The 141,582-nt window shown below is 38.2% G+C and overlaps 15 protein-coding genes and 1 pseudogene across 19 annotated transcripts; 7 read left to right on the forward strand and 9 right to left on the reverse strand.

Annotated features, from left to right (window-relative positions):
* The first annotated feature begins 2,612 nt into the window (after positions 1 to 2,612).
* LOC141847439 (transcription factor MYBS3-like) lies at positions 2,613 to 5,582 on the forward strand. Its single transcript, XM_074735485.1, has 3 exons — positions 2,613 to 2,966; positions 4,425 to 4,633; positions 4,722 to 5,582. Exons 1-3 carry the CDS (start codon positions 2,690 to 2,692, stop codon positions 5,229 to 5,231), a joined length of 996 nt encoding a protein of 331 aa, XP_074591586.1. The 5' UTR covers positions 2,613 to 2,689; the 3' UTR covers positions 5,232 to 5,582.
* Positions 5,583 to 8,251: 2,669 nt separating this feature from the next.
* Positions 8,252 to 9,094, reverse strand: LOC141848120 (uncharacterized). Its single transcript, XM_074736238.1, has one exon. The coding sequence runs from the start codon at positions 9,028 to 9,030 to the stop codon at positions 8,413 to 8,415; it is 618 nt and encodes a 205-aa protein (XP_074592339.1). The 5' UTR covers positions 9,031 to 9,094; the 3' UTR covers positions 8,252 to 8,412.
* A 3,455-nt stretch (positions 9,095 to 12,549) lies between these two features.
* LOC141847540 (uncharacterized) lies at positions 12,550 to 15,336 on the reverse strand (annotated as a pseudogene).
* An 876-nt stretch (positions 15,337 to 16,212) lies between these two features.
* On the reverse strand, positions 16,213 to 23,406 carry LOC141847173 (homeobox-leucine zipper protein ATHB-15-like). 2 transcript variants are annotated; one of them, XM_074735154.1, is made up of 18 exons: positions 23,195 to 23,406; positions 22,964 to 23,123; positions 22,785 to 22,885; positions 22,564 to 22,654; positions 22,312 to 22,407; positions 22,130 to 22,243; positions 21,958 to 22,041; positions 21,696 to 21,851; positions 21,498 to 21,572; positions 21,217 to 21,326; positions 20,913 to 21,105; positions 20,079 to 20,264; positions 19,912 to 19,989; positions 19,413 to 19,547; positions 18,962 to 19,287; positions 18,329 to 18,434; positions 16,670 to 16,819; positions 16,213 to 16,478 (listed from the first exon to the last, which is right to left on the reverse strand). In XM_074735154.1, the coding sequence occupies exons 1-18, from the start codon at positions 23,404 to 23,406 to the stop codon at positions 16,329 to 16,331; spliced, it is 2,523 nt and encodes an 840-aa protein (XP_074591255.1). In that variant the 3' UTR covers positions 16,213 to 16,328. The 2 variants fall into 2 exon arrangements, with proteins under 2 accessions (XP_074591255.1, XP_074591256.1); XM_074735155.1 differs by having other exon boundaries at positions 16,655 to 16,819.
* Positions 23,407 to 30,362: 6,956 nt separating this feature from the next.
* Positions 30,363 to 32,467, reverse strand: LOC141847677 (mannan endo-1,4-beta-mannosidase 2-like). The gene is made up of 5 exons (XM_074735740.1): positions 31,869 to 32,467; positions 31,601 to 31,798; positions 31,411 to 31,533; positions 31,106 to 31,323; positions 30,363 to 30,993 (listed from the first exon to the last, which is right to left on the reverse strand). The coding sequence occupies exons 1-5, from the start codon at positions 32,286 to 32,288 to the stop codon at positions 30,594 to 30,596; spliced, it is 1,359 nt and encodes a 452-aa protein (XP_074591841.1). The 5' UTR covers positions 32,289 to 32,467; the 3' UTR covers positions 30,363 to 30,593.
* Positions 32,468 to 44,970: 12,503 nt separating this feature from the next.
* LOC141847362 (VQ motif-containing protein 4-like) lies at positions 44,971 to 45,685 on the forward strand. The gene has a single exon (XM_074735399.1). It carries the CDS (start codon positions 45,009 to 45,011, stop codon positions 45,615 to 45,617), a length of 609 nt encoding a protein of 202 aa, XP_074591500.1. The 5' UTR covers positions 44,971 to 45,008; the 3' UTR covers positions 45,618 to 45,685.
* A 2,042-nt stretch (positions 45,686 to 47,727) lies between these two features.
* On the reverse strand, positions 47,728 to 48,723 carry LOC141847361 (enoyl-CoA delta isomerase 1, peroxisomal-like). The gene has a single exon (XM_074735398.1). The coding sequence runs from the start codon at positions 48,663 to 48,665 to the stop codon at positions 47,907 to 47,909; it is 759 nt and encodes a 252-aa protein (XP_074591499.1). The 5' UTR covers positions 48,666 to 48,723; the 3' UTR covers positions 47,728 to 47,906.
* Positions 48,724 to 57,731: 9,008 nt separating this feature from the next.
* LOC141847934 (enoyl-CoA delta isomerase 1, peroxisomal-like) lies at positions 57,732 to 58,735 on the reverse strand. Its single transcript, XM_074736043.1, is given in 2 exon segments — positions 57,732 to 58,232; positions 58,235 to 58,735. Coding segments are annotated over 2 exon segments (747 nt in total). The 5' UTR covers positions 58,689 to 58,735; the 3' UTR covers positions 57,732 to 57,939.
* An 8,972-nt stretch (positions 58,736 to 67,707) lies between these two features.
* Positions 67,708 to 77,400, forward strand: LOC141847483 (SCAR-like protein 2). Of its 2 annotated transcripts, none has more exons than XM_074735538.1 (9): positions 67,708 to 67,877; positions 68,771 to 68,934; positions 70,099 to 70,222; positions 70,314 to 70,446; positions 72,100 to 72,167; positions 72,271 to 74,971; positions 75,100 to 75,201; positions 76,979 to 77,095; positions 77,176 to 77,400. In XM_074735538.1, the coding sequence occupies exons 1-9, from the start codon at positions 67,720 to 67,722 to the stop codon at positions 77,215 to 77,217; spliced, it is 3,609 nt and encodes a 1,202-aa protein (XP_074591639.1). In that variant the 5' UTR covers positions 67,708 to 67,719; the 3' UTR covers positions 77,218 to 77,400. The 2 variants fall into 2 exon arrangements, with proteins under 2 accessions (XP_074591639.1, XP_074591640.1); XM_074735539.1 differs by having other exon boundaries at positions 67,828 to 67,877; positions 68,782 to 68,934.
* Positions 77,401 to 79,935: 2,535 nt separating this feature from the next.
* LOC141847185 (14-3-3-like protein B) lies at positions 79,936 to 83,510 on the forward strand. Of its 2 annotated transcripts, none has more exons than XM_074735168.1 (7): positions 79,936 to 80,097; positions 80,202 to 80,508; positions 80,586 to 80,673; positions 81,476 to 81,585; positions 81,669 to 81,817; positions 83,068 to 83,108; positions 83,234 to 83,510. In XM_074735168.1, the coding sequence occupies exons 1-7, from the start codon at positions 80,025 to 80,027 to the stop codon at positions 83,234 to 83,236; spliced, it is 771 nt and encodes a 256-aa protein (XP_074591269.1). In that variant the 5' UTR covers positions 79,936 to 80,024; the 3' UTR covers positions 83,237 to 83,510. The 2 variants fall into 2 exon arrangements, with proteins under 2 accessions (XP_074591269.1, XP_074591270.1); XM_074735169.1 differs by having other exon boundaries at positions 83,071 to 83,108.
* A 1,688-nt stretch (positions 83,511 to 85,198) lies between these two features.
* Positions 85,199 to 95,126, reverse strand: LOC141847215 (mitogen-activated protein kinase 1-like). The gene is made up of 8 exons (XM_074735200.1): positions 94,840 to 95,126; positions 93,378 to 94,754; positions 86,916 to 87,046; positions 86,654 to 86,783; positions 86,394 to 86,531; positions 85,876 to 86,208; positions 85,511 to 85,691; positions 85,199 to 85,429 (listed from the first exon to the last, which is right to left on the reverse strand). Exons 2-8 carry the CDS (start codon positions 94,266 to 94,268, stop codon positions 85,257 to 85,259), a joined length of 1,977 nt encoding a protein of 658 aa, XP_074591301.1. The 5' UTR covers positions 94,269 to 94,754; positions 94,840 to 95,126; the 3' UTR covers positions 85,199 to 85,256.
* A 12,402-nt stretch (positions 95,127 to 107,528) lies between these two features.
* Positions 107,529 to 111,953, forward strand: LOC141847842 (protein INCREASED PETAL GROWTH ANISOTROPY 1-like). Its single transcript, XM_074735929.1, has 6 exons — positions 107,529 to 108,743; positions 108,829 to 108,960; positions 109,054 to 109,235; positions 109,318 to 109,429; positions 111,399 to 111,533; positions 111,615 to 111,953. Exons 1-6 carry the CDS (start codon positions 107,529 to 107,531, stop codon positions 111,783 to 111,785), a joined length of 1,947 nt encoding a protein of 648 aa, XP_074592030.1. The 3' UTR covers positions 111,786 to 111,953.
* A 3,968-nt stretch (positions 111,954 to 115,921) lies between these two features.
* LOC141847843 (zinc finger CCCH domain-containing protein 1) lies at positions 115,922 to 118,885 on the forward strand. Its single transcript, XM_074735930.1, has 2 exons — positions 115,922 to 116,953; positions 118,136 to 118,885. The coding sequence occupies exons 1-2, from the start codon at positions 116,057 to 116,059 to the stop codon at positions 118,259 to 118,261; spliced, it is 1,023 nt and encodes a 340-aa protein (XP_074592031.1). The 5' UTR covers positions 115,922 to 116,056; the 3' UTR covers positions 118,262 to 118,885.
* Positions 118,886 to 125,765: 6,880 nt separating this feature from the next.
* On the forward strand, positions 125,766 to 128,236 carry LOC141847324 (abscisic acid receptor PYL8-like). The gene is made up of 3 exons (XM_074735338.1): positions 125,766 to 126,072; positions 126,393 to 126,608; positions 127,566 to 128,236. Exons 1-3 carry the CDS (start codon positions 125,890 to 125,892, stop codon positions 127,779 to 127,781), a joined length of 615 nt encoding a protein of 204 aa, XP_074591439.1. The 5' UTR covers positions 125,766 to 125,889; the 3' UTR covers positions 127,782 to 128,236.
* A 2,969-nt stretch (positions 128,237 to 131,205) lies between these two features.
* On the reverse strand, positions 131,206 to 132,015 carry LOC141847477 (transcription factor CPC-like). 2 transcript variants are annotated; one of them, XM_074735532.1, is made up of 4 exons: positions 131,861 to 132,015; positions 131,708 to 131,798; positions 131,480 to 131,621; positions 131,206 to 131,410 (listed from the first exon to the last, which is right to left on the reverse strand). In XM_074735532.1, exons 1-3 carry the CDS (start codon positions 131,907 to 131,909, stop codon positions 131,501 to 131,503), a joined length of 261 nt encoding a protein of 86 aa, XP_074591633.1. In that variant the 5' UTR covers positions 131,910 to 132,015; the 3' UTR covers positions 131,206 to 131,410; positions 131,480 to 131,500. The 2 variants fall into 2 exon arrangements, with proteins under 2 accessions (XP_074591633.1, XP_074591632.1); XM_074735531.1 differs by having other exon boundaries at positions 131,408 to 131,621.
* A 2,975-nt stretch (positions 132,016 to 134,990) lies between these two features.
* On the reverse strand, positions 134,991 to 136,171 carry LOC141847323 (transcription factor SPEECHLESS-like). Its single transcript, XM_074735337.1, has 3 exons — positions 135,806 to 136,171; positions 135,166 to 135,711; positions 134,991 to 135,056 (listed from the first exon to the last, which is right to left on the reverse strand). Exons 1-3 carry the CDS (start codon positions 136,169 to 136,171, stop codon positions 134,991 to 134,993), a joined length of 978 nt encoding a protein of 325 aa, XP_074591438.1.
* Positions 136,172 to 141,582: the final 5,411 nt, after the last annotated feature.

The following is a 141,582-nucleotide window of genomic DNA, read 5'->3' on the forward strand; positions in this document are numbered from 1 at the left end:
TCTGTGCTTGCAGTGCGCGACAGATGATTCCAAGCACTTGGAATAGTTTTGAGTGCTATAGTAACAGTGCTATTTTTTATTTTTTTAAATTTTTGTTTATTTTTTTACTTACGGTTAAATCATTTAAGATTTTTTTTTAAGATTTAAGAGAAAATTTAATTACTCACGGAATATGCCAAATAAAAAATGTGAGATAACAATTGAAAACATCCTATCAGTAACTATTAATTTTTTTTATTTTAAATTTTTTTTTTTATATAAGTCAACTCCTAATTCTTTAAAAGAAAAAAATTTTAATGACTTAATCATAAATAAAAAAATATAAAATAATATTGTTCATATTCTAATTAAGCGCTCAGAATAATTTCAGGTACTCAAAATTTGCTGTCACGGACGATTTGTGCAGAATAAGACGTGCAGGTCACTTCTCATTGCCGGGTTGCATTTCTCTAACTTTGCCTTTTCGTCATTTCGATCGTTGTCCACTCAGGCTCTTTAGATTCATTGCAAAGGAGATCTTTGATATTGTCATTAATTAGTCAAAAGTAATGGAAAATGTTTATATTTTAAGTTTTAGTGTTTTACTTAATGACGAAGAACTTTAGAGTTTATGATTTAACATACTTTGTTCAATTTTTAAATTTATGTTATTTCAATTTGTGGAGCAATCTTAAAATAAGTGGCAGTTTAGACCTAGGTTTACCACATGATATAATTATTATTAGTAGTAGTATCAGAAGTGGTAACATTAATAATATAAAGATGAAAAGAATGTTATCCTATATATCTTACTCTGTGCATTTAGTATTTTTTTTTCAAATTTTTTTTTTAGGATTTAGGGATTAGGATTTAGTATTTAGAGTTTAGGTTTTCATGAGAAAAAAAGGAGGATCCATTATTTTTTTTAAGTTGCAGGCAAATGAGTGAATAGTAGTAGATTAATCAAACGGTATCCTTTATCACCGTTCCATCGTATATATTTACTCTTGTATTCTTCAATATTATTCTTATTATTATTATTTATTTAAATTCTAAATCGGTTATGTGTATTGTAGCAGTTGTGATTTTGCAACTGCTGTTATATATATTATAGTAGTTATGAGTTCATAACTATTATAATGTATATTTAATATGTTTAAAAATATTTATATTATAGTAATTATAGTTTTATACTTATTACAATGTAGATCAATCATATTCATCTATTATTTATATTATAACCATTATGATTTCATAGTTACTTCAAAATTTAGATGTAAAATAATAATAAAAGTAATATTAAAGGATAAGAGAATAAATATATATGATTAAATAATGATAGGATATTAAAAAGTAAAGTAATATATATGATTAAATAATGATAGGATATTAAAAAGTAAAGTGGGTGTCTCTCTATGATTTAAAAAATTATTATTTTTGTAATTTTATCAAAGATTTAAAGGTGATGTAGGCCTTTTTTTTCACGATAGGAAGAAAGCGCTTTTTTTTATGATAAATAAAATAAGGGCACAGGTGAATTTTTGTCATTCTATTATTAAAGCATCAAGGCTTTACCTAAAAAGTATGTCCGTACGAAAGATTCCGAGGAGACGATGGCGTTTTCGTTATTTATCTCCAACTCAAGGGTCAGGATTCACCATGAGACCCGCTCTCCGCCTTCGTGTTTGACCTCCTCTTCGATTGACTTTTGTGGGGCCCAGTCGGCGTCGTGTACACACCCCTTCGTCGAGTGGAAACAAAGTCAAGTGAGGCCTCCACGTGATGCTCGCGGGGTCACGTGACATTCCACGCGAATCGAGCCGGCTCACGAGTTTTTCGAATCAATTTGAATAATATTTGATTCGTATTTAAAATTATCGAATTCGAATCGAACTCGAACATATTCGATAATTTTTTTGCCAAATTCGAATTTGAATCTATAATATTGTACTCGACTATTCACAAGCCGCTCGAATTAAGACATTTTGAATTAAAGTTTGATTCTGTTCGAATTAAAATTCGAAATAATTTGAATCAAACTCGAATAATTTAAGACAATTTGAACTAAAATTTGACTCTGCTCGAATTAAAGTTCGAATAATTTGAATCGAACTCGAGCTCGAATCATATTTCGAATCAAACTCGAATCAAAATTATTGATATTTTTAAATTTAGAATCGAATTTATATATATATATATATATATATTTCGAATTCGAATTTGAATATTAATATTTTTATATTATTCAATTCGATTCGACTCAGTTTGCACCTCTAGTCGTGTGCACACCCTTTTGTCGAGTGGAAACAAAGTCAAGTGAGGCCTCCACGTGACTCTCGCCGGGTCACGTGACATTCCACGTGGCAAAAGGATAATTGTAGAAAATTTCATAATACGTAACGGGTGTTACGACGTCGAATTGGTGACAGTTAACTCGACGGTTTACCCGTCCCGTGATTGGTGAAGAAAATGAACGGGTGGAGATGATCCAGGAAACGGACGGTGGTCCTTTTTGGCCGTTGTTTCGATAGGGATAATCTCGTAGATAAGCGCAATCTCGTGGGGGGAATTTTATCTCTAAGAAAGGACGTGTGAGCGCCATCGAAGGAAGGCGAGGACAAGTCTCCACTCCGGCGTGAGGGGGAGTTGAGTTATACGTGTGAGGAAAGGCGTGAGCACGGGCCCCGGCGAGTGGGAGGAGGGGGCGGAGATGACGAGGCGGTGTTCGCACTGCAGCAACAACGGGCACAACTCGCGGACGTGCCCTGGGCGGGGCGGGGGCGTGCGGCTCTTCGGCGTGCGGTTGATGGAAGGGGTGGGAACGATGAAGAAGAGCGCCAGTATGGGGTGCCTTCCATCCGCCTCGCCCTCGGGCGATCCCCTTGCTGATGCCCACCTCCACAGCCCCGTGGCCGCCGCCTCCGGTTACGCCTCCGATGACCCCGCCCGTGGGGTTTCTTCTAATTGCCGGAGCGAGCGCAAGAAAGGTGAGCCTTTTTCTCTTTCAAGTTCAAATCGATTCCTGGTAGGGAGATTTTTTCCCCCCTAGGTAGTTCAAATCGATTGTTGTTGCTACGTCGCATTTATCCTCCACTCAATCTATTGAGCTTTGAAACTTCTTATTTATTTTATCAAAAGAAAAAAAAAAAAAGAGATTTATTTAATCGTGGAAGCTTTTGTTCACCCAACATATATTTGTTTTTGATGAACCCTATCTGAAATAATGATCAATTTTGGGAAAATTGTTGGAATCAGTACTATTTTTTTAATATAAATTTTCCTTAATACTGATCTCTTCCTTGTTGATTTTAATACATGGTATGCCAATCGTTCATATGGGAATCCTCTGTTTTATGTTAGTTATTTTGTTTCTTTAGTCTCTATTTTTCATTCCATGTTTCTGGTTTCTTGCAACCGTTCAAATTGCGCAACACTTTGAAGCATTGCAACCGTTTAAAGCTTTTATTTAGCTTGGCATCTAAATTTGGAATATCAATGGATAAGTAATGGGTGTTGATGGATGATGGTTCCAAAATTTTGGCGGCTGATCTTAGCAGTGCATGGTGTGGTTGGTCTTAGTTTGTGCCATTGGTGCTGATAGTTCAATAAAATGTGCTTTGACACAAATAGGGTTTGTTTCTAAACCAATATTGCTAATTTTCTATTATTAAATTTTTAAACTTGTGATTCATATGCCTTCTTTTCTTTCTTTTTCATAAACTAATATACACCATCCTTTTTCTTGTTTGTGATCTTTGTTTTCATTCTACTGTGTTTTAGGCACAATGATCAATTATACCCTCAATTGCACTTGTTGCATGTGTTTAGCAAGTATATAAAGTTGTCTTGTATCAAATTATTTTCACGAAACATATAGTTATCAGTTCATTTGTTGTCGCGAAACATATTCTTCCTTCTTGTTTATTGTTGCATTGAAAGATTACTCCTGGGACACTTAAGTAAACTTGTGTCCATTAATTGCACTGTCCTAGTTGTTCCAGTTACAAGCCTTTTAGTTTATTCTCCAAGTTCTTGGAATCTTGGAATATCTAACAACATCTCAGCAATGTTGGCATTATCATTTCATATGTGGTTGTTGTTGAAAGATTCATTTAAATATAGATGAACATATAGTAGGGGATCGAGCCCAATGACATAGGAACATCATATTGCCAACCCCATTTAGTGAGATAAAGGCTTGGTTGTCGTTGTATCCTATTAAAGTTCTTTTTATCTATGGTTTCTCAAAGGATATGTTCTAATTATTGTTGGCATGTTTTTTTCAAGGACATCTGACCAATGTAACACGATGAGTTATATATCTTGATAGTGTTATAATACAAAGTAATCATTTTTTTTTTCTGTTTTGCAATGATTAACTTCACTTTCTAGTTCCTATCCAATTTAAGTTCAGATTTCTGTATGCTAAGATTCTCCCAATGCAGGGATCCCATGGACTGAAGAGGAACATCGAATGTTCCTAATGGGTCTTCAGAAATTGGGAAAAGGTGACTGGCGTGGAATTGCCCGGAACTTTGTCACGTCTAGGACCCCAACACAAGTAGCAAGCCATGCGCAAAAGTATTTTATTCGACAAAGTAATGCATCACGAAGGAAAAGGCGTTCTAGTTTGTTTGACATGGTCCCTGAAACGGTAGCTCCTTTTCCCTTATTTCAAACCTTTCTTGCTCCTTCAGTACTATAAACTCTTACAAATTCATATGCAACCACCAATTGGGCAGGTTCTCACTCATGATCAGCAGTTGTTTCCGCAATCCCCTAATGAATTAGAGGTCAACTATCATTCACCAACTTTGTACCTTGGCCAACAAGGACCTGAGCCTGTTGAACCATCACAAACCAAGCTTGTTGTAGAATCAACACAAAACATTCAGTTCAAGGATCCAATTGCAACAATGCTACCTACAATTCATCCAAATTTCATAACCGTGCCTGTACCTTCCTGGCCCGGGCCTCCAAATTCGGCTACCAGTTCCATTGGTCAAGTAATGGCTGAACCCTACAAGATTGTAAAGCCGACTCCATTGTTCCCAACAGAGCCTGTTAATGTGGATGAAGTGGTCAGCATGTCAAACCTCAGCATCGCTGATGGTAGTCGCATGGAGCTTACTGATCTCTCCCTCAAGCTAATGGGATCCTCTAGTCCAATGCAGTCTGCCTTACATGCCAACACTTCCATTGCCGTGCCTGATCTAAACAAAAATAATAACAGCCCTATTCATGCAGTTTGAGGAAAACGAGCATGGGTAAGAAATTCATCATCATGCTCTTTGAGATCTTAATTCTCATTTAAATGCCTGCAACAAATTATATATGCTTTCTGATTCTTGTAGCTTATTGTTCTTTTGTGTTAATATTTGTAACTGAAGCACCTGCTGGGTATAGTTTCTAGTATTTATCTTGTATCATCGTTGTAGAACGTTATATATGTTTCCAAGAAACATGAAACCTAGGAAATTAAAGGCCTGTTTTGCTATTGCCTAATGGGTATGCATTGCAGTAACATTATATTGTTTAATTCAACCTGTTTGCTTGAAGATGCAAGCATTTGTGGATAATTAAAGCTTAAATTATTTCATTAATCCTGGTTATGATGCGAGCATCATGATGGGAGGAGTTCGTTCTAACATCTTCTTGAGTTTTCCCATCTCCTATTCAGAAATGCTCAATTAGCTTATTCAATTTTGAAGGTCAACTAGTGCCTTAAAAGTTCTTACAAAGGTTTTGAATTTGAAATTCGTTTTTATCTAAATCTTAAATTTATTTTCATCATGATCTGAATACTTAATGTGTTAGCCAAAACATCTTAGGGGCAAAAATAAAATAAAACAAAAAATTAATTCGGTCGTATAAGGTCATAGATGTATTTCTTAGGGCATCAAAGACTTAGTGGGAAGCTTCATATGATCGAAATGGATATATTTTTTTACCACTAAAATGTTTTAACCAAAACACCTTAATTTCTTAGAACATCTTACACTCAATGTGAGGTATTGAATAACTAATTTGGACAATTTAAGTCTACCAAGACGAGCAATTATTATATTCACCTTAATAACTGAAGAAAAAAAAAATCAAAATTACAAGCCTTTGGCAAATTCATGATACTTATAAGGATGAAATGATGCTCATACGAGATGGTTTTGACCCTTTTTGGAGCTTAATATATGTTAGAAAAATTAGTTTTGGTGGCTAATAAATTAAATTGGGATAAGATGGCTATTTCATGAGTAAATCGTCGTAAATCAATTTCTCAAGTGAATGAGAAATTAATATCTAATTAAGGGTTGGTTCGGTATGATCAGATCAAAATTTTGACTCGTCACGATTTGAGTTCAGGAATGCGATTATATCAATACTAACTCAACTATGCGTGAATGTCAATCCATGTGGAATCATTAAGGGGTGTACAATTGAAATTAATTTCATTGATGGATTAAAAGGTTAATTAAGTAGTATTAATTAATTAATATTTATAATAAATTAATCATAACTATAATATTAATTTAATTAAATAATATTATTGATTAATCAAATCAATTAATGATAATTGATAATATTTAAGTGAAAAATACCCCTATGTCTTTTCATTTATTGAAAGAAATATTTTACATGTTAGGAGTAACCCTTCGTTCCTATAAAAGAAATATCATTCCTTCCATTCAAATCACTCAAATTTTAAATTATGAGATCTCCTCTCAAGCTCTCTTCTCTCTCTCTCCTCTCTTAAGAGTTTCAAGACGTAGGTTATTGTATCTTGGGAGATGATTACCAATAAACCATAAGCACTTGGATGCATGGGATAATATTGTCTTAAGGAAAGAAGGTATAGTTCACCTCGATCTTAAGATTTTATTTGAGAGGAGGATAAGGGAAGGGGAGGAAAGGGTAAATAAGGTAAGAGGAATCTTGAACCTTGTATGGAAAGGAGTGAGCTAAAGGAAAAAAAAGGTAGGGATTAATAAGCTTTAACCTTCCTTACTTATGAAAAAGAAGATTTTCTTACACCCAGATAATTTGGAGTGTAAGAAAGGAGAAGAGAATCCAACATACTTTTTATTTCAATCTTGTTCCTGTTTTAAAATATTAATTTTTAAATTATCCCTGTTCCAAATCAATGTCTAATTTAAGAAGTGAGGATATTTTTGTAACTTTATATTATCTTCATTCCCCTCTTTCCTTTCAAACAGAGTAACAAAGTTAATGAACCTTTCCTTCCTCGCAAACAAAGGGATCATAAATATTTTACTTCCTCTTCCTTTCTCTCTCTCTCATTTCCTTTTGTTAATGAATCTTCTCCTCACTCATCCAAACATAGCATAATATACTCTTATCGATAGGATAAGTTTACTCAAAAGGGTGTTTCGATATCCAAAAAGGTTTATTGAGAGTATAAATGGGATAAGATCCACGCCACCATAACAAGTTCCATTGGTTCAAGCCGATGACTCATCGTCGATCTGATTAACCAGACTTAGTTGTTGGATTAACACTGTCAATCTATCTATCTAAAGTACCAACAATCTTAAAATGATATTGTAGTGGGTCCTACTCCTACCCGTGTTTATGCCATTATGATTTTAAACATGTAGTTTTAATGTTTAAATGAAGATTTAATTTAAGAATATATTGTGATTACTAATGTCATTTACTTGACATAAATATTATAGGTGTAATGAAAACAAAGTTTACTAATCGAGGATAGAATATTTCCAATATTAAATTAAGTTTTAACATATTAAAGAAGAAAAAATGTTAAAGTTTTGATCGGTCAAAATTAATTCAAAGTAATATAATTTTAATTTATTTTAATATTAAAAAAAGATCTTTTCGACTATACGAATAATTAGGAGCATTATTTTAAATGAATGTCTTAAATTATTATTTAAAACATGATATATCTGTTATTGCTATATGCTAAGGATAACCCTAATAATTAACCCCCAAGCTAGTGCTCTGGCCAAAAGAAGCATGACGCTTTTATTTCTTTGTCCTCTTTTCCTTTTTCTCTTCTTTTGATGAATAATTAACCTACAAAATTTAGGCCTACAAGCAAAGTGGATCACAAGTCCTTTTGCACCACCAAGGAGATGAATGATTTCGGGACACAACTGAGTTAATTATGATGAAACAGAATTACAAAAGAATACAAGAGTTCGAATACGAAACTAAGACAATATCTTTTTCTATTGTAATCATTTAAAATTACATATATATATTTAACATTGATTATCACCTAAATATTCACTTTAATATGATGAAATACGATTAATATTAAAATTTTCACGTACTTTGTGCTTTGCGTTCCATCCATGTAAATGGATTGTTCGTCGTTACATCTCTTCAGTAGCGTGACTGACTTTTTAATTTAATCAAGCATTTATTGACAATTAAACAGTTAACCCTTCAACCTCAAGAGCGACGGCCGTCGAACTCCGGCGTGGCCGGGGCGCTCTGCTGGAGGCGCAGCTGGTCGTAGAACCGCCTGATGAATGCCTCCGCCTCCCGATCCACACGGCCGCCGTCGTTCTCCTCCTCCTCCCTAGCCGGAAACGGCGAGTCCGTTATCCTCAATTGCCGCGGCGCTGCCAGCAGGCTATTCCCGAACCGCCCTGCTGCTGGCACCGGCGACGCCAGGCTCAGAATCTCGAACTCCTTAACCAGTGCGGCCGCCACGTGGACGTCAAGGGTCGAGTCTGCTTGTCTGCGTCGGCGACCGCTCTTGAGGCGCTTGCCGGCGGAGAGGAAGAAAGCAGGGGAGGGTGTGTTGCTGCAGCTGAACTCCACGTCGTCGGGGGCGTGGAAGAAGAAGTTCAGTTCCCCCGGCGAGAGGCCGGTTATGTCGGCTCTGGGGTGGTGGCCGTGGTGGAGAAGTAAGTCGGTGAGAGCTTTTCCGGCCAGCTTGCCGCGCTTGAGGAGGAGGTGGAGGTTCATGATTAGTTTATTGTGCTTGGTGAAGCCCTTACGGATCATGCAGTGGACGGCTCGTATCATGTGCCAAAGCCGCTTTGCCAACGACGACGGATCCATGAACTCAAGCTGGGAATTGCGAACTGTACGATTTTGTTCAGAAGGATTTGTTTGAGGAGGAGGAGGAGAGATGGCTCTGCTTCTTGCCGAATGAGAAAGGGGAAGAGGAAGGGGGGTATTTAAAGAGCGAGAACAGTAGCAATAATCGATGAAATAATTGCTACGGGCAAAGAGGGAGCAGTTGTAAGTGCGTGGAGTGATTACTTAATGGCCAAGGGATGGACTTTGGCCTCTTCTTCTTGGTTTTTGTATTAGCAATGCAGAGTTTAATTTGAATCACGTTTCCTGTGGCTTTCATTAAGTAGTGTACCCACTGCTCAGCTTTCTAATTATTGAGCGTCGACGTGCACGATTAGCATGAGGAACAGTGATGCATGGGAAGCTCGGTGCACGATTAATTAGGTACGTAAGATATGAATCTCGATCAGCTAATTATGGTCCGGGGGCAATGGTGCAACGGTAGGACATCCAAATTGTAATTCAGGGATCCGCGATTCGATCCCTAGCTACGGCGTATTTACAGGAATTTTCCTTCAAATGAAGAACGCAATCAAAGGATGTTGCATTTGAATTGGCCGCCGTATGCGCTTCCCGATTTACCTTGGTAGTCAGTGAGAAACTTCCGTGGAACCGACCGACCACCCCAGAGATGTGGCTACTGGGATTATCATTTTTTTTTCCGATCAGCTAGCTATGATGTACACTGGGATTTTTTTCATTATAAATCTACTAATTATGTTGACAGTTCGGGATGGATAATCATAAATATTTTTTTAATTTATTTAGTAGATTATAGATAGAATACAAAATTGGACTATCCATTTTAAAATTAATCGACTTCAAGAACTAAATACTTGATTATTGAAAAAAAAATAGTGACACATGGGAAGTGTATATTGATCCTTACAGGAAGGAATATAAAGGTAGACATTGAATATTATAACTGTCAAAGGGATCAATCCATGACGAGGCGGGCTAACTTATGGCAAATCCATCATATGGCGAGGCGGGGCGGGTCAACCTACCAATTTGGTGGATTAGAAAATCTCCGACCTAATCCAATTCAAGGCGGGTCATGGATTAGACGGATCAATCCACGGGTCTATTAAAAAATATTAAGGGGGTGTTTGGTTGGGGGTTATCATTGATAACCTTGGTTATCTGTCCAAAGTTATCGTTGATAACCTTGTTTGATTCAGGTTATAATTGATTCTTAAGTAATACAACATCACCGCCACATCAGCAAATGAGTTATAATCCGGTAATGTGATTACCTTGGTAGCCTAAAATTTTCTACGATTCCTGAGGTTAACGAAATTTTTTCCATGATTACCCTCTGATTTTAAAACTAAGTCAATTAAAAGGTACTATGAAATCTAATTAAAATCAAATTATTTATTTAATAAATTTTAATTTAAATATTTATAAATTAAAAAATAATTTATTTTAAATTAAAAAAATAAAATTAATTATTTATATTTATTAATTTAATGAATTATTTTATTAAAATAATTATTTTAATAAATTATTTTATTAAAAAATATATTTTTTAAATTAAAAAAAATAAAATTAACAAATTATATTTATTAATTTAATAAATTATTTTATTAAAATAATTATTTTTAATAAATTATTTTATTAAAATAAAATTATCATATTATCTGTATTAATTTAATACATTATTTTAATAAAATAATCATTTTAATAAATTATTTTATTAAAAGAAATATAAATTTATTTTAAATTTAAAAATATAAAAGTAAGGAATTATATTTATTAATTTAATGAATTATTTTATTAAAATAATTATTTTAATAAATTATTTTATTAATATATACATAAATTTATTTTAAAATTTAAAAAATAAAATTAACAAATTATATTAATTATTTTAATGAATTTTTTTATTAAAATAATTATTTTTAATGAATTATTTTATTAAAATAAAATTAACAAATTATACTTATTCATTTAATGAATTATAGTAAAATATAATTGAATGAAGGTTAATATAGTAAATATAAAATTGGTTATATTTTATTCCCTCCAAATAAATAAAGTAAACCAAACAACATTAGATTATGTTTTATGCCCCATAACCTTGGTTATGTGATTATCTAGTAATCACATAACCAAGGTTATATATCATAACTTGAACCAAACGCACCCTAAAAATTTTAAATTTGAATTATAATTTAAATTGATTAAGTTGAAATTTTTAAGTTTGAATTATAATTTTTAAACTTGAATGGTAATTTAAATGGATCAAACTCACTAATTCATTAAGTTTTCTATTTTAATTTTAAATTTTAAAATAAATAAATAAACTTTCTCAATCCGAGGGCCAACTTAAGCCCACTGTGGGTTAACCCACGCGGGTCGCGGGCCTAGACGGACCAATCCATCTGAACTAATTTTAAAATGGGTTGATAAATTTTCAACCTAATCCGTTTAAGTTACTTGATAGAGCAGACTAATTCGACGGGCCTAATCTAAATTGATGGCTATATTGAATACCCGAGTATGGTATAGTTGAGCCTTCAATTGATTTGAATTTTAATTATGATGTATTATAGAATATTTTTTTTAATAGAATGAAAAATTTAAGACATTTATTGTTGAATAAAAAATCGTTCTTGAATGTACATCTTCTGTTTATATGGAACTAGAGTTAAGTGCACGTGGACAACTACATATATGCCTTAGCCACTTTCTTGCAATATGGGTAGAAGCCAATTTCTAATATGGGTTGTTTGGTATGGGGGGCTGCTGTACTCAGGCATGTGACATCCTCTAACACCCAATGTTAAAGACAAACATAAGTCAACTTCAGATATGGAGAGTGACTGTCACATCATGTATGGAACATTCTCTGATACGCTGTAATCTCAATATGCTGAAGGCAAGATTTGGGTCCTCTGAGGAGGACAGCGAGAGTCCATGGCTTTCTAGCAAGAATGATGGAGCATGGGCAAGGATGCTTTCACAACCTGAATGACGCTACTACCTGGTAAATTGCTAGTTAGGGAAATACTAACAAGATGGAGCAGAAGCAAGGATGTCCTCATAGCCTAGATGACGACACCCTTGCTGGAAGAGATGTTAATCAGAGAGATGTTCGAGTGCAAGGGAAACATTCCCACAGGATATGTTATCGCAACTTGGATGACGACGCTGCCTAGTAGACTGCCAGTTAGGGAGATGCTAGCAGGAATGATAGAGCAGGAATAACTGGAGGGGGTGGAGTCCAGGGGAGATATTTCCATGAGGATGTTCTTGCAGCCTAGATAACATGCTGAGGACGTTCTCGAGAAGGGATGCTCTTGCGCTATCACTTCAGCTACTAGAAGGTACCTTGACTGCTAGATTGCTCTAGGGATGTTCCCAACCCTTGCACTTTTGAGTGGTGTACTTCCAAATCCGTGAGCACTTAGTCTTTTTGAGGATGTATCCAAATTAAAAGGGTTATTCTTGATCCGCCACCTTTCCAAAGCCATGAAAGGTCACGTCTTAGGTCATTTAGCAAGCACTAGCACAAGTAGGTCTACAATATTTATTAGGATGAGGATTTGGGTCACTTTCTTTCTCCAAAACTCGCATTCCATTGATCCAGTTGATTATGTCCACGGCAATTTCATCACACTCAGGTTGACTCAAATAGAAGATCATGCAACAAACCCTTTAGAGTCTAAGACTAAGGCGGTAAACAAGTCAAGCTTTGTGGTGTTCAAGCTTGTTTAATAAGATAATCGAGTCAAACTAAACTGAATTTAAAATGAATCAAGTCATTAAAATGGTTATTCAAACTTGACTTAATTTCTTTTTTATGAATTTGAACTTGGTTCAAACTTAACTTGAGCTTGATTCATTATAGATGTTATCAAGTTCTCAATTTAAGCTTATTTGATTGTTTAAAATTGTTTGATTTATTATTAAGCTTAATAATACAATCTTATTTGTTCATTTTAAAAGTTATTTTTTTATTTACTACGTTGATGAAATTTTTCGATAAACGATTCAAAATCTTTGTTCATGAATATTAACAAGCTGAACACATATGTATTCAAACTTATTTATTTAGTTTAATAAATTATTTAAATTTATTTATTTAATTAATTTTATGTGTATTGAATGAATATAAATAAATTCTTATCAAATTGAATATCAAATTTGCTCATGAACATTTGATTCATGTAAAGCCAGAGTCTTATATCCTTGTATCTTGATGCAGCCAGATTGTAGAGATCCATGGAGGCTAGTGGCTCAGTGACCCTGTTGCCAGTGCCAAGCATGACCAAGAAAGGGTTAGTGATGGATTTCATGTTCTTCAGCAAGTAGGAGGGGAGGCGCAGGATCTCGTGCCCGGTTCGAACTCTTATCGATGCCGTATAGACTAATGGGTCTGAGTATTTGGCCAACAAAGCAGCTGGGTCTCTTGACACAACAATGCCTGGTTTGCTAGCTCCCTTGAATTGAAACTTTGGCAGCACAAGAGAAATAAATGCAGCAACAACCTATAAAAGAATACAAAAGTCTAGCCATTCATATGCTTCTCTTTATGTTTAACTATCATTTCTACATCAAAATTACCCATTTCGTTATAAGATAAACTAGAAGTCTTACATTCTAAGTTCCAAGATGCAGATCATGTTTAGAACATGAAAAACAGAGATGAGAAAGTTACCCCTACTATCGGATGAGATGGTGTTACGCGCAATGCTGGAGATGTCAACCATAGTTTCGATATGAGGTAACTAAGCTGCCTGAGATGCAACCATATTTAGAATTGAAGATATGACAACAGAAATAAAGATATGAAGGAACAAGAGTTTGTATAATTACATTTTACCTTTAAAACTATAGCTCCGCCAGTGGAATTAATGACCAAAGAGGAAACATGGAACACCTTCATGTTCATGTTTGATTTTCTTCAGAAACTTGATCTGTAAACAAAAGCATGTATATCTTTAATTCAGCTTAAATCAACACTAACGAGCAGAAACATGTAAGCATGAGGATAGTAAAGACAAATGGCTTACAGTGTCCTCCACAACAAAATCTAACGAAGGTACATATCCATGTAATCAAATCCATCACTACCACCATGCATGTCCTGAAGATGGAAAATAAGTTAGATTATCGATATCAACTGAATTTCTAATTATCACAACCAGCATTTGGTGAGTCTATCAGGCATTGTCTACAAACTCCTCAAAAGTTGAAGGGACAAGTGGAAAGGAAGTGAGCATAGCTAGTTTTGAAGCCTTCAATTCTTCTGTTACAAAACATTTCATATGAACACAGTGCTGCATGGAACATTTACTTTGGCCCAGTCAATCTTAACGAGGAGAAAAAGGATACGTTATGTAAAAGACTTTTATGGAGAACACACTTAATAAACCGAAGATGAACCTACAGGAATCAGACAAAAGAGCAAGGTACGCAAACCCACATACCTGTCCAGTCCATTGCATATACTCCAAAGTCGCATGCATTTAATTTCTTAGCAAAGTCTGAGTAGCTTCTACTGAAATAAATTCAGAAATGTGAGGAAAAGGAAACTTTGATAGGTAATTCCAAGCACAGAATCAACATAGATATCCCAGTCATTACAAGAAAATTCATCATTCTTACAGACCTTCTTGCTTATATTAGCTTACACATTGCAATGAATGGAACCTATCATCAGTGTTCATTCAGCCCATGAAGTATCGCATAAAGTACTAGTATGATACATTCATTCATTCATTCATTCATTCAGCAGAATCAAAGAGAGCAACAAAACATAATGCATACATTCATTCACGAAGCACAATCACAATAAAATCAAAAGAAATTATCGTGCAAAGAGTCGCATTTCGTGGATTTCTCTCCTCTGACCAATCAAATCAACAAATCGGGGCCTTACCTCAAATCGCCGGAAGCAGGTAGCCATGATCGGAAGAAGAGTGAGTTCCTCCGCAGATCCACGATCACAAATGTTTCCCATCGGCAGGTCAGACCGTCGTCCCCTTCCTCGGACAAGGATCCCATCTTCACCTCCTCGGCTAGCGCCCGCCGCAGCCTCGCATCCTCCTCCTCCGCGGGCGAGCCGTGTAAAAGGAAGATGTGGCGTCCGTCTTCCAGGAAAGCGGGCTCCAGCCCCGGACGAGGAGGAGGAACCAGACGGCGAGGGAGTGGAGGAGGAGGAGGAGCGCGCGGAGAAGGGAATCCGGAGACGGCACCGACTGCCGTATCTTCCGGATGACCGGGATGATCCTCCCGCTCGCGCCGGAGGTCAGCTCCAGCGGCGCTCCCTGCTCCATCTCCCCCTCTGCCCTTTCTCTCTCACTCCTGCAGCCGCTCCTCGTTTGCTACGTCTCAATGCCATCGCGAGTAACAGTTCGATTAAAACGGTAACCAGGTCTATAACACCCGTTACGTTTGTGAAATCCGTAACAAGTGGAATTACAATCATTTAAAAAAATTTGGATAATTTTCACAATAAACCCTAATATTCCATAGAATTTACAAAACCCCGCTAAAATCTAATTAAATATCAAAATGCCTCTGACAATTTAGATATTAATTAAGGATAAAATAAATATTTAGATTCTAGCAAAGAAACATTTCGATAATAATTTTTTTTGGAGAAAAATGATTTCATAAGTAATGAGAATTTAAATTTTACTCAGGGCACATTAAATCTATAGAGTTTGAAAAACTTGTAACGTTGAACTTGTCATCTATCAAGAATCATTTACATTTTCTAATACCACTAATCATCTTCAAAATTAATTAAATGGTAAGAATTGCATACCTGGATTACTAAAATAAATAATGCCAAAGTACAACAAATTCTCATTATTAAGTTCTCAATCCACTCTAAATTCAAGCTAAGTGAGACCGTTAAGAGATATTTAATTAGTTTCAACTCATTCTAAAATTTAGATTTGTGAGAAATTTAATTACCTTCAGCTAATTCATTCTAAATTTTAATTGCTTTAATTAGAAATGTCTATTTTATATAAATAAACATTCAACTTCTTGTCACCTTTATAATCAAATTCTCAGCTCAACCCATATATCATTGTTCACTTGATCATCAATATAGTTCACCTCTTAACCCATCTCTGGCAAATATACAATAAATCAGAGGCATTTCTCGTATAACTTAAATCTATTTCGTCAACTTTCCATCGATGTTGTCTGATACACAAAAACTATAATAACTTGGTAATTAAGCAAAAGAATGAAGTTTATATGAACATCTCAGAAAGCTATGCTTTCTGACATCTCTCTCTCCCTTTGGAAAGTCTTCAAGCAATGTGATACCAGTTAACAAACATAAAGCAGGTGCATTGAGCATTGCCTGCCTCATCCAACACTTTCCAAGCAACTACTTTCTCATAGGAAATAGATCTGCCATTGCTAGAAACGCATAAGCCACCTTGAAGGCAAACAAAACCCTGCAAATGACAAATAAATAGGAAGATGAAAAAAAATTCAAAGGAATTGAGCCAACTTTTCAAGATCCAGTTGCTGAAGCAAAGAGGATAATTAATCAATTGATTCCTGATATTTTAGATACACAAGTGATGTGTGTATGACCATAAATTTTCATGTTATTAGTGTAGTTACTGGCCGGCCGATCAACTACCTGTTGAATGGCATGAGGAAACTCTCTGCAGATAGCCTTCCTTCCTTCCTCCATGAAGATACTTTCAAGAGTTATATTCTGCAAGTCAATCAGTGTGGTCTGGAGCATCTCGAGACCAGCTCTGTTGGCAAAGGTAAAAACTGGAATCGCCTGCACAATATTCAACATGCAACTTAATCAATGTAAAGGTAAAAACTGGCAACATATATCTGATTAGTTCAGGTCAGTACATGTGGAAATTAATTGATTAGTAGTACTATAGAAGATGAATAGTTGGTATTAAATATCTTATACATTTGCTACAATGCTAGTTATGCCATGATGACTTGGGCTGCAAACAATATTAACGACGGCACTTGTTACAACACTCCGAGCGATCGGTTTATCTATTCAGATAAATGATTTTCAAAAGCATTTATTCTCACCTCCAGTAAGTGGTCCTCACAATATACATCCTGATAAGAGATCTTAGGCATTGTGTGTAGTGTTAGATGCAACATTGCTCAGCCGACCCAATTATTCGCTCACACAATACTGCTCCTTTGAATGGTGGCAGGATTGCACAAGGAAATCCAAATTTGTCCAGATACACGATTAAATTGATATTGTTGTACAACTATATTGATAGAAATATTGAATTCATTGTGCTAGTTCAAAACTTGCAAGCATAGGTTTGGTTCCTGTGGAGATTTATATTGCATTGGTTAGGTAGAGTTGCTCAGAGACATGATATCACAAATGGTTTTTGATATATTTTTGTTATTTTCATTTTTTAAATTATTGTCTTACTTGTTAGTTGGAAATTCATTATTCTTATAATTTTATTTGTTCCATTGCTGTCCAACTACCATAGTATGTTTAACTACTTAATGTTAAGTTTTACTATTATTATGATCGACTATGTTGAAATGATTTAAATTGTGTTTCTCAATATGTGAGGTTTATCTACTGTTTTCACTATACGGAAGTTTGGGTTTTATAATTCAGATATTTGGGATTGAATTTAAATTGTAGAAATTGTGATGTAGGGGCAAGGTTCAAAATCTCGAACCGTGCCAAAGTTTTGGTTTTTGACTAGAACAATATTATTTCAGTATTGTGTCGATGTTTCAGTATTGTGTCGATGATGCTGGTAATGAATTAGAGTTGAAGAAAGAAGGAGATGAAATATATGAAGGAAACATTGTTTGTGTCAAGTGTCATTTTAAATCTTGTATCATGCTTGCACAACAATTAAAACATATCATTATGGTAAATTATCGAAACTTGATACCACTCAGCATAAACAATGTCTCTTTCTTCCTTTAACTTTCAATCTATCATAGGTACCTATGCATCGGAGCATCGACAAGATACTGGAACATTATCTTTCTAATCAAAGGCCAAAACTATGACACAACTCGAGATTTTGAATTTTGGTGCCGAGTGGTATCGAGTTTCGATGATTTACTAGAATGATACGTCTCAATCGTTTGGTCTGGCACGGTATAAGATTTCAAATCATGTGGGGTATTCCTTTTCTATGCTTGAAATTATCTCATTAGTTCATGACAGAAATGGAATAGCAAAAAGACAGTAGAAGTATATCATGAGAAAAGAGCAATCTTGCTAGTTGATTCTAACTATAACTATAATGCAAGAAAAAGGTAAAGTGCAAACCGTCGTAGTACAACATAGAATTGCATTTGAGTGATGCCAAAGCATCTTTAGAAGTGAATCACTACCATCAGTGGAAGATTCAAGCAATTCTGATCCTAAATAAACCCTGTGCAAAGTAGCAAGGACATTTACATTATCAGATGCCACAAAGAAGATATTGTATAAATGACTAGAAATGCCACATAAATTTGAGTAACCATTTAATTACTAAATTTTTTTTTCTGAACAGATATATATATATATTGGAAAATATTTGAAGCTGCAGAGAACACAGAATAATACGACTAGAAATATATCTTACGTTCGAGTAATAAAATCTTTGTCCCTCAATTGGTTAAGATCTTGAGACACATACTGGTGACAGTGGGCCAAAATCTCCCACTTTCTGTCATCTATGTTTCAGGTAAAGAAAATAAAATTGAAAAACTTGGAGACCAACTAGCCATCTATGTTTCAGGTCTTTTCATATAAAAAGAAGTTCATGTTAGAATATATATTTTGACAAGAATAAATATCTTGAGGATTTAAACTGATGTGCATGTAGTGCAAACAGTTCAAAGTTCATCTACTGTCTACATATATATTATGACCGAAAGCATACTTGAGAAAGTAATTGCTTATGAAGTTAAAAACCTGTAGCTTTGAGAAATACACCGAGCCAGTGTGTCATCTTCGGTGCTTCCGTGTGGCATGCAAAGGTTATCATGAGATCCAAGATGTGAGGGTGAAAGAATTAATGCTAGTTTTTGAACAGAAGCTTTGATGTTGTGAATGTATTGCCTAGCCATGGATGCCACTCTCTCTAGGTGGTGATTCTCGAAAGCAAATTGGAATGCTATAGTCATGACAGACTTGCCACTGACACAATTATGAGAATATTCATTGGATGCTTGAATTCTCATCGACTCAACTCCAATTGCAGAAGCAAGGTCCAAGGTTCGATTAGGAGTCCTTGTGTCCTGAAGATAAAAGCATAATAAAGAACAAGAAAATCTATTAGTCTATGTATGACATTTAACACATAAAAAACAAAGAATAAAAAGGTTTAATGCTTAAATAGCAATGTTTAGCTTGGCGTGCTTACCATATCAGAGTCTAGAGAAATAATACGAAAACCTGATGGCAACAGTGGAGCATCATCAGCACAAGATGCATCTACTGGGGCAAATATTAGCTCGGAGCAGGTGCCAGTGGAATTCTTATTCAATCCATTGCAGAGCTGTCAATGTCAATTTGTTGTCACAAAAGATACAAAGTTGCTACTTACAAAACAATATATCTAAAAAGAGTTGACCTTTATGTTTTAATGCTTGTAATTTGACTGACAATTGCTTCTTATTTCATTAAAAAAAATATGAGATCACAAGGAATTGAATCCACTTTAAGACACATCTATTCGGCAAAATCAACCATAAATAAAATTACAGCAACTGCCCAAACTCAGAGACACACCTTCATGAATACTCTAACATCATATGAAACGGAAAATATACAAAGTATAGTCTCAAAACATGCATCAACATAAAATCACTAGCATATTTCCTTTTGCAATGAGAATACTGAAGAGAGAACAGAAAATTGACCTGCAGGAGGTATAGCTGACATGGAAAAAGAGTTTCCTGTTGATAACGAATACCTTCCAACTTAACCACTTCCAAGTACTGGGAAAAAGAATAAATAAAAAATGTCAACATAGAGAAACTTAGCAAAATGGGATGCACATGAATGCTAAACAAAATGGATAACTTACTTCTTCATGGCATAGAGTGGGAACCGAAGTTACTATCACTGGGCCAACAGAGCTTCTACAGTCAGATGCAGCTGAAGTCCTTGGGGCAGCCTTCACTGCAGCAGCAGAATAGGCATCTATGTCACTATCTGCCCATTCTGATCGATGCTCTCGTAAATATGATAGGAGGGCAGGTGGAGATATATTCTGCATGTTCATACAGACAGAGGAACATTGATAAGAATGTCGATTTAAATCAGCCATGTAAAGTCAACACCAAAAGATATTGGGAGTTAAAATATTTATAGATGCTCGGCAATTTCTTAAGGGTGCACACCAAAACTTCATGTTGTAACTGTAATCAAACTTGACTGCGAAGTAACAGATTTGTAATACTAAAATAAAAATGCTACTCATGTAGTTCAAATGTTATGCTGTAATTATTAGCATCAGGCAAGAAGGTTCATATCCAAGCTAGTGCTAGACAGCTTGCTATCAACCCTTTAAGCCATTTCTATCCATTTTCTAGTAGTTTTACTACAAGGGAAAGACAACTTGCAAGTCCTATCTTAAAGTTTCAAAACACTCTTCTAAATTGACAAAACAATATCAACCAGATAAGAATTTCATTTTCCATATAAGCTCTTACTTTGCATAAAATACCCAAGTCCCTCATTCTAGTGACCCTATTACATCACATCATTTGATCAAATTAACATAGAAATAATCATGAAGAGGTTATGCCATACAAACCAAGTTCTTTTTTCCATAACTTTTCCTGAGATATTTTCAACGTGCTTCGGTATACAAAAAATGGTAAATACATGAAAGCACAGTTCAGCTTCACTCACCAACCTGTAAAAGTATAGATGCTGTTGCACAGAGAACAAAACTGCTTGATGAGGATAATCCATCAGTATTACCAAGATTTAAACTCATCATTTTGCTAGGAGATGAGTTTACTAGAACAGTGACATCATCCACAACATCGCTAGGGACAATAGACCACCCATCATCTGGAAACCCATTCACAGCTTCATTGAAACCCCTGCACGCGCACGCGCACACACACACACACGCACACATATATCAATGAATTCTTGGTACGATATATCAAGAGAAAAACACAAGGAACAAGATCTAAAATATAACTTAATACCTACTCAGCCTATGACTAAGTGCTCTTAGAGCTGCAGGTTGCCTGCCCCATGGGGTAAAGATAGTAGGATTCGAACTTTCATAGGAAATCTGCCTTAGATGATGTAGAGCCTAAATAAACCATCAAAATTTAGTATATGAAAAACAAAGTAAATACATTCTTCCTTTTGGCAAAACACTGTTTCTTATTGGTCAACCGCAATCAATTTAAATAATAATGATAAATTCATTCTTGAAACTTTCTACTTTAAAGAGATGCCAAAATATGGAGGGGAAACATACTGTTATTGTTGTATTCTGAGCAAGCCTTGTTGATGATTCATATAGTGGTCTTATAACTTCTGGCATGCTACTAGGCTGATATTTGGAGAAGATATGTCAGAAATACTATATATTCAATGAATGCAATGCTTAAAGGGGGAAAACAATATCCATGGACAACATAAAATAATCCAATAAAGAAAATAAGGAATAATTTACCTGAAAATCGAAATGATCAATGATATAAATCATAGAGCCACCATCCTCACATGGTCTTATCAAATAACCACTGGGCAACATTTCTGACCTTACAAAATGTTCCAGGGGGGGCATGCTTGGACCACCTAGCATGCTATTGAGAGATCTTTGACAGACCTTGTCAGATATAATTTAGATTGTGAAAGGGGAAAAACTTGTCAAGCATACATTGAAGTTGCTGGACTGTTGCAGATTGTGGCCAAACTAGGGATCAGGTGCTTACCACAAGACTGTTGTCTTCAAGAATTTTAGTATATCTTAGCAGCCAGAAGTCCTGAGCAGGTGCTAGAGTCGTTGGAGCATAGACCTTCATTCCAACCATTTTAGTTTGACAGAAAAATGTTGCCTACAATATTTAACATGCAGCGAACATGAAGTCTAGCAGACATGAATACCTGCATGTACAACACCTCAATGGTTTCATTATTTGCAGTCAGCATCACATTGTTTGCCTCCAAAGATCGACAGTCACGACACCATGATAGTCGATCTTTCAAGATTTCTGCAACCTGAAACAAACAATAAAGTCAAGCAAAACAAAGAGAATTGACTATTTATCCAACACGATAAAGCATACCTTTGTGGTTTCTAGACCAACAAAGCCACAAGCTCGTGCAGCGACGCCAGTGCAACCATGTGAGATAGCAATGGTTCCAACAGAATCCGGACCAGGCTATACAGTTAACCAACAGATAAGTTCAGGATGTTGGACTTAAGCTTTAGGATGATTCACAGACGCAAATAACATTAGCTTATTTCCTTTTCTGTGTTTTATTTCATCTAAAATGATTACAAAAAATTTAAGAGAATCCAAGAGGGATGTCAACACCTTCATCCCGGGCATTTGAATCCACTTGAAAGTAGTTCCAGTAGCCTTCGACAGAAACTCTGTTAAAGTCTCCTCTGCAATGGACATTAATCTGTAATAAGCACAATGAATAGTTAGCGACCACCATGAAATTAACAAATTCAGCAATGTGAATGCCGGAAAGAAGGTCAATTTTTCTCATTGCCCTTGGAACAAAAAAGAACATGGATCTTTTGACATACCCAACAGGGGTAGAATCTCTTGGTTTATGCTGAGATGTCAAATGGTGGTGAAAATTCGTCACAACCGACTCACAATATGTGTGCATTGCCGCTAATGCAACCTGCTGAATTTAAAGACCACAACTAAGAGCAAAATAGCAGTACCACAATGATTCTTGGAAAGAATAACAAAAGCTTACATTTTGGGTTCGTTGACGTAAGTAACTATTATCATAGATCAACTGCGAGACCTGCTTCTGAAGACGAGTATTTTCCTCCAACAAAAGCTTATTCATCGACATCAGCTTCCTGTTCACGGTCTGAAGCTGTGACGATTCCTTTTGCTGTTTCTCTCGGCACCTAAAGCAACAAACTTGTGAAGAAATGCGTACAGATGAACAAGTGCTGATTCCATTGCAGAACATTGATACCTCCTATTCTGAAACCAAACTTTAATCTGCTTCGGCTCGATGTTGGAGAGGGTGGGGCATTCCCTGATGAGCTGCTGCCTCCTCAATGAACTCGGTTTTGGGCACTCACGGTAGACTCTATCGAGGGCTTCGACTTGCTCCGGTGTGTACCGGACATATTTTCCCTGATCAGTGGCCATACTCCCTTCGTTTCGAGAAGTCACAGCTATCATGTGCCAAACAACAGCGCAAATAAAGGTCATTTACCAGCTGTAGAGCACCTTCAATACAGAGATAGGAAATCTATTATCTTTTGTTTTATTTCCCCTTACCATTCGCAACAAAAAGGAGAATTCTTTCATCAACCCTCGGACAAAAACAAGAGAGAGGCTCCGAAACTTAAGCCAAAACAGTGCCAAGTCTCCAATACCGGTGGCCTTTCCTCATATACCACGACAACAGCAAGCACAAGAAAGAGGTGGCCTTTTCGAGATTAGAGATCCCCTGAGAGACATTAACGCCAATGGTCAGTGTTGTTAACTGGTACAGTAGTAGGCACAAGAAGTTAGCGTACGAAGCAAAACAAACAAAGGAGAATAACACGAAACCTCAAACTATTGAAGGCTTTAATAAATGTCTTTAAAGCTTCTGCGAAAATTTTCTTTCCCTTTCACTTCTGACAGGAAGAATCGCCACTCTCTTTAAAACCTTCCAAGCTGTGAAGCTTTCCAAAGCGGTAACAAAAGGGAAAAAAGAAAGGAAAAGGATTTCAAAACCACGGATTTAAAATTCTCAAGATTTGAAGTCCCTCCAAGTTTCTAACCGAATCGAATAGGCACGCACCTGAATTCCTCGATATCTCTGTGTCAAAGCCAGCAGAAGCAATTCCTCGGCATCCGGAGTTCGATTAAAGGCCTGACGCCTGATGCCGCCCCAAGATCCACCAGCTTTCCTCGGATCGGCGCCGAAAAATAAATCTTTCCCAGCAACTCGACCAAATAAATATCAGAAAAAGAAAAAGACCGACCCCTGGCAACGATTCACACCAGTGATCTCGATCTCCTCCTTCGCACCGGATCAACACTCGTCACAGCGGTCGTACGACACAGCAGGCACGTCTTCTTTACGGCTTATCGGCGGGGCAGTTCCCAGTCTCTGCGACACCCCCCTAGGGTATCTGACAAAGTGTGAATCAACCAATGGCGTCGAACTCTTGCAAAAGAAGGAAAAGATGCGAGCTTTCCTCCCAATCCGACCTCTGTTCCTCGAAAGCCCTTCAATGGCGATTTGTTCGTCGAGAGAAGACAAAGATGCGCTTGGTCCTGCCGACTGCTCCTCCCTCTTCTACTTGAACACTGCAGCATCGAGCGAGTAGCAGAAAGAGAATTGTTTATATAGGAGAGGAATCAAACCTCGTAAGTTTGCTAAATCAAGCAATTTAATTTGCCCCCTTTTATATGCGACACTTGCAAAATTATCAAATAAATCTATTTACTAGTCATTTAGATGCGCTCCTTTTTTCTAATAAATGATTTATTTTTCTGACGCGAAAATTGGAATGATTTTTTAAAATAATTCTACTCTGGAATTAATACAAATAAATCTATTTTTTAATCTTTAAGCTTGCGAATCTATAACCTTATGTAAAAAATAATGATAATCTCAATAGCCACAAGGTGGTCGGCCCTATAACCTTCTGTAAAATCATATGTTAAATTCGCAGATCACGTGGTTTCTGCGTGACGTGTCAATCATTAACCTTTGATCTGTCACTGTCAAATCATGAAATAATGAGTGGAAATTTTCGTTGTTAATTGTCGCAATATAAATAATTTTTTTTTTAAAAAAAAAAGAAAATTAGCCCTTTTAAAGAACGCGAGGAAGGGAAGGAGAGTTAAAGATGGATTGAGTAAATAATTTTAATTTAGACAATTTTTGGCTGATTTTTTAGTTCTAATGAAACTTGGGCTGATATTAAAATCTAGCTGGATATGCAAAAAATGTTATGTGACTTTAATTCTAAGCATATTATATTTTCTCGAACGAGAGAGGTTTTTTCTAGTTACTAAAAGGGTTTTGCGACGACAATGGTGCATTGTCAAGGCAACATCCTTACCTTGATGGAGCGAAAAGATGAAATTGCTTTAGAGCCGCTTAGGATATTAAACCAAAGTAAAGAAGAAAAAAACCTATTTTATCCTGATTGTTATTGTCAACTAAAATTGAAGAACAAATCAAATGGACACTCTAGAAACACCATTATGAAGGCTAAGAAACTAGATAAAATGAAATTTCAAAGAGCATCTATTTTAATTTATTTTAGGTTCTAAAATCTACAATTTTAGTATTGTAGATTGGGTTAGGGGGCATTAAGGGATAAGGGAAGAATGTCAAGTCCTCCCTTGTGAATTACACATCACTAGGTTCCCCTAGTGCTAATCATTATGCTTAATTATGTATGTAATTGCATGAGGTGATGATTAAGGATTGTTTGATTATTTATCATACTATATTTTAGTTGATTGATCTAGATATAGTACAATCATGATAGCATATTTGATTGACATACTAGTGATGCATGCTTGGCACATTAAGCGCATTATTAACACTAAGTACTATTAGAATTATAGAATCCTTATAATTATTGGTTATCATTAATTCAATGGTCTAAATGTTATTAAATGATTATGAGTTGGCAATTAATCACTTTGATGTTTATATGATACTTTGTTTAAGATTTATAGTATTAATGTTTTTAACTCTTTTCTAAATTAATACTAAAATGATGGATTATAAAATAGACCTTTTATTTTCATGTCATCAAAGGTTCGGGGTGTCTCACTTTGATTTTTATCAAAAGGGTATCTCATCTTACTATTTTGTTATGCATATTTATCCAAATATCCGTCAATATTATTTTTGTTAGTGCAATCGACCTCTAGTCAAGGTCGATTTTGATGTTGGATCAATATGTTAGTTGACACAAGACGAAAAGTCTAAAAAGATCACAGTTAATCGAACACTTAGTGATCAGAAGTCCAACAGGGAGTTGGTAAGTTGGAAGTTCAAGTAAGCCATGGGTGATCAAATATTTGCAATTGGAAGTCCAATATAGAGTTGGTATAAAAAGAAAGTCCAAGTAGATCACGGTTGACTAAACACTTGAGAGTTGAATATCCAATAGAGAGTTGGTATGAGACGTGAAGTCTTAGTAGATCAAAGTTGACCTGATGCTAGGTATCGAAGAAGTCTCGACAGGTCAAAGTTGATCAGATGCTAAACAACAGAAAGTTTTGATAGATTAAGGTTGATTAAATGTCAAACAAAAGAAGGCTTAGTAGGTTGAAGTCAATTGAATATCAGACAAAATAAGAATTCAACTTTGGTAAAGCTGAAACAGGAGTATTAGTTGATTGATAGAGTATATCAATCAACTAATTACTGTAAAACCTCAAAAATATGATTGTAGTGTTGATGATGAACAATGATCGTTAATAGTAATTTACTATAATGACAATCGACTAATGACAGTTTACATCGTACAAAAATTTTTAAAATTGATTGAAAAACTCAATTGATGTCATCGATCGATTGATGGATTTGATCAGTTGACTGATGACATTGTAACAATGAACACAAGCTTCAGAAATCTATTGGAAAACTAGACTGATGTTATCAATCGACTGATGATGGTATCAGTCAATTGATGTCGATCAAGAACATAATAAAAACATATTGATTTGATTGCGAGATTCAATTAATTAAGCAACAGTTGATTGATGGTAATAAATAGCCAACTGTCCCCGGGGCAATGGTGCAACGGTAGGACATCTAGGTTGTGACCCAGGGACCCGCGGTTCGATCCCCAGCTACGGCGTATTTGCAGGAATTTTCCTCCAAATGGGGAATGCAATCAAAGGATGCTGGGCATTTGGATTGGCCGCCGTATGCGCTTCCCGATTTACCCTGGTGGTCGGTGGGAAACTTCCGTGGGACTGGGCCGGCCACCCTCAGGGATTGAGTCCATGAGACTAACTGGGATTTATCATTTTTTTTAAATAAATAGCCAACTGATGCTGAGATAGATGAAGTTGTTAAGTTAATAGATCAAAGTAATGTTTGAATGTGTAGTGGATCAATCGACTGATGGGTAAGATTAGTCGACTAATTGGTGAAAATCATCCTCGCGCGACCTAAAAGCTATAAAAAATATCTAAGAGATTTTCGATGTCGATTCTTGGAGGTTTGAAGATGAAGTGATGCTGCATTTTCAAACCAACAAGAAATAATTCCAAGCAACAAGAGAGCATCCAAAATAACATTTCATTTATAAAGTTGTTTGTGCTTTCATTTATATTTATTTTTATTTTTAGTTGCGTTCTTATAAGAACAAGTTGTAAAAGGCTTCTCCATATCCGAAAGATATCTGATAAGAAGAAGGATAATGAGATAGTCGCTAGGCCTTGAACCTAGCTACCTTGGGATGCGGTGAACTAAGTAAAATCGATCGTGTATTATGTTATGTTTTTAAGTTTCTGCTGCATTCTCAATGACGATGTGATCGAAGTTATTCACCCCCTCTAACTTGCACAAGTCTTAACAATTTTGTACTGTTCAGTATTGTTATCCTTGCCTAAATCTCCTTTTTAATTTCTAAATGGGTTGGACGCATTGTAGTAACTACGAAATTATAGTTATTACACATATTGTAACAACTACAATTTTGTAACTATTGTAATGCATCTGACATACTTATGTTGGAATACAATCAAAGTTTCACATTGAAAATATATGGAAAAGATCTTGGGATTATAAGATGGAGATATCTATATTAGCATGAGACTTTTTGGGTAAAGTTCAAAAATAAAATCATGAAGCCGTGAGTTCAAAGTGGATAATATCATACTATTTTAGAGATATATGTGGTTATGAAATCGTAATTGCTAAAACCTGAATATTTTTAAACATGGATTTAGAAATTAAGGTTTAAGATTTATGAGACATCCTTTTCACTTTTGCCCAAATCCATATGTCACCTACAAATATTATTTTAGAACTTTAAATGTTGGCAGAGTTATAATTTAATCATTTGACCACACTTAAAAATATTTTGTGATCCTAAAGTATCTGGATAATTGATATATTTTCCCATGACTTAATTAATGATACATTATATACTTTACATAATTAAATACTTTTAAATGGGAAATGTGTCATGTTGATATTTTTTTAATGAAAGATAAATCATTAAAATATACAAAAATATACGGTATCTACCTGTCATATAATGGGTGATGTGTCAAGCCTGTGTCCCATGTGATTACCATATGATCCATATCTCAAACTAATCCACCAATATATATAGTCATCTCCTATGTACGTAATAGCTATCATCCTAATCATAACCTAGTATATCTGATGCTATGGTAATATGTGTCATGTTGACATGAATACGCATGAAGTATTGCTTACTTTCTTATATGAATTGATCACCATACTTAATTGATTTACTTTGTCATGTTTGTATCCTCTATCACATATTCTTTTGTGACAAAAAGGGATAACATTCACCTCATGCATCTCTTAATATTTAGTCCCATAGTGATTGAGCAACCTCTTTAGATGGGAGAGATTTTATTCCGCAAGGAATTGTTCCCTTGCAAATTCGACCCCTACTCTCATATGGTAATTTACTACCTAAGTATCAACTCAACTACGTCTGTGAGAGCCTCTGTCACATATTCTTTGATAACTCTTATGTGCGGTAAAGAGAAAGAAATATTAAGATTTAAGTTGTTAAGCCCCTCCCAATCAAAAAATAAAGTCACCTTAACCTAGATGTTAAAGGGGCCGGGAGCTTTGGGTTCTTCTAGCCTTCTCAATCAATTCCAGGCAAATAGCTAGGCGCTGCAATAGTTGAAGGTTTTATTATCAATTCTAATAACACTAGCTACTAGTGACCAACCGCTACAAAGATTGAGAGGAGAGGAGAGGTGTTAGTACCGATGAAATCAAAATATCTCCACAATGGTATGATATTGTCCACTTTGGGCCTAAGCCCTCATGATTTTGTTCTTGGGCTCAACCCAAAAAGGTCTCATACTAATGGAGATATCTTTCATCCTTTTAAATCCATAATCTTTTCCATGTGTTTTAGATGTGTGATTATGTTTGCACCCTTACAATCCAACATGAGGACTCCGGCCGGCACTCGATCGATGTGCATGTGTTGACCACCACTTACACAGCGCTGAGGTGGAACAGTACACATGCAGATCATTGTCTTTGTAGGCGTGCACCGACCGAGATTTTAGTACCCTCCCTCTCCATCTCACATCAGCCAGCTCTCATGCTTGCATGATCTTGATCTTGCACCAGGACTCTCCATGCCTGGAAAGAATAAGATTAACTACTGTGCATGCCCTTGAACATAAAATTTGAAAGGAAGCACGCACTTCATCTCACGTACCTACTGTCTCCTCTCGCTAATCCCACATGCATGCTTCAGCTTTATCACAACTTACTACCGATCGAACAGCTAGCTTTAATGCCTAAAGTTATCCGCAAGAGTTCAAGTCTCGCCTTTTGTTTCCACTAAAGTCTGATATCTAATTAATAATCCAATCCGAAAGGCAAACTTTGGAGCCTCTGGACCAAAAGATTCTTCTTCTTCTTCAATCAAAAGCATGTAGATCAGTGCGGATTAATAAAATCAAGAACAGAGAGAAAGAGAGAGATTATTGGACTTGGCTTTGACTTAATGTTTGATTAAGTTGGCCTGGGGCGGGATTAAAGAAGAACGAACGGTTCTTAATTCAACGGTGGTGGGTGGTAGTGCGACGGCCTGGAAAAAGGCAATGGCCAATCTTTCTGCTGCTTTAGTTTACTTTAGTTTAATTATACGTCACTGTACTTTTGTGTTTTTATTGAGGTCACTGCATCCAAAACTCAGCCCATGCAGAAAGCTGGCCCAGGCACAACTGAACTGGGCACGAGCCGGGCTCGACATGGTAAGCAAATGAGCTGATTTAGCCAGGTCCAGCAGCCGGTCGACTTGTTTTAACATGTCTTAGGGATTACAAGGATAGAAGCAGTTGTCTGCTCTTCTCTCTTCGATCCAATTCCTCGTTTCCTTTTAAGTGATAATTAACGCATGAAACATCTATCCTCTTGCAAATTAAAACTTACAAATTTCTATCTTTTATGATTTATCCCCGTGCTGAGGAGGCCTTTCTCAAGTTAATCACAATGGCACATTCAGCACAAAGTCTGTTCTAATACGATGAGGGACAGAATCTAAGAAATGTATGAGGTCTCAAAGAGTGATCGACACCAAGAAAGCATGCCAAATCCTAAACATCCACTTGCTAAACACTTTGGCAGTCCAACTTGAGGAATTTTGTTCGAATGAGTATCTTGTTCAGCATATTGCAGATGCTGTTTGTGCCAAGTCCTCGCCATGCCGCAGTGCTATCAATTGGCACGACTGCTCCTTCAACAGCCTAATGATCGCCGGCGATTCCCCAGGAACGATACCAAAGTCATCGTCGTACTTCTCCATTCCGTGAAGCAACAAATGCCAGATGAGAGCACCGGCACCGGCGCCGGCACCGCCTTTGGCTGCGGAATCGTAGATGTTGTCGAGAATGGACTTGTAAAATGCGACCCGGTGCAAGGTGTCAAAGTCCTTGTTCTTGCTGGATAGGCCAAATTCGGAGAACAAGATGGGCTTGTTCAGCTCTTTTTCGCCATCCTCGATGTGAGATGCCATCCATTTCGATATGTAGCTTGTTTTTTCACTAAGATTTGCTTGCGGCAACCTACAAAAGATAGAGATTTTTCACTAATGTCTCATTAAGGTCTGTCAAAACAGTTTATCACAGTTTAAATTCACAACAGAAATCTAGACGCAATTAGTCGATGAACAATTACCATTTATCAGGATAAATTTGCACCGACGCGAAATCAATGGTCGGAGTCTTGGAATTGCGCAGGAAATCCGTCCCCAGTTCGCCGTACCGTTTCTCCGGCGGGTTCACATCTTTCTTCTCCGGCTTGCTCGTCGGGCCATAAAACCCCTCCAGCCCAACCGTCACCAGATGCTTCTTGTCAATCCTCTTCACATGCTCTGCCATCTCCTCAATCCATTCCTGCATTTCTTCCAATCCAAAAACATCAAAAATTCCTGCATTTCCAAATCAAACCAATCGGTCAAGAACAGCATTGTGAGAACATACTTGAAGTGTGTCGCCGGAGACATCCGCGGCACACCGGGGCGCATTCATCAACTCCCATGCAAAGATCGTTGGATCATCTCTGTACTCGATTCCACTCAGGTGATTCTTCCTTGTTAATATTGTCTGCCAGCGAGACAGAGATTAATCATCATTACCTTCAAGGTTCAACTCGACGATCAGCTCTGCATACCTTAAGGTAGATCTTGAAGTAACTGCGAATGGAGGGATCAAAGAAGAATGAATCGTTGGAGGTGCTCAATCCGAATCCCTCCTCCCACGCCCACTTCACGTACTGCGCCTTCCCACCGTATCGTTGCAGATTGTTCACCAGGCTCAGCAGCAGCCTGATCCCATGTCTTTGAGCTTCCACAATCACCCAATCTAATGCCTGCAGTACTTACATTTTGGTCATTCTTTGCTCTTTGATCTTAATCGAGACGAGGGAGGAGATCTGGTACCTTGAAGACGATCTCGTCGAAGATGCCGAGGGAGACTTGGAGGGCATGGTCTCGACCATCATTGAAGGCATAGGTCCTGCACACAGTGAGCCCCAAGCTCGCAGCAGTTTGGAAGATCTCTGTCACCCTTGCTCTGCTCCCCTCCTCCACCGCCTGCTCCATCAGCCAGTAGGAGTTCCATCCGCTGACATAGAGGACTCTGCCATCCACCACGAAATGGGTGCCGTTCCTCTCCACAAAGCTCAGTGTTGGCTCCTGATCTTGGTGGAGCTTGAGAGCCCTAAAGGTCATGCACGTGACCAGAATGCAGAGGGAAAAGCCAATGGCTGGGCAGAGCAGCCCATTTCTTGATCTCACTCTCTTGCCGGAAGGCTTAGCATTAGAAGGCTTGCCATTCCACCTGCTCCAAGAATTATTCATGCGATCCCGAAGGGGGAAAAAACCTTGGATTGATGAACAGCTGCGTCAAGGATCAGCAGTGGCAGCGTGGATTAGGAGTGATTTGGAGTTCTTGGAGCTAAGCTATGGCAAATGGAGTTAGGAAATGGGGAGGTGGAGGTGGACGAGAAGGAAGAAGAGCTTCGAGTACTTGAGATCTAAGGAATTATGATAAGGTCTGCTGTCGTTGGGAGAAAAACCATGTAAAATAATAAAGACCAAAAATAAATCTTTTTTTTAAATTAATTGCACCGCACCGCACGCAGTCTCGTCTAAAAAAATATGGGATAAAAATCTAGATCGGGCGTTTTTTTTAATCATTAAAGTACATCTCATTAAGATTTTTTTTAAAAAAAAAATATTTCATCTGACTATTTAATTACATATAATTACTCTACGGATAGATAGTATCAGTTTCAATTGCTTGAGTTCCTCCTCTTAAAAAAAAATGAAATCCATCATGCTAATCTTCAGATCCAATATGATCGGGTTCTATGAAGGGCATTCTGAGGGGTTCTTTGAAGGTTTTTGAGGGTTATTTGGAGCACTGAATTGATTGCGTTTTGAAGGATTTTTAGCTAGGTTGTCAAATCTGGATCGAGCTCTGTTCGGCACAAGTTCTTGAGGGGGTTTCCGAAGCTGTGTTGAATCGAATTTATTCAGATCAAATCAAGCTGGGTTTGATAGCTCTGTTTTTCCGAAGCTGGTGTTTCTGATCATAGACCAGATCTAATGTGACAGCTAGATTGGATTTGATTTGCGAAGGGAAGATCTGAAGCGTTTCTAATTTCTGTTTCTGCTGTTAATTTCATTTCTGTCATGTTATTCTGTTTCTGTTTTTGAACATTTGACATTCAAAACTATTCTTGAATTCAATTTGTTTGATTAATTCACCATTCTTGATTAATTTGTTTTGGTTTGTTTAGATCCATTAGATTCATTCATTCGGCTGAATTTGTCTCTGAGGTTAATGTTCTGTTCAAATGAATTACTGTTATGTATCAGATTCATGTTTTGTATTAGAATGTAGGTTTGTGGATGATGCATTAGTTATCTTGCAATTGAGATTGGATCTTTTGAGTTTCTGTTCCTTGCAATTCTATTCCTTGCATTTAGTTTCAGTTCTTTGCTTATCCAGTATCTTGTTTTATGTTTGTGTTTGGTCAAGTTTAGAATCTGTTGAAAACTTAATTTCATACATGATCAGATAAAGTTAGTATAATAATCTCATTATTCGTATTATTCGCTGAACCTTGTACCAGAATCTCAGTTTGTTAGCAATCCATGTTCTTTGATTTTTGTATTAGTGTTTGCTAGGTTTTAGTATCAAACTTTTATTCTTGCATTTGTTTCTTTCATTTACATTTCTTTGAAAACATCAAAACCCCATTTATATAGAAAAAAACCCAAAAAGAACGACATCCTAGCTTGATAAATCGTGACCCCCTATATTATATTTGTTTGTGAGCTAAGGATTTTCGATTATAAATTGTAGGTTCACTCGTGATACTAGCTGTGGGCTCTATCACGTACCTGTGCATAGTTATATAGACGGAGAGGGGAGAGAATTATACCCGCTTATCTTATCGTTAATTAAGGAGAATATATCTCAACTCAGAGGAATTATTAAGAGAATATTATCTTGTCAGAGGGGATATCTTGTCAGGATATGAAAAATATCGAGTCATGATCATCCACAAATCATTACGGATGGAATGCCCTCTCATCGTCATAGTCCCGCCTCAAGTCTCATATCTGCTAGGCGACGGTGATGTGAATGTCTGACGGATTGGATTTGATTGTGGGTGGCGGTGATGTGAATGACTGACGGATTGGATTTGATTGTGACCATCTAAGAGATTTGGCGGGCAAAAAGAGATTGGACCGCAGAGATTAGGCGAATGATCGGATAGGATTCTGAGTCGAACGTGTCTGATTAAGTCAGTCCACCAATCAAGTCAATCATGACAATCGGGTCCTTTTCGCCTGTGCCACGTGTCCGGACAAGTCATCGTCTTTTATCTAACGTGTCATGCTCTAAGACTGGCCTTTGAGGGTCAGATCATAATCCCCATAGCATTAATGTTGCAATAATTGCCTCTCGATAGGCTAAGATCTGGTAGCCTATAAAGTAAGGAATGTTAGGGTTGATTGACTCTATTGGCATGGTCACTCCAACGTTCAAGTTAATTTCGGATTTAAGAATAAAATTCGAGACGATATAAGAAAAAGAAAATGAGGAAGAAGGGGAAATACTAGAAAATTAGAGTTTAGTATGAAGAGTTGCATCCGCTCATGAGAAAAAACAACCATCATCTTTCACTTACATCTGTCGATCTTTATATAGTCGATAGAAGAGAATCTCCGTGCAGTACTTTATATTGTTGGATTGTTGGGGGTCAAGATGTGACAGTTGTTAGACCATACATTGACATTGTCGGACACTTGATAGTAGTTAGGTTGTTGGAGGTTGTTAGGCCGTTGGGAATTATCGAAGGTTGAGATCAAGTTTCTTGAGTCTGAATAGGAAATTACTAGATGCATTTCGAATGCTCGGGAGAATATACTATTTTCCCGAGTTACTATAGCAATCATGGATACCGTAGTACCTCGAGTCATATTATAGCAACTGACGTACTGTATCATTCTAAATTATTGTAGCACTTCAAGCACCATGGTTTCATAGTTACTATAGCATATTAAGTACTGTAGGGCGAGCACCGCAATTTCGTAGTTACTATATAATATGAGTATTGTAGCAATCTCGGACACTGTAGTAGTTGCGAGCACTATAGCATCTTGGGTTACTGTAACATCCAGAGCACTGCAAGTTGAGTGCTCGGTAGGAACCAATGTTTGAGCACTGAGGCCAGATGCTCAATAGAAGCCAATATCCGAACACTATGGCAGGGTGTTCAATAGAAGGATGCTTGGTAGAAGCTTATACTCGAGTACTAGGGTAAGGTGCTTGGGAAATAATTCAGATACTATCATATATCCCCTTTTCAAGTCAGATTGAGGAGTGTAATCAAATGAAGTCCGATTATGTGTAAAGTTCACCAGCTCTTCGATCTTTGCATCTCTTCTATCATTCTAAATCGATACTCCTACTTGAACTATAATTTTTCTGTTCCACATCACATGTCCCCCCTTTAGGTTAAACTGAGAAGTATAATTGAATAAGTCCAATGAGCAAAATGTAGTAAAATATAAAATAAAAGGAAACAAAGGAAAACTTCCCTTTTCGTAAGATATTTGGTTGCTTGGAGAAATCTGCAAAATATACACTAAATTGGCTTTGAAGCTATGCTCCATAATCATCGAGGAAGATTTTAAAAGGGATAAATTATGTAGAAAGCTTGAAATTATAAATGTTGGGCTGTATGTGAGGAGAGTCACAAATTATGAAATCCAGTTCTAGATGAGTAAGGCCAAACCCCTCATAGAAGAAGACCACCAACTTGATACCATCTGGGAAATTGACCATAGGAGGTTCGACAAAAATCAGTAACTAACTGCCATGAAATTGCTCAATCGTGCTTGGAAAATTGCCACGGAGAAGGGAATCGATGGTATCTTTTTAGCTTAATAGTATGATTAAAAATCCTTCATAAAATAAGGACCTCTTGGATCATCTGAGGACATCTTACAGAAGAAAACTAGAGAACTCAAATACATATGTATCCAAATTGGAGGCATAACCAAATGAGATAGCTCAGGGCTGCATCATAATTACTAGAGTATCCAAATTGATAAAGAATAAGGGGCCGTTATAGTTTGTCCGAAGATAGAAAGCCTATACTTAGCACATTGGCTATTATAGTTGTCCTTAGTGTGATAATAGATTATCTGGCACATAGATCATTATAATTCTTGGAGGTGGAAAGCCTATACTTAGCACATTGATTGTTATATTTTGCCTAGAGGCGAGCAGTATATACTTAGTACAATGGCTGTTATAATGAGCTCGGAGGCGACCATAAATTAATTAGCACATAGGCCATTATAGTTTGCTCAGAAGTGAGTAGTATATACTTAGCACATAAGTTGTTATATTTTGCTCAGAAGCGAGTAGCATATACTTAGCACATAGGCTGTTATAAGTCGATCAGGTGGTGGGTATAATATATCAGACACATAGACCGTTATAATTTACCCAAGGCTATTATAATATATCTAGCTCATAGATTATTATAATGGTGCCTAAGGGATGTTATAGTGGAATAAAACCAATCTACCTTTAAGAGAAACCGAGTGAAAAGTGGTGTCCTTTTCATATCCTTCCTATAAGTCGGATTAAAGAGCAAAGTTGAAAGAAGCCTGATAAATCTAAAAGGAGGGATTTGTTTTCGATCGGGCGAGAATACTAATTTGAATGCCCAAAATACCAATAGAGCCATAGAATGCAAAAAATGCTTAACAATAGAAGTATAGTCTTGCCCGATCAAGAATAGGAGCTCGATTCCTCGATTGGAAAGATAATAATAAGAAGGCTAAAAATATCACTAGAATGCTAATAATGTTATGAACACTAGAAGGCTTATTGAATTCAAACCGAAGAGAAGCTCGATCCCTTGGTTGATAGAATGATAACCAAAAAGCTAAGAACACTAATAGCCCAATAATGTCTTGATTGGACAAATCAATAAGAATACCGAGAAAGCAGAAGATCAATCTCGACTGAGGATAATAGATAAGACTACTAATAAGATTAGAAAATCAATCCTGCTGGAAAATACCAATAATCTTGCACTTATCACGGAAGACATCATCGGACACAATTGCAATGGCTCATTTTCCATTAATGGGATGAGATCCTCAGAGAAAATTCCTTAAGATTATTGATAGATCCTCGTCATGTGAATCGAGTTAGATTGAGCTCCCCAAGAGTTCTAGAGTAACAACGATGAGATATAACACTGGACGGCAAGTCCTTGAGTAATGGAAACCCAACAAGCTGATAGTGTTCTTAATCTTGCCGATGTGAATAACTCCGGATACCATCACCCTCCATCTCAATCTCAAGCTCCTAAACCTAGATGTTGCTGCAATTTGATTTCCTACTATATTGCATGTCAACCTTTTTCATAACAAATCCAACATTTAGAAAGCACATGAATATATCCATTATATGATAACCACTAATCAAATAGAATACCCCCATAACTTCTATCAAAAGACATAAGTATGGACTAGGAAGCAAATCCAGTAGATTACAACAGAGTTAATAAGAACCCAAAAGAATAGTTTGGCAAGTAAATAATCATACCAGATATGTTCATCCCAAATTGAGCATAAGCAAGAAAAATAATTCATCCACTAAATGTATAAGTGACTAGCTAGGTGATATAGTTATGGATAAAAAATGAAACTATAAAAGATAAATGCAGCAATTTATCAGGTGCGACACCACACTGAAACATCTCTCAGAAGCAACGATAATGTCTGCCATTATATTCCTTAGAAGCAAATTTATCGGCTGATCTTTGAGTGTTGCTTACAGCGCTGTAACACTTTCCACTTTGATACTCCCCATACATTTAGAATAAGACTATTGCATTTGTGAGTGATATCTCCTTTTGTTTCAGAAAGAAAGAAAATCCTGAGATTTTCCAGTAGAAATCTTGATGCAATGACATCATCCTCGATATGTCCTTTTCACCTAATAATGAGTTGAAGAACGGTTAAGGCAGCATAGAGGGGAGCGAAGATTCGAATCCTGGATGTTCCGGCTGGATGCCATAGACTATCAAGTCATCAGTCAAAAATGTGTCACCTCAACCGTGGGAGTCCCACCAATGAGAAGAACCTAGGGGAGAAGGAAACTGAACGAACGGATTAACAGGGCGCCAGGGATTCCCGGCGGAGCCACTTCGACGCTCAAGTCAGTTTCCGGAATCGTAGAAAAATGAAGAAGAGGAAGAGATGCTTGAAATGTAGAAGATTTCAGAGAGCTTTCTCGTACCTGCCCTTGGGATTTATATACTCATTGAGAGAAATATCCGTACGGAGGTGCGAAGCAGCTAAGGAGACAGATCTTATACATTCCTGACAAGTGAGCAGACATGATAGTATCTAGGAGACAAGGTCTGCAGACCTAACAACCGTCCTATGACTCGGGCATGCGAATTACTCTTGTCCTTTAGTTGAAAATAGAAATTTAAGAGGATAGAAACCTGACAACCTAGTAACCTTCCCTTTCTTGTGGCAGAGCCCACACACTTGAGCGTCCTGCTGCTAGGTGTCGCGGGGCTGCCTTTGGGTAGGAAGGTACTAGGAAGGGATGGTGTCGGAGTGGCATATATAGAGCGATCAGGGTTATCGAGGCCGAGTCGATCAAGACCAGGAAACAGGTTGAACAGCTGGACCGCTTAGGGCCGAGAGCAATGGCGGATGGCCAACACAGCCGGGCACTAAGTGGTTTGATGGCTGATACAGCCGAGTGACTTGGTGGCCAAGACAGACGATGGCTTGGTGGTCGATACAACCGAGTGGCTTGGTGGCCAATACAGCCGAGTGGCTTGGTGAAACCGCAATTGAATCGGTCATGGGATTTGACCGTCGACGCATTGACCTGTCAGATTGGACTGATTATTGACTCCCATTTTGCCACGTCAAGCCTCTAAAGACCAGTTGTATCACTGGACATGCTTGATCTTCAGCTGCCATGATTACAAGGGGCGATAGAGACCGAATCTTCTAGCTGCCATGATTGCAAGGGGCGACAAAGATGGCGATGAAGCTAATGGAAGCCTTCGTCATAAGGGCTAGGATTGGGAACCTGATATAACAAACAAATAACATATCTAATGAACAAATCAATAGATTAGCAGGGAGGATATGCTTCGGGCGGATGGTTGTGATAGAAACCCGCGTCCTATTTCATAGAAAAATAAAGAAAAGGATGAAAGAAAGAATGAAAAGATCAGCCTCTAATAACCAAAGTACATTGATTACTTAATTCAATCACTTCATTGCTTATTCTCAAAAGATTACATAACGACTTTATATAAACCCTATGACAATATCAAATCAATATAAAAATTATTAATAAATTTAATAACCTATTAAATGATAATTATTAATAAATCTAATTATCTTATCTAAATTTATAATAAATCTAATATCATATTCTAAAAGATAATATTTTAAAGGACTTATTTGAATAAGTCTAGTTAGGGATCGTATCATTCCACCGTTCTTCAAAACAATCTTGTCTTTAAGGTTGGTCTTTTTCTTTCGCTAATTTATATAAAATTGCACTAAAAAAATTAATATTTAGGGATGAATTTTGCGACGAATCCTAAAAAATTATTCGTTGCAAAAATATTTGTGACAAAATTTGTGATGAATATTTCTTGTTGTCATTAAGTTGTTGCCAATTTTTGCGATAAAAATTTAAAATTTCATCACCAAATTTTGCGATGAAAATACTATTCATTGCCGAATTCGTCATCAAAAATTAATATTTAGGGATGAATTTTACGACGAATCCTAAAAAATATTCGTCGCAAAAATATTTGCGACAAAATTTGTAATGAATATTTCTTGTTGCTATTAAGTTATCGCCAATTTTTACGATAAAAATTTATAATTCATCACCAAATTTCATGATGAAAATATAATTTGTCGTCGAATTCGTCATGAATTGGCAATGAAACATGGTTCGTCGTCAATTGGCAACGAAATTAATCGAGTTCGAAATTCGTCAATTGTCAATTGGACGAAAATTGATTTTTGTCATTAATTAACGATAAACAATGAATTATGATAGATCTGCGATGAAAGTGATTTCATCGTAAAATTCATCAAAATCAAAATTTTTTAGTTCTTAACCTGCTTATTTTTGCATTATCCCATATATACAAAACGATCTGATCGGATGGATTCAAATTATACAAATAACTTGTTCATACAACATACATATCAACTATACAAATAATATATTCATACACAATCCACCATAAACTATACAAATAATGTAAAATCTTCAAATTCCATATCAAACCATATCAACAACATTCATTCCACCACATTCAAAATGAACAATTCAAAATGACACAAAATCTCAAACCATATCAACAATTCAAAGTGATACAAAATCCATATCTACTATAAATACAAAAACATGTTCATACAAAATTCATTCCACCACATTAAATCATAAAACAAATCCATATCAACAACTTGATATAAAATCCATATCAACAACATGATACAAAATCCATTCCACCACATCAAGTCTCATTCGACCACATCAAGTCATAATACAAATTAAATTCATATCATCCAAATGACAAAATCAATATGAAGAAGTCTGAAAACAAGAGAAAGATCAACAAAATCATTATAGTGGTCTTTTTCATCTAGAGATACTACTTCCTTCTCCTTCCATATCTCTTCTTGTCGTGCTGATGTCGGGAGATCAACACTACCACGGGTCTGTTCTAATCCAAGACCCGACCCAATGTGGGTCTGATCTCCAAGAGACCAGGATTATGTTCTGGCTCAGAGATTGCATAACAATGGAGCACATCCGAAGAGTCATAAATAAGGAATGACGGGTACCTTTGGACTCCTTAAAGCTTCAAAAATACAAAGGACTTGAAATCGATTTAATCAGACTTGTTTAGGTCGATCAGTGGATTTTGACTGAAATCTACTAATTGACATAGGTTATTTGGATTTCTGTAATCTTAGAACCATTAGGAAGAATTGAGCGAGAAGAAGATATATATATAGTATCAAACTTTGATTCTGAACAACGAACAACATGGGTCTAATGTGAGGAGAATTAAAAATGTGAACTTGAGAATTAACAACAAATGAGGTCCATTTTTTGATTTTATCATAATCTAATTTATATTGTTACATTCAGAAGGGTAAAAATATAAATCACAAATAATAGAAAGAAGACTAATTTGTAATATAGTGAATTGATACATTGATCATTATGCAGGTGAAATTGTATAAAAAGGGAATAAAATATTTAAAGTTCGAGAAAATTATAATATAGTACATCAACTTAATTTCTTTTACTTATGAAAGGATTCCAATGTAAATAAAAATATTCAGTAAACTAAATTGTAACATAATTAACGTGCACCCTAATCTCACTCGTCGACGTCATCTATTTGTTTTTTCTCTTATTTAAGTTATTTTTTTCTTTTATGATCATTTTCAGTCCTTGTCATGAGATTTTTTAAGTGTATAATTATTCGCTGCTTTATATATAGACTTAAACTTGTACTTTTAAAATAAAATTGTAATTCCATAGTACTTTACCTCTTTTTATACTCAATTAAATTTTTAGTGAAGTACCAGAAAACAAGTCGAATGTGCAGAGGAGGCTATATCTGATCCACATGGAGAATTGATCGCCTAGTTTAATCGATCTTACTCAATATTAAGTTCGAGAAATTCATAAAATACAGTTAATCACTAACTCCCAGTATGGTAAAATATAGTAAAAAATCCAATCTTCATGATTTCAACAAGTTAAAAGAAGAAGAAACAAAGCTCAAAATGCTGAATATATATATCACAAAGGGCTTTATATGTATGCCATCGAGATCTTATCTGTGATTAACCATTTGATGGAACTTAAATCTGAATCACGGTGCTCTCCAATTCACCATTAATGAGGGTCGAACTCCAAGGCACCCTAAGAAATCTCTCTCTAAGATATTAAGCAACCAACTGGAGTTTTGACTCGAGCAAGATCTATACTGATTATATGAACACATGCAAAAAGAAGGGATCTCGAGGTTTCAGACATCAGGAACACTTGCGCCTTCATGCTTCACGTCCCTCCCCTCTGCTTCTCATCGACGCCAACTACTCGATCACAAGTTTTAATATATATATATACAAAACTAACAGGTGAACAAAAATCGAGCTGCGTGGACGGTGAATCTAGCTTTAATACCTCTTAGATCTACATCCTCCGTTTAACGTGCATTCCTTCTTCGCAATACAGAGATTTAAAGTCAACCCCGTCTTCCTCCTCGATCCTCGACTCCTCCGCTTTGACTCTACTCTTACGCTATTCCCGCCGGAAAAGTGGATCCATCACATATATCTCGAGCTCCCTCCCGCCATAAAAAGTCTAAATTAAACCACGCACAGCCCTGATAAATTCTGCAAATCAGTCGATGCTTGAATAATCAATTAATGCATGCATAGCCACCCTGCGTGAAGTAATCAGGCCATGTAGTTGTCGATCGAACTTCGAAACCTTAAATGAATTTCGAATAGAATTAATCGCGTACAGGCTGTAAGGCCGGGATCCAATGACCATCAATACATGCGGCATGGTTCTCAGTGAAAACCATGGCTTCTCACGTGCTTCCTCCTCCCATACATTCTTGCGCATATGTATATATATATGTGTGCGCGATCAGTTGTAGGTGGTTCCAAGGGCGATGAGCAGGGGAGGTCCATCGAGCTAATGGTCACCACCACTCGGCTCGCGAAGGAAGTGCTCCTCTCCCTTCTAGTGCTGTCTGCGTCGCTGTGCCCGGCCGATGCAGCCGGATACGGCGAGGAGGTGGGGCGGCAGTTCATGGGGCTGAGCCCGCGTGCGGGGAGCCGGCTGTTGCAGCAGCAGGGCGGCAGTAGTTGCGACGCTAATACAGGGGCGCTATGCCCCGCGCCGCCTCCGAGCCATCCGCCGAGGCGCGTTGCCTGCTGCGAGAGCCGCTGCCGGGACGTTCTCGCCGACCGAAACCACTGCGGCGCCTGCGGCAGCCGGTGCGGGTTCGGGCAGCTGTGCTGCGGAGGGCGGTGCACGTCGGTGGCGTACGACGTGGGCAACTGCGGGGCGTGCGGCGCGGTGTGCTCCGCCAATCAGCGCTGCGAGTACGGCGCCTGCGGCTACGCCTGAAATGGTCACCGCATCGAGTGTAGTCTTTACAACGTCTGGTGTCGTCGGTTCTTTCTTGTGAAGAATTAAAATTTTAAAATGGTCATGTAATTTACGTTTCAAAAAGTCTATAAAATAGATCCATGTTTGATCTTTTCGGTCTAATAATTTGCAATAACTGCACAGAAAACCTAATTTTCTGTGATCAGATTCAATAATGGGCCTTTATCTTGCATCTTAAGTTGTCAAATTTTGTGAGAACTTTGAGGCATTTATTACATAAATAAAGCTTCTTGTCACAACAAATTCCTGTCACAAATTTGTCACAACAAATTTGGACCGTTCGATTTTAAAGTTAAGATTAAATCCAGGCCGTAGATTGAATGAGTGATTGTGATGGTTTGGATTTAATCTTCTATTTTAAAATCTAACGGTCCAGATTTGTTGTGACAAATTTGTGATAGGAATTTGTTGTGACAAGGATGACTCCTCCAGTTGGGATCCTTGTTGCAATAGACTTCCGTCACAAATTTGTGATGGGAATCTGGACCGTTCGATTTTAAAATAGAAGATTAAATCCAGGTCGTCGATTATTGAATGAGTGATTTGTTTGAGGAAACTGGGAGACGGCGAGAGAGATGGGAAACCCAGCAGCAGCGTTCGCTGAAAAGCGTACAAATCAACAGCCGATCGTCTGAACTCTGGGCCCGGCTTCTCGCTCTGTCTCCATGGCGGAGAAGCTTCTTCACGTAGATATGAACGTCGGCCGTTTCAATTTCTCCCACGGCCCCCATGAGTACCATCAGGAAACCCTCGATAACCTTCACCGCGCCATGGAGAATACCGGCCTCCTCTGCGACGGGAAACCTGTGCTACGTTGTAGAAAAGAATATGAAAAAATCTCAGCTACTTCTCTCAGTGACGGCGTGCTACGCTGCTGTTGGGTTTCCCATCTCTGTCGTAAGTTCCCTCAAGCAAATTTCCTATTCAATCGACGGCCGAATTTGTGTTCTCTTGAGTATTCAATCTACGGCCTAGAGTTAATCTTAACTTTAAAATCGAACGGTGCAAATTCCTGTCACAAATTTGTGACAGGAATATATTGTGACAAGCAACTTTTTGATTATTACATTGAAAAAGCTACTTGTCACAATAGAATTCTCGTCACAAATGTTGTATCTGCACCGTTGGATTTTAAAATTAAGATTAAATCCTGATCGTAATTTGGATGATTATGATTGAATGGGTGATTGTGATTGAACGGTCCAGATTCCCATCACAAATTTGTGACAGCTTTTATGACAAGGCATCACTCTATTACATTACGGGCAAGAAAAGTGAGTTCGTTAAGTGTTACTCATTTCTGCTTAGATTGCATAGGATCCTTCTGGCGACGCAGAGATTCTTTTGACTATGAGAGGCCGACGGCGACGGAATCTCAGCCAGACATCAAGTCGCTATGCGCATTCAAACGCGACGTCAAGTTGATCGACGCGGCTGAAGCTCGTGAGGCAGCAGCCTGACGGAGCCGAGAATCTTTCTGTCGCCCGCATCTACAGTGGCAATGATGCGTGGCTGGTCCCGGCGGACGGCTCACATGACCATTAACTCAGAATTGGATGCTCCTAGCTCTCTCCCATCGCCTTCTTTTCCACTGCATTGCACTGCACTGAGACCGTTCCCAGAGCTTCACATGATTCCAAGCTCCATCGACGTCCATTCCACTTCCTCCTCAAGGCGTGGGTCCTCGGAGTCAATGGTTTCATATTCTGCTGTCTGACTTCCTCCTCTAGTATTTTTACTCTTTTTCTTTTTGGACGTTTTTATCTCTGTGAGGAATGGACGGCCATCAAATAGCTCCGGCACAAGAAACCAGCAGCAGCGATGGATGCCCGACGACCTTCGTCCAGGCGGACGCCGCCTCCTTCAAGCGAGTAGTCCAGATGCTCACGGGCACAGCGGAGACGGCGGTCGCGGCGTCGCAGAAAGCGCTGGTTGTTCCGGCGTTCAAAGCTCCTGGGCCAAAGAGGCCTGCTTTTAAGCTCTATGAGCGGCGGAACAGCCTGAGGAACCTCAACCACCTCTGCCCCCTCGCGCTGACGACGCTCTCCCACTCGAGCCCCAATTCCCCCGCCGCCGGCTTCTCGCCCCGCAGGCAGCCGGAGATCCTGTCGCCGAGCATGCTGGATTTCCCCTCTCTGAAGCTCAGCCCGGTGACGCCCCTGAGCCCCGACCCCTTCAACCGGCCGCCGCACCCCAACTCGGAGGCGGCTAAGTGGGCGGAGGACAGGGCGATCGCCGAGAAGGGGTTCTACCTGCACCCGTCGCCGAGGGCTTCGACGGCGGCGGAGCCTCCCCAGTTGCTGCCCCTGTTTCCTGTCAGGTCTCCTAAATTCTCCTCTGACTTGTCGCTTCCGGTGCCTCAATCTTTCGCCGGCGATTTTTAAGCTGTAACACCGTGCAAATTAAAACAATATTCTCCTTTTTTAATCCGATTAAAATCTTCGTTTGGCTTTCGTCGTTAAAATCCGGTTCTTTCTCCTTTGTAAAATGTAGGAGAAAATTTGTCAGATCAGATCTAAAAACAGATAAAAATAACTTTTTTTTTCTTTTAGATAATATGCGGTGAAAATTCTCAACCCCTTATTATTTTTTTTATTTGCTAAAATTTTCGCTTTTTTGCTTTTAACAGCTCCTGAGATTTTTTTTTACCAATTCAGAAAAAAAATTAATAAATATTTTCTTTATATATATATATATATATATTTGATGAAATCCTTTTTCTTTATAATTTGATCTTTTATACTTATACTATTTTTATTATGTCATGGTAATCAGACGCCTTAATATAATTCAATTTTGTGTGTTGATGCGGGTGTCGTGAAGGAAATGACTCTGTCGGAGAAAAAGTCTCATGCGAAGGTCAAGATTCAGATTGATGTGCAAAATGATGAAAGTCCAGAGTCATGCGAAGGTCAAGATCTAGAGTCAATGTGGCAAGATGGGTCAACAGGAATCCAATCCCGCTCAAAGTAGGATATTTATTACCTTGAGGCTCAAACTGTACTTCAGATATAGTCTGGGCTGAGACTTGGGTTTCGACTTGGGTCGTCGAAGCCATCTCGATTAGTCTTATCTCGGCCACCTCATTCGTCTAGTCTCGAGTCATCCTAGCCGTCTCTTCTCGACCATTCTGGTCGTCTCGTTTGGCCATCCTAGCCGTCTCGTCTTGGTCATCCCAGCCATTTAGTCTCAGCTAGCCTCGTCTTGGCTATCCTAGTCGTCTCGGCCATCCCAACTGTCTTGTCTCGACTAGCCTCGTCTCAGCCATCCTAGTCATTTCGTCTTGACCAGTCTCGTCTAACCGTCCTAACCATCCCGTCTCAGCCATCCCAACCATCTCGTCTCGGTTATCAACCGTCTCGTCTCGATCATCCTCGGTCATCTCATCTCGACCACTCTACCCTGCTCCACCTCATTCTGGGTTTCGTCCTCATGTCTTTGGTAAACCGCTATTTTACATAGCTTGCTAAAGGAAAATGTGAATATTCTCACGGACATGTAGTAGTTCAAGGATGTACAGGCGGTTATGAGGTTGTCAGACCCAATCCCCTCGGATACCTCTCTTTCTGCACATAAGGCCAAAAGGAATACGAAGTTGTCAGACCTGGTCCCCTCGAATACCCTCCTTTTCTGCACATAAGGTCAAAAGAAAATGATTGTCAGATCTGATTCCCTTTGCAAATTGCTATAAGAGTTCTATCATATCCGACGTGGAGATGCCTGGAGCAGGTTATACAAGACTTAGCCCATAATCTTATTTCAAGTTCGATTCTAAAAACTCTGCTAGCATTATCTTATTTCCTGTCTACATTTCATTATCTTTCTCAGAACCATAACTTGAGCGTCGGAGTGGTCTACCGAGACTCTCCAACACCAGTCTAACCTCTTTTTGGAAGTGTATTTTAGGTTCGGATAATCTCTCGCATCCCAACTCATCCAAGAGGTCATCTACGTCGGACTGCTCATTGACTGGTGACTTGATCATCCATGGTATTTGGCTGGAACATGTGTAATCCATATGACATCATTGCAAGACAATTTAATAACATCAACTAATATTCATACAAGTTCTTATAAGATAACAAACGTTAATATTCCATGAATTTACCAAAAAAATAGCATCTCAAATGTGATTTCTCTTGATTGGATAATAAGTCAATATCTTTATTTCCTCACAATCTATGTATATAAATTATAAGAAAATTTTTAAAAATATCATCATCATAATTATACTTAAAAGGTCTAAGATCATTCTAATTGCTTTATTAAAATAAACTATATCCATAGGGCTCCTTGATGCCTAATGTTGAAAAATCTGAAGTGCTTAAAATATGGATCAACAGTCACGTGCTTAACAAGTTGACTATAATGTGTTTGGACCCACCGTAATCAATTTTGTTTTCTTCTTTTGATTAACATTTTTATATAAAACAAACATTTATCTTTATGAACCCTAATTCCCCAATTAAGGGTTTTTTTTAACAAAGTCTTTCAAACCAAATTGTATTGTCTTAAAGGCTTAAAATATTATCAACATAACTTCAAAATGATAAATCCACTCTCACGAGCTTTATGGCTCTAATCGTTCATTAAGATCACAATTTGGATTTTATTGATAATTAAGTTCATGTAATAATCGTTTGTTACAGCTTCGACGAGGTGTCCAGTTTCGATCACAGCTTCGACGATGGTTGCTTCGTCAACGCCGCCGCCGCCGCCGCCGCTGCCTCCTCGCCCGACGCCTCCTCCAACCCTAATCCTTTGCAGACCTCCTTGAAAAGCCCTTTCCTGATGGAAGCGTAGACCTCACCATCCCAATTCCTCGCCGCCAGCTCTTCGCCCATGGCTATAGCGGCCTCCACCGCCTCCCTCGCCCCCACCACCGCCCGATCGACGATCCCCCTCGCCTCCGCCTCCGCTGCCGTCACTTTCTTGCCCCGCAGCAGCACATCCCGCCGCGTCCTCGGATCTGGGATCTTGGCCCTCATCACTGACATCAAGCTGTCCACGATCGGCAGCCCGATGTCAACCTCGCTCATGTAGAAGAACCCCCGATCGGCCCTCATGACCACGTAATCGTGGCTCAGCGCCAGGAAGCACCCGGCCGCGGAGACGTGGCCGGTGACGGCGGCGATGGTGGGCATCGGGAGGGAGAGGAGGTCGGCGAGGGTGCGGTGGAGTGCGGCGGTCATGAGACCGGGGCGGAGGGAGGGGGAGGCCCGGGCCCAGGCTAGGTCAAAGCCGTTGGAGAAAAATTTGCCCTCGGCGGCGGTGACGAGGGCGGCGCCACCGTCCGAAGAGGCCGCCGCTTCGGAGCGGACGCGCGCAAGGGCAGAGCGGACGGCGTCGAGGAGCATGGGGTTGAGGCGGTGCTCGTCGGTGCCGGTGAGGGTGAGGAGGTAGACGCGGCCGCGCTTCTCCAGAGTGCACATGTCTACTCTTCCCTAAACTCCGTGTCTTCCCCAAAGTCGGGATTGCAGATTTCGCCTTGCAACTATTTTTATATGTTCGGATAGACAAATGGAAAATTGCATTCATCTCTCACCCTTTGGACCACCACAACAACCGCAAAATTACGTTGATAATAATATAAACAAGTATACAGTACAATTTGAATTTGAATTTGAATTTGAATTTGAATTACTTCTTTTTAGTTGTCTAATCAATCTATAGTTCGTTCCTTCCAAACTCTTGAATGGTCGCTGAACAAACAATTTTAATGGGGTATTGATTATTGGTGCAATAGAGTTTTGATGTTTGTTTGGTCGAGGTTAACCTTGTCAAAAGAAACGTAATGTGATTGGATGACTAACAAAGAGAATTTTAGTCATATCAAGATTGACTGAATCATTAATAAAAGAAAAAGTCTAATCAAATCAAAATTGATTAAATATCTTATAAGAGAAAAACTCTAAACAGATCAAAAGTGACAGAATATTTGGCAAAAGGAAAAATCCTATGGGAGTAACTTTAAGTAGTGAGAAATTTTGAAAGAATAAACCCAAGTAAAAAAAAATCCTTAATGGAGTGAACTTTAGATAATGAGAAGTATTCGAGAAGTGAACTCCAAACGGTTGATCGAACTAGTATATTTGGACAACCGAAGTATAATATTTTGCATTACTATTCTATTGTGCTAATTTGATATTGTAGAAAAATCTTAGTAGATTCAGAGGATCAGACATCGAGATAAGCAAAGACATAACGGGTTAAGAGATCGGACGCAAGTAAGGAAAGTTTAAACATGACAAGTAGACCAGATGTTTGATAGGTAATCTCCAAGAATAGAGTGCAAAGGACAAATCCCCTTTGTCAGGATAGACTTAAGTGATCATTCGACTAAGGGTCCAACTTGGATTATGAAGTTGAAATCGGACAGTTGGATGACTGTCTAAATGATAATATACTGTTTATGAGCTAACTCAGTTTCGTAAGATTCTGAACAACTTGATAGATTCTAGATGATCGGATTATTTCCAAGCACTCGAATAGTAACTTTGGCAAATCAGTTAAGGGGCGACCAGATTGTTTTCAAACACTCGAAGAGTAATTTTGGCAAGTCAGATCGGAGGTGACGAGAATAAATACAAACGCCCAGAGTAGAAAAATGCCAGAAGTATGTCGGAACGGATAAGGTCACACTGAAGTCATCCGAAAGGGAATCTAACCGACTGGAGAGACTGAATTTCTAAATCACCATACCAAATTTTCAAATCAATGAGCACAACTTGAGTTGCCCGAAAATCTCTCCAAGCGATCAAAAAGGTCTATAAAAGGTTCGAATTTCAAAGTTGATCATCACACTACAAAAATAAAGGCTGATGAAATTTACAACGAAAAAAAATATTTTCGTCGTAAAAACGTTTAGCGACGAATTTGACGATAAAAATTTTTTTGTTCGTAATAACTCATCGCAAATTTATGCGATGAAAACAGCATATTCGTTGCTAATTTTGCAACGAAAATATTTTTCGTCGCCAAATTCATCACCAATTTACGATGAAATAATTTTCGTTGCAGAATTCAATATTTGTAATCTGCAACGAAAATTTCAGTTCGTCACAGTTTTTACAACGAATAATTATTTTCGTCGCTAATTTTGCGATGAAAATTGATTTCGTTGTAATAGAGAAGCTACATGAGAATAACCAATTTGGCGTTGAAAACTATTTTGGTCGCTAATTTGGCGACGAAACCATATTTGATTACGAAAATCCATTTTAGTCGCCAACATTGGCAATGAAAATCCATTTTCATCACCAATTTATTCGTCCACCGAGATAATCCAATATTAAATTACGAGTCTTGTAATAGTAATTCAACAAAAAATTTTGAACCAAATAAATATCTTACCTGCTACTCTTATTTTCCAATGCAATCTTTGGTTTAAAAAAGTCTTTAAAAAGAAATTTTTTTAAAATATGAGATTCATGCTTTAAAAAAATGATAAATCTCAGTCAGTCTCATGGACTCAATCCCTGGGGTGGTCGAGATTCATGCTTCTAGCCTCCAACATTTACTTCTTCCTCCTTCAAATCCTATAGTTTATTTTAGTTGTCCCTTTTGAATTAAATACCTTAAAATTTTCAATCATCAACGTTCGAATTATCTCTATTTAATTTATATTATGATTTTAGCTCCATGTTAATTGCTGTGCAAAATATTAATTAGTGATGCATCAATCATCAACTAGCCTCCAACATTTACTTCTTCCTCCTTCAAATCCTATAGTTTATTTTAGTTGTCCCTTTTGAATTAAATACCTTAAAATTTTCAATCATCAACGTGATCGAATTATCTCTATTTAATTTATATTATGATTTTAGCTCCATGTTAATTGCTGTGCAAAATATTAATTAGTGATGCATCAAATTATCCTTCGATGTTTTAATGTCTCTAATGAATGTGTCGAGAGAATTGGTAAATGGTCGTTATTTATATAGAAATAGAGAATCAATTTCATGGAATGCAAACAAAGGGTTACACCACAAGAAAAGCTGTATTTTGCGATCGAAATTTAAATCGCTAATTTTAATTAGTGACTGATAATTTTGATTGCCATTTTTTTTTATTGTTGCTGACATTAGTGACAAAATTTTAATTCCATTGCTAAAATAGCGATGAAATTAAAATTTCATTGCAAACTTTAGATGCCCACTTATTGCGGAGTTATGAAGGAAGATGAAAAATTGATTATATATGGGACAGGAGATATCTATCTACCAACAAATGCTTTGAGTCTTTAAGCGTTTCTATAGAATTGGGCAACTATTGACTAAGACAAGACATCTAGCTTTGTCTTCCTTGATACATTTTGTATAGCAGGCCAGAAATAATAGCTTCTTTGATGAGGGACGGTTGGATGGGGAGGTTTATAGAAGAGTGCAAATTCAAGTATATCAAACATTGAAAACGTTTTTTGATATGATACTTTGTTAGACATGAATAGCTTCCAGTATCTAATGATTCTTTTACTTATATAAAAAAGAGAGAGAGCGCCCTTCTTTAGAACTACCAAACGGGTCAATCCATGACAGGACGGATCAATCTATCAAAAACTCATAATATGATGGGATGGACCGACCCATCAAATTAGCGGGTTGAAAAATCTTAAACCCAACCTAAGACGGGTTGCGGGTTAGGCGGGCCAACTCACGGGCTTGTCAAAAAATAAAAAATATTAAAAATATTAAAAATTTTAAATTTGGATTACATTTTAACGGATCAAGTTTAAATTTGGATTGCAGTTTAGACAGATCAAACTCATTAGTCCATTGAGTTTTCTATTTTAATTTTAAATTTTGAAGAAAAAAAGTTTTCTCAACCTACGAGCCAACCTAAGCCCGCCATGGGCCGATCCACGCGGATCACAGGCCTAGGTGGGTTGGCCCATTTAAATCCACCTTAAAATAAGTTGATAAAATTTGAACTCAATCTACCTAAATTATTTAACGGGGTGGACCAACACAACGGGCTAAACTCAAATTGACGGTTCTACTCTTCTCTATCCGTTAATTTGGAGCCCAATTTGTTGACATTTGCAAGGCTGGATGGCCTTGCAAATTTGGACCAACCCAAATTAGTAGGCTGACAGCCCAAACATGTGGGTTGTTGCAGCAATCTTCTAGCTGGATTTTAGCCCTACAAAGTTTATTTGTGTCTAAATTATTTTCACTTAAAATTTGTCCCATATGAATTTATGGTCATGCATATTTGAGTTAGTGTTCATACATTTATTTGTGCCCTTTGTTCAATTGACAACTGATCATCTGTTTCTCTTCCTTTTTCACTAAAATAACAGATATCAGGTACACTGTCCATTCGTAATCTTCCTTTGGCTGCATTGCTGGATTTTGGCGATTAAAATCTCACCCACTTCAGCGTTCAGGTGAGCTCTGTCAACTCTGTGGAGCTGAAAAAGACCCTTCTCCAAACAGATGATAGCAGAAACATAAATTAGGCAACAAATAATGACAATTAAACCTAATGATGAAACAAACTATCATAACAATCCAGACATCTTAAAGTTTCTCTATCTTTGTCTTCAGTCAGCTCATGTTCAAGAAGTGATAATTAAGTTAGTAGGACCATGGATGCTGGCTGTTGATCTGGAGACCAAAAAATCTTTCAGTCACCATCTATTTGGCTTCGATGTCAGTGATGTTCGACAAGAAAAAAGAGCTTTCATGGTCATTTTCTCTTTGTTTTAAGAAAAACCTGCAACATGTTTGGTGGTGATATGGCCCATTATCAATCAGCTTCATACAACCTGGAACTCTCTTTGGATGAGTTAATGCATTGAGATTCTTAAGCATTAAGACATTATTTTATACACAGCTCCTGTTGCATTTCAAAGAATTTGTTGAGGTCGAGCTGACTACTACATGGCTACCACTAAGTATCATGCTTTTTGTATTAACAACAATTTCCTTGTCAAAAGGGAGAAAAATGATCCGTCTGCTCCCAAAACTAATACTTGAGGCTGTAGTTTAATTTCATGCTGCAATTCAAAAATCTGAAACCTCTTTAAATGCCAAGCAGTCAACTGAGTTTACCGAGCCAACTCTGCACATTTAAGACTAGCCATGGCGAATGGCCCAGGAGAGTTTAATACTTGTACAATTTGTCTCACTCTTGTTCATGCATTTTACTTCTTCAGATTAGGTTGCCATGGGGATGGGGGCCATCAGCTTTAGGATCCAAGGAGAACAGATCTAACCAGCTTTGTGTGCCTTTTGCTCACCTCAGTTAGTTGACAGTCCTTGTGATTCTTATGAGAAACCTTTTTCTTTTTTTTTGTTAATTGATGAAGAACTCATTTGTGGCGAACAGTTGTGCTGAAATACATACAGCTGCTTTCTACAGAAACGTCCATGTTGCCATCTTTACATGCAGCGTCTCTCTGTCAGTAAAATTATAATCAATAAATGAGCAATAAAGGAGGCTCCGTGGATCGGATTATGAATTTTTCTAAATTGTTTTAATATTTATTTCCCATATCTTTTTATTAATTAGTTTGAACTTGAGACTGTAAACAATTATAAAGATTTATTTTTTAATTAATTTAATTTGGTATTCTATGAATAAGGAGGTTCCGTTGTCTCGACCAAGGGTGGAGCCAAATGGTTTGCTATCTGGGCTTTAGCCTGGGGCCCGATGAATTTACTCTTTAAATTTATGGTAGAAAAATTAAAAAATATAAGGGAGAAAAGAAGATAACCCGAGGAGCTTTGGGATTAGCCCAAAGGCTACCCATTTCTTGGCTCCACCATTGGTCTCAACCATCTCATTCGTCTAGTCTCAATCATCCTAGTCGTCTCGTCTCGCCCATTCTGGTCGTCTTGTCTGGCCATCCTAGCCATCTCATCTCGGTCATCCCAACCATCTAGTCTCAACTAGCCTCGTCTTGGCTATCCTAGTCATCTCGTCCATCCCAGCCATCTTGTCTCAACTAGCCTCGTCTCAGCCATCCCAACCATTTAGTCTCGACTAGTCTCATCTCGGCCGTCCTAGCCGTCTCGGGCGTCCTAGCTGTCTCGTCTTGTCTTGGTCATCCCAACCGTCTCGTCTAGGTCAGCTTCGATCATCTCATCTCGACCACTCTACTCCACTTCGCCTCATCTTGGGTTCTGTCCTCATGTCTTTGGTAAACTCTATTTTACATAGTCTGTTAAAGGAAAATGTGAATATTCTCATGGACATGGAGTAGTCCAAGGATATACAGGCCGTTATGAGGTTGTCAAACCCGATTCCCTCGGATACCCCTTGTTCCGGCCAAAAATCGACGACAGTCAACCCACCGTTCAAGAAGATGTCACCTCAACCTGTGCGGGCTCTAGTAGGAGGGAGACCTGCGAGATTAACACGAACGAACGGATTAGCTGGCGCCGGGAGATCCTGGCAGGCCACTCCGACGCTCAAGTCAGTCTTCCGGTGGAGAGGAAGTAGCAATAGTAACAGTCGTAGTAGTAGTGAGAATGCAAAAGATTGGATTGGAGAATCAATACCTGTGTGGAAACTAATATACCTTCGAAGAGAACATTCCATCTGTCAGGGGAGCAAACTATGATGGTATCTGGGGGCGCAGAATCTGTTGGTGCCCTGGTTAGTTTTGATGTGATCAACCAAGTTAGGTTAGGTCCTGTGTTGTTTTAATCCCTCTGCTAAGTGTGCAAGAACTTAGGTACGGAGGAAGTCGAGCGTAAAACGTAGTGGACGAGAAGGGTTGCGCGGGGAAGTGAGCCGACGGGCTCGGTGCAATCCGAGGGACGCGGAAGCTACGGAAGAGTACGCCGGTGGATTGAGAAGGACGTGCGCGAAGTCCGAGGGACGAGAAGCCGGGAGGAAGCACGCTCGAGGGGCAAAAGGCCGGAGTCGGGTTCGGATGAGCCTAACTCCGGTTGGCCAGAAATCACCCAACCGAAGACTCTACAAGAAGTCAACAAAAGTCAAACTATTGACTTTGATAGTTGACTTTGACTGTTGACTTTGACCAGCAAAGAAGACTTGGACTTTTTGGATGTGGCGGTTGCAAAAAAAAAGAAGAAGAAAAAAATAAGATTTATCTTTTATTATATAAAAGATAAATACTTAGTTTTTATTAAGGATAAATCTCTTTATCTTTTATTAAAGATAAAGTTTATCCTTATTTAATCAACGGCTACGATCAAAGTCTATCTCCGATCAACAGTTAGGATCGTATCAACGGATCAACGACCAAGAGAAAATTTATCTACGATCAACGATCCAGATATATTCTCTTATGCTATAAATAGGCTTAGAAGTTAGAAGGAAAAGAACATTGAAATTGTATTCACTTCTAGCTTCTCTTGTGCTTCAAAGTTCTGTAAAAGGTTTCTCCGCCAGAAGGAGATTTTCACAGCTTCAATCGCCTTGGCTTACAACTACCTAGGTTGTAACCAAGTACATCTCTGTGTATTTACCTTTTACTATTTAGTTAGTTTAATTAATGTGTATTTATTTAATTGATTGCTACTAACTTTTATCCTTGTAAAGAAACACAAGAGATTCGTGTTTTATTTTCAGGAGCAATTCACCCCCCCTCTTGCCGGTCCACCTCGATCCAACAGAACCTGGGCGTGTCTGGCCCCTACACCAGTAGAGTGGCATTTAGGGAACAAGGGTGATATGCCTGTAGCTGCTTTGCGGCACAGTACTGTACATCGCCTTTGTCGTTTAGCCATAAGTAGGAAAATGACGGTTAGGATGAGATGAGACGTGGAGATATGAAGATAGCCTTTCCCCTGCATGACAGTTCACACGCTGAATTGTCGGTATTGTAATTGTATGATATAGGAGGACTTGAGCTGGGACCGGAGTCAGAGTGGAATAAGGTTATCCGGGACCAGCGATGGCCTGGTTTATCCGGGTAAAATGGGCGAAGTAGATGGTCGAGCAGACCATGTAGACTGAGCAATCTGTATGCGTTGATTGTTGGTGGCCAGGCTAAGCGGCTTACTCGGGAACAACCATGGTGAATGTTGGTCGGGCACACGGCATGTCATAATGGGATGACCGGATAAGGTGAATAGCCTGGTTAAGTTGAGCTGACTAATTAAGCCGAGATGGGCTAAGTGATGGGTTGCCCGGGAAATGACTTAGTGGTGCAATGCATATCCGGGACTGGCCATCGTCATGTTAGCCCGGGTAAGCAGAGTGAAGGCCCGTGTAGGCCGGGCAAGAAGACGATGAGTATGGACAAACCATGTAAGCTAACTGGACTAGGATTTGTTGTATTGATCCGTTCACCCTGGTTTGGCCTCAGCCATGTTCAGCCGGGTAAATAGAGTGTTGGATCCCCATGATCCGGGTAAGAAGGTTCGCGCGGACGGACCAGACGGACCGTTCCCGGATGAATGGGTCTGAATTCCTAAGACCATCTTGACCCAGACCCCGGGACCGTGGTCCCCAGGACCAGCCAGGTTGGGCGGTCTGTTGACTTACCCCGCCACGTTAGGCCGAGCAAGATCACCTTGACCGTGGACCCTGGGGACCGAGACCGTGGACCCCAGGACCAGCCAGGTTGGGCGATCTATTGACTTAATCCGCCACGTCGGGCCGAGCAAGATTTACCACATCACCCCTCTTTCTGCACATAAGACCAAAAGGAATACGAGATTGTCAGACCCGACCCCCTTGAATACCCTCCTTTTCTGCACATAAGGCCAAAAGGAAATGATTATCAAATCTGATTCTCTTTGCAAATTGTCATAAGAGTTCTATCATATCCGACGTGGAAATGCCTAGAGCAGATTATACAAGGCTTAGCCCACAATCTTATTTCATGTTCGATTCTGAAAATTTTACTAGCATTATCTTCCTTCCTGTCTACATTTCATTATCTTTTTCAGAACTGTAACTTGAGCGTCGGAGTGACCTGCTAAGACTCTCCTGACACCCGTCTAACCTTTCTTTGAAGTGTATTTCAGGTTCGGATAATCTCCCGCATCCCAACTCATCCAAAAGGTCATCCACGTCAGACTGTTGATTGACTGGCAGCTTGACCATCTGCGGTATTTGAGTGGAACATGTGTAATCCATATGACATCATTGCAAGACAATTTAATAACATCAACTAACATTCATACAAGTTTTTATAAGATAACAAACGTTAATATTCCATTAATTTACCCAAAAAAAAATAGCATCTCAAATGTGATTTCTCTTGATCGGATAATAAGTCAATATCTTTATTTCCTCACAATCTATGTATATAAATTATAAGAAAATTTTAAAAAATATGATCATCATAATTATACTTGAAAGGTCTAAGATCATTCTAATTGCTTTATTAAAATAAACTATATCTATAGGGCTCCTTGATGCCTAATGTTGAAAAATCTAAAGTGCCTAAAATATGGGTCAACGATCACGTGCTTAACAAGTTGACTATAATGTGTTTGGACCCACCCGTATGTCATTTTTTTCCCTTCTTTTGATTATATTTATGAACCCTAATTCCCCAATTAAGGGGAAGCTTAACAAAGTCTTTCAAACCAAATTGTATTGTCTTAAAGGCTTAAAATATTATCAACATAACTTCAAAATGATAAATCCACTCTCACGAGCTTTATGGCTCTAATCGTTCATTAAGATCACAATTTGAGAACACAATTTGGATTTTATTGATAATTAAGTTCATGTAATAATCGTTTGTTACAGCTTCGACGAGGTGTCCAGTTTCGATCACAGCTTCGACGATGGTAGCTTCGTCAACGCCGCCGCCGCCGCTGCCTCCTCGCCCGACGCCTCCTCCAACCCTAATCCTCTGCAGACGTCCTTGAAAAGCCCTTTCCTGATGGAAGCGTAGACCTCACCATCCCAATTCCTCGCCGCCAGCTCTTCGCCCATGGCTATAGCGGCCTCCACCGCCTCCCTCGCCCCCACCACCGCCCGATCGACGATCCCCCTCGCCTCCGCCTCCGCTGCCGTCACTTTCTTGCCCCGCAGCAGCACATCCCGCCGCGTCCTCGGATCCGGATCTTGGCCCTCATCACTGCCATCAAGCTGTCCACGATCGGCACCCCGATGTCAACCTCGCTCATGTAGAAGAACCCCCGGTCGGCCCTCATGACCACGTAATCGTGGCTCAGAGCCAGGAAGCACCCGGCCGCGGAGGCGTGGCCGGTGACGGCGGCGATGGTGGGCATCGGGAGGGAGAGGAGGTCGGCGAGGGTGCGGTGGAGTGCGGCGCTCATGAGACCGGGGCGGAGGGAGGGGGAGGCCCGGGCCCAGGCTAGGTCAAAGCCGTTGGAGAAAAATTTGCCCTCGGCAGCGGTGACGAGGGCGGCGCCACCGTCCGAAGAGGCCGCTTCGGAGCGGACGCGCGCAAGGGCAGAGCGGACGGCGTCGAGGAGCATGGGGTTGAGGCGGTGCTCGTCGGTGCCGGTGAGGGTGAGGAGGTAGACGCGGCCGCGCTTCTCCAGAGTGCACATGTCTATTCTTCCCTAAACTCCGTGTCTTCCCCAAAGTCGGGACTGCAGATTTCGCCTTGCAACTATTTTTATATGTTCGGACAAATGGAAAATTGCATCGTCTCTCACCCTTTGGACCAATCCACAACAACCGCAAAATTACGTTGATAATAATAATATAAACAAGTATACAATTCAATTTGAATTTGAATTTGAATTTGAATTACTTCTTTTTAGTTGTCTAATCAATCGATAGTTCGTTCCTTCCAAACTCTAGAATGGTCGCTGAGCAAACAATTTTAATGGGGGTATTGATTATTGGTAGAGTTTTGATGTTTGTTTGGTCGAGGTTAACCTTGTCAAAAGAAACGTTCGGATGATTAGCAAAGAAAATTTTAATCAAATTAAGATTGACTAGATCATTAACAAAAGAAAAAGTCCAATTAAGTCAAAATTGATCAGATATCCTATAAGAGAAAAGCTCAAGATTGATCAGATATCAATGAATTTCTAAATGGTTGACCAGACTAATATACTTGAACATCCAAAGTATAATATTTTGCATTACTATTCTATTGTGCTAATTTGATATTGTAGAAAAATCTTAGTAGATTTAGAGGATTGGATATCGAGACAAGTAATGATAAATTGGTTAAGAGATCGGACGTCAAGTAAGAAAAGTCCAAACATGACAAGTAGACCAAATGTTTGATAGGTAAGCTCCAAGAGTAGAGTGGAAAGGACAAATCCTTTTTATCGGGATAAACTTAAGCGACCATCTGACTAAGGATCCAACTTGGATTATAAAGTTGAAATCGGACAGTTGGATGACTGTCAAAATGAAATTATACTATTTATGAGTTAATTCAGTTTAGTAAGAATCTAGATGACCTGATAGCAAACACTCGAAGAGTAATTTTGGCAAGTCAGTTCAAGGGCGACCATATTGTTTCCAAACACTCGAAGAGTAATTTTGGCAAGTCAGATCGGAGGCGACGAGAATAAATACAGACGCCCAGAGTAGAAAAATGCCAAAAATATATTGGGACGGATAAGGTCACACTGAAGTTGTCCGAAAGGGAATCTAAACGACTGGAGGGACTAAATTTCTAAATCAACAGACTAAATTTTCAAATCAATAAGCACAACTCGAGTTGCCCGAAAATCTCTCCAAGCAACCAAAAAGGTCTATAAAAAAAAGGTTCGGATATCAAAGTTATCATCAATTCTGTTAAAATATTAATATTATGTGACCCGGTCATATAACCTGGTCCGCCCTAACTATCTATATATATGGATGTAATCCTCATTGTTTATTTCATTCCATTAATAAAATTATTCCGACATGGTATCAGAGCGATGCCCTAATCCTCTAATTCTTTTTTAACTCAGCGCCCCTGTTTCTTCTCTCTGGTGCCGCCGCCACCATCCGAAAACTTGCGCTTTCCCTTCTCCTTCCGATCGCGCCGGGCCACTTGCGTCACCCTCTAGAGCCGGTGCCCTTCCGCCGTCGCCTTCTTGCGTGATAAGAGACCACTGGACAAAGCTCTCAGTCCAACTCTGCAAGTAGGTTCCAAGAGGAGACCACTGGACAAAGCTCTCAGTCCAATATTGTCATTGATGTACGAGTTCAGGCATTAATTGCCTAGGATCATTCCAGAAAACTTCAGTATTGGAACCTGCACGGATGACGAATTGATCCCGGGCTTTCTCATCAGTAAGCCACTGCTGCAAGTTCTCCCCAGGCACATATGGTTTGATTTCAGAAGCTTTCCACTCCTCTGGGACCTTCATCTGCCCTTCCAGCGGCTTGTTCGCGAGATCGCGTAGGACTTCAAGACCGACTTCTGGTTCCAGAGCTTGGCCGTGGCGGCGCTCCAAGAGGCAGCCGGCATTCAGCAGCATCTCTGGTTTCGGCAGCAGCTGTGTGGGATTTCTGTGGAGCGGACCGCTCCCTGATCGCATTCGTGCAGAGAAGATACTGCCGTCAACTCACCGCATCATCTATCTCTGTTTCTGCAGACATGGATCGTGTTAATGCTTGCAAGGATGCTCGATCGGACAAGTCTGTTAGATGTCGTCGTTGTCCGAATGCTGATCATGCTTACACTCATTGCCCGAACATTGAGTGTCGTTATTGCCACAAAAAGGGTCATGTCCGTCAGAACTGCCCAAAACTGAGTCACATATCCTCTACAGTTGGCTCTTCCTCCTCCATGGCCGCCGTCACAAATGTTTTGCAGCCGCCTCAGTCCACTACTCCCACCCTTATGGATATCCATAAACTGCTCACTCAGGTTTTATCTACTAATCCTTCATTAGCCACCACATCAGGTAACCAACAATGGTTCTTAGATTCTGCTTGTTGCAACCATATGACCTCTAACATTAATTTATTACATTCTCTAAAACCTCTCACCACTTCGCCTCCCATTCACACTGCAAATGGTGCCCCCATGCATATCACACACATTGGTCATGCCACTTCACCATCTCTCCAAGATGTCTACTACATTCCCCATTTAACATTAAACCTTGTTTCTATTGGTCAGTTAGTTGAGCAGGGACTTACTGTTATTTTCACGTCTTCTGGTGTACAGGTTCAGGATTCGCAGACGAGCCAGATTCTTGGGACGGGGCGCAAGAAGGGTCGCCTGTTTGAGCTTTGTTCCCTTCAACCCTTTCCTTCTATCTCTGCTGTCATTTCTCCTTCTTCCATCTATCAGTGGCATCTCAGACTTGGGCATGCTTCATCACATAATCTCCGATCTCTTGCTGCTAAAGGTTTTTTTGGTTCTATTAAATTTGAATCCTTTGATTGTGTGCATTGCAAGCTTGGCAAACAGCCAACACTTTCTTTCTCAAATAATCATTCTATTGCTGATAAACCTTTTTCCCTAGTTCACTCAGATATTTGGGGTACCCTCTCCTGTTGGTACGTTTAAAGGTTATCGATATTTTGTAATCTTTGTTGATGATTATTCCCGATTTACTTGGATTTATTTTTTGAAAAATCGTTCTGAACTTGCCTCTACTTACTCTACTTTTGTAAAAATGATTCAAACACAATTCTCATGTCCTATTAAAACAATCCGCACTGACAATGCTTTGGAATATAATGATTCTACCTTTCTCAATTTTCTTTCTGCCCAGGGCACTGTTGTTCAGCACTCATGTCCTTACATTTCACAACAAAATGGTAGGGCTGAACGTAAACATAGGCACATTCTAGATACTGTTCGTGTCATGCTCCTTTCTACTTCGTGTCCTGATCGGTTTTGGGGAGAAGCTGCCCTTACTGCTGTCTATACAATCAACCGGATGCCTTCTTCTGTACTTCAGGATGTCATTCCTTACGAGAAGCTCTTTGGTCAACCACCAGATTACTCCATTCTTCGTCCGTTTGGCTGTGTCAGTTTCGTCCACCTTTCCCCACATGAACGAAACAAATTGGAGCCTCAGAATCGTTTGTGTTGTTTGTTGGGATATGGGGTAGAACATAAGGGCTATCGTTGTTGGGATCCTGTGTCAAATCGAATTCGTATTTTCTCGTCATGTCACCTTTTGGGAACATAAGATGTTCTCTTCTGAGTCCAAGTTTACCATTCCTTTTCAGACTGATTCCCCTTTCTTTGTTTTGGATCCATCTCCTTCTTCTGCAGGTCCCGAGCTCACACAGATTCCTGTTGACACTATCGATGCTTCCCCGTCACCAACTGATTCCCCTTTCTTTGTTTTGGATCCATCTCCTTCTTTTGCAGGTCCCGAGCTCACACAGATTCCTGTTGACACTGTCGATGCTTCCCCGTCACCTCAAGCTGACTCATCTGCATCTCCTGAACAAGTATCTCAAGTCCCTGCTGCCACTGGTCGACGTTCAACCCGTGTAAGTCATCCTCCTTCTCATCTCCTTGATTACCATTGTTTCTCTGCCATTCTATCTAACCATGAGCCTAGGACCTTTCGTGAGGCAAACTATGATCCATTATGGCGTGAGGCTATGTTTGAGGAACTGCAGGCTCTTGAGAAGACTGGGACTTGGGATATCGTTGATCTACCACCTGGCAAGAAACCTATTAACTGCAAATGGGTTTACAAGATCAAAACAAATTCTGATGGATCTATTGAGCGCTACAAAGCTCGTCTCGTGGCCAGATGTTTCTTACAGGAGTATGACATTGACTATGAAGAGACATTTGCTCCTGTTGCCCGTTTGACTTCTCTACGTTGTCTTTTGGCTATTGCTGCTGCTCGTCGATGGTCTCTTCACCAGTTGGATGTGAAGAATGCTTTTCTTCATGGAGATCTTTCTGAGGATGTTTATATGAGTCCGCCGCCGGGTTCAGACATTTCGGGGAAGGTATGTAAGCTACGTCGTGCTCTTTATGGTCTGAAGCAGGCACCATGAGCTTGGTTCGCCAAGTTCAGCTCAGCACTTCTTCAGTATGAGTTTACCGCCTCTCCCTATGACTCTGCTTTATTCATTCGTCACTCCTCATCCGGGATTATTATTCTATTATTATATGTTGATGATATGGTGATCACTGGAGACGATGCCTCTGGAATATCTGATTTGCAGACCTATCTTCATCAGCATTTTGATATGAAGTGTCTTGGTAAGCTACGTTACTTTCTAGGTCTTGAGATTTCCGACACGGCAGATGGTATCTATTTGTCCCAGGCAAAGTATGCTTCTGACCTCATATCCCGTGCTGGCCTGACTGACAGCAAGACTGCATCGACTCCACTTGAGGCAGACTGTCGTTTCACTCCTCTCGATGACGCCCCTCTTGAGGACCCCACGCTCTATCGTCAGTTAGTGAGCTCCCTGATATATCTGACAGTCACTCGTCCTGATATAGCTCATGCAGTTCACATCGTTAGTCAGTTCATGACTAGTCCCTGTACAGCTCATCACTCGGCTGTATTACGTATTCTCCGCTATGTTAAGGGCACTCTCCTACATGGTTTTCACTTCTCTGCTGATTCATCATTGGTACTCACTGATTACTCTGATGCTGATTTTGCAGGCGATCCCACTGACCGACACTCCATCACTGGTTATTGTTTCTTCTTGGGTAATTCTCTTATTTCTTGGCGAAGCAAGAAACAGACTGTTGTTTCTCGTTCCAGCGCTGAGTCAGAGTATCGTGTGCTTGCTGATTCTACTTCTGAGCTTCTTTGGATTCGACGACTTCTTTCTGATCTTGGCATTCCTCAACCGCCTGCCACCGATCTTCATTGTGATAGTCAGAGTGTCATTCAGATTTCTCGAAATGATGTGTTTCATGAGCGCACTAAGCACATCGAGATCGATTGTCATTTTGTACGACAGAATGTTAGTGCTGGCACTGTGCAATTGCAGTCTGTGTCTACCGAACATCAAATTGCAGATGTCTTCACCAAGTCTCTCTTGCCGGGTCGCTTTTATGTGTTATTAAGCAAACTCAAGCTGATCTCTACTCTACCACCTTGAGTTTGAGGGGGGGTGTCGAATATTAATATTATGTGACCCGGTCATATAACCTGGTCCGCCCTAACTATCTATATATATGGCTGTAATCCTCATTGTTTATTTCATTCCATTAATAAAATTATTCCGACAAATTCAAGCTCTTAACTCTTCAACCTCTATGTTCATTTCATTGTCCAAGCAAGTCATGCAAATCTCATGTCAAAGTTACATCTTTCATTGTCGATATAATTTTCTGTATTATTTTTTTATTAGGAGAATTGTAAAAGTATTATAATTTCCTATGTCTTGAAAATATACCGTTCTTGCCGAAAGTTATTTGGAATACGATTTCACTTATTTGTCCACCGAGATAATCCAATATTAAATTACGAGTCTTGTAATAGTAATTCAACAAAAATTATGAACCAAATAAATATCTTATGTGCTACTCTTATTTTCCAATGCAATCTTTGATTTCAAAAAGTCTTTAAAAAGTTTTTTTTTAAAACACGAGATTCATGCTTCTAACCTACAACATTTACTTCTTCCTCCTTCAAATCCTATAGTTTATTTTAGTTGTCCCTTTCGAATTAAATACCTTAAAAATTTCAATCATCAACGTGATTGAATTATCTCTATTTAATTTATATTATGATTTTAGCTCCATGTTAATTGCTGTGCAAAATATTAATTAGTGATGCATCAAATTATCCTTCGATGTTTTAATGTCTCTAATGAATGTGTAGAGAGAATTAGTGGTAGATGGTCGTTATTTGTATAGAAATAGAGAATCAATTTCATGGAATGCAAACAAAGGGTTACACCACAAGAAAAGCCGTATTTTGTGATCAAAATTTCAATCGCTAATTTCAATTAGTGACCGATAATTTTGATTGCCAATTTTTTTTATCATTGCTGACATTAGCGATTAAATTTTAATTTTGTTACTAAAATAACGACGAAATTAAAATTTCATCGCAAAGTTTAGATATCCAATATTACATAGTTATGAAGAAGGATCAAAGATTGATTATATATAAGACAGGAGATATCTATCTACCAACAGATGCTTCGAGTCTTCGAACATTTTTATAGGATTGGATGACTATTGACTAAGGCAAGACATCTAACTTTGTCTTCCTTGATACATTTTGTATAGCGGGCCAGAAATAATAGCTTCTTTGATGAGGGACGATTGGATAATGAGAAACTTTATAGGAGAGTGCAGATTCATGTATACCAAACATTGGAAATGTATTTGATACTTTGTTAGACATAAATAACTTCTAATATCTAATGATTCTTTTACTTATCAAAAAAAAAAGAGAGAGTGACCCTTCTCTAGAGCTGTCAAACGGGTCAATTCATGACAAAGCAGGCCAACCTACCAGAAACTCATAATATGACGGAACAAGACAGACCGACCCACCAAATTAGCAGGTTGAGAAATCTCCAACCCAATCCAAGGTTGGTTGCGGGTTAGGTGAGCCAACTCACGGGTTTATTAAAAAATAAAAAATATTAAAATTTTTAAGTTTGGATTACAGTTTAAATGGATTAAGTTGAAATGTTTAAATTTGGATTGCAGTTTAAACGGATCAAACTCACTAGTCCATTGAGTTTTTTATTTTAATTTTAAATTTTGAAGAAAAAATAAATTTTATCACTCCGCCGACCAACCTAAACCCGTCATGGACCGACACTTTAAAATGCGATAAAATTTCACAACCCTAAAAGCAGGGTCAACGGCCCACTAAATTGAACCCATGCCAATTTGGAGTCCAATTTGTTGACATTTGCAAGGCTGGATGGCCTTGCAAATTTGGACCAACCCAAATTAGTAGGCTGACAGCCCAAACATGTGGGTTGTTGCAGCAATCTTCTAGCTTGATTTTAGCCCTACAAAGTTTATCTGTGTCTAAATTATTTTCACTTAAAATTTGTCCCGTATGAATTTATGGTCATGCATATTTGGGTTAGTGTTCATACATTTATTTGTGCCCTTTGTTCAATTGACAACTGATCATCTGTTTTTTCTTCCTTTTTCACTAAAATAACAGATATCAGGTACACTGTCCATTCGTAATCTTCCTTTGGCTGCATTGCTGGATTTTGGCGATTAAAATCTCACCCACTTCAGCGTTCAGGTGAGCTCTGTCAACTCTGTGGAGCTGAAAAAGACCCTTCTCCAAACAAATGATAGCAGAAACATAAATTAGGCAACAAATAATGACAATTAAACCTAATGATGAAACAAACTATCATAACAATCCAGACATCTTAAAGTTTCTCTATCTTTGTCTTCAGTCAGCTCATGTTCAAGAAGTGATAATTAAGTCAGTAGGACCATGGATGCTGGCAGTTGATCTGGAGACCAAAAAATCTTTCAGTCACCATCTATTTGGCTTCGATGTCAGTGATGTTCGACAAGAAAAAAGAGCTTTCATGGTCATTTTCTCTTTGTTTTAAGAAAAACCTGCAACATGTTTGGTGGTGATATGGCCCATTATCAATCAGCTTCATACAACCTGGAACTCTCTTTGGATGAGTTAATTAATGCATTGAGATTCTTAAGCATTAAGACATTATTTTATACACAGCTCCTGTTGCATTTCAAAGAATTTGTTGAGGTCGAACTGACTACTACATGGCTACCACTAAGTATCATGCATTAACAACAATTTCCTTGTCAAAAGGGAGAAAAATGATCCATCTGCTTCCAAAACTAATACTTGAAGCTGTGTCTGAAACCTCTTTAAATGCCAAGCAGTCAACTGAGTTTACCAAGCCAACTCTGCACATTTAAGACTAGCCATGGCGAATGGCCCAGGAGAGTTTAATACTTGTACAATTTGTCTCATTCTTGTTCATGCATTTTACTTCAGATTAGGTTGCCATGGGGATGGGGGCCATCAGCTTTACGATCCAAGGAGAACAGATCTAACCAGCTTTGTGTGCCTTTTGCTCACCTCAGTTAGTTGACAGTCCTTGTGATTCTTATGAGAAACCTTTTTCTTTTTTTTTAATTGATGAAGAACTCATTTGTGGCGAACAGTAGTGCTGAAATACATACAGCTGCTTTCTACAGAAACGTCCATGTTGCCATCTTTACATGCAGCGTCTCTCTGTCAGTAAAATTATCCTCAATAAATGAGCAATAAAGGAAGCAACGTCCACATCATTTCCTCTCCACAGATCGGATTATGTTAATTTCATGTTTTAATATTTATTTCCCATATATTTTTATTAATTAGTTTGAACTTGAGACTGTAAACAATAATAAAGATTTCTTTTTCGGTATTCTTTTTTAATTAATTTAATTTGGACACAGAGACGGCTTTTTTTAACCCGAAGCTTGGCGGATGGCTTGCGGAGACGGCAATCTTAGCGGTGAATGTGTGTTTGTGCGAGAGCGTGCGGAGCGCGACGGTTGAGCCGACTTCGCCGGAGCGGCCGCCACCGCGTGCGAGGCTTATCAGTCACCGCCTCCCGGACTTACCTATCTATGCGAACGAGTCGCTTCTGCTGTTGAAGCGTGGAGATCTCGGGCTCGAATCGGTTTTCTGATCTTCGGAGGTGAGGGGAAGGAGTGAGAGAATGCCGCTGGTGCGGTTGGAGCTGAGAAATGAGTACGGGTTGGGAGATCCGGAGCTGTACAAGAAGTCGTTGAGGAAGGAGGATCCCAAGGCGATCTTGGATGGGGTTGCCGTGGCCGGTCTCGTAGGGATCTTGCGGCAGTTGGGCGATCTCGCCGAGTGAGTTATTTTCATTTTCTCTTGTCTGTGGTAGTGCTACTGTGTCGATTCTTTCTGTCGTCTTTACTTATTCTGCTTGCTGTTCCTTGCTTGCTTGGTTTCTTAGGAACTGGATGATGCTTGTTATGCTTCCGATGGGAAATTCTATTTCTAGTCGTTGCATAATAATGCCGTGCTTATTCTCTTTGAAATCCGCTGTTTGATTCGACAGGAATGAAAATTCCCTTTATGTTCAATTTGGTTGTAGTTAATTTAAATTTTATTTCCATTGATGGAGCTGACTGAAGTGACGAATTGAATACTTTGGCTTCTTATTTTCTTCATATGTCTGCAAGACTGCGATGGTCAAGTTTTTTTTTTTTCTTTTTTTTTTTAATTTTTTTGTATCAAATATTCTATGACCATATATTGGATGGGTGGAAGAGGGTAGGTGGGAAGATTGTCTACCACCAGTTGGTTAGGGATTATTTCAAAAGAGATAAAATTGCTGGTTCTATCAGTAGGTTCCATTAGAGAGAGCTATCGTGATCCATGATTTTACTATATTTACAATTAGCAATCAAGGACCTCGAAGAGAGGCAAAGTTAAGTCAATCCCAAGAATTCTGAAGGTTCTATTGCTCCATAAACACAAGTGATTACTGACAAAAAATGCTATTATTGTCCATAAACAAGTTACATTGACTTATTATTGTGATTCAGTGGATAGTTGCATTTACCACCTTTAAATACCAGGGTTTTTTTTTACCATACATGTTCTATCTCCATCCCTCAGATACCTATTTGTATGCCTGCACAGTGATTTTTATATAATCCATGCTTATTGAGTCCCTGCATACTTGCTAATTATCCTGTCAATTACACTGTACTGAGATACATTTGTCAATATCAAAGATTTGCTGCAGATGTTTTCCATGACTTGCATGAGCAAATAACAGCTACAGCTGGAAGAAGCCGTAAAATGATGGCACGAGTAAGGAACATTGAATCAGCAATTCCGTCCGTTGAGAAGGCCTTTAAAGAACAAACAAGTCATATCCACTTTGCATATATTGCAGGTATCGGTCTATTATGCTTCTTCCAAGCTTATTTGCTAAAAAAAAGTACTATAGTTTAATGGCCTTGGTCAAATAAACTAGATGCTTCACTTTTGGTATTTGTATTTTTGGCATGAACATTGTTGTATAATATGGCAAGATTCAAAATCTCGAGCCAAGTTGAAGTTCCCGTCTTTGTCTAGCATATTGGTATCATGAGGGTGTTTTGATGTATGGTGCCGGTGGCAAATTGAAAGTGAAAGGAGGAAGGAAATAAAAAAGATAATACAATGATATAATTAACTTTGAACTTTGTATTCCATTTGGAATGATACAATTTTGATATTATATTATATTAACACAAATTACATCAAAAAATAATAATATTATCTAAATTTATCTTAACCTTTGTTATAGCATACCAACGGGTGTCAATTGTTAGTGTGACACGATATTCATTGACATTACTGACATAGCGACATATGCGACATTATCTGTGTCCAATAGCATCAATTTTCGGTAGCTTATCGGAATTATATATTTCAATTTTGTCACCGGTCACATAACGAGATTTCCAATCATGACAATAGGTTACGCCTCAACTTCCTTAAGCTATTATGTTTATGCCCATTAATGTTTTATTTCTTTGATACAAGAGTTACACAGGTTTCTCCAATTGTACTCTTTATAATTATGGCCGTCATAGTGAAATTAGTTTATCCTCTCCTATGGATGTAGGCTCTAAGATGAACCGTGAAAGCTGATTTCTCTGTGTTGTGATCTTATTCGCTCCGTCATTGCCTAACAAATAACATAGCCAGAAAGAATGATTTGATTCTAGTGCTTATTCTCTATTTGGTTTCATTTAGCTGCTGACTATGATCATAGAATCTCATCATAGATATTGTTTGATTGAGGTATTTGATCATTACAAAGGATTCCAATATTAACGATGAAATGAAGATATTTTGCTAGAAAGTTCCCATCATCTGGATTTGTCCCAACTATTTAGGGTTGGGAACATGAATCCTCTCTCTCTACTGAGTTCTATCCAAGGCTATAATCCTACTATCATAGAATATATTTTAGGAATAAAAATTTCTTTTCGCATTTCGCGTGTTCAACTATAAGTCTTATGACAGAATATGGCTATGCATGTTTGACCCCTGATGGCATTTCCTTCAGGTTCTGACTGGCATAGTCGGATTCCACATGGACAAAACCTCCTACTTTCCAGTGAACTTCCTCGCTTTATGATGGATTGTTATGAAGAATGCCGTGATCCACCTCGTTTATTCCTCCTTGACAAGTAAGCTATTGATGATGATTCATGATTGATCTTCTATTTCCTTTTGTTGTCTCCTCATGTATATATGTTCAAAATCCTTCCTCCATTTCAGATTTGATCATTCTGGTGCTGGAGCTTGTCTAAAAAGATATTCAGATCCATCCTATTTCAAGAGGGTGTGGGCTGCATCACATATTGAAGGAGCAAAAAATGATAGAAAAGAAAAGAAAGTTGAAAACTTCAAGGTTGTGTTCATTTTATAATCTTTCTACCTTCTGTAGGCAACTACCTGGTTAAATAACTTGAGGCAACATTAGGAGAGAAAAACATTTATATGCAGAATTTTGTTGTCTTCTAAATACATTATCATCATCATCATTTAATTGTATTTGGTTTATACAATTTTAACACTGATTGCATAGCTCTAACACAAGCCTCAACCTACTTATATTATTTTAAATACAATGTCATCAAGTTGTGTTTGCCCGTTTGCCCTAGCTAATTTGTAGTTTGGTTGCATTATGGGGTTCTGTAAGAGTTCACGTGGCATGCCACATGGCATCTTGTATGGATGCCCACATGGAAGCCATGTGGTTGATTGTACGGCTACCATGGATATCCACCAAAGCTTCTCAAAGAAGGTTAGACAAATCAATCTTCGTGGGCGTTGGCAATGCATGGCCAATGCCCAATATGCCAAATTTTGGGTGTTGATCAAAATCAAAATTTGATTTTGTTTACGCATTTCACTCTTAATTTCCAAATCTAATAGATAAACCTCATTATTGGTGACTTTAGTGATGCCTCTCCATCTCTATATAAAAAAACTCCATTCCACTTCTTCAACTCAATTCAAACTCACATAATTGCTCTCCTCTTGAGTTTACTTCTCCAATGTTCTTCTCTAAAGTATTCCTAGGTGCTGGAAATTCGGTCCTGGAATTAGATTATTCTTATTCCAAGAAAGGCAATATTATCTATAGAGTCCAACTATGCCTTGACCTTACATCTAAGTTTGATGGCATTGATGATAAATTGTGAGCATTTGGACTTGTCTTAAAGAGAGAGTGCTACTTTGTCGCAACCAGACATCTTGTATGATGGCATTGTCGTGTCACCATTATGCATTGGGGATGACTACCTGAAGAGGTGCCTTGACCATTCAAAGGGGTGGATCGACTAACTGAGGAGTCATGCTTCACGTTACCGACCCTTCATCCTGCTACTCTGAGCTACCAACGAGTTGACAAACTCACCACTTATTGGAGATAAAGCTACACCAACTATAACATAGGTCACATTTAAATCTAACAACATTGGAGGAGGATGGAAGAGTTATCAACAGAGGATGGCATGGCAAAAACAAAATGGCAGAGCTAAATATGATGGTGTTAAAAATGGAGAAGAGAGGAAGAAAATTAGGGGTTATGATAATGTAGAGTGTAGACGAAGAAAAATGTGATAGTGGAGAGAGGAAAGTATGAATAATAGGGTTTATAACGAGAGGGGATGTACAAAAATTAGGGTTTATAGTGGCAGTGGAGAGATTATGCTATTAGTATTAACTTGCAACCTCCCTATTGGGGATTGGGGGAAAAAATGATACACTGGGAGTGGAATGCACTCAGGTATCAAGTTCAGTAGGATGACATACTGTGTTACATTAATAGACAACTATTGCATGATATATATTGAATTCAACATACTATTGTATATCTAAAACATGCAATGTGAGACTAAAATTGTAACAAATATAACTAAAAAGTTTAATCATTCTATAAATAATAACAATCCAATATCATTTGTAATGTGTGACGTGTGTGTGACTTAACTATGCTTTCCAAGCATTTGATTTCAAATGAATAGCAAACTAAAGTTGATTTGTTATATGCTAACAGAGGAAAGGGTCAAGATTTAGAAATGCAGAAATTCAACAGGCAATTTACTTAGCACGCCGTCCTAGCAGGTATTTTGCAGGTTATTGTTTGAAGTATTAAGCTATTTAGTATTACCAAAAAAATTTCTGGTTTCCTTTACCTTGGACTAATTTGATCATTATTAACTCTTAGTGAAAATAGGAAATCTGACAGAGTTGAAAGATTTGCATCCCTAAGCACTGATGGCTATAGCATTTCCCTTGAGAATGAAAATATTTCTTCACTTGAATTGAGATTAAACACTGAAATTTCAAGTAGATCTACCTCTTTTGGTTCAAAGACAAAGGAAAGCTTTGTTGAGGAAACCTCATATGCAGACCCTCTAGTGATGCCCGATGAGCTAGACTATAATGGACTGTCTAATCCTAATTTACATGGCAATGACAGTGGTCTTAGTGTTTCTGCTCTACAAGATGAACCAACTACAGAGAATTTTGATGATGTCTCTCAACATGACTCACTGCAAGAGCAGAGTATTCCAAGATCTTCTGTCACATGGGAGGAAAAAACTGAAATAGTTAAGCCTACAAGTCCAGCATCATATAACGACATACTTGTCGACAGAGTTCAAATGGTGCAAGATGGCGTTATAGTTGAAGATTCAGATTCTCTCCAATTAAATCCTGAATTAGTCGATGCTGAACATGCTAAACTTGAAGCATTGATTCATGAAGACATTTTATTTCATGCTATCAAAACTCCAGAACAATTGTCTAGTGTCAACCATTTTGATGAAGTCACCAGTGAGACAGACAACTACGTTGATGCACCCAACACATTGGATTCTGAGACAGAGACAGAGGCTGACTATCGCACTAAAATAGAAGTGCAGTCAATACATAACACCAATTCATTAGCGGTGGAATCTGAAACAACAGAAAATCAAACCATATCTGTACAAATTCCAGATGTAAGTGATGCTGAAGCTCCTGCTTCATCAGATAGTGCCCTGACTCAAAATGCGACTGAAAACTTTTCGCATTTGAGATCTTCAAATGGTTTGGAATCTGTGCAGCCACCTTATGCCACAGAGTTCATGCAAAACCCAGACTATATTATCCCTAATTATGTTTCTGAAATTAGTACTCCTGATATTTCAGAAATTAAGGATCATCTTGAGTACATTGATGGTGGTCTTTCTTCTAAATCAGGTGCTTCATGTGGACCAACAGTGAGATTTGATGAAGCCACATCTGAGCCATCTACATTGGTACGCTCTGTTCCTACTGATGTATCTTCTATGCCTTCTGTTCAGCTTTGGACAAATGGTAACCTATTTGGAGTTGAGCCATCAAAACCGCCAGACCTTGGGGCTGTGAATAAAGAAAATGAGAATTGCATATCTAATTCTAGAGGTTCTGCAACTGGTTTTTCGAGTTGCACTGTTAAGTCTCAGATGTCTGTTACTGAACCAGGTGCAAAATCAGATGAAATGTCCTCTGTAAATGATCCTTCATCAGTAGATTTCATATCAGAAATGGAAGTGGGTTCTGAAAGCACAAATTTGGCTTCCTGCATTCCACAAAACTCAGCTGAGGGTCAATTGTCAGCAAGAAGAAATAATTCTGTTGAAATGTCCAAAGATGTGGATATCAAACAGTTCTTGCATATATCTGTTCAACCTTCGTTACCCAGTAAGCTGCAAAATAATCTTCATGATAGTTATAGTAGTAATGATGCTTTCTTAAACAAACTTCGAACCACAAGAACCAGTGACATTAATGGAGCTCCTATAAGTGATAGTTATTGTGTTGGGTTAAGTGCAGGGCCTAGCCAGAGCACTATGGGCATCTCCTCCAGTTTTTCTGAGCTTGCACAGAGGTTTCTTTCAAATACTATCCAAAGAAAAGTATTATCTTCCACAAATTCAGGACATACAAGCACTGAAACAAAGAAGACAGATGGAAATTCCTGTCTGAATAATAATCAGGAAGAACCAAATATTGTTGCATCTCAAACATCATACAAACAAATTGTCAATGAAAAGGTTACTCTTGTATCGGAAATGGAGCCAGTCTCTTTAACTCAGCACTATGCTGAGCAAAGTTCTCCACCCCTTGAATATATGAAAATACCTTTCCATCCTATGAATGGCTTGGAAAATTCAAGATTGAAGCTGGATTTTTCTTGTGGTAGTCTCCATGAAAATAATGAAGATTTCATCTTTCCATCATTTCAATTGCTGCAAGGCCCCGTTGATTCTTTGCCAGAAATTTGCTCTGAATCAGATGACGACACCTTTTGCAGATCTTGTCCCTATTCTTCTGAGGACCTTCTCAGTCCTTGCTCATATTCAAACTCTGAGCAGTGGGATCAAGATGAAAGAAGTGAATACTTTGATCATGAATTCAATGATATTTCACAAAGGTGTCAATCCTCAACTACATCCATATCGAGGCCTGTGGGTTCTGAACAAATGAACCATGCCAATATGCACATACCAGGAGAGGAAAACTGTGATGTTATTGTTGACAAGAGCAAACCACCTTTCCATTTAGGATCCATGATGGAGCTTCCTGGACTTGATTCTGTTGTACCTTTGAGAAAACAAGGTGTACATTATTCCTTGCCAGAAAATCTAGCAAATACAAGAGTACCTAAAGATGAGGCACCCCCACCCCCACCCCTGCCCCCTATTCAGTGGACATCAAAGCCTTCAGTTACTTTTGAAGATTATGAAAATTTTAAAAACAATCTTGATCACTTGGATGGCTTACAAGCTCCAAGATTCTCTCCTTCCCAGAAAAAGGAACAAAATTCACCCATCTCTTCACACATAGTACAAGCTGTTTTAGAACATCCAAAGGAGAAAGTGATTACATCAGAAATCAGGGTATGCATTGTTCTTTTATCAGCCAATATATAGGATAGTACTAATTGGAATTTTTTTGAGTTATTAGCATAATTTTGTTTCTATTATTAAGAAATAGTAGATTCCTCATTCAGTGAATTGTGTTTCAGCAAAATCAGCAGAAGTTGAATGAACTAAAAGGGCTAACTCATAGTCCTAGTCATAATGAAGTCGACATGAGGGAAGATTTGCTTCAACAAATCAGAAATAAGGTTGATTTTGAACTTAGAATGAAAATTTTGAAGATTCAATCTTTTTTTATTAATTATACTGCTTGCAGAATTTCCTATATGATGTTTCATTCTTGCACATCCAGGGGAAGGAACTTAATCATTGTCCCTGCAATGTGCTGCAGTATTATATTCCATCTCAGTTTCAAATTTGAGCATTACTGCTAAACTTAATTCTTTTACTTTCCTCTAAGTAACTTGCACAGTACTTTCCAACAATTATGTAGAGCTTTCCATGTCCTAAAACAATAATCGTTCAGAATAAGAACTCGGCCAATTAAACTCATTTGGTTACCCAAGGTACCTGAGTGATCACAGAACCACGTAGTAAGGATATGCTATCTTGGTTATTTAGATACCCTTGTGTTCCCACTTGACAATGTGAAGTGTCTCCACCTCGATCCATTCCTTATTAGATATCCATACCCCATGTCTATGTAAGAAAATTTAAATTATGAATGATGATTCATTGTTTTGGATGTTTTAATCTTATTCTGGGTAAATTTAGTTAATAACAATTTTTCTTTAGTTTCTTATTCTCTGGATTCACAAGCAAACAAACATGTCACACGCCTATGCGACATGGATTTGGATGCTTCTCGTTCTTTTTATCAATCAGTAGTAATAACATTATCAGTATAACAAAAGATGACGTGCACACTGTGGTAGTTTGTGGTCGTGTTTCAACAATAATATCATTAGTATACATATTACATTTATAGGAAAATGTAGTCCTCTAAATCTAAACCTTGACAACAAAAATCAGTGCATACAGACAATACTATTAGTATTTGTAAGAACATAAAGTCCTCTTAATATACTCACAGTTCTATCATCATTTATATCTCAATTCTCATCCACATTTACATTGATCTTGACAAACGCAGAATAAATGTTCATTGAGTATCTATAGTATCTATAATAATATTTAGTGTCCTTAGTTAAAAAACATGATTTATGCATAATTTCTCCTCATTTATATTTGATTCACATTTTGTTTGATCTTGCAATTGCAATATGGTTGTATACCGTTTTGCCAATTTTGTGCTTTACATAGTCGTGTAAGAGTTTTGATTGAGTGGTCATTATCCCTTGATGTGTCGCATGGAAACCTAAGCTGATACATTAAATCATCGCTAGGTTTTAACTAAGAGTCTGTACTAAGTTGTGGTTCTCTAACTAAATTTAATTTCCTTTTGCATGAGATTGGGGGGTTGGACAGGAAATAATGGGAACCAGATATTTCTCCAGGATTGAATGTCCAAAAATACTTAGTAAAATTCCTGTCAGATTGATGGGTTTTGTAAAAATTGAGAATATAATAGAAGGAATATGAGAATTGTTTGTTATGTGAAAATGTTTGTGGCAATTTTAAATGTTTTTCATTATCTAAATTTATAGTTTATGAATAAAATCAATAAATTAGTGGTTTAACTGGTAGATTGGGCCAATGGAATCGATCGAGTCAATATCTAAATCTACTTATGGTTCGACCAATTGACACCCATTGGTGCGACCTTCAAACATTTTCAGTTCAATTTTTATAACTATGAAATGAACCCAACATTTAAGAATTTTTTTCCTGGTGATATGTGACAGAAGTTGATAGCTATAGTCAGGGTATCTACAAAATTAAGATAGTGCTACTCCTACATCTCACAGCTAAGTTGCTAGATTAAAAAAACAGTCTGAACTCCTTAATGGCGTTGATAACTACCTTCAGCAAACTGTTTGACCAATTGTTGCTGTTAATCTGCAGAAATTTAATTTGAGACGGACTACAACATTAATACCACGAGACATTCCACGCCCCACAACCGATGCTGCAAACGGTAATGTTAATACAATTTTGCAAAAGGCTAGTGCCATTCGCCAGGTTGGTTTCATTTTTTTCCCTCTTCTGAAACTTTCTTTCCCCACCTTAGTTTTGTTTCTGAATATTTCAATTTCTATCAGGCATTTGTGAGCAGCGATGATGATAACTGGAGTGATGCTTGACGTTAGTAGTTTTCCCTTTCCTGGCATTTACTCAAGTTGATGCCGATACATGTATCAAATATGTTAATATATATAATTAGCCTCATGTTTATTTTTAGCTTTTTAGTTGATGAAGATCATGCTTAGAATTCTAATGTTAACTCTACTGTTAATTTCTGTAATTATATCTCACAGGTTTTTCTTTGCCTGTTTCTTTATCTTACATGATATTTCTCAGTGATGTGATTATTTGTTTTTCGCTCTCAGTTTGTTATCGTTATTGGTTGAATAATTGTGACTCATGTAACTATACACTTCACTTTGCGACTCATTTAATTGATCAAAAACTTGAGGCATCACACGCTTGCATACATGTACTGTCTCTCCTTTTTGGTGTCTGTAGGGCCACAGTAATTGGCTCCATAACTGATCAGCAGCAGCACTGTTTCGTGATGAAAGGTTTGGGAGCTAGTTCCGGACCTATCTTTTTGCCTTCTTTCCCTTACTCTCCTATACAGTGAATGTGTAGTATTCTCACAATATCCATCTCCACTGCCAAAGTGATTTGGCAGATCGATTCTTAGTCTCAACCATAGGATTCTCTGGGAACCATGTAGTTGATGACTGACAACTGCATAGCACCTCACAATGGCGATCATTAGCTGGTGCATTTGAAATCATTTGTTCTGATCACTTTTTAGCTCTTTGAGGATTTCTTATACAAATAGTTCGTCATTTTCATGTTTGAAATGCATGTTATAGTTGAGAAAACAATACTCATTGCAGTTGGGTTTAATCTTATTATTTCAATATATTGGTAATATGATTTAAGTTAAATGTTGTTTGTGTTTTTGATATGTTGTATCGAATATATAGAGTTTTAGAACAATACACAGCTGTTATAAGTATATTGACTTGACAGGATCAAATTGTGTTTAGCTCAATGGCTTAGTGGCATAAAATGAGCAGTGGAGGTTCGGAGGAACTCAGAGGATTCTTGAGCACGAAACATTGAGTGATGGACTTGATGATATGGAACATTGGTTGAGTAGCATGGGAACAAGCTCAGGGGAGTTTGGTCCGCTCCATAGATATGGTCTGGATTGAGGAAGTTGAAGATCTAGAGACGAAAGTCACGAGGATTACAAGAGTGAAGGTGATTTTGTGGCTTTTGTATTGTAAATGATGCCTATGTAAGAGTAGGCTAATGATTGTGAAGCCTTTGGCCAAGAGTTTGTATGTCCTAAGCTTTACTTTTTCAATCAACTTAGTCTTGCACTTTTCTTCTGCAAAAGGTGGAATCCGTCATCTTAACGGCCCCACATAATCGGTCCTACGATCATTTGTGAGGAAGTAAATCGAGAAATTGTAATTGATCACAAACTTAGTCTTGCACTTTTGCATAGGTTTACGGTGGATATGAGCCAAATCATTAAGCAGTCAACCAGAGGAAGAGCTTTTGAACTATCTTCGTTAGGATATGAGCCAAATCATCTATTCATCCTCCTCTAGATGAGCTTTTGAAGTATCTTCGTTAGGATTGCTCTGCTGTGACACCTCACATTGCTCATCATGGCTTCTTGATCTATCATGCACCATTGACAACCATCTGATCCAACGGTCAAAACAAACTCCTTGCTGTTCACTCATATCTTTGGTATCTTCTTGAAAATTATGTTGTTGTCCTGTAAGACATGTAAATCATGCCGGATGCTCAGCTCGGTGAAAAAATGTTAGTTATTTCATCATTTAATCATTTGTTGAAGATTCATCATGGGCGAAGTGCTAAGTCTGTCACTCCGATTTGACTTCGGTAATCCAAAATAAAACTAAGATTCATCATGGGTTGAATTTTTAGATCTTCCTTCCCCGCCCATTTCCCGAACCATTCGAATGGGATGGCTCGTCCAACTACACGACACGGAACAATTTTCTGCGTTCCGAGCCTCTCGGAATGGCTGGTGGCGTCGTTAATGACGTCCGTATGTCATATATAGAGATGGGCAGATGCGCAACCTGCTGTGCGATCCTGTGCGCGATACAGTTGACCCCCGTCATTTCTTACCGTCCTCGCTGCACCGTCCGATCACCGTCGAGCGCCGGACCGGGCCCGATCGACACGCTACTCACCGGCGCTTCGGCTGGCGTCGGATTCTGATCGGATTGTGGCCGAAATCTGATGCGATCGTGATTTGACTGGAAATCGGTACGCACTACTATCGGCCGCGTTTCCGGCCAAATTACGTCGGATTCCGACCACAATTCGGCCGGAATCCGTTGTCGGCCGACACGCCGGCAAAGGGCGCGTCGATTGGGCCCTGGTCGGCGGTCGGCGGTGGCCAGACGGCACGGCGAGGGCAGCCGGAAGCGGCCGGGGGTCGGGGGTCGGGGGTGGAACACTGTGCATTTCCATATTTGAATGGTCAGATCTAACGCGCGATCGCATGATCGACGTATCACATACGGGCGCGCACAAGGGAATCGCGCAGAATATCAAAATCGTAGAGATGGGATCAGCCAACCACATCGCTGTGTTTGCTGGTTGGGTTCGCTATCCGACCATCCCATTTTCCGGACCTAATCATTAGTCATGGGTTCAATGCAACTCCTGTTGCAATGTCATGCTGATTCGATCCCGAATCTTGATGCGAAACGTACGGCCGATAGTCGTTTGGTGAAGATTTTCTTCTCTCGTTATTTTCTCTTCGTTGGTTCCTTCCTTCCATCGTTTCCGTTTTTCCGTGGAAATTGAAAAAAACCTGCATTCCTTGGAAGAGGAAGAACGAAAAAAAGACAGAGGAGATTGATTCAATCCGGCCTCATCTCCCATGGCGTCGCCGAAGGAACGCGAGAGCTTCGTCTACACCGCCAAGCTCGCTGAGCAGGCCGAGCGCTACGACGGTATGCATCCCCTTCTTCCCCTTCGTGATGTCCAAACCCTAGCGCTAAGGAGACGCTAGTAGATCGTGGAATTATGGTTCATCTGGTGGTGGTTTATCGTGCAGAGATGGTGGATTCCATGAAGAAAGTGGCAAAGCTTGACGTCGAGCTCACCGTGGAGGAGCGGAACCTGCTGTCGGTGGGATATAAGAACGTGATCGGGGCGCGCCGGGCCTCGTGGAGGATACTTTCCTCGATCGAGCAGAAGGAGGAAGCTAGGGGGAACGAGCAGCATGTGAAGAATATCAAGGAGTACAGGCAGAAGGTGGAGACGGAGCTCTCTGGCATCTGCAGCGACATCATGACTTTGATCGACGAGCATCTCATTCCGTCTTCGACTGCCGCGGAGTCGTCGGTCTTCTACAATAAGATGTGAGTTAGATCTGACATTTTGGATCAACTTGAAGCGGCTTTTGAGGATTAACATCGGTATCTGGCTTCAAATGTAGGAAGGGAGATTATTATCGCTATCTGGCAGAATTCAAGACTGGAAACGAGAAGAAGGATGTTGCAGACCAGTCCCTAAAAGCTTATGAGGTAGCGTTTTTCTCTAGAATGGTCACTCCAATTTTGCTACGATTTTTTGTTCTAGATCTGATTCGTCTAGGGTTTTTTTTTTTTTGTCTTTAAGATTGTCAGAGACACTGATATGAACCGGTAAAATTTCGACGTTGGCAATTTTTTTTTACGTCCATCAGATTGCTGCTCCACCTACCATCTTTTTTAGTTACCATCCGATCTCATTCTTTGGAGAACTGAGGAATTTAAGGATAACTTTCTGCTTGTTTACATTCCTCAAAGGAAATACAATTTGAGATTTTTTTTGTCCTTTTTCTTTCTTTCATTTTCTATCCCTCTTTGATTTCACTTGTATTCCTTATCCTTCCTAACAAAATCTGCTCCAGTACCTCTTGTGTTCTAGAATTTGCTTGACAAGATTTTTATCGCCTGTTTGTACTATTTGAAAACCAGTTCTTCTTTCCCCTGACTTATTCATAGAAAAAAAGCATGACATGAAAGATTCCTAGCCTATTTTCACAATTTTAAACCAGTTCTTCTTTCCCTTGACTTATTCATAGAAAAAAGCATGACATGAAAGATTCCTAGCCTATTTTTTCACAATTTTAAGCTGCATATCCAAGAGATTGGCGTTGATTTTCTCTATAGACAATTGGAAACAAGAAATGCTATTGCTTTTCATTGTTGGGTACTGTCTTTGTTATTTGTGTTCGTCCTGGAAATTTCCTGGTGAGGTGTTAAATTAGTTATTCTTTACACACGTTATTACTGACTATTCCTCCAGTCATGTTTGACATTATTATCTTGAACTTACTAACAGGCAGCTACAAGCATAGCTGACACTGAATTGTCTCCTACACATCCAATTCGACTGGGTTTGGCATTAAACTTCTCTGTGTTCTATTATGAGATTCTAAACTCGCCAGAAAGGTATTACCTTCTAAGGTTTTATTATTATATCTCTTGCTTTTAATTTGTACTATAGATTTCATGCTGTGTGGATCTATATCCAGGGCTTGCCATCTTGCCAAGCAAGCTTTTGATGAAGCAATTTCTGAGTTGGATACATTGAGTGAGGAATCATACAAAGATAGCACATTGATTATGCAGCTTTTGAGGGACAACCTTTCATTGTGGACTTCTGACATTGCTGAGGATGGAGGTAATATTCAGTATATAACTGATGTTTATGCATACATGATGTTACATAACGTTGCATTAGCGAATTTATGGTATGATGTGCTATTTCATAGCATATTTGCATGTAAAACTATTCATAAGCTTGAGGCATTAAAGTTATTGCCTGACTAAAATCTTTCATGTACGTGAGCTTTGTATGATAAGTGAATTCAGTTCAAATTTTACTGAAGAAATGGAACTAGGGATAATTCTAGATATTTGGTAGTCCTTCATTTATCCTTTTTAGTGTGTTCAAATTCAATACAGTGAGGAAGGAATAGTGGTAAGCTGTATATCTACAATTTGGGGTTCCTAGGGATTTTCAGGGTATTTCATATATGCTTTGTTCTAGCAAATTTTACATGAGGCCATGACATGGAAGTTTCCTGTTAGAATTATCATTTGGAAGTACTCTCAACCTTGCAATCAACAATGACCTTAGTGTTTCTTCTATTCTCAGAACATGTACATAAGTAGTGTTAACTGTGGCAATGGGTTCCGAAGTTCCAACTCCCGGGTTCTGTTTGTTTGCTTAGTGAAATTGAATACAACAATAGTATGTATTTTAGATTGCAACTTATTTTAAGAGTCAAAAAATAAGTCTAAACAAAACCAAAATAACTCTAGAAATTAAGTTTATTGCTCAATTTGGGTTTGAAAATAGAGAAATTTTCATGTTTGTTTGGTTTGTTATGAGCAAATGACAAACTACTAAATGTAGAATTTAAGATTTTATTTTATGCATTTTTTAAAATTAATTAAAAAGAAATATAAACTTTATTTTCTGGTTAAACCAACCGAAACCAACCAACTAGCTTGGAGACTCATTGGTTTAGTTTGAAAATTTTCAAATTATTCTGGTTTGTGTTCAGGTTCATTTGAAATTTCTTTAGTGAATCATATACCAAAGTGTGCCTGCTCCTTACAACACACTATCTAGTGATTTGAATACTGGTTTCTTTGGCCTTTTCATATTAATAGTTTAGAAGGTCCTTAGCGCCAATCTTTACCTGATGAAACAATAAAAGATGACTTCTTTATGATGCCCGCTCCTTTCTTATGCAATTTAGAAACCTATGAATTTTCAATTCATTCTGTGCTGTCTTAACTGTCTAACTCTTTGTGCAATATATTTTTGTCATTTGCTAAAGCAAAACAATTCCTTCTCCAATACTTGTTGATGAATAATAATGTTTTTTCTTACTCTCTGATTGCTGTTTTGATGGGCTACAGCAGAGGATCCTGCAAAGAGTGGAGCTGGTGAAGATGGGCAGGTGTTGCTATATTTATGCTCAAACTATTGTTCTCATAATATTAGTAAATTTTAAATTTCTGAAGATATATTTTGCAGTGTGCATTATCCTTGAACAATCTAACGTTTGACAAATGAAAATTGCAGTAAATATTACCAGCTATAGGGCAAGGATAACCAGGCTAAGTTGGCTGCAGGGATCATCATGGCAAATGTTGTCTGGTTTCCGATTATTTTCAGATACTATTTATCTACTGGAAATCACAGTCACCTTTGAGCTTATGTTCGTGGAATTGTTCGATATCTACATTGTCATGTTTCTAGCAAGATATATGGACATTAGTGATTCAAGTGTTCCTTAACTTGGTACTGCCGTGTTTGTTTTTTTGGCCGTTTGAAAGTTTTTCATGTTTTCATTTTAGTTTCCGAAGTGTTTGCTTCTATTTGGTTTTATAATCCTACAATTGGGGAACTGTTAGGGATAAGATGGTATCATATCATGAGAATATTTCAATTTTTTTTTTTGGTCTTGTAAGTCATTTTATAGTCTAAAGAGTCGTTTCGCCTTCTTAAAATTTAGGTCGAGCATTATGACCCGTTTTGATAAACAAAATCTATTGAATATGTGACATCTACTTTGGCCCTCGGAACTAGTTGCTAGAAATAATGGGTATGGTAACAACACAACTTATTGTGCACTCACTTATCATCCCTAATGTTGTATTTACAAAAACCGAATGAAGTCAATTTTATGGATTACATGGTAACCCTATATGGTGCTTTCTCTTTTCCTAGCAATCAATAATGATTGTGTATCGCCCTTAGGGCATAACTAAGTCGGTCATCATGCGGCAGAATTGTTACAGTTAGCAAGGGGTTGAATCTCGATGAAGTCGTGTGATCATACCCTTCTACATGGGGGTCTGTTTCGATTTCTTGATTTACTTTTTTACACACGACTATGGGACTAATCGTGTAGGGCATCTAGGGTCAATGTATGATCTTTTACTACAATAATGATTGTGTATCACGTTCCTCACAAGTTAGATTTGTTGTGACATTAGCTTCTTTCGTTATCAGTAAACTGTAATAATTTGAGAGTAAAATATACACAAAGGACAAAGGTTATATTTAATCCAAAATTTCTTTAATCAAATTTTAAACACAATTAAGAATTTAATCTAAATATTTAATTAGAATTTTCTTTCCAATGATATATATTTGAACTTTAGATCAATTACTTATAAATTTTAAATATAAATCTCAAATAATGAAATCTTTCAAAAATTTTAAACAATTTCTAGTCCTATCACATGTAATTGAATTTGTAGTTTTTTGTTTTCCCTTCCAAGGTCTCTCACGTTTAATCGCCGTAAACAAGGGAAGGAATTGCCTGTGCATGAAAACAGTGCTAATCCTCCAAATGGTACGCAGGAATCATGTCAATTTCATGGAATAAATTTTCCTCCCTCTGTGTAAACACAAGTCCAACTCGAAGAGTAGCATAAATCAAGTATACCATTTGAATCTCAACTACGATACATTGTAGGATATTTTTCTCCGAGAAGTGAATGTCCAACTTGGAAAAAATCTAAGACCTGCCAAAAGAGCCCCGTAAGCACCAAGGGATTGGCATAAGCCAAGTATCATAGGCCTTGATGATTCTACTATAGGATCTCACGATTTGTTAACTAGAAGTCTTTCACGGTTCACTTGTCTGCATTATTTCTCTGATATAATTACTCAGATGGTATATATGGCAAGAGGAAGAAAGTGCTAAAATGATGTACATAGATGATAAAATTTAATCGTGGTTATGCGTCTTTTCTTTCTCTTTCAAATCTTCCATTCATTGAGTAAATGAGCTCCTAAAATTCTAGTCTTGTCCTAGCTCTCTCATTTCAGTGATGTCTTGAAGCCACTGAATTCGCACAGAAACACCAATTTATTGCCATCTTTTCTCCAATAGCAAATTTGCTTTGACTACATGAAACAGTAGTTTGGGCGACAGATCATAACAAATAATACTTGTCCGCCCAACCCTCTGACCATGGTCATACAGATGCACTGACCAACTATTTACATACACCAATGAGTCAATACCACCACCAAAAAGACAAGTAAATTGTTTGGTACACTGGCCAGTAGGCCAATAAGAAATACTTGAATTTCATTGTTGGAACTCAGGGTTGGAAGCAAGAGCCTCCTTGTAGATAAGCTCTTTCATCTGTTCTTCAGAGAGAGCTTCTTGTTCGAAGTCAAAGCTGAAGGGCACATTGCACACTGGCTCATCACTTAGGTCATGCAAAGAGGCTAAGTAAGGATGTGCCAGAGCATCCTCAACTGTCAAGGAATGCATAGATAGCCAACAGGTGGTTAGAAATTTGCCCACATTGAAGAAAAAGCCACATTGCAAGAACTCACCAGTTATTCTCTTTCTAGGATCAAATGTTAACATCCTTTCGACTAGATCAATGGCTGTAGGGTGGATATGGGGGAATTTTTGGGGGAAGGATTGACGTGGATGGCGAGGAAGATGGCGAAGGTATCTTCTTGCATTTTCACTCAAGAAAGTCAAATCAGACTCATCTGGAGTGCCGATAACCTGCATGATTGAGTGCTCAGAAAGCTTAGTAAAATTAGAGAAAACCAAGAATGGAATTGAATGAACACACTCACAGGAGCATAAAGGAAGGATCAAAATGCAAGAGCCAGCACTCACCGTGACAAATTATCATGCAAATTCTAGGCAAAAATGACAATCTAAAGTTTAGAAGAGAGGAAATTACCCCCATCAATAGATTTAGTTGGTTAGTATGATCCCTTCCGGGAAACAGAGGCTTCCGGTCCATGAGTTCCATGAATATGCAGCCAACAGACCACACATCAATGGCTGCAGTGTACTCTGAAGAATTGAGCAACAGCTCTGGTGCGCGGTACCATCTCGTAACAACATATTCAGTCATAAAATCGGTTTCTGAGGAGGTACGAGCCAGTCCAAAATCGCAAATTTTCAGATCACAGTTGGCATTTAAGAGGAGATTGCTTGGTTTCAGGTCTCTGTGGAGAACATTTGCTGAATGTATGTACTTTAGCCCACGAAGAATTTGATAAAGGAAATACTGTGGAAAATTGTTGTTGATGAGTTAAGTGGACAAATGCAAAACAAGCAAGACAGCATAGAATACATTTCACAGTATTGTTGATCTTCCGAGGATGAAATGTGTAGTGAGCCTTCACATTACATAGACGTTTTAAGAATTAATCAATGAAGTTGTATGTCAATCATAAGAGATTGAAGCATAACCTGGCAATGCTCCTCAGAAAGTGCTTGATTTGAACGGATAATTTGATGAAGATCTGTGTCCATTAACTCATAAGCGATGTAGACATCTTTAAAGGCATCACGTACAGCCGGTGGAATCAGATCTCTGATGGTAACAATCTGCATTTCGAACGAGGTTATTGAATCTCCTTTTAACAAAATCGATAGTGTTTCACATTCATCAAACGGAGACAAATTAAAGATGAAGGAAAAGCGAGAAGAAATTTATGAAACTCGCTGACATTTTCATGATCCATGTGCCTGAGAAGCTTGATCTCCCGCAGCGTCCTCTTCGCGTCGATCTTATTGTCGAAAGCATTGGCGATCTTCTTAATCGCCACTTGCTCCCCTGTCTGTGAATTCAAAGCCGAACTGCAACCACAATGCTCGCGAATGAACCAACCGACACAACGATGAAAATCGCAAAATCCGTCACAAGAAAGCAACCACTTAATCGCCACCGAAAAGCAAAATGAATGAAGGGGAAAAGGGAGGAGGATTCACCAGACGATCCCGTAGGCGCCCTTGCCGATGGGGATAATCGGAGGCTTGTACTTTGCGGTGACCTCGAAGATATTTTCGAAGATGTTGTATTGGATGAAGCGGCCGCCGTGGGTGGTCGTCGCTTTGATGCCCTGGAGCCCAGGCGCCGGCGGCGGTTCCGGCGCTGGCCCTCCGACCTCCCCCGCCATCTTCGAGCTTGCAGGCTGACCTCCTCCCTCCATCTTCACCTCTATCTCTCTCTCTCTCGCTCCCTTTCTCGAACTTTATTCCTTCCTTTTTCTCTCGGCGTCGCTACTGCTCGATCTATATTTGGCCATCACCATGAATTGGAAGACGAGATACGAGGAAGGCTAAAAATAGGAGCAGAATTCCATCTACGAACGTCACGATTCGATTTCGACCGGAACACGTACATATTCTATTTATTAAAAAATTATAAAAAATAATATAAAATATGATTATCTAAATGGATCGAAATATTTTATAGTTAATATAATATAATTGCTTTTATAGTAATAAATAAATAAAATTTAAAAAATAAAAAAAATATTTTTGAGTTTGTTTTATATGAATAATTATGTTAATTGTTTATAAATATTTGTGTAATAATCCTTCTTTATTCTCTTTTATTATTTATTTAGATATTTTTGAATTTATTATATATATATATATATATATATATATATATATATATATATATATAACTTATTTGTGACATTTAATAAGTTTAGATTCATCTAATAATTTTTACTAAAATTGCTAAATGATCTTAAAGGACTTGAATAAAAAAACAAAAGCATAGAGTAACTTAAGCTACTTTAAGCACAACTATTAATTTGGACTCAAATTACTAGATAATCTTTCGGGAATCAAAATATAAAATGAGAGCACAAATGAATTTTATAAAATCTAAGAAACATAACAAATAATTTATTTTTGAAATTTAACTAATTTGAAATCAACTTGTAGTTAAGGTTGATCAAATTCAAATTAATTCGAGTTGAGTTTCGATATTTGATCAATATATTAGGTGATTGAATGAGATGTTAAATAAGTTAAGATTGATCGGATAAGTGAAATCTAAACAAGTGGAGCATGGGTAAGGTTGGATGGAGTCATTTTGAACTAACAACAAAGCAATGTTTGAATCTATAGTAGAGTAATCGACTTATAGATAGTAAAATCAATCGATTGCTGAATGAAAATCAGTCCAACAATAATCCTATAAAAGAGAGTTTCGAGGAAGATTAAGATAGTCGATTTTTGAGAGGTTGGAGACGAAATACTACTCATTTCTCACCATCCAGAGGCAGAGCAATATTCGAATCTACAGTGAAGCAATTGGCTGATTGGTAAAATCAATCGATTGATAAGCAAAAATCAACTGACATCAACCTTATAAAAGAGGATTTCAAGAAAGATCTAGGCAGCCGCGATTCTTGAAGGGTTAGAGACGAAGTACTATTACATTTTCCATCATCATAAGGCAATCTAAAATGACAAGCATGTTGGGTTACAAAGGTGCAAATATAGTCCCACATCTAAAAATACATGGAAAAGATCATGAGTTTAAAAGGATAGAAGATATCTCCATTGATATGAGCTCTTTTGGGGAGAGCTCAAGAACAAAGCAATGAGAGCTTAGGCTTAAAGTAGACAATATCATGCTATTATGGAGATATTAATTTTGATTCCATCTGTTCTAACAAATGGTATCAGAGCGAGACCGTTATTCACTGAACTAACCGTCGGAAGAGTCATGATCCAGATCTAACCATGTGGATTGAACCTTAAACAAAGGAAGTCCTAGTTGCGGCTAGGCAGGAAGTCTTAGTTGCGGCTAGATAGGAAGTCCTAGTAGATCATGGACCGAGGGGCAGAAAGTCCTAGTAGGTCGGGTGAGGAGCAGAAAGTCCTAGTGGATTGAGGATTCAGACATCAAACAAAGACTTTCCGTTTGAAGAGGGGCCTATGGTCTTTTGTTTGATAGTCCTAGTGGATCGAGGATTCGGACATCAAACAAAGACTTTCCGTTTGAAGAGGGGTATGTGGTCTGTGGTCCTTTGTTTGATAGGGGGATTGTTGGATTGCAAAGGTGCAAACATAGTTCCACATCTAAAAACACATGAAAAAGATCATGCCTTTAAAAGGATGGGATTGTTGGATTGCAAAGGTGCAAACATAGTCCCACATCTAAAAACACATGAAAAAGATCATGCCTTTAAAAGGATGAAAAATATCTCTATTGGTATGAGACCTTTTGGGGAGAGCCCAAGAACAAAGTCATGAGGGTTTAGGTCTAAAATGGATAATATCATGTCATTATGGAGATATTTTGATTCATTGAATAAAGTTTCTTAATTGCAAAATATTTGTTGTTTCATTTCTATTTGTATCTTGTATTCTTGTTGTGTTAATTTGTAATTATAAATTTGTAAGAGGTTTTTTCGCCTTCGGAAGATATCCAAGAATGAGAAGAATTCATAGTGATAAGCTTTAGTACTTGGCCTTGGACGTAGTTGCTTTAAGATATCGATGCAATGAACCAAATAAAATGACCGTGTTTGTATTTTGGTGTGTCGAATTACTTTCAAATTTTGCTGCACAATTTATTGATGCGATCAAAGCTATTCACTACCCCCTTTAGCTTGCATCAATTCTAACATAATTTATTTTTGAAATTTAACTAGTTTAGGTTCATTTAACAATTTTGATCAACATTTCTAGATAACTTTGCCTAACTTGAGCAAAAAACCATATAGGCTATGGCGAATACAATAGAGAGCTTACCTTTAAATTTTGACTAATTTAGTTACAACTACCAATTTGAACCAAAATCTTCCAAGATTTGAAATACAAAAAATAATACCTTAGACGGATGTGAGTAGCTCCATGAAATGCAAATGTGGGTTGATTTATGAACTTTAAGAAGATTAGTTTTATCTATTAAGATTAAGGGTCAATATTTCTAGAACTGTTGATTTTGAACCATGGCCAGATCCGATAGTTGATCTTGCAACAACCCAAACTACTTTGCAACACTTGTCTGACTCTATCAATAAATAGATTTCCATGTCTGCACTCGAGCAATGCCTTGCAACCTTAACCACCAAAGCTCGTATCCAATAGTCACTCTCAATCCAACTCCCTTGTATATGTATATGTCTATATATAGAATGAATTCCAACCTAATGAAAAATATAGTGAAAATAAAATTATTTTTCCTCCTCACTCAGATGAATTCTCATACTTCTTACTAGCCTACCTCTAAGCTTGATCGAATGACCCTAAGCAATGTCGAGTCCTTTATCAAGTCGGTCAAAAGACTATGAATACTATTGAGCTCCTTGCAAACATTCTGACTATTAGTACGCTAGTGGAGTTTTGATCAGTAATTAAATAAGTCTGAAATTAGGTCCCGTAGTATTTGACACGTGTGTCTAACTTAGGAGATCACACATAACATCCAAATGGAGAACCTTGGTAGAAGATGCAAGCGAGAAGGATAGCACGAGAAAGGAGTCGACGTGCTCAGTGCATCCGAGGTACGAGGAGCTGCGAAAGAATTCTCTGACGAAGCCAGGACTCACGGGAATAAACCAGAAGAGCTTGGTGCAACTGAGGGACGAGAAGTTAGAAGGAAGACTACGCAATGTGACTAAACCAAAAAGAAGAGGAAAATGGCCAACACGAAGTTAACCATTCTCGTGTTTAGGCACTTGGATCCATTTCAGGCGCCCCAAAGTCCAGGTGCCTTGACCCATTCCGGGCGCACAGATACCCAACCACGTCAGCCTGAGCCGTTGTCGAAGCGGATGAGGATGGAGTCCACGCCAGCGGAGTCCAGATGCTCAGAGAGATTCCAGGCGCCCGAATTACGAGGAGTCATCCAAACCCGTTAGCGGATCGTTGACAGATCAAATTATGATCGACGAATCCAAGCGCCCGGAAGGCTTCCAGGAGTCCGAAATGCCACGTCAGTACAACAATTAGATCGAGGTGAAGGTTATAAATACACTGAAGTTCGATGTAGAAAACACACACTTGAATTATCTATTTTGTTCAGTTTATTATTAATCTAGGCTCAACCATTATACGAGGTTTCTCCATCTCCGGAGTATTTCCGACGAAGAAATTTTTAATAAGCACTTTCATAATCTTGAGCTAACAACCCAAAATTTGTAACCAAGTAAATTCTCATATTTCATGTTATATTTAAATTAGTGTGTCCTTGCTAAAATGTTAGCAAGAGAAAGAAGTTATTTTTTTTATAGGTCGATCATCACTCCTCCCCTCTAACGATCCATGAAAAACATCCACTGAACCTTTACTGACTTCTCCTAGATCAATAGCCTACTTCAATGAAATGTCCTCCTGGACTCAGCCCACTCCAACCGCTTTTAATCAAGTTGGAAATGTACCACGTATAATTTATTTTGACTAAGTCGAGGACTTTCCCGTGGAAGGTGGAAGCTAGGTTGACCAGATCAATATTTCTAATTCTTGCTTCACTCTTCTTTCCTTTCTAGATCTCTTGTTATCCAAATAAACTTCACAAGGAATCCTCCCGCTCCCCTCTCCCCTCTCCTTCCATTGTAGTAAATAGAGCCTAAAAATGATTGCTTGAAGTAAAGCCTTTCCCTCACTGTGCAGAACATGCAGATGCCTTCCAGTGAAGCAACAATACTAAGTTGTCTGGAAGCCATGTGGGAACCCATATGTCCTTGTCATCATCTTCAAAAGAGAATGGAATAGCCTCTTAGACTCTCAAGGCATGCAGATAGATGCCTGTAATGCGAGTTGAGCTGGCCATAATTTGTAATGGAACAATCATCTTTCCTCTGTCCAATAGAAGAAGCCATGGATGTTAAAAAGTTTCAGCTGTTATCTTCTCTCCTGTCTCTGAGCATTAAATAAACAGCATGAACATAACTCACTCAACTAGCTATAAGTTTCTGATTCAGAAACAACCTACGTGTTGAGACAGAGCTGAAAGGATCTTCAGCAAGAGATACACTGCTTGGTTCTGATAATTCAATGATAAAAGAAGCAAAACAATAAAGTACTAGATTACTTAAAGTTTTCCCCACCAAAGCTGCAAAGCAGGAGCAGCTAGTTGAAAGAAAGAAAGCATGAGCTGCTGCCATGGCTAGTTCTTTCACACAATACATGAGCAAAAATGAAACAGAATCATTTCTTTTCTTTTCTTTTCTTTTAAGCATTTATTTCTTTTTACACAACACATGGGCAAAAATGAAAAAGGAACATTTCTTTTCTCTTAATCATTAAAGGAACGACATTTTTTAAAGTGTCAAATAGGATCCCACTTCAAATCTTTTAGCATAGATGCCTGTAGATTTCAGATTATCCATCACTAGGATTAGTCATCTATCCCATCTAATATTAGTCTTTCTGGTCACTTTTAAAATAATCATTTCTAAAACACACATCTTTTCATCAAAAGATATAATATATATAATTCTAGGAAAAAGATAGTTAAAAGATATATATAACAGTTTTACATCTTATAAACAAACATGTGGTATATAACTATATAATAACTTTAAAATATATATATTCTATGATATTTTTAAATTTAAATAATTACATCCTTTTAATAATAAATTAAACTGATAATGATTAGAGCAGGATGGCCTTAATTTTAACTGTAAAATATCATTGGCATCCGACAAAGTCAGCATCCATCTCCTTGTCAGCAAGACAACAACATGCAGCGCTTATCTAAATCCGAACGGACACCTTGAGATTTTATTCCTGAAACCGTAAGAGAGACAACCGCAAATCTAACAAGACATTTCCAGATACGACGCTTTCACTTCACTTGTGCTCTCTTTTGGCAAAGCCAGAATCAAAACACAACGTACGCACTCAAGAAACCACAATAAGCAATCTACACGACAGAATCTAAACACACGATCTGAAAGTTAAACACGACGACACAGAAGAGTAGGTTTTTCTAAAACTCATACAACAACGATCGATAGAGAAGCAAATGAGGAACCTCCAAAATTGAAGCAATGGAATCCAGTCACTGTAAAGAAAATCTATTAATTAGAATATAATATGAAATGGTTGATTGAAATGAGGAATTACCATGGAGGTGGAGATTGGTGATCGCGATTCCTCTTCTTGCTGCTCTGTCTGTCAATTGCGAGAATTGGAGGGAGCAGAGGGCGGCTTCTCTGCGACGCCGTCGTGCTCCTCTTCGCCCTGAAACCGCGCCGGGATCCGGAACCCTGAGAAGCCGGCACCGGGTGCAAATCCAATGGAGGACATCGACGGAGGTTGCATCTGGTGATGGGGCGCGGCATCGACAGGGCTGGCCCAGGCGCGGACAGTGGGGGCGTTGCTGGACTGAAGGGGTCCCCTCTGAGGAAAAAGTTGGGTTTGGCCGAACACAGAGTGCAGCGGCACGGCCAGTGGCGGCGGAAAGCTGAAAACATATCCAGCCCCGCCGCCGCTCGTCTCCATTACATTCCATGGAACAATGCGCTGGCTCTGTTCGGCCCAGCCGGCGGAGACTGCAGCGTCGAAGCCAAGTTGGGCGGAGGGCGGGAAATGAGCAGTGTGGGTTGGAGGAGCTGAGCTCTGATGGAATTGGACGTGGTGGTGGGTGGGCTCTGGATTGTGAAGAATTGGATCTTGGAAAGACTGGAGGGAGAGGCGGAGGTCCTTGATTTGGCCGCCAGCTCGCGAAGGGAGATCCGAAGAGTAAGCTTGGAAGCCGATGGGACGGCTGGAAGACGGCGAGGTGGCCGCGGGAGTTGCAGCTGTCGGGAAGAAGGATTTGATTGTGTCCGCAATGGAGTCAGTGTCCATGGATGGCGGAAGAAAACCGGTACTTATATTTTCTCCTCCGCCGCCGTCCCTGGTGAAGTATAAAGCAGTAGCATCAGTGCCGGGGGGCTGATCTGAAGATGACGGGGGGAGGATAGGCTGGTGGGAGGAGGCGGCGGCAACAGTAGCGGTTGGGATCCAGGGCGGCAGCTCGGCGAGCTCGTCGATGGCGGCCTTGGCGTTCTTGATGAGCCAATCGACGGCCTTGCTGGGGCGGTCGTAGCCGAGGCGGTCCTGCACGTCGTAGAACTGGATGGCCGTGGGGGCGGAGAGGCGCACACGGCGGTCGCGGGGGCCCTTGGCGGTGCACACCTTGCTGTGGCGGTCCTTGCGTCCTGTGGAGCGCACAATATGGCCCCCATGCACCTCCACGATTTCCCCCGCCGCAGCACCCTTCTCCCTGCTTCCATACCTCGACGGCGTCTGCGGCAGCCGCGGCGGCTGGTGGCGGAGGAAGGAGAGCTGGCCGTAGCCGACGGCGTCACCCTCCCCCATCCGCTCAGGAAGGAGCGCATACTCGGAGGAGGAAGCCGTGGCCGCAGCTAAAGAAGAAGACCCCAAAAAAGAAGAACCTTGTTTATCAAAGTGGAATTGGTGGAGTAATTGGAAGCCGCCAAGCGACCTAGCTACTTCTTCTTCTTCTGCTTCTTCTTCTTTCTGGAATTCCTGTTGTTCTCCCGAATCTCCTCTTTCTCTTTCGTTTGCCTCTGCAGGAATTTGAAGATAGAAAGCTCTCCTCGGATCCAGATCCTTCTCCTCCTTCCCACCTCCCTCTTCCAGTTTCTGATTATCTGCTTACCAACCAATGTTACTGAACTTACGCTGTGTTTGTTGCCTAATTAGCGTGTAACTTCCTATCCTCTTGCTGCAAAACCGGCGGCAGGCGATGGTGGTGGTGATGCTTGGCCTCGTCTTGCTCCTCCTGCTTCCAAATTCTTTGGCCATCCAAGCCACATACTTCCTTCACCAAAAACCACCAACCTTAAAACCGCCAAATATATATACTATAATCAATCAATTCATCAAACAACATAAGAGCACGAAAGCAAAGCGCTTGATCTCACACCTGGATCTTCCTTTGCTGGTTTCTCTATCAGGCAAGGCGAAGACGACCACTGGTGCGAGATGGATTAGATCTCAGCCATCACAATGTAGCATCCAAGAAGAGGAGAAAAATCAAAGCACAGGAGCTGTGCACCGGCCTCCAGGGTACATGGAAGAGGACTGGAAGGGGAAAGAAAGGGAGGGTTTAGGTTTTAGTTGGAACTTGGAAGAGAAGGACGGATGAACGATGCTTGGGTGTGGACCTGAGCCTATTGTTTGAAAGTAGAACCCAAGCTGTCGATGCCAGTCTTAGACAGGGAGAGAGAGGTGAAGGGAGGCAGACAAGCGTCAGATCGATCCTGATGATCTCACACTCCATCCCAAAAGCAGACCCCAAACGCCCATCTCCCTCCGTCGTTCTTCTTATATTTACTGAATCTTACACCTTTTTCTCCCTTCCCTGCCTCGAACCAATCTCCTTGTCCATGAAATTTACCTGCATGCAAAGTGTAACTCGGCGAGCAATTTATCTCTTGCTGCCTCTTCCGCCACAACATGCCAAATTGGATTCAGATCTCTCCCTTGGCCTTGCTTTCTTTCCATCATTCAAACCAAGTAGAGAAAGCTATAATTGTCCACGACAAAGACAGCACGCCATTCAGACAAGATGATGGAGATGAAGACTGTTACATTACATGTTATATTCATATCATATCGTTGATAAATGTTATAGTTCTATGGGTCGTTGGTGGTGGTCTCCCTTTGCGACAGCTCCTTGTGCGTTTGAGGATGCTGTTTATAGGACATTAAGATGGGCACTTACACAATCGGCTGCCACTAAATTCCCCTCCCTTCCCTATGGGCGGAGACGTTTCTTCTCCAGGCTTCAAGCTGCTTTAGGACAATGCGTAGGCCCCTAGCTAGGGTGCTCCTACGGCACCACATTGCAAGGGACACAGAGGACATTTTGTTAGTGAGGGGCTTTGTTCCTGTCGAAATCAGCTTCAGGATGCGTCAACAACTTCTCAACACCAGAATCGGATGAGATTGCATGAGGAGATGACAGCAAGACTGGAGGGATCTGTAAGCACAACAATCGTGAACAAGAAAGTCAGGGGTTACCCTGACTCAATCACTCTGATGCTTAAGTTAGCAAGTGAAGATGAAAGAAGATGAAGTAGGAGGAAGATCCAAAAGCAGAAATGTAAGAGTGCATATCATTCTTCCCCAAAGGACCATCCTAATATACTTGTGAAATGGGCGTCATGTCATGCCCCAAGTAAGGCAGATGCCTCATCATTGATAGGGATCTTGTCAGAAGGAATGGGATGGTTAGAGCATGTATCTTATCATTGACTTGCGACTAATGGGTCATTTCGTGTACGCTTGTCAGAGTATAATCGTGATGGATCACAGGCATGTCAGAAGGGCGTCACCCATAACCGTATGATGGGAGGAGTGATATTTAATGGAACAGAGCAACGAAGAGTAACAAAGGTAGTCGGCTGAACTGGATCGGAGTCGAGTTCACAGAAGAATAATGCGACCGAGCCAACTGGGAGAATCGGGACCTCCTGAGGACTCGATTCAGGCTTAGAAACCCGCATCCCTAAGAACTTCGGACTCGGTCTGCGAGGGGGTTCGATTCGGTCTCTGATTCGACCTGAATAAGGGATTCGGCTCGAGTGTCGACGGGGATTCGACTCGAGTGTCGACGGGGATTCGGCTCGGACCCTACGAGTCAAGCCGGGCTTGAACAAGTAGGCGGTTGAGTTTCAAGTTTCACCCAGTGCGTCATACTCAGATTTGATTCCCTATAGCCCGTTCTCTCCAACCATTACAGGCTTGATACGAAGGATCTCAGTAGTTGACAGACAATTCACCTTCTCATGACCTTTTCTTCAACATGCAGTCTACATTCAGCTTCTTCTGTTTCGCATAGTTCATAGAAAAGTATGCTCCCCTATGTCTTTGTCTTGGTGTTTCTGATACACGAGTTCTCCCTCTTTTTGAATAATAGCCATTGGGAGGAGGCACCTTATGAACCATCTGTCATGATTGCGTATCGATTAAAGTAGTAGTACGAGATGTTAAAATACTTCAAATTCACCAATGGACCATGTAAAAAGCATACTAGCCATCCAATGGACTATTGTGCACGCTTCACAAACTTCTTTGCAGGTTTCGGTTTCACTTCCCTTTCCCCTCCCTATTTATTTATTTATTGTAGGATCTCCTCGGACACTCCAACTCTTAGCTAGCTAATTCTCACGGGCTCATGGAGGCATCTGATAATGCTTTTGATTGAAGCCTGCAGGACCAATATCACACAAATGGAGCAATTATTTATGTTGATTTCAAAATAAGTTTCAAAAAGGATTGTCATATGCCTAACTAGTCGAAGGGTTCACCCCTGATGTTGAATAGAATAATAATTATTTTGAAGATAGAAGATTAGTAAGAATTATAAAAGAAACAAATATGAAAAATCAGAAACGAAGAGAAGCCGTCACTGTTTTTAAATTTTTGCTCAAAAATATTTTATTAGATAATCAAAAATTATCTAAAAAATAACTAAAAAACAGATGTATAAATATCTCCTAAATAAAATCCTAACTTGCACAAGTCAAGAATACCCTCGAATCTTAAAAATAAAAATTACTATAAATAATAAAAAAGTATATATTCAAAAACTCTGAAAAAAAATACTAAATGATGTCTGATAGAGCTGAAACTAAATTGATATAGATTTCATCTAATACTGAATAGAGGTATCTGAAAGAGTTTCGATTAACAATCGATCGTGTTTTATTTTGATATCCGAATCAAAAGTTATGACCCATTAAAATTTGATCCCTTTTACATGCATCAACTGCTAAAGATAATAGTTTTAAACTAATAGATCTATTAGCCAGCTTATAGATATTTTTGCCTCTCCCCTGCCTCCTTGGAGGAAAGCCAACTAAGAAGCCAAAGCTCATCTTTATCAATTTTGAGACTCTCAAGGGCTTATCCAAGGATACACTGGTGGAGTTGGGCCTTACCAATCCTAAGGAGAAATTTTCTTTTATAGACCGACCAAAGCTCGATTATATTAATTTTTTATTTTGCAAGTATATAGACTTCTTCATATGGGCCATTGACTCAAATAACAAGCTTATGACACTTGCCTCATCTCCTCTTCTATGTATAATTATCTCCCCTTCAAGGGTAGAGGAAGAGATGCCCCATATGTAGCTCTTGAGTTGACTTGTTGCATGCTCACACTTAGAGGCTATTGAGAAGGCCACTAGGGATGTCATGCATCATTAAAATGAATCTAGCTTCTTTCACAAATGTATTCTAAAGAGTTTTCAAGTCTCCTATGTTGTGGATCATCAATCCTTCTAGGACTTGGCCATGACCTTTAATTTTGTGTCAAGTTGGAAGAGAAACTCTCCCTTGTCCTCATTAGTAAGTCGAAGGTCAATTTACACTTTAACAATTCCAAGGATATATCAACCTCCTAAGAAGAAAGCTAAGTTTGAGGAATTCATGAAGAAGAAGAAAAAAGAAGCTAGAGAAGAGGGAGTATAGGAAGGAGAGGTTGGGCAAGAAAATGGCTTAGTTTATAAACTTGTAGTAATGTGTTAACTTGGGTGGCTCCTTGACCTTGATGTACTCTACCTCTTGCTAATACAGAAATTTTGATTTTGCCATGCTTATTTTACTTGTACTTACCTTTGTCTCTTTCTATTTCAGTCTATGCTTGGTTGTTGATCAGTCGAAGTCACTAGTTTCTTTCTTGGCCATGCCCTTCACTTGTTTAACTAATGCATAGAGTCAGTCTAGGAATCATAGAGCATCCCTTTGGCCTTTGAGTGAGCTTTCCTTTTTCTTGATTTGGTCACTTGGCAAGGCTAACTCCCCCTTGCTTGGTCTCTAGTTCAATAAGTAGTTATGTCATCCTCTACATTGGTCACATTTAAGGGTTAACTCTCCTTGCCTTTATCCCTAGTTTGGTGACTTGTGCCATCCTCTACCTTTAAGGAGGCATCTCAAAACTGTGATAGGTCATGAAGTGAGTCAAAATATCGATGTGGTAGTTTCAAGCCCGTCAAAGAATGCTTAGGTTATGATCAAACAAGATTGTGTTAATGGCTTTGTTTCCAAGGCTTGAGGTTGTTATGATGGGCTCTGATAGCTTGCCATGTAAGAAGATGTCAAGCTTAATTTATTGTAAAACGAGTTTGGTTACTGTTTTAGTTTCTGGTGGCTCCTAATTATGTAACTCTTGAGTGTCTTCTCAATTCAAACTTCTGTAGATGTCCAGGTCACTTCCTCTATTACTTGTGTTATTTCGCAGCTTGCCATCAATTTGCCTTCCCGGATTGACTGAGATGATTATATTGGATTTAATCTTTTTATGGTGGACTTAATTATAATTTGTATATGTAAATATTACGAATTGAATCAATTTAAGTGATCTAACTAAGATTTATTGAGCTTTATATTATCGGATATGGATTAAATATGTAGAACTCGTTAGTTCGATCCGTTATTATTTATGAATTGATAACGGATGAGATTTCTATATATAGGGTTTAGTCCCTGAGAGTTTAGGGTTAACTGACATCTTGCCTTTGTTTTCCATTGACGAAGGTTTTACGGTATCGTCATCCTAATTTCCTCGGAAGACCACCCTCTTACTTCCGCTTCATCTTCTTCCACAGAGATCGAGCAATTGACGCTGCTACAGGACACGAACAATGGCTCTCCAATCAAGTTCTTTATCATTATTTATATATTTTAAAATCTTGAGTCATGTTTCATTGAAATTAGATCATTGTTCTTGTATTTTCAATTGTCCAATTTCTTATTCTATTTATAAAATTTATGTGGTTTAGAATTTACAAGTTCTTTCAATTGGTATCAAAACTTAGGTTCTATTTCATCGAATTTCATGATTTACAATGTTCTTATTGTTTTGTTGATTTCATTTTGTCGTAGTTGCACATTCCAAAGATGTGGCCAAGTCTTTTTTTTATGGAAAAGTCAAAAGAAAGAAAATAAAAAAAAATATGGCATTTTTAATTTTATTAGAGAAGAACGTAGAACAGGATGATTTCTTACAAAAGAAAAAAATATTTCTTCTTTTGACTGAGTTGAGATAAGTCCCATAGGAAATTGACTATCACTATTATTAATAATTTTGTAACAGATGAGCATTGTTTCAAGATGATCAAGTAATTGATAGCCTTAACATCACGACAAAATTGATTTTTATCGGTTATCTTATTTGATTGCTTTTAGTAATCAATTTAAGTGATCGATTGATAACCACTGATCAATTATCATATGATATCAATCGATTGATAAGTTTAATATTTTAAATTATGAAAATGATACTTAGCATGAAAAATCCAACATGAATAGAGCATGACACTCATAACTGCATGTAGTGGATCCCACTGCATGTCAGTGGGACACACTGTCAATGTGAGTGTCATGCTCCATTCATGTTGGAATTTGTCATGCTAAATATCATTTCTCTTTAAATTATTAAGGTTGATCAAGTGCTTATCTGTTTAATTAAAATTCCTAGGATCTTCTTGGGTATATCTATACAAGTATTACTAAATTGAACTATTGTGTCGACCCAAAAGTAAACAGATTAGATAAGTTTAGTGCATTTTATGTCGGTAAACATATATCTATGCTAAAAGTAATTAGCCCAAAGAAAAATTATTTTTATGCCAGATATATGTTAAATGTAGCTTATAACTATAGAATAAATTTATTTTGTACAGATTGTGCACAAAATATGTCGGTCTAAAAAAAAGTATATTGTGTGGCTGATTAAGGTTAATGTAAGTTATGGACTAATATATAACTCATATAAAATATCGAATTATACATATAATGAGTTGACCCAAAGGAAGACTCATTATGTGACCAACTAAAATTTGAGTTATATTAGAGAATATCACTAATAAATTAAATTATATTTTAGTCTAAATAATAAAATATAATATTATATTTGATATCTCATAAATAGCTCATTTATATGTTTTATTTGTATATTTTATTATCTATGTTTATATATATTATTCTTGACATTAATTAAACTGTGAGCTGTAATTTTGTGGGCTACTCTAAAAAGCTAGACGGTATAAATTTTATGATCCCTCTAACAGATCCTTCTTCAAAATGGGAAATGTCAAATTCATTTAGTACAGTGGGAGAGATAAAGTTAGGAAAATAATTTTTGAAAAAAAAACGTAAACAATTCTCTTGTGGTCACTACTAGTGCAACTAGTAACGGTATGATTATCATACCGCACATCATGGATATTACACATCCAGAGGGAGTAATGAATCAAGATATTCCCGTGGCATCTCCAATACAGTTGGAGGATCCCTCCACTCACAGTGAGATATTACCTCATATTGATGAACAAATAGCTTAACCACCTCAAGAACAAGTGTTTTTAAGATGATCTACGAGAGAACAAAGATTTACGATGTCTCATGATTATGTTTATCTCTAAGAGGACGAGTTTGACATTGGGTTGGAAAGTGATCTTATATCTTTTCGAGAAGTCAAACGATGTCCTAATCTTAAAAGGTGGATTAATATTATGCGAGAAGAATTGAAGTCTATGACAGACAATGATGTTTGAAAACTTGTCGAATTGCCCAAAGGTATGAAACTCATTGGTTATAAATGGATATTTAAAAGCAAGTGGGATTCAAGGAGCAAGGTCAAAAAGTATAAGACTTGTCTTATTGCCAAGAGATTCACTCAAAAGGAAGATATTGATTGCAAGGAGATTTTCTCACCTATGTCAATGAAAGACTCTCTCAGAGTAATCATAGCACTTGTAACTCATTTTGATTTTGAGCTACATCGTATGGACGTAAAGACTGCATTTCTCAATGGAGGCATTGAGGAGTTTATATATATAGCGCAACCAGAGAACTTTGAGTCTGAAGATTCAAAGCAACTAGTATGTAGATTAAAGAAATCCATTTATGGTTTAAAACAAGCATCCCATCAATGACACCGAAAATTTGATCAAGTAGTCATCTCATTTGGATTTAGAGAAAACCTTGTTGATCAGTGCATATATGTCAAGTTCAGTGGGAGCAAGTTTGTTATACTTGTCCTGTATGTAGATGACATATTGAGGATTAATTGTGATAATAAAGTCGCAAAATTTTATGTCAAGAACAACTGCAGTTCGTCGAAGTCCAAGTATATCGACATCAAGTTTATAGTGGTTAAAGAAAGAGTTCCAAGTTGTCTAGTGATGATAAAGCATATCAGTATAAATTCTATGTTGGCATATCACTCATCAAGGGCTTGGTGCCTAAGTATTTCATGCACATGTTGTAGATATGAGAGTTTTTCTTATGTAAGAAGAATTCATCTAGTGGGAATCTATATACATTTTATTGCTCTATATTTGTTAATATGACAAATATTTTATTATGATTATTGTAAATACTTAAAGTTCAAAATATTAATGAGTATTTATATATTTATTTGACATTTTGAAATAATGTATCATGATTTGCTACTGCAGTTTAACATTTGATATTTATAAATATGATACAGATTCCTTTTAGAATCATAAGGTTTGAATCATGATTTGTTATTGCAGTTTACTATAAAGCATTTACAAATATGATCAGACCCTTTTGAGTCATTCAGGATCAATTAGAAATTGACATGTACTGATCATATTTTATGTAATTTTCATACTACATATCCACATCTTGATCTTTGTCATTAATGATATTAGTATTGTGATTATTGTTGGGACTTGTTACAGGCATATATAGTAGCTAATGACCTCTTCGGTCTAATATCAATGAAATTAATGGACCAGATTATTTACAGGGATATTTTTATACCCATAGAGTTTGATATCGGCTATAAAGTTATAGTCGTATATCATATACACATTATATATAGCCCAAGTAGGAGATTGTTGGATTTAATCTCTTAAGGTGGACTTAGTTGTAATTTATACATGCGGATACGAACCGAACCCATTTAAGTGATTTAATTAAGATTTATCGGGTTTCAGATTATTGGATGTGGATTAAATATGTAAAATCTGTTAGCTAGATCCGTTATTATCTATGGGTTGATAACGGATTATATTTCTATATATAGAGTTTGGTCCCTAAGGTTTAGGGTTAACTGATATCTTGCCTTCGCTTTTCATTGACAAAGGTTTTACAGCGTTGTCACTTTAATTCCCTTGGAAAACCACTTTCTTGCTTCTGCATCATCTTCTTCGACAGGGATCAAGCAATTAACACTGCAGGACAACGACAATAGCTCTCCAATCAGAGTCTTTGTCGTCATTTATATATTTTAATATGTTAAGTTATATTTCATTAAAACTAGATCCTTATTCTTGTATTTTTAATTATACAAATTCTTATTCGATTTATAGAACTTATGTGGTTTAAGATGTTCTTTCAGATTCTTGCATGGAAGCTTTTACAATAAAGTTTAGGGATCGATTCCTAACGAGTGTGAAATGCTTCACTAGTTGTCTCATCTCATCATGGAATGGGTCACTAGGCGAGGATGAAGTCCTCATAATTTACCTCCCTTCTAGATCGCTTGAGATAGTAGAGCCACTAGGGTGAGAGTATCACATTTTATCATAATATGGTATGTCAATATGATGTCTTTGTAAGGATTTGCCTTCGTGATTTAAGGTTCTTGTGGGTACTTTGGTCAGTTCCTCTAGTGCGTATGTCATTTCAAGGACACTTTTGCGAGGGTGTATCTTCTCAATTTAAATCCCTTGCGGATGCCTTGATTGCTTTATTAGGACTTATGCCATTTCAACATAGTTGAATAAGTGAAAATATCGAGGAAAAAAAGAGATCAAGACAATGTGATTTTGTTGCTTTACACATTGCTCGGAGTCCTATGATCATTTGGTTATCACTTTTTCATTGTAGCTGAAATGGTGGATAAGGAAATTCACAAATGATAAGCTCACGTTAGAAGTCAAGTCAAGAATCAAACATAAGTGGAAGTTAAAATCAAACATAGGTAGAGGATAAGGTAGTCACCCAACTCCTTCCGCTCGGCCAATCGACTCCTTCAACTCGACCCTTTGACTCGGACATCTGACTCCCTCAATTTAGTCACCCGACTCCTTCAACCCGATTACCTCTAAAACTAATTGACGGCCAATATTCTAGAACACATGACATCGTGTGGATGGTGCAACGGTTATGCTACTATCAAATATGATCCCCTAGGTGTCTTTCATCAAATACGTAGCGTTCGATGAATGGTAATGCCACTAATAACTGTCAGATCTGATCTCTCATTTGCTCGTACAAGAATGATGAAGGAGAATGAAGCGTCCGACATGGAAATATTTTTCTGACAGCTGTATAAATCTCAGAGAAGACAAGGTTAAAAGATCGATATCTCTGACTCTCTCCCAGAGAATTCCACTAAACTATCTTTTTCCTCGTTCCTTTCAACTACTTTTGATATTTGAAGGAAATCTTAATTTGAGCGTCAGAATGGTCACGTCGAGTCCCATCTTGGCATACATTCTAATCCCTGATTGAGTGGTGAAGGCATTCCAAGTATGCTCTTCAATCTCGTTATTTTCAACCTCTTCCCTTTATTAGTTGTTTCTTGCTGACTCATCTGTCTGCGATCTCAAACAGTAACAGTAGCAAAGGAGATTTTTTTAACTATGATTCGATCATTCATTATGCTTTGCTCGTTGAAGGTGGTGACAACAACGTCAGCACTAATGAAGCCAACCAAGCTAAGCTCAGGCAATCCTACGTCAAAGCTCCTACGTCCAAGTTCACGATGAATGATGCGTTAGTGATGGCTACAATGTGGAGTATCCTGAATTGGATGCTTAATAACCTATTTCATTTCAAGTCATTATCTAGTACCTACGAGTTGCATTATGTTATGATGAAGAAACAAAACAATGTTTCCGGGACATAATTGAGTTGGTTACGACGAAGTAGAGTTGTTGAAGTGAGCGGGTCGAATCTCAATGAAACTGAAGCAATATCCTCCTCTGTCATGATCAACTGTAGTTTCCTGATTTACCTCTTCACAGATGATTGTGGGACCAACCATGTGGCACCGCTGAATGGTAGATTTTACCTTTTGCTGAAGAAGAAGAAGAAACAAAACAACAATTCACAACTAGTAGAGACTTTGACACCAATTTAATTAGCTCCCAGATGCTGGATAAAGCTACGAAGGCTCTTGATAATGCAAGCGATGTTTCAAATATATCCAAAGGTTTGGTTATGCTACTGTGAATGGAGATGGCTTTCTTGAACAATGGCATCAAAGGCTTTGTAACATGAATGTGGAAGTCTAATTAAGAAATCATTTGTTCCATACAAATTGATATTAGAAGGTTATTTGTATAATTAAACGTGAGATTTCTTCACACCGAATGGAATCATAATCACCCTCGATGTTAAATGCATCTTTGAGTCTAAGGCAAGACATGAGGCTGAAAACAAATGGAACACAGCCAATAATTAACAATCACAAGCTCACACAGCCAATCGATTAAAGCCCATCCATGACCACTTCACTCCATGAGTGGGTGCTCTTCCTCTTCGTCATTTACATGTCATAATCGATGGACTTCACCTCTCCACCCTTGTGTCCTAAGCAAAGTCCACCGATGAATAGATTAGACTACAAATTACGCGAGATTTCAACACTTTTGGCTAACTCATAGATTCTTCAACAGGACCAGCTCAAGGAAAGGAAGGATAAAGAGAAAGAGACAAAGAAACAGCAGATTCTGCTGCTACCTTTGGACTTGGATTGCCTTCATACAAAGATTCCTTCTTGGAAGATAAAGTCCAGGCGCTAGTGCACAAAGTCCCCTGTCTTTCTTTCCTCTGCTGGCCTATGTGTCTTTCTGTCACCTGCCAGTGGCTCCTACTTACAGGAGCAAGAAAGCAAAGAATTAAAGAATTAAAGAATTACATTCAATAGTCAACTTCTTGAGAAATGAAAGGAGAAAATAAAGATAGTCAAAGTCAAAGGAGGATTCAACTGGTAGCCTCATTGCATGAGTAGCATTCAAGATTACAAAAAGACTTATATATTTCTTATGGATTCAAAAATATTTCCAAACAATCGCAGTGAATGATGGAAAGGAAGGTTATTGCAATCATCCCTTTCTGCTCACGCGAGTAGAACTTTGTGCAATCGCTATGAAAAAGTAACAGCATGGCAAAGTCTCCACGTACTCTCCACTCTCCACTCTCCACTCTCCACTCTCCACCAGGACAAATCGATCAAATTTAAAAGAGAGGAGGATCTTGATATACGCAGGGAGAGGACTGCAGGGTGTTGGCAGTGGCTTTCGCACGAGCAGATTGTAGGCAAAAGGCTGATGATCAACAGAGACTTTTCACTGCGTTCAAATTCAATCGTTCCACTCTTATGATGGTGCCCGATGCAATTTGATATCCAACATGGCTAAGAAAATGGTGCAGTTGCAGCAGTTTACCATGTCAATGCAATGCCACAGACTCTCATAGCTGAAATTGCAATCTTAAGCTTAATCATCATCTCTTTTTTGGATTCATGATGTTAACATGGCAGATATGCCATGGTAGTAAAGTAGAATCTAAAATAAACTAACTCGTTCAAATGTTTATTCAACTTTTCCCTAGTTTAGTTTAGTTTATTTTTACAAGTTTAATTGATTCGAGCTTAGTTTGAATTTATTTTATTTAAATGTTATTGAGCTAGTTTATTTAATTGTTTAATTATTTTATATTTTTAAAATTTATTTGGTTGATTAGTGAATTTAATATTATAAGTTTGACGGTTTATTTTGAGAATTTTTTTATATATTTATAAATTTGATAAAAAATTTATTGATGAATATGATTCACAATTTGTATTCCTGAAAATTATTTCATAATCTTTTTTCATATATTAACAAATTTATTATATATATATATTCAAATTTTTTTATTATATTTAATAAATTATTTAAATTTATTCATTTAATTGACTATATATTGAACGAATATAAATAAATTCTTATTAATTTGAGTATTAAATTTATTCATAAATATTTATTTTATTTATAACCTGTATAATATCATCTCTGTAGAATGGAGATATCATAAAATTTGACTTCTTAGGTCTCTTAGGAGACTTTGCCACCATATTTGTGAAGGACTTTAGTTAACACATGGATGTGGTGTTCAATGATAATTTTTTATATATAATTTAAATATTTAATTTATATGATCTAATTAATTTTGAAAATGATAAATTCAATCTTATAAAATTTTTTATCGATCATAAAAATAAATTCAAAAGTACGTGTGATTAAACAATTGAAAAAAATACGTTAATAAAGTATTTATCCTATTGAAAAAAATACTTTTCAATGTATCATACTATCAATTCAAATTGTAAATATTTAAGTAAACAATTGATATATAATTTGTCATCAAAGAAAAAAAAAGGGTAAATAAATTGGATACGAATTCCCACCTTTATTTAATCATTTTACGTCGCCTTTATTTCAAATCTTGCATCCACAAGAAGCAATAGATGGATGGCATAAAAAGCCAAGACCGCACCGACTCTTTGTGAATTGAAACAGAGCAGAGCGACGAGCATTGCAATAAATAGAAAGCTAAAGCAAACGCACAGGGATTTCCATGGTCGCCGGCAAGGTGAAGGCCGCCATGGGGTTCCACCGAAGCCCCGCCACGCCCAAGGCCGAGACTGCTCGCAGGTCCTCCTCGGCCTCTGCTTCCCGGAAGCCGTCGCCGGGGACCACGGGACATCAGGCACCGCCGACTCCGCTTCCTTCCTTCAACCACAAAACTGCTGCCGCATTTGCTCGATCCTTCGGCGTTTACTTCCTCCCACGCACCAACGCCCAGGTGCAGCCCCGTCCGGCTGAGGTCGCCGAGCTGCTCCGCCTCGTGGAGGAGCTACAGGAGAAGGAGTCGCTCCTCCGGACCCAGCTCTTGGAGCAGAAGCTCCTCCAAGAGACGGTCGCCATCGTCCCCTTCCTCGAGAAGGAGATCGCCGATAAGACCGACGAGCTCGCTCAGGCCCGCGACCGGATTGGGCGTCTGGAGGTAGAGAATTGTGCGCTGCGCGACGAGGTCGCGGGCTTGAGCTCTAAATTGCGGAACGGCGAAGAGGAGAACCAGCGTAGGGAGAAGAAGATTGCGGACTTAGAGGCCGAGTCGGACAAGCTGAGGAAGGCTGCTTTAGAACAAAGCAATCGTGAGTCACGGACTTTGGTAGAAGGAGCGATCGAGGAGTGTTCGTCGTCTCGGCAGTTCCAAGGGCTTATTGACGCCTCCGCGAGGTCGAATCTCCTCAGGAGCTTGCGAAAAGCCCCCAAATGCGCAGACATTGTTGGTCTAAATCACGACGCGCAAACCTCCAAGAGCGGAGATGCGAAGGCGGATGAAGCGGAGACCCAAGGGGCGCATCAGCAACCTCGCCGCATTGCTAGAGTTCCAAAACCCCCTCCTATGCCGAACAACGTCTCCACCTCGTCTTCTTCGTCTTCCCTCTCAGAGACTCCATCTGGTGTGGCGATGAGCAAAGCCGTCAAATTAGCAGGAGTTCCGCCGATTCCACCGCCGTCTCCACATGCGGGCACTTCTCCTAATGACGGACGCCGTCTGCTTCCACCTCCACCTCCGCCCCCGCCGCCATCGAGGGGGTTCAGACCGGCGTCGAAATGCGTGAAGCGAGTGCCGGAGGTGGTGGAATTCTACCATTCCTTGATGCGGCGAGATTCCAAGAAGGAGTCGAGCGGAGGGGGCCCTGAAGCAGCCACCATTTCCGTCGCTTCAAATACACGCAACGTGATCGGCGAAATCGAAAACCGTTCCGCCCACCTCCTTGCTGTAAGTGCCCCTTCTCCGTTTCTCTTCGCCGCCGTTTGCTACTTCTTTTGATCAAGCTCTTACTTGTTTGCGCTATTGATCAAAGATAAAGACGGACGTGGAGACGCAAGGTGAATTCATTAGGTTCTTAATCAGAGAAGTGGAACACGCGGTCTTCACCAATATCGAAGACGTCGTCGCCTTCGTCAAATGGCTCGACGACGAGCTCGCCTTCCTCGTACTCTCTCTCTCTCTCTTTTTTCTCTTTGCAAATTTCATTAGGCTGTTTATCAGTACGTCCCATTGATGATGCCATGGACGATGCGGCCAGGTGGACGAGAGAGCAGTGTTGAAGCACTTCGAGTGGCCGGAGCACAAGGCGGACGCCATGCGCGAAGCGGCCTTCGGCTACTGCGACCTCAAAAAGTTAGAGTCCGAGGCGTCGTCTTTCCGCGACGATAGTCGCCAGCCCTACGCTTGCGCTCTGAGGAAGATGCAGGCGCTCCTGGAAAAGTACTCTTCCTCTACTCCCTTCTCTTCTTTGGTTAGGGACACTGCTAGCGCTCAGGCTCTGGTCAAGCTTTCTCTTCAACAGGTTGGAGCAAGCCGTCTACCACCTATCACGTGTTCGAGAGAATGCGACAAAGAGATACAAGCGGTTTGGCATTCCTTCGGAATGGATGCAGGACTGCGGATACCTTGGTCAGGTACCCCACGGTCGATCTCTGTTTTATCTATATTTTTATTTATCGTGTTTACGTCGGGCCTTTATGCTTTGAGTGGGTGTGGAAGGGACAAAGGACAAAGGGAAGTTTTGGTCGTTGCGCCCTTGGGCCAATTCGCCAGGCATGCACTTTCGATACCCGTGAGCATGCGTGAAAATATGATAGTTCTTAACCTGATGAAGTCTTCTTGCAACATTCAATAATTTCCTAGGCACGGAGTTTAGATGGCCATGGGCAGAAAAGAAAATGACATTAGAATGAAACTTGGAACTAGTAAGTATGCCTGTGAGTCCTACGATGCTTTACAGCAATGCACTTGTCCCCATATCCTTGTCTCGTCTGGAGTCTTTTTGTCCTGAAGCTATAACTTGTCTTTTTTAGCTTTGAATGACTAGTGGTTAAGTGAAGAAATAGTCATTTATCTTTTCTCAGCTTTGATTGACTAGTAGTAGTAAGTCAAGAAATAGCCATTCCTTCCATGTGCCATGTTCTTGTTACTCCTTATGAACGCATAAATGGAATTGAATTAGAATCATTTATTAGGTAGGATTTTATTCTAATATTTAGATGATCAATTTGAAATAAAATAATTAATTCAAAGTTGGAGTCATGCTACTAAAATACATTTCATACTTAGGGAAGAAAGCATCTTTCTACCTTTGTCAAATATAATTCTCATTAACAAATTGTTATTTTAAAATTTTCATGAAGATAAAATTTTATTTGTGAAGCAAACAAGCAAGTAGGTCATCCAATTTGATTAGTCGAGTCAAATGCATAAATTAGACCACAAGTGATAGGGTGGGTCACACTAATCGAATGGGCCTAGTTGATTGAATGAGCTAGGTGGTGTACTTAGATCACTATTAATCTAAATAGTTTATATCGATATATTTGTAAAAGGGTCATAGACAATTTGACTAGTTTATGATCCAATCCGATGCATATGACCCCTTTCCGACCTAAATTTACTTATCTCAAACTAGAACTCTGCAATAAATAGGCTGTGTTAACTTTTTCCACCCCTATGAATTTAAGCAATTCTTATCCCACCAAACTTGATTAACCTACATAATGCACTAGTTGAACACAACAGAGTCAATCATTAGATACCAAGTGTGATTTATATGTGTTTCGGGTAGTTGTAGCTACCCCACACAGTATTATGACTGTCATCCCAAAAATTATATGGATTATTCATCCTGTATAGATACTTTTGTAACCTCATATTTGGTTCATTTGGATAGGTTTAGACTCAAATAAATTGGCATAAAATCCTAAGTTAACTTGGAACAGATTACCCGATTTACGTGTGTTTTGGGTACTTGACTTAAACCCTACTTATCTCATGGTCACGATGTAGCTTCTCTTTGTTATGAGCCGAAATCCACGTGTGAGACTTGGCAAATAGCAGATGTATCAAGCTCTGTCCCTATATCCACTGCAATGGACCCCTCGCAATGTTCAATTTGTTGATTCCTTCCCAAGCTAAGCAATTTGCTCTTCTACACCCATCTGCACCGAGCACATGTGTGTGCCGCAATTAGAAGGCCTGCGTAGCCAGTGAATGTTGCAAGCAAAAGTTAGTTGCCCATAACTGTGCTCATTTTATGAAAATTTATTGTTGTGCTTGCTTAAATGCAATTGCTATATTGTTTCCAATTGTTCTTCTCCATAGTGACTTCCTTTCTTGTTTGTGCTCTATAGTCTTGAAATTTCCACATAAAAATTCTTCATTGTCAATATTTACGATTTGTCATTCTTTGTAAATTTCCACTATCAGAGTTCCGCAACAAGAAGGGATTCATTGTTATGATTCAACATCCTTTATATTTACTCTCTGCATGCATCATTAGTATTTCTCGATCCTCCAAGGATGGACATTGTGCATTAAACACAATCATGAAATGGTCAACTGAAATTGTTCTTATTTGTATAAATCTATAACCAGATCAAGTTAGCATCAGTGAAGTTGGCAATGAAATACATGAAGAGGGTTTCCACTGAGCTGGAGATTATAGCAGGTAGTCCCGACGAAGAAGAGCTGATGCTGCAGGGTGTGCGCTTTGCCTTCAGAGTGCACCAGGTACTTGAGGATCAATATAAAACTTTCTACACTTGCAAATATAAGCTGTTGTTGATGCCCTTTTCTTTCGATCATATCCAGTTTGCTAGCGGTTTTGATGTCGAAACAATGAGAGCGTTTCAGGAGCTCAAGGACAAAGCTAACAGCCTACACCTACAACGCCAGAATCAAAACCAGCAGGTCTTCTGCAGGTCTACATCTTGCCAAGGTTTGCAACCAAGCGACCACTGCTGTAAAGTAGGTTCCATTTGATTGATACATTGGCGATTCTATTTACATTACAATAGTGAAGCTCTAATTATTTAAGACTAGTGGTATCTGATGCATACAGTTCTACTGAATACTGAGTTTTTGTATGTCTCTCTTCAACAAACTGCGTCGAGTCTGATCAAAACAGTCTGCTATGCATGGCAATTTCGATCATGGACATGGACACTGTCTTCAAAAGTGATCAAAACAGTTTTTGCCCCGGGACATAGGTGAGTTGGTTACGACGCAGCAGACTTGCAGAAGAGGGCAAGGGTTTGAATCCTGGCGAAGCCAGGCAATACCCTCCTGCGTCGTAACCAACTGCACTTTCTTGATTTACCTCCTCACAGATGGTCGTGGGGCCGACCGTGTGGGACCGCTAAGGTGGCGGATCCACCTTTTTTGCAGAAAAGTGGTCTTGATCTTGCGTTGCAGTTAATTCTTTAGAACTTGTGTTATTTGGGTGGAAATATGAGAGGTGAAGGAAAAAAGGTCACTAAATTGTGCATAATTGGATCACATTTATATTATTTATAAAGTATTTTTTCTTTTCGGGTTTAATTAAGTTGGTTATTACGAGGTAGATTTGTTGAAGTGGACAAAAGATGAATCTCGATTAAAGTAACATAATTTTTTAAAAAAAACACTCTTTATTATTCTTTTTGTTAAAAGGGTATTTTTTATAAAAAAATTCAAAATGACAATTTAACATATTTTTACCTCAAAAATATTTTTATTTTAGTGTTGTTATAGCTGTTAAATGTGTAACAGTTACAACAACAATTATTATAATATTAAACTAAATCAATTTAATAATTTTTAATCTAATTTGATTAAAATTACTAGATTATTGTTGTATCAACGTAAAAAAATTTATTAAAAAATCACTTTTATTAATGATATTTTAGTCGATTTAAAATTAATGGAGATATCATAACATTATATAGTCATCTGTTTACCCTTTATTAGTGTATCAAACTCTCGAATACATATTAGTATAATTTATCATCTTATTGTTCATCTCTCCTAGATGATTCTAAGTATAATCAATCAATAGCAACTTAGTCTTTATGTCTATTCAACTCGCTATCATATAGTGGTAAGATCACATAGTACTACGGTTCTAAATTAGTTGGAGTAAGGGCAAATTTTATAGTGGATTTTCGGCTATAAAAATCAATTGCTCGGTGAATTATGATGAGCATTTTTGAATTTATTCGATGGATAAATAAAAAAATCATCTATTTTTAAGATTAATTGAATCGGTACAAATCAACATATCTAGATTATAAAATAATAATAATAAGGAAGATCTGGAATATAAATTTTAAAAATATTATTATAATTACTAGTGCATTCATTTTCTTGTATGAATAATTACCAAAATATCTAGTAATATTTTCAATTAAAATAAATAAATATATAAAAGTTAATTAAAAATAGAGTTTTTAAAAAATAGATATTATTGTCTAAACTTTAAAAATATAAAATGACAATAAAATTTATAACATCTTGTTTTTAACCTTATATCAATTAAATTCAAATTAATCTCAAAAATAAATTTTATTATATTTTAAAATCTAGCCATATCATTATTGTAGTAGATATATTCAATATCATTTGTATTATTTATATTCACTGGAAAATAGTAAAGGTGTCAATCCGATCCAACCCAATTGAAAGGAAATTAAGTTAGAGTTGAAATTTATCGAGTTCGACTTGATGAGTTTAGATTGGCTTAAATTCGGATTAGATATGGGTCGGGTTTGGGTCTGAGTTAATCATGTTGATTCGGATTTAGGAGTTGGGAGATTTTTTTAGAAGTTAAATTAAATTTTATTTTAAAAATTAAGATGTTTTATGTAATATTAGTATGTCAATAATAAAATATTAAGATAAAAGTAAAAATTAATAGAAAAAAATACAAAATAAAGTTTTATTTTGGATTAGATAGGTAAAGTGGGTTCGAGTTCGAGTTTAGAGTTTCAGAGTTGATTTTGAATTTGAATTGAAAATTTTTAATAATACTTTTATTTGAATCCAACTCAAACCCTCCGATGCATTCGAATTAACATCCATAGGAAATAGATTTACACATTGCATATGATTTTTTTTGTTGAATCTAAGGGTGCGTTTGGTTCAAGTTATGACGTATAACCTTGGTTATGTGATTATCTGGTAATCACATAACTAAGGTTATGGGGCATAAAACATAACCTAATGTTGTTTGGTTTACTTTATTTATTTGGAGGGAATAAAACATAACTAGGTTTATATTTATTATATTACCCTTCATTCAATTATATTTTAATATAATTTATTAAATTAATAAATATAATTTGATAATTTTATTTTAATAAAATAATTTATTAAAAATAATTATTTTAATAAAAAATTATTAAAATAATAAATATAATTTGTTAAATTTATTTTTTAAAATTTAAAATAAATTTATATATTTTAATAAAATAATTTATTAAAATAATTATTTTAATAAAATAATCCATTAAATTAATAAATATAATGCCTTAATTTTATATTTTTAAATTTAAAATAAATTTATATTTATTTTAATAAAATAATTTATTAAAATAATTATTTTAATAAAATAATTCATTAAATTAATAAATATAATATGATAATTTTATTTTAATAAAATAATTCATTAAAAATTATTTTAATAAAATAATTTATTAAATTAATAAATATAATTTATTAATTTTATATTTTTAAATTTTTAAAAATATATATATTTTTAATAAGATAATTCATTAAAATAATTATTTTAATAAAATAATTTGTTAAATTAATAAATATAATTCATTAATTTTATTTTTTAAAATTTTAAATAAATTATTTTTTAATTTATAAATATTTAAATTAAAATTTATTGAATTAATTAATTTGATTTTAATTAGATTTCGTAGTATATTTTAATTAATTCAGTTTTAAAATCGGAGGGTAATCATGGAAAAAATTTCGTTAACCTCCGGAATCGTAGAAAACCTTAGGCTGCCAAGGTAATCACATTACCGGGTTATAACCCATTTGCTGATGTGGCGGTAATATTATATTACTTGGGAATCGATCATAACTTGAACCAAACAAGGTTATCAACGATAACCTTGGACAGATAACCAAGGTAATCACATATTACCCCCAACCAAACACCCCCTAAATTACCGATTCAATTGAATTCTGTAAAAGCGAACTATTGCCTATCCATTTTATTGGAAATTATATAACTCATTACATAACCCACATTAAATATGGATTCCATGATATAAAATATAACTTAATATTATTTGGTTCAATTTATTTAGAGAAAGTAAAATATAACCAATTTGACATTTACTATATTACCGATTCAATTATTTTTAAATAAATTACATTATATTAATAATATTAATGATGATAATAAATTAATAATATATAAAAATAAAAATAATTTATTTATGTTTTTAAAATTTAAAATAAATAAATAAATAAATATAATAAAATAATTTATTAAAATAATTATTGTAATAAAATAATTTATTAAATTAATAAATATAATTTGTTATTTTATTTTAATAAAATAATTCATTAAAATAATTATTTTAATAAAATAATTTATTAAATTAATAAATATAATTCATTAATTTTATTTTTTAAAATTTAAAATAAATTTATATATATTTTAATAAATAATTCATGAAATTAATAAATATAATTCATTAATTTTATTTTTTAAAATTTAAAATAAATTATTTCTTCTAAATTTATAAATATTTAAATTAAAATTTATTAAATTAATTAACTTGATTTCAATTAAGTTTTATGATACATTTAAATTAATTCAATTTTAAAATCAAACCATAATCATAAAAAAAATTTATTAATCTTTAAAATTATAAAAATATTATAATTCATTTATTGATATGATAGTGATATTATATTATTTAATAATATAATCTAAATCAAATAAAATTATCATTAATAATCTTAAATAGATATTTAAAATTAGGAATAATTAACTAAATATCTCTTGAAATTAATCCGTTGACCAAATTTGTAAATTCATCCGTCTACGATTCCATAATAAATAAACAGTGAAGAAGATAAACAATCCATTCATTCTTTCTTGTGAAATATACAGCGGAAAATTGTCCGCACGGAAGACTTTTTTCAATTTGTTTGAATCCGTTCTCCTCAAGTAAACTGAGCCTTAAATCCTGGTCTCGTCGATTCCATCCCTAATTTCAGCAAAACCCTAATCCTAATCTTCAACCTCCATGGCGGAATCTGGCGATGTCTGCAATTTCTTCCGGAAGCCCACGAAGAACAAGAACATCCGCAAGCGAAAAACCGACTCCGACTCCGATGATGATGCTCCGTCCTCCGGTCCCGCTATTCTCAAAGTTAAGAAATCCGCCGACAACCGGCTTTCCTTCTCTTCCTCCTCCTCCAAGCCCTCTTCCAGAGTCTCCGATGAGACCGGCACTACTGAAGACGCTGACAAGGACGCAGGCGGGATCCAGGCTGGTGCCCTGTTCCAGTTCGATTCGTCCAAAGAGATCCAGATCCAGCACGACAGCCGCGCCACAGCATCGCTCGAGACGGAAACCGATTTCTCCAAGGACGCCCGCGCCATCCGCGAGCGGGTGCTGAAGAGGGCGGAGGAGGCTCTCAAGGGCAAGTCCAAGCCTGGCGGAGGAGGCGATGAAAAAGTATACAAGGGGATCCACGGGTACACCGATTATAAAGCAGGGTTCAGGAGAGAACAGACAGTGGCAGGTGAGAAGGCGGGCGGTGCCCACGGGCCACTGAGGGCATCCGCACACATCCGGTTGTCCGCTAGGTTTGATTATCAGCCTGACATATGTAAGGACTATAAGGAGACTGGGTATTGCGGGTATGGTGATTCCTGTAAGTTCATGCACGATCGAGGGGATTATAAATCAGGGTGGCAACTGGAGAAGGAGTGGGATGAAGCTGAGAAGGCAAGAAAAAAAAGACTCGCAGGAAGCAGTAGGGGAGACGACGATGAGGCTGATCATGAGGATGGCAATGATGATGACGACGACGACGAAGATTCTCTTCCTTTTGCCTGTTTTATATGCAGACAACCCTTCGAGGATCCGGTAGTGACCAAGTGCAAACACTACTTCTGTGAGCATTGTGCTCTGAAGGTATGGGATGTTTATGTTGCATCTGTTGGCATATGCTTTCCTGATAATGATTTCCTTGAGCTTGTATGCTACTCACATGCATTGTTCAATTTAATTTTTCAAGGCATTATGCTAAGGGTTCAAGCTTTTAATCTGCATGATGTGTTTGTTAGCTGGGCTTACTGTGTGAAGATGGCAGCATGGAATTTCTCATGTATTCTAACCAGTTATGTGTCATCATCTTTTCTTCTGCTACTAAGTAAAACACTTACATAATTCGAAAGGATTTTTGTTATACAAAATTCATGCGTTTCAATTTATCATAAATAACCATATTGTTCTTGTAAGGTGATTCCAGCATAAGTTAACACATTTCTGATGGCTGGATTTATTAATAGCAAACCTAAAGAACATGCTATAAAGTTAAATTGTTTAAATACCACTTTGCTTTGTATTTGACATCCAAGCTTAGCAGTGACGGCATAATGCATGTTTGTTTCATATCTCGAGAACAATCTCTTTATTGCTTTATATTTGACCCATCAAAGTTGACCAGTTTAGATATCAGCAAAAACTAGTATGTTAGAGCCCTCACGAGTGTAGTGCAGTGGTAAAGCACTCAAAAGAGCAATAAGAGGATCAGGGTTAGAATCCCAAATGGGATGAATATCCTAGAGGTTGGCTTCTGAGAGTATGCATAAGTTGTGCTTCAAATTTATCCGGTAGGCGAACCAGGGGAAAGTCGTCTACCTCCAAGATTAATCGGGTGAAGATCAGACACCTCGATTATCAAAAATAAAAACCAGTATGTTAGATCTCAAGGGATTTGAAAGCTTTCATTATAAGATTGTTCCCATATCTTTGGTTCACTAAGTTATCTTTGTTCTTACACTAACACAAGACTCTCTGTTCAGCATTCTCAAAATTAGCGCATTCAAATGATTTGGATTTTTTTTTTCCCATATCAAACTGAACCTATGAATGTGATTGGACCTTTTACTACTATAGAATCATTAACGATGTCAATATGTACTGGAATGGGACTCACTGGGTTAAGATGTGTAATTGTACTAGCTATTGATGTTTAAGCTGTAGAAATTTTGTTGTTAAGTTAGGATGTCCTTACAATTAGTTTTATTCTTTTCAACTTTTTCTGACACCTTAATTTGTATTCATTATATTTACAATTTTTTTTTTGGACAGCATCATGCAAAGAATAAGAAGTGTTTTGTCTGCAACAAACCAACACTTGGCATCTTCAATACAGCACATGAGATACGGAAAAAGATGGCTGAAGGTAAAAAAGAGGAAATGGCTGAAGGTAAATAAGAGGAAATGACACTGATGCGTGTCAAACCAGAGGCTACGTGGAAAATTTCAGCATTTGGTAGAAAAATTATTCTTCCTGGAACTATTAGACACTCTTATTGGTCCTGTTGCTCATCTGTTAGTTTGATATGCTGGATTATGGAAAACTGAAAGTTTAACTTCATGTGGAAACAAGATCAGAGATATCATCGTAAGCATCTAAATGAGTATGCTCACTACTTGGCAAAAAATGCCGGGATTTTTCATGCTCATGCAGCTCCTTTTTTCCCAGCCTAAACTACATTGATGTATCAATGAAGCATAGTCCTTTTGTATCAGATTAAAAAAATGAATTTTCTTTCAGAGCTTTGTGTCATTTTCCTTATGTTCTTAAAGATACTTCATCTCCGTGTGGATATCGGTGTTTCTAGTGCGGCTGAAGGATGAATGGCCTCCTACATCTATGGCGCTGTTACTTTTCATGATGAGCTTCATTAAGTTGTCTGGCAATGGTGATAGTGTGGCATTCAAAGTCAAACTGAGTTTGCTGTTTTATCATAATGCAGAACCTACTATTTTTCTTGAATAAAACAATATGTAATATTCTCTTGTGGTATCTAATAACTATATGCACCATTTTTTTAAAAAAAATCTTATGTCAACTATAGTTCTTGTTCTATTCTTAGAACATATTTTGCTCTTTGCTCAATTTGCATGCTCTTCCTGGTGAAAAAAAACAAAGATTTCCAATGAGAAAGTTGTTGGAAGCCGAATATTTCAAGAACTTATTGTTGTTGTTAACAATTTGTTGCGCCATTTCATGGCCTGATTATGGGGAATGAAGTCTTTTAAATTTCTATACTTCAAATGCAGGTTGGATTGCTACATTTTAATTCTTCTTTTGTAAACCCATTGGAAAATATTTGTATCTTGTTTTCATTTCAACTCCTTTGATCGAATATTTATGAAGTTTTGTTTAGGTGAACTCGACTCATGCAATGGATATCTTTCCTGATCATCAACTGTAACTTTCTGAACAAATATCACTTGAAGTTGAAATGCTGGACATCTGACAAAAACTCAACTTGGAAGGTATTGATTGATATCTACTTATCTCGTTGGAATTAATTAATTGCTAGAAGATTCATTCTAATTTAACCCAAATGAATTTTTTACAAGTACTGAAAGCTTACGGTACGATCTTAAGTTTCCTCAAAAATTAATTTTATTTTTCTGATAGTTATTAGTCGGTCATCTACAATGTTTCCTATAACTTATAATACTGAGTTGTTAACGAATTATGACTTTAAATGAATGGTTCTATAGGATGTGCAAAGTATAAAAAGAAGAAATCAACGTTCTAACTATTTGGACATCTTGTTGAATTATTCTTCCTTTCTTCTACTTTCCCATTGAAACTAGGACTTCGATTGTTGTCCATTTTCAGAGTAGGTCATTTTGTTGCATTTGCAAGAACTTCGCGACGATGAATAAGAGGTAATGTCTTTGGCTCTCGATTCATATCAACCATTGTATCAATTTTTTGATTTATCTAATGTAGTAATGCATCATTTAGTTCGATTATGATGTACCACAATTGCTTTCACCAGAAAAGTTGGACTTTGCCACCATGCATTCATCTTTGATGTTGATTCTTTCTTCCGATCCCAGACACTGCATGTGCTGGATGTTGTTGGTCGGAATTGATTCTCTCTCTTGTCTTCTTCGCTCGCTCCTGGCCATGGAGAGTGCGCGCACTGTGCTCGCATTAGTGCTCACTCACACTACTGCATGTACTCGCATTTGCTCATCATTTAATTGACACACTGCATCGATCGATCGGTAAGCATGCATGCATCTGACTTGGTTTTAGGTTATCCTGTGAGCATCATAATCAGTTGCTAAGCATCTGGCTTCATATCAATGGGTCCACCTGTGTGAAGGACATGAGCATTATTCTGTACGTGGTGGTGGAACATCAATGGGTTTGGCATGTTTCATCTTCCATCAATCGATTCTTCCAACACATGGCATAGGATGGTAAAGGCCATATTGATTGGTAGGGGCTCAATTGATTGCTTCATATTCTTATAATTCACTTTCAATCTACTCAGTTCATTTGGATTCATCCTCTAGTTGATTGGTAGGGGCTCTATGTTTGGCCAGTGTTCCATGCCTTTGCTCTTCTAAAGCTCCATCAAACCTCAATTGAGTTCTTTGAACTTGCCATCAAGCAAGCGAAACTCTTGGAGCTTGCTCTATGATCTTAAGTTCACAACTCTATCAATAAGTTTTATGAACTCCATGTGGACTATTCAAATATTTGTATAATTGATGCACATATCAAAAACGTAGGAAATAGTTAAATCATATTGCCGACGTGTCAAAATTATGTAGTTAAACCCAACCATAGATGAAGTATTATTTCCCTAACATTCTTTCCCTTTTGATATTTAACAATCCATTGAAGTTGGAGATTACTAAAATCAAAATAACTAGGCAATTGGCTAAAAAATCCCCCTTAATGTAAGCTTACTTCAATTTGAGATAACATATTATCCATGAGTTGAGGTACCATTTATTTTCTAATTGGGAGAGGTTCACTAAATTCTTGTGTTAGAAGCACACACAAGAATTCACTTCATGGAGGTATATATATATATATATATATATATATATATATATATATATATATATATATATATATATATATATGTATGTATGTGATGTCTTTTGACTTTTGAGGATCTTCATGACACCTTTTTTAAGGACTTCAATTCGATCCTAAGTTCCTTGAGATCTAATGTCATTTCTATATGATGTCTCTTTAAGGATCTTTAGTCACTTCCCCAAGGTCTAATGTCATTTTCACAAGACCTCTTTGGAAGATCTTGTTCATTTTAATTCATTTTGAGGATCTCTCAATCACTTTGCTAAGATTTTATGTCATTTTTTATGATGTCTCTATGGAGATCTTTAGTTAGATTCGAGAATCTATTGACCATTCCTCGAGGTCTTATGTGTTACGACTGGTGCGAGCTAAAATAGGTGAATAGCTTCAATTGTTTTTTGCCTTAATTCCGTAGTCATCGTTTGATTGCACAGCAAAATTTTTAAATCAATTTGACACCACATGTACAACACCTTGATTTTACTTGATATTCGTCTCCTTGAGATGACTAATCCAAGGATTTACTCCTACGATCTCTCGCCACTAAGAAACCTCTTTTTCGGATAACTTCCGGAGGCGGAGAAATCATTTATAATCTTGTTCTTACAAGAACATAATAAGAAAAGCAAACACAAGTACAAATGAAATTGAAAATGATTTTACAATGAAACCTTACTTTGAATCTCCAAAAATTGGCATCGTCTCCTCTGCACAAAATCTCCTTTTCTAGGGTTGACATCGGGCTGAAATTCGCATACCAATCAATTGATCTTACTCACCAATCGATTGTCACGTTAGATCCAACTATTTAAATATGTAAAATGATTATTTTACTTGATCAATCGATTGGAAGGTCCCAATCGAATTGCTAATCGATTTCAAGATCTTCTGTTCGTTGGCCACACTCGATCAATCGATTGCTTGACACCACCAGGTAACAAATCTAGATCTTCCAAGTTTAGATCCCCAGATACAGTGTATTTGCAAGAATTTTACTCCAAATGGGGAGCGCAATCAAAGGATGCTGGGTGTCTGGGCTGGCCGCTGCGTGCACTTCCTGATTTACCTTGGTGGCCGGTGGGAAACTTCCGTGGGACTGGACCGGTCACCCTCAGGGATAGTCAATGAGACTAACTGGGATTTATCATTTTTTAGAGTTTTAAGTTTAAGTCCCTGGGGCATGGTGCCGCGGTAGGACATCTAGGTTGTCACCCAGGCACCTACGATTCGATCCCCAGCTACGGCATATTTGCAGGAATTTTCCTCCAAATGGGGAGTGCAATTAAAGGATGCTGGACATCTGGGCTGGCCGCTGCGTGCATTTCCCGATTTACCCTGGTGGCTGGTGGGAAACTTTTATGGGGTCGGGCCGATCACTCTTAGGGATAGTCAATGAGGTTAATTGGGATTTATCATTTTTTTTAGAGTTCCAAGTTTAGAGTTTGTCAATCGATAAGTGAACCTCCACCAATCGATTGCTAACTCTAATTTTTGCTTTTCCAAAGTTGAATTCGTGTCTTACTTGGTATCTAATTGACTTCAACGTACTAAGATTTCCTTTGGCCAACATCCAGTCATTCATGACATACTAAGACTTTCCATTGCCCAACATCCGGTCAACCTTGACCTGCTAGGACTTCCATCATCACTAAGTGTCCGGTCTTTCATGACACATTTGAACTTTCCATCTCGTGTCAAGTGTCCAGTTCACCTTGATCGACTTGGACTTTTTTCTTGTCAACTTTCTGTTGGACTTCAATCACTATTTGTCTAGTTAATCTTAATCCACTTAAACATTCCTCTTGCCATCTTTCCGTTATACTTTCAATCATCAAGTGTTTGATCAATCTTGACTCACTTGGACTTTTCTCTTACCAACTTCTCATTGGATTTTCAATCACCAAAGTGTTTCTGTCAACATTGACCCACTTGAATTTTTTCTTCCATTAAGTTTTCAATCAACCTTGACCTATTTGACATCAAACTAACATATTGATCAAACATCCAAATCTAACTCGAGTCAACTCGAACTTGATCAACCTTGACCTAAGAGTCAATTGCATCAATAATATATCTTATATGATGCTTCTTTGGGGAGGGGATTCAATTCAATATGAGGATCTCTTGATTGTATCCTTTATGATCATGTCATTTTTACATGATGTCTCTTTGGGGTTTCAATTCTATTCTTCCTATAATGTTGCTTTTTGAAGTAAACAATTGTTATACAATACTACTAAGAATTGCAAACATATTAGTGTGCATCGAGTTCATCCAAATTGGGAAGTAAAAATATGAATAAAAGAGTTTTAATTCTAGACACAACTCTATAATCTCTTAAAATTGATGAAATCCACATATCTCCATAATGATATGATATTATCCACTTTGAGCTTAAACTTTCATGATTTTATTTTCAAGTTTTATCCAAGAGGTTTTATACTAATAGTAATATCTTCCATCTTATAACCTCATATTCTTTTTCATATATTTTTAATTGTAATCTCAACACACACATCTCTCTCAATATCCCAACCCCAATAATAACTCTCTTACAAAGCCATCTTACTTGGAATTTTGCTTTGGCCTTTAGGCCCTCTCTTCAATCTACTCAAACCACATCTTTATAGTAGTATATATATATCGACCTAGCCTTTTTTAACATTTCAACATAGCTTCTCTAGAATTCTCATCTTTCTAACTCATAGCTTCCTGAGTGTTTTTTTAGGATGGATGTCATCATGATTTAGGATTCCCTTCCGTACCATGATGGTCATGAACTAAAGCTAGGAGATCATATAGTCTCATGTCTATTTGTCAATGGTCATTATCTTATTTAGGGTGACCTAGAGTACAACCAGCTAGATTGGAGTGGGGAGACCATATATATCTTGTCTCTCATCAAATGGATGTGTGTTGGGTTTAGAGATCCATGTGATCTCGAACACAAAAACTACTTGTCTTTATGCAACTACATGTATGCTCAACCTCTATCAATCGCGAATATACTAATCCATCACGGCCAATTTTAATAGATGAGTAAGCTTTTTGAATTTTTTTAGTAGGATTTTTCGGAGGAAATAATAGCATTAACATGGTTGATGTGAACATAAAGGTGAGTGGCCAAGGTGGATTCCATGGTAACAAAGATGCACTCTACCAACTAATCTATATACACAACTTTAAAATTTTACTTGGTATCTATCTTCTTGAAATGACTAATCCAAAACTTACTCGATCAATAAATATCAAACCTTGATCAACCTTGATCAAGAGTCGATTACACCAACAAATATCAAACCTCGAAAGGCCTGTGGGTGCTTAACATTGTTCCATCAATAGTGGGGTTTTAATTGCCCCATATTAGTATCACACATATGAATATTTAAAAAAAAAATTCAAGCCATTAAACTTATTTAATTTTGTTGAGTATAATTCTAAAGAAAGTACTCATCTTTAAATCTTTAAAAAAAGTTTACTAGTAATATAATTTAGAATAGAAGCATGTGCCAAAAAAACAAAGCTTGCAACATATTAAATTCAAGGATCACCGAAAGTAAGCCGATCTCCATCTACTAATACATTAATTACTCTGTTATCTATAAAATAATGTCATTTGTAAATTTTATATTCCTGTTATCATGGTCTACTATTAAAATAACTACATAGTTCCTTTTGTTCGATTCCTCTAATCTACTCCTAAATTATTATATCATAGAATTATATGTGATTCCTCTAGTTTGATAATTAAAAAATATTTTAAAAATATAAAGGATCAAGGTCGGTGTTTTTGTCAACACCAACTACCAAATAAAATGTATTATTACATGTGGTCACTGTTGATTTATATGATTATCCTCTCTATTTGCTAAAATTCATTGTCTCAACGATTCCACACGATTGATCATATGATTATCTATGAGGAGGAAAATCGAGAAACTGTAGTTGATCATGACGGAAGAGGACATTGCTTCAGCTTCACCGAGATTCGACCCTTATCTATTTCAGTAAATTCGCTCCGTCGTAACCAACTCAACTATACCGCGAGAGCTATATGATTAACCTCGATAATTTACTATTGCAAATAATACCAAAAGACCCCTCTAAAATCAATAATTTTATGGATAAATTTTCAATCATCAAAAGAACACCGCTCTATTTAAATTTTTTTTTATCAAAAGTAATTCATATATAATTATCCATTTCAATTATTATCTCTCATTTAAATTTTTTGTCCAAATGGTAGCTGCTACAACCAATTTTCCATCCATTTAGAATTTAAATAGAAGATAATAATAAAAATAATATTGAAAGGTAATTGGATAATTATGAATGCATTGGAAAAAAGATGTACTTTTGATATAAAAACTTAAAATGAGAAATTCTTGATAATTTCAAAAAATAACGATTTTTAACCTAAATTACCAATAAAATGACAATAATTTAAATTACATATATTTTATAAATATCTTTATTAAAAAAATAATAAATCTCAGTTAGTCCTATTGACTATCTCTGAGAGTAATCGGTTCCCACCGGCCACCTACGGAGATTTTCGACATCCTTTGACCACCAAAATAAATTACAAATACGCTGCAGGATCGAACCGTGAGTGTCTAGATGACAATCTGAATATCCTTATCATTGCGGGGACATAAACATCCTCATTAAATATGGACAGTAAGGTTGATTATGAATTTGCTAATTTGATTAATGGGCCCACTAATTTAATGAGTAAACCGATTGGATTCTCCTAACTAATAATTAGCCGACACCACCAACATAACCGGCCAGTGGCAGTTCTGTTATAAAACACAGGTCCGGTGGCTATTTGATTATCATCGGCGAGTAAGATTGGGAGAGAGATTACTTCATCGTGTGGAAAGGAAACGGCATTGTTCATCGAGCTTGAGATTGAAGATCGCAATCAGATTCAGGGCTTGAATCAAGAAGTGCGATCTGAGTCCGGGGGTATAGAATGGTCTGGAAGAACAGTAGCTCCGGCGGAGGGCGGTGGCGGCTCGCCGATGAGATGCACGCGCCGGAGGCCCGGTGCAGCGCCATGGAGGCGGAGTGCCTCCGACGGTTCCATCGGCATGAACCCCTCGAGAATCAGTGCAGCTCTGCCGTCGTCAACCACATCAAAGCCCCCGTCCAGCTCGTTGAGATTCTTTCTCTTTTTCTCGCTTCCTTTGTTCTTGGCGCGCGTGCTCTGGATTTTAGCTTCTTCATTTTGTTCGCTATCAGATTTTATTGCTGCCCCTGATTTGATTGCTGGAATAAGTTTCTTTTCGTTATAGTTTCGTAACCTCGCGAGAAATGAACTCTTTCCTGTACGAACGCTGGTTTTTTGCTTGTGTTGAATTGAAATCGAGTTGATTCGAAAGTTTTTTCTAGGCTGAAGACAGCCGTTTAATTGCATAGAAAAAAAGTTTTAAATTTGTTTAGTTTGGTGGTGACTCGATTCGGTCCTTGTGTCAGGTTTGGTCCTTGGTGAGGCGATTTGATCAGCCACAGCGCTACAAGCCCTTTGTGAGCAGGTGCATCATGCAGGGGGATTTTGCAGTAGGGTGCTTGCGAGAAGTGAACGTCAAATCAGGGCTTCCTGCTACCACCAGCACTGAAAGGCTAGAACAGCTCGATGACAACGAACACATTCTGGGCATCAAGATTGTTGGGGGTGATCATAGGCTTCAGGTACTTTGATCTTCTCACTTTTAGTTTTTCTAAGAATTCCTTCGTCATGCTTCTACTTTTCTGTCCGCCTGCTTGTAATATGCAACATACATGTGTGAAGTAATATGGCTGCGCCATCTTGAATTAGCATATATGTATCATTGTGCTCTTTAAGGAAAAGAAACCATAGTAATTAATATCCTCTCAAGTGGATCTTTGACCTATCAAATTACTAGTAGATGGTTTTGTTAGCTTGTGCTTGAGGTACTGCCATCAGTTAATAGTATATATTTACGGGAACAGACAAGTTTCATTCCCAAAATCTCGACATACAAAGACCTTATCAACTGAGCTGATGGTTAGTTCTCATTAACAAACTATTTATCTCCTGTTTCTATTTTGCCTTCGTAGAGTTTGTTACAACTTTAGGAAGTAAAATAGAGGTAAACATGGCTCAATGATAACAATGAAATTAGTGATAAAATTCCATGCCGTTATTGTGCTTATTATTCAAAGTCTGCTAAAATTTTGGCTTGATTTTGCATTAGCCCATGTAACTCTTTGATAATTTGAAGTGACTGAGAATTCGAACACTACATGTGTGTGATTCTGATTATACCCATGTGGTAAGCTTGATCATTCAGTTGTCGTCCACTATAATTAGGCTGACGTAAAGTTTAAATAGCACAGTTTTCCTTTATCCCTCATTTGATCTACTGGATACATGCTAATATTGTGTTGAATTGAGGATGAGCATATTCTATCATAAAATGACTAATCCCTTGATAGGGGGAGACACCCTATATAGACATGTTAGATTACCACACTTATCCATGCGGGAGACTAATGAATGTGAATGCCCTGCAATGTATGTGCTCCATCCCAGCTTGTACAATTTGTAGCATGCACATTGATAAATTCATTGTTTGTTTTATCTCTTCTCTTTTCTAAGTAATCAACCTTCATTTTTTTGTCCAGAACTACTCATCAGTGCTAACTGTGCATCCTGAGATTCTTGATGGTGGACAAGGGACTTTAGTTGTAGAGTCATTTATAGTTGATGTGCCTGAAGGGAACACTAAAGACGATACTTGTTTTTTTGTGGAGGCATTGATCAAATGCAATCTAAAGTCTTTGGCTGTGGTATCAGAACGTTTGGCAGTTCAAGATCTGACAGAGTACAATTCCCTCTGATACATGAATGCATGGAGGTGTAGACTGAGCTCACTTGCAGACTTTGAGATAGTTGAAATTTTGATATTATGTGCTAGACTTTTCCTTTCATGTCCAACACTTTCCACTGGCCTTCACTTCAGGAATATCTTTGCCTAGTAAGCCATTGAGAACTTGCCCATTGCAGCCATCCTAGTCAAATATGAAGCAAAGTGCATGGTTCTTAGGCCCTGGAGTCACGACGATATGAGCAAGTATTTGAGCTGTACCATTTAATGGCAGTAGCAGTTAGTCAATCTAGATGGAAGATGGTAAAGACTTAATATTTGTCGCATATCATTAGAACTTTTATAATTTTTTTGTGATATTTATGTACATATTTCACTATCTTCTCATTTTTTAGAGCCGGAGGAGAGTGTAACATGAAGCTATTGTCGTGTACTTATATTAAATAGCTATACTACTTATGTTTTCAACTTTTGTTTGACTACTATTTACTCAGTTTCTTGATCTCTGACACCCTTCATGAGAAAGAGCAACTATTTGCCGACGCTATGTTTTTTCACTTGATAAAATGAAATTTTCTGGGCTTCATTTGACGGCAAATTTGCATGGTGGTGGCCTTTTGTAAGCCTCATGAACATTAAAATTGATGAACATTTATTCTGTTCTGGTCAAAGCCTATTTGGAGGAGTATCTATTGTTTCGACACTGGAAGACAAATAAGCAGTCAAGATGAGACCAGCTGCTGAGAGTGGCTGGTAGATAGCTTTGTAACAAGATGAGGTATCCGAATGTTGCAATAGGTTCAATAATTGTGGCTCACACTGTTTACTTTTCAGTAACATAGCTGTCTTTTGTTCATAGTCTCTCCCAGTCTCATTGTTTATGTTTCCATGTCGATCTTATCCGTTTTACTACTTATCATTGTGTCATATTGTCTCCAGTTAGTTTACCAAGGCCAAATTGTAGTTTCTACTAGTAAATACATAAATGAAATACAGTGTCCCTTGAAGTTTTATTGACTTGAAGCAGCTCTTGATCACTGTTTGTATCCAATTGTCAGATTGGACAAGATCACCATGCAGCTTCCCCTCCAACTAAAAAACAATTCAAAATCACTACAAGGGAAGTGAAGTCAACAATGGTGATAAGAGGTGAGAACATATCTTTGCGTGATAACAAGGAAATAAGCACATGGAAATATACAAGATTGTTGATAAATTATTGGGAGAATTCTGTAATATGAAACCAAATAAGTATATTAATGGTGGAGATATCATAGCTCACCACCCTAAGGATTTGAAACTAAAATCCTTCGAAAATGAAGTAGGACTTTGGCAACAAAGCAAGCCTTCTGCTAACAGTATGGTTCATCTATTCTGTTCTTTTCCTCACTGTTATTGGCAGTTGCGATAAAGATTTACTTGAGTTGATATTTAATAATACACAAAGGGAAACATTTACGATAACCCATGAAGGGTGCGGAAGGGGATTAGAATTGATGGTGATGTTCGAGACTGATGTCAATTCGGATGGGTTGGATGGATAAGGATGGGTTGGATGGATAAGGATGTCAATTCGGATGGATCGGATGGATTCAATTCAGATTGAAATAAGAGTATTATAAAAAAAAATTAATCCAAATTCAAAACCAACCTGATCAAAACTATAAATTCCAACTCAAATAACCCAATCAACCCGAATATAATCCGACCAACCTATAAAATAACTAAATAAAAATTCAAAACATATAATAATAATATTTTAATTAAACACGTAATAATAAATTTCATCTAAATTATATGATAATTATATTTTATAAATTTAAATATTTAAATTTAAGAGTTTAATTATCTAAATTATATTTTAAAATTCTAATTCGGATCCATCCGAATCCAACCTGAATCCAAAAATTTTTTCTGAGTTAATTTTGGATCAAATCCGATTTGATTCAAATCCTAAAACTCTCAACTCTTGTTCTGGTTAAATATCGCAGATGGTCAAATCATCAGTCAATGAACTGTCCGATACAAATAATCTCCGGGTTGAGTCAAAGAGCGGAATCTGATTTGAACCTGAATCACACTTTAAAAAAGAGGTTAGATTGGTGCCAAGGAGTTCCGGCAGACCACTCCGACGCTCAAATTAGTATTTCGTGGAAGGAAAAATGAAAATGTAGAAGAAGAAGAAGGGTTTAGAAAGTCGAACCAACCAACCGAGAAGAAGAGAAAGAGTCCCTTTAGAAAATCTTTTTCAGGATTTATATAACCGTCGAGATAGCATCTCCACATCAACTAGGGCGACGTCGTTAAGGAAGTATATGAGGAGACCAAATCTGACAGATGTTGATTGCTTCCGTTTCTTTTTGGCATTATGTACAGAAAAAAGGGATTCAAGGGAACCAAATCTGACAACCTCATAACTATTCTTTTATTCTTACGTTGCCACATGTTTCAAGAATATTCGCAACTTATTCATGGATCTACAAAAGACAAAGATTCACACTTATGAAATGCGTCTGAGGGTGTGTGAAATTGGGACTCGAGGCTGAGATGACATCTGAGACCGAGATAGTGAGGTGCCGAGATACTGAACTGTCGAGATGGCCGAGGTAGTGATATGAGACTGAGCCCTTAGTTCGTATCGACCCGACTTCACTTTGGGTGGAACCATCTTCCCTCAAGTCAATTTGATTAGTATTGTCAAGTCAGCCATATGCTTGATTTTCATTTGACTCTTGATCTCCATCCGGAAAGGAACCACATCACCTATTGCTCCTGCATCAACTCTAATATGATATTTTTTTTTAAATTAATTTAAATCAGATTGACAGACCAAATTCATTTTTTGACATCTCTATCGGAGACCACCTCGATGAGTACTTCTACCCAAGGGTGGAGGCACGTATTAGGCAAGATCGAGAGATCAAGAGAAAGGAAGGTAGATAGCAAGGGCATAGCTGAGTTGGTTATGAAACAGCAAACTTACAGAAGAGAGATCGAGAGAAAGGAAGGTAGATAGCAACGGTCGTTGAAAAAGGAGAAAAACTCAATCATATATCCTATAAAAACAGAAGTGCCGATCCTCTTTTTTTCAGATGAAAATAAAAAAAAATCTCTAGTGAGAAAATTAAATTGACTGAGTAAACTTGGATTTAAATTTAGAACTTAGTAAATCATATAGAACTTCAAAAGACTATTTTGGTCCCCCTTTATCATATCATGTTTATCCTTCTTCGGCTGATCGGCTCTCACATTCATTGCGATAGAGATTGATCTGGATTGTCCTTCGAATCCACTTTCATATAAGATCTCATAAATCTATCGTGGGACATAGTACAGTTTTCCATTATCTAAATTTTAAAATATAAAATAGATTAAATAAAAAAAAGACTCAACCAGTCTTATCTTAAATGATTCTTCATCTAAATATTAAAATAAAATTTTAACAACAATAAATTATTCCACTGATGCCAAGCAAATTGATACCACACTGGTTTTTTCTCATTTGGAAGGGCAGCTACGGCGTGTACGCTTATCTGCTCTCCTTTCTCGACACATCTAACAACAGTGAGCAGTGAGCAGTGAGCAGTGAGCAGTGAGCAGTGAGCAGTGAGCAGTGAACAGTGAGCACATACATTCTCATAGCTGCAGAAAGATTTAAATTAAACAACAAACAAGCACATCATAGCTAGAAGAATCTCTCTACATCCTGACCAATTCGATCGATCGCTAGCCTTATTTTGCATGACTGGCGAAAGACGAACGCCTTCTTGATTCTTGATGATGCCTCATGATCCAGAACCTCTCTATTTCTTCAGGTTTTCGACCCGGAACTCGCCCTGCTATCAAATCCCACCTGCAAACCGAACTTAATTATTCTTTCGCGAGAGGTAAAAAGAAAAAACACTGATTGATTATCAGAATCAGGAGGAGCTGAATTGCCTGTCGCCGACGAGGCGATACATTCTGCAGATGAGGTCTTCCTCCTGCTCGGTCATGCTGATGGACTGCCACTCCACACTGTTCACCTCTTCTAAAAACTCACCAATCAATTCGAGAGAGCTATATGGTTGACTGAGCAGAGGAGAAGCTTACCTTCGGAGTCGTCGGACGACCTGCGCTGCTTCTTGCGACGGCGCTCCATGGCAAATTAAGGCCCAAAGTACGTATACGATCGAGCTGCAAGAGAAGAGAGTGTATTGCCCGGTGAATATATAGCGATGGAGGGAAAGAATGAAAGCGGGGGGAAAAGTAGGTGGGACTGGGAGAGGAGAGCCGATGAGGAGAGAGATCGGTGCTGCAGGCTTTGAACAGGGAAGGAAACGGGAACAAGGTATAATGGCGGAGAGAGGGAAGCAAGTAGGGGAAAGAACGGCAGGTGAGGGTGGCGAGAAGCTCTGTGGCCAAAAGCCTGCCCTCAGCTGACGAGTAGTTGCCTTTTTTTTTTTTCTTTCTTTCTTTCTTGTATTTTCTCGTTCGTTTCCTTCCGATGGGTGCCATTTTTAGGTGCACGGTGTGGGCTGCTTTCTTGTCGGATAAGATTGCGAGAGCAATATTTCAATAAAAAATAAAATTTATTATTTTGAGAAAAAAAATATTATCTCAATTTCGTCGAAAATTTAAGATGGAGAAGATCGACTTCGTGATATATCGGGTATATTAATGACTCTGTTTCGTCATAACAACTCAACTATGTTTTAAAGGAGAGCAATACGACTCCTACAATTAAGATGTGAAAATTAAAATTTGGATATCTGAAATTCAAATCCGATCTAATATTATCGGATCAAGTCAAATTATAATTATTTTAAAAAGACTAAGTGTGGGTCTTATTCTAACTCAGAATTTGTTATTATCGAGTTGAGGTTCAAAATCCGATAAGTATTTATCCATTATTATACATGAATTAAATTTAATTTATTCATATCCACATGCGACGGTGTTTTTTTTTATTTAATAAAAAACTGAATGATGTTGATAGAATTAATGATTTTCAAAGGTATACATCATATATATATTTTTTTATCATTTAAAAATATATATATTCACACTTTTATTTACTTTTTTTTATTATTATTTAATATTATCAACTTACACATTTGTATGAATTTCACATGTTAAAATTTTATGATTTTATCTCTTTCTATTTGTTTTGTCATTTAAAATTAATTTTTTTAATTTAATTTTTGTTAGGGGTACAACATTCTTTTTTATTTATTTCATTAATATTTTATTTTAAAAAGAATTATCGAGTAGTCGACATCTGATATTCTGATATCCCATATTACTAGTAATAAGGTACCGATCACATAGGATACTATACCCGATTAAAACAATCCAAATCTACCAGGCCCCACCTTGACTGACACGTAGACGTCAGAATATGAAAGGACTGTGTGTGGATTGGATGGTGGGGCCTGCTCGAACTATGAGTCTACCCTTGATTGGATCGGCATAACTATTGTTTCAAGGCATCGATGGATAAATACTAACAGGGCCCCACCCCACTAGCTAGTTCCACTTGACCTGACAAATCGATTAGGCTTGGCTCGGTTGAACTGGACTTAGTCCACAAGACAAGACATGGCCTTCAATTGCGCCTAGCCTTCTTGGCCCATAAGGCAAAGAATAGCAACCTTAAGATGTGTGTTTGTTAATAGCTTTGTGACAGAAAAAACGTTTTTAATAACTTCAAAAACTGTCTCGTAAATAGGGATGTAATCGAACCGAGCCAAGCCGAACAGTAAGAGGCTCGAGCTCGATTCGTTTTTCCTAAGCTCGAGTTCACTTCGAGCTTTAATTCTTAAGTTCGAGTTCGGCTCGTAATGAAATTAAATAGTTCGCGAACGGCTCGAGCTCGGTTCGAAAAAGGCTCGTTTTAAAGTTAAATGAATTCAGTTCAAGTTTGGTTCAAAAATAGCTTGTTTAAAAGTTAAACGAACTTAGTTCGAGCTTGGCTCGTTAATATATATTATTTATAATTCATGTATAATATATATATATATATATATATATATATATATATATACAAAATTGCTATTCTGGGCGACGGCACTGTGCGCGACCCCGTGAGCGCCCCCCAACCCCCGCGCGTTTCCGGCGGTCGTTCATCGCCGTCCGATCACCGCCGACAGCCATCCCGGACTCATTGGAAGCGCAACTCGACGGCGCACACACCGGCATCGGATTCCGGCCGGATTGGGCCGGAATCCGGCCGAAACAAGGCAACAGTGCCTGGCGCCACTGTCGGCCGGAATCCGGCCGCGGTCGACGCGCCCGGCGCCGGTGCGTCGACCCCGGCCGGAGTCCGGCCCGATTCGGCCGGAATCCGGCCGCGGTCGACGCGCCGGCTCCGTGCCGACAGTGTCGTTGGCCGGCCTCGATTCGGCCGGAACGAATTCCGGCCGAATCGGGGCCGGACTCCGGCCACCTCCGGACCGCCTGCGAGTTGCGGTTCCAACGGGCCCGGTCCGGCGGCCGGCGGTGGTCGGACGGCGATGAACGGGCGGCGGGAAGCGGCGAAGGTCCGAGGAGAAACACTGTGCAATCGGACGGCTCAGATCGGGCGATCGGACGGATGGAGGCGCTCACGGGGCGCGCAGGAGGCTGTCGCCCAGAATAGCAAATCTGTATATATATATATATATATATATATATATATATATATATATATATATATATATATATATATATATATATATATATATATATTCGTGAATCTCTTAACAAATACGTTCGTGAGCCTTTAAACGAACATGTTCGCGAGCTCATGAACCAAATACTGTTAAGCTCGAGCTCGGCTCGATAATATTTTCGAGCTCGAAATCAGGCTCGAGCTCGGCTCGTTAACTTAATCGAACGAACTCAAACGAATTTTTTTTCGAGCCGAGACTCGAATAGCTCGTGAGCAGCTTGGCTCGTTTACACCCCTACTCGTAAATGATGTTTGTTATCTACTTGTGATGCAAACAACGTACCATTCTTGTGTATCTTCCAAGACTAACTGATCATACTTAAGACAAGACATTAGATCGAAGATGAGAAATAAGTGGAAAGACGGCATAAAAAAGTAATTACAGCACTAATTGGTCATTAGTTTCCTGGCTAATTAATTAATAATTAGACTTGGACTTGATTGCAGGTGCCTCCCCCATTCTCTTTGCAACCGATCGACCACTTTCACCTTCAGATACGTAGGAGAAATTTAGAGAGACAACTCTTGCTGTTACAAGAATGTTTGGTGGATTTCTTGCGCGAGTTCTTCAGCACTCAGCTGGCATTCAATTCCAATCTGTCCATGAATAAGACCAGAAATCGAATAACTATTTGGTATCATCCTTTCACATATTTTTCCATTAAGGTTTTCTTGGTTACTGAGCTTTGATTCAAATGACAACTACCTTAATGGTGAACGAGTTGAGCATGGTGTCGTCGTTCACGTTGGTGCTGATGCTCACGTGGAGTATCTCCATGGCGAGGCCCTCGAGCGCCGTCATTATCTTGAGAGCTTGACCGGGGATGTGATGCGACACCGTCTGCAGAATCACATTCGGGCCCGAGAACTTCACCTCCACCTCTGCCACCGCCGACTTGGAGTTGGCTGCGGCCGCGACTTCGGAGTTCGCCGCGGTGGTGGCGACGCTACTAAAAGAAGGAGATGACTCTGCGAGGTAACCCTGCTGTGGCTGCTGCTGTGGTGGTCGAATGCTCGGCATGTAAGGGTTTCCGGGCTGAGGAGTCTTCGGACTTATTGGGAGAGCCATCCTAGGGCTCGGTGGCGGCGGCCTCGGGCTCGGTGGCGGCGGTATAGAGCTGGAGCAGACCGGCCTTGGACTTATCACTTCACTGTAGGTTTTCCTCTGCTTCTTGGCCTCCAGGGAGTGCAGAACTTGCTGCAACTCCTTGATGTAATCCACAACTCCTCCGATGATGGATGCTTGATCTCCCTGACAACATCGATCATCATATACAAGATAGAAAACAAATACAAGGATAGAAAGAAAGTTCAGTGCAGTGGCTGGTCGATCATCATCATCTCACTCTCTTTGCGTAGAAGCAAGGCATCAGGGAGCGGAGTACCGACAGGTGCTCGTTCATTTGCTTCCTCCTGTTGCGCTCCACCGTAATGTGCGACGACGACGTCTTCTGCTGCCCATCTTGGCTGCCTGAGTCTTCCGCCGCCGGCGAATCCAGCTTTCGCTTCTTCGGAGATCTGAAGTGTGAGCCAATTACTCGAGAAGCAACCAGAGTCACTTTAGGGCCAAAGTTGCTTCCTTCAAAGGGAGCTCTCTCTTTACTACCAGCGACGGCATCCTCGAACGTCTCGAGGATGCTAAATAAGTCCTCCGGCAGGGCGTCACCTACCATATCAGTTTGCTCGAAAAGATCGGACAGGCCTTCTCCCATTGTCACAATCAAACTCGAACAACCACTTTCAGGAAAATGAATCAAAACCCTATGGATCGGATCGCCTCTGATGATAAATACTTCAAACTCCAAGTGTCAGTGAGTGAACGCCTCTGAATTGGTGGAGGTGTGGCCTATATAAATAAGCATGGCAGATTCCATGAAAGAGGCAAGTGATGGATGTTGTGAGAGGGGAGCTCGGCCGTGGGATAAGGGACCGTTGCCGGATATATGTTTTATGAATTGGTGTCGTGCATGGCATGGGGACTTAAAATTGAAGGAGACGCATGCTCTGCCTGCACATTAAATTGAAGGGCTCCAAAACTGCCTGCCTTAGAGAGATGCTCTGGTTTCTGGATACTAATTAAATGACAAGATTGGAGAATGCCAAGCATCGAGGAGAGAGGAGGAACGAGAGAAGGGGGCCATGTCTCACTTAACTACATGTCTACATCACCAGGCTTCTGGATTAAACTGTTGGGCTGTGCATTCAATCTGCTTCATGCATTCAATGTGCTTCATCCTCTCAATTCCACCGTTACATGTTGTTAATCGGCAGCAAATTCTTTTACCGAGTAGTGAATGACAAGTGACAGTAAATATCAGAGCTTCAATTCGATACGAACAAAACTGCATCCTGTTCGACACTAATTACAACTGCTGACACTTGCTGCAAATGATGGCGCGGTGGCGTTCCCTAAGCCACATAAGAATGCATGATCACCAGAGCAATCAGTGCATCAAGATGCTATTCAAAACTACTCTTCCAACTTGTGAGAAACATGCATGATGCACCTCCATCTTATTTTAAGGGCGATCTATTCAGAGGCATTTAATAAGATTAAGTAATGAGTACTCGCTACTATATATCTAATAGCAAGAGCATTAATTTCAAGATTGTGCAGAGATCGATCAAATGTAAGAAGAGCTAGAGTTTGGTAGCCGGATGAATCATGTGTCAGAGGGCGTGAATGGGATCAGCAAAAAGATGCAGCATCATGTTTAATGAAATGGATAGGACTTGGGAGAGAAGATAGCATATGAAAGAAACGGTGATCGATCAGCCGTCATCTGCCTAAATATTACGTTCTTCAGTTTGTCAGAGAAATTTATACCCTCATTTACTGCCCCCAACAACCTGTACAAGCACTCAACATGAATGAAAACAGTCGCTAATCAATTCCCAAAAGGATAGCAAGTTGATGCCATGCATGGCGTTCAAAAATGAAGGAACATGGAGGGCATATGAAATCTGCCTTTGGAGGGCTTCATATAGCGAAGAGGGAAATTGAATGGCGCCACGGAAGAGGTATGAAAGAGAAGAATATTGAGGATGGGGGCCAGGGGAAGAGCCCATACCGAGGGGCCAGAGCACGGCCATATGAATTCACTGAAGAGTGGCATTAAGAGCGAGGAGGTGGAGGTAAATGTGGGCATTGATGAGCACGGGAAATGGTGCATGAATGTCGCGGGAAGCGCAAGACAGAGGTCGAGGAGAGTCATGCGCGCGTGGTTTCGGTTGAGTGCATGCCTCTCTCCCCCGTAGTGATATTCTGCACCCATATGCTGTCTGGGAATTTGGAAATAAGAAATGGGAAATACGGAAATTAAAACGGGAAATGACAATAGTTGAAGTTTCCAGATTTTGAAAACGTCGAAGACCTCATCAAATACTGTGAATATTTCCTAGACTATGGAAACCGGACTTCACCACGAACTCTTTGGAAACCGGTAGTCGTGAATTGTGATTGAGTTATTCAAAAAAAAAGCCCTAAATTAGAATCATCAAATCTGGCCGTTTCTTGTAAGTTTCCACGGATGGAAACGTTTCCCAGCGTTTCGGAAACGGGGACTTCAGTGTAAACGTCTTTTTCAGACAGCGTAGCTGCACCCTTTAAAATATGCGATTATGCACGATATCAAAATTAAAATATCCAAAAGAATTTGAAATAGTAAATATATTTTTTATTTTTAAAATTTTTTATATTTAATACTATAATCCAACTCCTAAATTCTAAAAAGAAAATCTTAAAAAAGAAAATCATTTAATCATATGCCAAAAGAATAAATAAAAAATAATTTTTATTTAAATTTTTTTTTTATGTTTAATACTATAATCCAACCCCTAAATTTTAAAGAAAATAATCTTAAATAGCTTAATCGTAAAATAAAAAAATATAAAATAATATTATTTACTATTTTAGGCGTTCGAAATTTTTCCAAACTTCTATATTACACGCAGTCATGTATTTTAAGACATGTAAGATATCAATTATATATATATATATATATATATAATACTGGATACTTAGATTGAATATATAAAGTAATATTTCATTTATATATGTATATATATAGTATATTCTCTCTATTTGATATATATAACGATAGGGTAATTTATGATATTATTATTATTATTTTGGCACTTTACCATGTTTCGGGTAAAATACGCAAAATACCGAAATAGATATATAGTTATTGTAAGTCACATCACCTGTCTAAAATAGTTATATAATATAATATATTCAGAAAATATTTTGAAATTTATTTTGACATGAGGGTCTTCAAAAGAAAACGTTGCAGCAAGATTAATGTTTGGATACGTAATTTGAAAAATAATAAACAATAATAAATAAAAACAGGGAAACGTGGGAGACCAAGCCATTAATGCAACTTGTCGCGTCAAATGAAGAAGGGCGTTACGCAGAACGCGGGCTGAACTCGGGCAGATACCGGAACGAGTTGTAACGTTCGACAGGAGACACGTAGCGCCTACGGAGCGCTGATATGTTCGTCGATTAAGCCTGGACCGGGCTCCATTTCGGTTCAATAAATTCGGTTCGGTGAATCTAAGCCGCCGAGCTTTCTGGGATCAAGGACTGTCCAAGGACCGGACCAAAGCTTTCGTCCTCATCGGCACGTGCATCCTTCCACGTCGTACGCATGTGGGCTACGATTAGTACTCGGCCCAATTTGTTGATCCGGATCCTAATGTACGAGCATTAATATATTTTTGCCTAAACCCTAAATATTGGTCAGTGCAAACGGATTTCAGTGGGGTGGGGATTTTGGTGCTTTTATTGTCGTAATTATGGTTTAAAAGCTTGGCGTTAATGCGTGGACAAGCATGCGTCCATCCCTGACGAGAGTGCAAAACAAAGACACACACAGTTTGCGAATCAGAAACAATAACCGGATCCATGGCGCCTGACACGGACAGATCCGCATTGAATGGTGGGCCCTGTGTGGTTCCAAATTGATGACAACTACCATCATCAAATTCCCAGTTAGGACACCTAACAGATTCCTGACACGAGTCAGCAAAAAAAAATACTGAAACTTTAAAAGTGTTTATGAGTGTGTGAATCGCATGATTAATTGCCGTGAGCATAATATGTTGGAGATATTTCTCGAATATACTACTTAATTTAAAATATACATAATTTAAATTTAAATTTTTCTGTCAATAAAGATTTAATTTGATTATCAAACTCTGGCTCAGGAGACTGGATGATTGTGCTACCTAAGAAGACAGGACTGCTTGATATGGTTGAGCTAAGCTATTTAGTACCCAAACGAGTCGAGTATCCGAGTTTGCCGAGTTATCGAATGCATGAGCTTACCGAGTGCCGAGTTGACCGAGTGCCCCAGTTACCAAGTGCTTGAGTTGCCAAGTGTCGAGCTAACCAAGTGCCCAAGCTGTTGAGTATTTGAGTTGCCGAGTGTCGAACTGACCGAGTGTTCAAGCTGCTGAATGCTTGAACTGGCTGAGTCACCGAGTGCTAAGCTAGCTAAGTGCTCAAGTTGTCGAGCTAGTCGAGTCACCGAGCTAGCTGAGTTGCCAAGTGTTGAGTTGACTGAGTGCTCAAGTTGCCAAGTTGGTCGAGTCGCTGAGCTGGCCAAGTTGTTGAGTGTCAAGCTAGTCGAGTGCTCAAGTTGTCAAGTTGGCCAAGTCACCGAGCTAGCCAAGTTACCGAGCTGCCCAAGTTGCCGAGTGCCGAGTTGACCAAGTTGCCGAGCTAGGTCGAGTGCCTGTTGGAAATTTGAATAGAAATAAAGGTGGTGGAAGGAGGAAACTTCTTTATGAATGAGAATATAATTTCACGTTAGAAGTTTCAAGGCATAGTTGCTCGTGTATATTATCACAAACATTGATATTGTGAACAAATACACGGAAAGAGGCTCTTTCTTACATGTTAATTTATTTTTTCATGAATAATAACTTTATTGTTCATTTTTTCCGTATAAACAATAATGATACTGTTTACGATTTTTCTTCGGATGGCCAGTACGCACTGTCCATATTGTCGAATGAACAATAAGTTATTGTTTGCCGTTTGCCCGCACGAATAAATGAACAGTTTGCCTCTCTACTGTTCACAATTTTCCCTCAACAGTACCATGCTGTTCATATTTTTTTTTTTTCACGATTAACCAGTACATGATAAAATTCTAGATTTTATTATGTGCAGAAAATTAACATGCACACAGAAATTATAATTTACTAACATGAATCTGAATCAAACATGCATATTATTTTTCTCTGTTCTCATGCATAATCGAATATGCATATTTAAGTAAACAAATCAAGATGCATATCATTTTTCTCAGATCTACATGCTCTCTGATGCTATTATTGAAAGATCGATATGCATGAACAAATATTTGCATACTATACTATAAACGTATGTAATTAAACACTTAGAGTGATTGATGCCTTACAAATGTGATCTTGTCTAACGGGTGATCCTCGTGTTTATCATCGAAAGGATATTATGCTTTGCGATTTGGATGCTCTCACGTGTGCAAGAAAAAGAAAAAACCTCGGCCCTATTTCTTTTGCCTTGGGCGCATCTTCTTATAATGGAGCATGATATATAAGGTAAGTGAGAGAAGTGTGCAGTTTTGATAACTGCCCACGTCCTCACTACCAACATCTGTTGGGTTGTAAAAGTACAAACATAGTCCCACATTTAAAGTACATGGAAAAGATCATGGAGTTAAAAGGATGGAAAGTATTTCCATTGGTATGAGACATTTTGGGGAGAGCCCAAGAAAGTCATGAGGGCTTAGGCCCAAAGTAGACAATATTATACCATTGTGGAGATATTTTGATTCCATCGGTACTAACAAGTGGTATCAGAGCGAGACCGCTCTTCACCGGACTAACCGCCGGATGAGCCATGATCCAGATCTAACCATGTGGTTTGAACCTTAAACAAAAGAGGTGGATGCTCTCATGTCTGAATCAAGAGGACCAGTAGGTCGGGTGGACCGAGGAGCAGAAAAAGTTCTGGTGGGTCGAGGATTCAGACATAAAAAAAATGACGTTGAGGAGGGGTCTGTGGTCATTTGTTTGAGAGGGGGATTGTTGGGTTAAAAGAATGGAAAGTATCTCCATTGGTATGAGG

Source organism: Curcuma longa, chromosome 16, assembly GCF_044706935.1.
Source record: "Curcuma longa cultivar G26 ecotype Majalengka, Jawa Barat chromosome 16, ITB_CL_G26_1.1, whole genome shotgun sequence".
NCBI classification, from domain to species: domain Eukaryota; kingdom Viridiplantae; phylum Streptophyta; class Magnoliopsida; order Zingiberales; family Zingiberaceae; genus Curcuma; species Curcuma longa.

Excerpts from the sequence above, each read along its gene's own strand:
- LOC141847324 (XM_074735338.1), top strand. The coding sequence starts at position 125,890 with ATGGTCTGGAAGAACAGTAGCTCCGGCGGAGGGCGGTGGCGGCTCGCC. Across the intron at positions 126,073-126,392 it reads TCAAAGCCCCCGTCCAGCTC|GTTTGGTCCTTGGTGAGGCG; the intron begins GTTGAGATTCTT and ends TCCTTGTGTCAG. Across the intron at positions 126,609-127,565 it reads GGGGTGATCATAGGCTTCAG|AACTACTCATCAGTGCTAAC; the intron begins GTACTTTGATCT and ends TTTTTTGTCCAG.
- LOC141847215 (XM_074735200.1), bottom strand. The coding sequence starts at position 94,268 with ATGGGGGAGGGTGACGCCGTCGGCTACGGCCAGCTCTCCTTCCTCCGC. Across the intron at positions 86,532-86,653 it reads GGCACATGGATCATGAAAAT|ATTGTTACCATCAGAGATCT; the intron begins GTCAGCGAGTTT and ends TTCGAAATGCAG. Across the intron at positions 85,692-85,875 it reads AACTAAATCTATTGATGGGG|GTTATCGGCACTCCAGATGA; the intron begins GTAATTTCCTCT and ends TCAATCATGCAG.
- LOC141847323 (XM_074735337.1), bottom strand. The coding sequence starts at position 136,171 with ATGGGAGAAGGCCTGTCCGATCTTTTCGAGCAAACTGATATGGTAGGT. Across the intron at positions 135,712-135,805 it reads CTTGCTTCTACGCAAAGAGA|GGAGATCAAGCATCCATCAT; the intron begins GTGAGATGATGA and ends CGATGTTGTCAG. Across the intron at positions 135,057-135,165 it reads TCAACTCGTTCACCATTAAG|ATTGGAATTGAATGCCAGCT; the intron begins GTAGTTGTCATT and ends ATTCATGGACAG.
- LOC141848120 (XM_074736238.1), bottom strand. The coding sequence starts at position 9,030 with ATGGATCCGTCGTCGTTGGCAAAGCGGCTTTGGCACATGATACGAGCC.
- LOC141847361 (XM_074735398.1), bottom strand. The coding sequence starts at position 48,665 with ATGTGCACTCTGGAGAAGCGCGGCCGCGTCTACCTCCTCACCCTCACC.
- LOC141847483 (XM_074735538.1), top strand. The coding sequence starts at position 67,720 with ATGCCGCTGGTGCGGTTGGAGCTGAGAAATGAGTACGGGTTGGGAGAT. Across the intron at positions 70,447-72,099 it reads AGAAAGTTGAAAACTTCAAG|AGGAAAGGGTCAAGATTTAG; the intron begins GTTGTGTTCATT and ends ATATGCTAACAG. Across the intron at positions 77,096-77,175 it reads AGGCTAGTGCCATTCGCCAG|GCATTTGTGAGCAGCGATGA; the intron begins GTTGGTTTCATT and ends AATTTCTATCAG.
- LOC141847439 (XM_074735485.1), top strand. The coding sequence starts at position 2,690 with ATGACGAGGCGGTGTTCGCACTGCAGCAACAACGGGCACAACTCGCGG. Across the intron at positions 2,967-4,424 it reads CCGGAGCGAGCGCAAGAAAG|GGATCCCATGGACTGAAGAG; the intron begins GTGAGCCTTTTT and ends CTCCCAATGCAG. Across the intron at positions 4,634-4,721 it reads TTGACATGGTCCCTGAAACG|GTTCTCACTCATGATCAGCA; the intron begins GTAGCTCCTTTT and ends CCAATTGGGCAG.
- LOC141847173 (XM_074735155.1), bottom strand. The coding sequence starts at position 23,406 with ATGATAGCTGTGACTTCTCGAAACGAAGGGAGTATGGCCACTGATCAG. Across the intron at positions 21,573-21,695 it reads TTGATCATTTCGATTTTCAG|CCTAGTAGCATGCCAGAAGT; the intron begins GTAAATTATTCC and ends TCCAAATATCAG. Across the intron at positions 16,820-18,328 it reads TTCTATGTTGTACTACGACG|GCGATTCCAGTTTTTACCTT; the intron begins GTTTGCACTTTA and ends AATATTGTGCAG.
- LOC141847477 (XM_074735532.1), bottom strand. The coding sequence starts at position 131,909 with ATGGAGCGCCGTCGCAAGAAGCAGCGCAGGTCGTCCGACGACTCCGAA. Across the intron at positions 131,799-131,860 it reads GTCGTCCGACGACTCCGAAG|AAGAGGTGAACAGTGTGGAG; the intron begins GTAAGCTTCTCC and ends GTGAGTTTTTAG. Across the intron at positions 131,622-131,707 it reads TATCGCCTCGTCGGCGACAG|GTGGGATTTGATAGCAGGGC; the intron begins GCAATTCAGCTC and ends TTCGGTTTGCAG.
- LOC141847677 (XM_074735740.1), bottom strand. The coding sequence starts at position 32,288 with ATGAATAATTCTTGGAGCAGGTGGAATGGCAAGCCTTCTAATGCTAAG. Across the intron at positions 31,799-31,868 it reads TCGACGAGATCGTCTTCAAG|GCATTAGATTGGGTGATTGT; the intron begins GTACCAGATCTC and ends TAAGTACTGCAG. Across the intron at positions 31,324-31,410 it reads TCTCCGGCGACACACTTCAA|GAATGGATTGAGGAGATGGC; the intron begins GTATGTTCTCAC and ends GAAGAAATGCAG.
- LOC141847843 (XM_074735930.1), top strand. The coding sequence starts at position 116,057 with ATGGCGGAATCTGGCGATGTCTGCAATTTCTTCCGGAAGCCCACGAAG. Across the intron at positions 116,954-118,135 it reads GTGAGCATTGTGCTCTGAAG|CATCATGCAAAGAATAAGAA; the intron begins GTATGGGATGTT and ends TTTTTTGGACAG.
- LOC141847185 (XM_074735168.1), top strand. The coding sequence starts at position 80,025 with ATGGCGTCGCCGAAGGAACGCGAGAGCTTCGTCTACACCGCCAAGCTC. Across the intron at positions 80,509-80,585 it reads TCGGTCTTCTACAATAAGAT|GAAGGGAGATTATTATCGCT; the intron begins GTGAGTTAGATC and ends CTTCAAATGTAG. Across the intron at positions 81,586-81,668 it reads ATTCTAAACTCGCCAGAAAG|GGCTTGCCATCTTGCCAAGC; the intron begins GTATTACCTTCT and ends ATCTATATCCAG.
- LOC141847842 (XM_074735929.1), top strand. The coding sequence starts at position 107,529 with ATGGTCGCCGGCAAGGTGAAGGCCGCCATGGGGTTCCACCGAAGCCCC. Across the intron at positions 108,744-108,828 it reads GTTCCGCCCACCTCCTTGCT|ATAAAGACGGACGTGGAGAC; the intron begins GTAAGTGCCCCT and ends TATTGATCAAAG. Across the intron at positions 108,961-109,053 it reads ACGACGAGCTCGCCTTCCTC|GTGGACGAGAGAGCAGTGTT; the intron begins GTACTCTCTCTC and ends CGATGCGGCCAG.
- LOC141847362 (XM_074735399.1), top strand. The coding sequence starts at position 45,009 with ATGGACGGCCATCAAATAGCTCCGGCACAAGAAACCAGCAGCAGCGAT.